This window comes from Sphaerodactylus townsendi, linkage group LG16 (genome assembly GCF_021028975.2).
Source record: "Sphaerodactylus townsendi isolate TG3544 linkage group LG16, MPM_Stown_v2.3, whole genome shotgun sequence".
In the NCBI taxonomy this organism is placed as follows: domain Eukaryota; kingdom Metazoa; phylum Chordata; class Lepidosauria; order Squamata; family Sphaerodactylidae; genus Sphaerodactylus; species Sphaerodactylus townsendi.
In genome coordinates this window covers 31,051,018-31,189,027 of record NC_059440.1, presented here as the reverse complement: position 1 = coordinate 31,189,027, position 138,010 = coordinate 31,051,018, and the positions used below count along the sequence as shown (strand labels likewise).

At 49.1% G+C, this 138,010-nt stretch overlaps 8 protein-coding genes across 20 annotated transcripts in view; 6 read left to right on the top strand and 2 right to left on the bottom strand.

Moving 5' to 3' along the window:
* Window positions 1-5,501, top strand: part of PLOD1 (procollagen-lysine,2-oxoglutarate 5-dioxygenase 1) — an 18,205-nt gene extending 12,704 nt beyond the window's left edge. The window contains 10 exon segments of the mRNA XM_048518930.1: window positions 146-250; window positions 549-674; window positions 874-1,015; window positions 1,143-1,203; window positions 1,206-1,253; window positions 1,789-1,856; window positions 2,008-2,112; window positions 2,486-2,632; window positions 3,475-3,600; window positions 3,944-5,501. Of these exon segments, the coding sequence (XP_048374887.1) occupies window positions 146-250; window positions 549-674; window positions 874-1,015; window positions 1,143-1,203; window positions 1,206-1,253; window positions 1,789-1,856; window positions 2,008-2,112; window positions 2,486-2,632; window positions 3,475-3,600; window positions 3,944-4,099 (1,084 nt within the window). The 3' untranslated portion in view covers window positions 4,100-5,501.
* Window positions 5,502-6,301: 800 nt separating this feature from the next.
* On the top strand, window positions 6,302-23,048 carry MFN2 (mitofusin 2). Of its 4 annotated transcripts, none has more exons than XM_048519131.1 (19): window positions 6,302-6,360; window positions 7,321-7,430; window positions 8,939-9,117; window positions 9,516-9,651; window positions 10,043-10,205; window positions 10,809-10,933; window positions 11,486-11,594; window positions 12,969-13,076; window positions 13,248-13,401; window positions 13,914-13,981; window positions 14,267-14,388; window positions 15,195-15,321; window positions 16,294-16,398; window positions 16,848-16,950; window positions 17,453-17,673; window positions 17,847-18,002; window positions 18,805-19,001; window positions 19,585-19,719; window positions 20,220-23,048. In XM_048519131.1, the coding sequence occupies exons 3-19, from the start codon at window positions 8,943-8,945 to the stop codon at window positions 20,287-20,289; spliced, it is 2,274 nt and encodes a 757-aa protein (XP_048375088.1). In that variant the 5' UTR covers window positions 6,302-6,360; window positions 7,321-7,430; window positions 8,939-8,942; the 3' UTR covers window positions 20,290-23,048. The 4 variants fall into 4 exon arrangements, with proteins under 4 accessions (XP_048375088.1, XP_048375089.1, XP_048375087.1 ...); XM_048519132.1 differs by having other exon boundaries at window positions 6,319-6,442; XM_048519130.1 differs by lacking the exon at window positions 6,302-6,360 and adding an exon at window positions 6,510-6,651 and having other exon boundaries at window positions 18,805-18,995; window positions 19,615-19,719.
* A 1,036-nt stretch (window positions 23,049-24,084) lies between these two features.
* On the top strand, window positions 24,085-32,624 carry LOC125446060 (migration and invasion inhibitory protein). 4 transcript variants are annotated; one of them, XM_048519566.1, is made up of 10 exons: window positions 24,085-24,139; window positions 26,194-26,401; window positions 26,858-27,313; window positions 27,947-28,049; window positions 28,544-28,655; window positions 29,600-29,664; window positions 30,173-30,302; window positions 30,606-30,702; window positions 31,640-31,747; window positions 32,241-32,624. In XM_048519566.1, the coding sequence occupies exons 2-10, from the start codon at window positions 26,228-26,230 to the stop codon at window positions 32,379-32,381; spliced, it is 1,386 nt and encodes a 461-aa protein (XP_048375523.1). In that variant the 5' UTR covers window positions 24,085-24,139; window positions 26,194-26,227; the 3' UTR covers window positions 32,382-32,624. The 4 variants fall into 4 exon arrangements, with proteins under 4 accessions (XP_048375523.1, XP_048375520.1, XP_048375521.1 ...); XM_048519563.1 differs by lacking the exon at window positions 24,085-24,139 and adding an exon at window positions 24,154-24,243; XM_048519564.1 differs by lacking the exon at window positions 24,085-24,139 and adding an exon at window positions 24,444-24,721.
* Window positions 32,625-41,265: 8,641 nt separating this feature from the next.
* Window positions 41,266-57,431, top strand: TNFRSF8 (TNF receptor superfamily member 8). The gene is made up of 10 exons (XM_048518651.1): window positions 41,266-41,637; window positions 47,289-47,376; window positions 49,946-50,074; window positions 51,440-51,595; window positions 51,801-51,894; window positions 52,625-52,851; window positions 53,621-53,743; window positions 55,409-55,434; window positions 56,230-56,416; window positions 56,762-57,431. The coding sequence occupies exons 1-10, from the start codon at window positions 41,266-41,268 to the stop codon at window positions 57,043-57,045; spliced, it is 1,686 nt and encodes a 561-aa protein (XP_048374608.1). The 3' UTR covers window positions 57,046-57,431.
* Window positions 57,432-57,536: 105 nt separating this feature from the next.
* On the top strand, window positions 57,537-60,873 carry RNF186 (ring finger protein 186). Its single transcript, XM_048518649.1, has 3 exons — window positions 57,537-57,546; window positions 58,540-58,590; window positions 59,700-60,873. The coding sequence occupies exons 1-3, from the start codon at window positions 57,537-57,539 to the stop codon at window positions 60,746-60,748; spliced, it is 1,110 nt and encodes a 369-aa protein (XP_048374606.1). The 3' UTR covers window positions 60,749-60,873.
* A 3,345-nt stretch (window positions 60,874-64,218) lies between these two features.
* Window positions 64,219-95,623, top strand: TMCO4 (transmembrane and coiled-coil domains 4). Of its 4 annotated transcripts, none has more exons than XM_048519266.1 (14): window positions 64,219-64,399; window positions 72,820-73,003; window positions 74,444-74,609; window positions 75,133-75,160; window positions 76,016-76,148; window positions 77,959-78,056; window positions 78,956-79,099; window positions 79,870-79,989; window positions 85,003-85,167; window positions 85,989-86,125; window positions 87,109-87,193; window positions 91,673-91,790; window positions 93,434-93,551; window positions 94,745-95,623. In XM_048519266.1, the coding sequence occupies exons 2-14, from the start codon at window positions 72,831-72,833 to the stop codon at window positions 95,171-95,173; spliced, it is 1,914 nt and encodes a 637-aa protein (XP_048375223.1). In that variant the 5' UTR covers window positions 64,219-64,399; window positions 72,820-72,830; the 3' UTR covers window positions 95,174-95,623. The 4 variants fall into 4 exon arrangements, with proteins under 4 accessions (XP_048375223.1, XP_048375221.1, XP_048375222.1 ...); XM_048519264.1 differs by having other exon boundaries at window positions 74,435-74,609; XM_048519265.1 differs by lacking the exon at window positions 64,219-64,399 and adding an exon at window positions 65,915-66,611 and having other exon boundaries at window positions 74,435-74,609.
* Window positions 95,624-98,450: 2,827 nt separating this feature from the next.
* HTR6 (5-hydroxytryptamine receptor 6) lies at window positions 98,451-112,817 on the bottom strand. The gene is made up of 3 exons (XM_048519268.1): window positions 111,771-112,817; window positions 100,689-100,847; window positions 98,451-99,384 (listed from the first exon to the last, which is right to left on the bottom strand). Exons 1-3 carry the CDS (start codon window positions 112,494-112,496, stop codon window positions 98,977-98,979), a joined length of 1,293 nt encoding a protein of 430 aa, XP_048375225.1. The 5' UTR covers window positions 112,497-112,817; the 3' UTR covers window positions 98,451-98,976.
* Window positions 112,818-118,861: 6,044 nt separating this feature from the next.
* NBL1 (NBL1, DAN family BMP antagonist) lies at window positions 118,862-137,662 on the bottom strand. Of its 4 annotated transcripts, none has more exons than XM_048519398.1 (4): window positions 137,530-137,662; window positions 121,758-121,952; window positions 121,141-121,252; window positions 118,862-119,932 (listed from the first exon to the last, which is right to left on the bottom strand). In XM_048519398.1, the coding sequence occupies exons 2-4, from the start codon at window positions 121,922-121,924 to the stop codon at window positions 119,675-119,677; spliced, it is 537 nt and encodes a 178-aa protein (XP_048375355.1). In that variant the 5' UTR covers window positions 121,925-121,952; window positions 137,530-137,662; the 3' UTR covers window positions 118,862-119,674. The 4 variants fall into 4 exon arrangements, with proteins under 4 accessions (XP_048375355.1, XP_048375358.1, XP_048375357.1 ...); XM_048519401.1 differs by lacking the exon at window positions 137,530-137,662 and adding an exon at window positions 136,932-137,080; XM_048519400.1 differs by lacking the exon at window positions 137,530-137,662 and adding an exon at window positions 136,060-136,341.
* Window positions 137,663-138,010: the final 348 nt, after the last annotated feature.

Genomic DNA, 138,010 nt, shown 5'->3' with positions numbered 1-138,010 from the left:
TCCATCGGGAAGCCTGAATTGACTATACCTGTCACAGCCCTAGGTAAGCTAAAGTCACCTTCTCAGTCCATCCGCTGGCCACTGCAAACAGCACACATCATGTTCTTCTCAGGCCTTGACCTGTGTATGTTTGGCCCTTCTCTAGTGATCTGTGCAGGCAGGATCCTGCTTGTGAATATTACTTTAGCATCGATGCTGAAACGGTGGTGAAAAACCCGGACACGCTGCGAATCCTGATGGAACAGAACAAGTGAGTTCCTGAGTCAGGTTTTTCCTTCTGTAAGGGTTGTGGGTTTGGTAAGGCCTAGGAGAAGACCAGATCCAACCCTTCTGCTCTGTGCCATTTTCCAGTCCTAAGCTGACCCTGGGGGAAACTAGTGTGTACTGATGGTTACGTGTCAATTTCCCAGCTGGGAAAATGCACATCTCTTTGGCTGTTTCAGATTGGGAACACGGTTGTCGAACATTGTCCTTCGGATTTGTGTCCACTCGCTCACTAAGTTCCACTTATTCTGTTCTTTGCGCTTCCTTCTTCCTCTACCCTGCAGGTTTGTGATTGCCCCGCTTGTTGGCCGCTTGGGGAAGCTGTGGTCCAATTTCTGGGGTGCCTTGAGCGCTGATGGTTACTATGCCCGCTCAGAGGACTACATCGATATCGTCCAGGGGCGGAGAATGTGAGTATCAAGAGAAACACTAGAGACTGGCAGATGCAGGTGAAACGTCAAGAGAAAATGCTACTGGAACACGGCCATACGGCCTGGAAAGCCCACAACACTCCTGTGATTCCGGCCGTGAAAATCTTCATCAGTACATAGTGAAAGTGCTTTTTTCTGATCCTGCTCTCCCAATTCTCCTTTTCTTGCTTTTTCTCAGTGGGGTCTGGAATGTCCCATACATCTCTAGCATCTACCTGATCAAAGGCAGCATCCTTAGATCTGAACTTGCCCAAGCTGTTCTCTTCCATAGCGGGAAACTAGATGCAGACATGGCTTTCTGCCACAACATCCGGGAGCAGGTTAGTCTGGCCTTTCCTGCGAGAAGGAGGAGTGAGGCGGCTTGAAAAGGCCTGTGTGTTTCTGCAGCACTCACTGCAGAGGGTTTTGCCTTGCAGCAGCTAGTTTGTTTTCCTTTGCATCCTGCAGGGCATCTTCCTGTTCGTGACAAATCAGCAGCACTTTGGGCACATCCTGTCCTTGGAAAACTTCTGAATTTACGCATCTCTATTGACCTTTGGCAGATCTTTAGCTTAACAGCAAGAGGTGAGGGAATTCGAGAGCAGACGCTGGGAACTGCCACCCGCTCTGCATCCATGTTCAGTGGGAAGCCCAAAACTTCTGCAGGTCAAAGGGGCCAGGTAGAAAAGAAGCAGGGATGGGCACCTGCGGAACTGGAGGTGAGAAGTGTAATTAAGTCGCAGCCTACTTATGGTGATCTCTCCTGAGGTTTCCAAGGTCAGAGGTGAACAGAGGTGGTTTGCCGTTGCCTGCCTCTGCATAGCAACCCCAGATTTCCTTGGTGGTCTCCCATCTAAGTCCTAACCAGAGTAAACCCTGCTTAGCTTCCAAACTCTGACAACCGTCTAGGTCAGGGCACTACATAAGTAATCAGAGACAAAGAGAGATGCTAGTTCAGTCGTGTCCATAAGACTAATGCCTCCGGCAGCAGAGGGACACATAGCAGGGCCTCTCCACACAATCCCAGGGTCACTGTGGGCTGATTTGGAGAGGGCAACTGGCATCGTCATACTTAGTTGAAAAGACAGGCTTACTTTTTCATTTGTTCTATCACAGGACTGGAAGGAAAAATACATCCACGAAAACTACACAGCGGCCTTAAAAGGCAAGGGAGTAGAAACGGTACGTAGCCCCAACCTCATTGAAGGTCCAGATTAGTTGGGGTCTGGCAGTGGGGAGGCCAACTCCTGTATGCAAGGGTGTTGCCCTTATTTTCTTCCTTCCCCTTCCTCTTTTTACTGACTCAGCTCTCACAGCTTCTCTGTCTTCTTAGCCCTGCCCAGATGTGTACTGGTTTCCTCTGTTCACCAATGTTGCTTGTGACGAACTGGTAGAGGAGATGGAGAATTTTGGCCAATGGTCCAGGGGAGACAACTCGGTAAGGCAGTCCTGCGGATAAAACGACAGTGGATACTAGCACCCTGACATATTTCTGCTACTCTACAAGGCCCACAATTCCATTTGTGGCACATCAAAGTCCTGAAAGGGGGGGGTGGCAGGTGGGTTCCTTCCCCCCTTTCATACAACATTCACTTCATGGTCACCTGGGGATCACTGACTCACCCCAGGTAACTGTTGGGAGGAGGAAATGGGAGGTCTCATCTACCACTGACAATTTCATAAGACCTCTTCTTTGACCAGCGGGGTTAGTCCTGGAGAGGAGCAGTTATGCCAAAGCTTTTGGTTTGAAATCACTAGAGTTAGGTAGTGAGGCTCTGGCTAAGGTCACCTTTTGTGGAATAACATTGCAGGACAACAGGATTCTGGGGGGGTACGAGAACGTGCCAACAATCGACATCCACATGAACCAGATCAACTTTGAGCGCGAGTGGTACAAATTTCTCCTGGACTTCATCGCGCCCATCACAGAGAAGCTGTACCCTGGATACTACACCAAAGTAAGGCCCATTTTTAAATATTTATGTGCATAACAATATGTATGAATAACGACAACAGCAATAATAGTATGTGAAAGGCACGACTGGAACAGTATTTCAACACTGAAGAAGGAACTAGTGATAACAGTAGCAAGTGGTGTTCTGTAGGTGGCATAATTACATCAATAGCAAGGATGTGATTACATCATAAAGAATTTGAATAATTAATGAAGTATTTAAAATATTTAAGTTTCGCCTGCTCGGTCCAGCAGAATGGAGCTGTAGTTCAGAGGTTTTTTTTAGAGATTTGATGTAGATGTTTCAGTGGTTTCAGAGTAGATTCTGAAGTTGGTTGTATAAAATGGACCATTGGTTATTTTAAGATGAGAAGTCAGGAAGAAGAAGAGTTTGGACTTGTACTCTGCCTTTTCTCTCCTGTTAAGGAGTCTCAAAACGGCTTACAAGCTCCTTCCCTTCCTCTCCCTGCAACAGACGCCTTGTGGAGCTGAGAGGGTTCAAAGAGAACTGTGACTAGCCCAAGGTCACCCAGCAAGCTTCATGTGTAGGAGCGGGGGAACAAATCCCATTCACAGATAAGAGCTCACTGCTCGTGTGGAGGAATGGGGAATCAAACCCGGTTGTCCAGATTAGAGTCCACCTGCTCTTAAGCACTGCACCACACTGGCACTCTGGAGGTCCCAGATCTAAATAAACTATTTGTTTTCATGTAAGCTCTTTGATTTTTCTTCCCAAAGGCCTGGCAAATGCGCTGCTTTTCCTCTGGTACCTGGCTGGCTGCCTCTCGGGTGTCATAGATCCACATAGGGCTGGTACAGTTCATGGTGTTCTGTCTTCCCCTGCAGACCCAGTTTGAGCTGGCCTTTGTGGTTCGGTATAAACCTGACGAGCAGCCGTCGCTGATGCCACACCACGACGCATCCACTTTCACAATCAACGTTGCCTTAAACAGTGTAGGGGTTGACTATGAGGTGAGTCACTGCCAGGAGTACCTTGTGACAAGACGGGCAGCTGCTTGACTCAGAAAGAGAAGGCAGCCTTGGTGTAGGTTTGGGGGAGACGTAAGTCGAGATAGTAGCCCCACTCCGCCTCCCATCTGGCTGGAGGCAGATTTAGGCTCCCAAAGATAGTGAAGTTTAAATTTTGACAGCCTTTTCTATGAAATTCCTGGAAGAGGGATAGCCAGGGAGTTGTTTTGGACGTGGAAAGGGACAAACTTTGAACCTGTAACATCCCCTTTCCTCTACATTTTCTCCATAAAAGTCAAGCCCCTGTGAACATTCAGGGCTGATTCTTGTTTTCTGTACTCTGCAGGGCGGAGGCTGCCGGTTCTTGCGCTACAACTGCTCCGTCAGAGCACCCCGGAAAGGCTGGACCCTCATGCACCCAGGTCGCCTGACCCATTACCACGAAGGCCTCCCCACCACCAAAGGGACCCGTTACATTGCCGTGTCTTTTCTCGATCCATAGAGATGCGCTTTCTGAAAAGAGAACACGAGGAATATCATATCAGATTTTGCACCAAAAGAAAACATCTTGGAAACTTTTTCACCAGGATACGTATTTGTGTTATAATTTCACACCCACACAGCTTCTCTAGATTGGACCCCCTCCTGTTTCTGATTCATGTTCCTTAACTTGGATTTCTACTCTGCAACAGGGGGGCGGGGGTCATCTTGGTTTGACCATTCTGCTGTTGTTTTGAAGAGGTGGGGAAGACACCTACCCCACCTGCTCCATCTCTACTTTCTCCAGTCTGCAAACAAAAACTCGTTTCTGTTGGAAAGAACAAAGCTTGAAGCCGCAGCATAGTTGAGAGCTGTGAAGGATTGCAAGGTCCTTGCGTGGTGCTATTTTTAGTGAATTTATTTTTAGTGCATCTGAATGCTCGTGAATCCTTTGTAACTGAAGAAAGGGATTCTCTCCAGTCAGTTATGCCAAAGCAAATGCCCAGAGAATGCCTCTCGGTTAGAAGTCGCTCCCAAAGTTGGAAGCATTCCACAATCCATAGCAGAATATGTGAACTCTCTTCAACTGGAGTTTGCCCCATTTTCTGTAAGGAAGACACCAGATCCAGGTGTGGCTGAAGGCATTTTGCAGACCCACCTGCCCTCCTCCGGCCAGGTGGGTTCTGCTGCAAGAGCCTATTTAACGTGGAACGGGAGGGAGGGCACAGGAGAGGGCAAAGGGCCTTCTAAGCCCCTTCTAAGCCCATCTTCCCTGAACCTTGGAAGCTGGGTGGTGGCAGCCAGTTCATTATCCCCAGTTTAACCAGCTCAAGCTAGGCTGCTAGTTTTATAAATTCTCACTTCTGGAGAGCCTCTGAACTTGTGAAGAGATCTTTGCTTTCCAGTGGAGAAAACATGTTATTTTTCTAAAACATGTCAGTGGGTTCCAGTTCAAAATGGATCATGAACAGTGTTCTTTTGTCTTCTGGCCTGTTTGAAATATCAGTGTATGGAATAGGATATAGTGCCTCTGAGCATGCGCCAAGTGCCTCTGCTTCTGCATAGTGCCATCTTTATTTTAAATCATGCAAATAAGAATACTTGACAGCTGCAGTTCTACTTTGGCATCACGTTCGTTTTTTCTGGCAGCCACTGGGCAGAAGGAGAGGAGTCTGGCTGGACCATTACAGCAATGTGAGTGACAAATGCACCTGTGCTCCAATTACGTGCGCAGTTGTTTCTTTGCACTTTTGTGCTGTGTTCAAAGCTGCTCAGATCCAGCACTGGTGAGAAGCTTTCCAAGAGCCGCACGTATTTATTCAATAGAATCAACCCTTATTTTAGATGTATTAAAAATCACTTAGAGGGTCTAGGTGTACAGAGTTTCAACTGGAGATTTTTACATTAAACCTTTTACAAAAACAGCCAAATCTTTGATGCTGGTGATTCCTTTGTATGCATGCAGGCAGTTTTCTAGAGCACATTTGTGTGATCAATCTCGTCACCTTTATTGGAGAAATTATTGAAAGCTTGGGAGGTTACTTGCTGTCTTTATTCTGTGCAGAGGAGTCCACACACCCCTGGAGCATCTGCGCCAGTGAAGCTGCATAGGAATATCTCAAGATACACACACACACACCCCAATCCCTGAGTATTGATTGTTGGGGCCTTTGTACTTTGTGAGTTCTCTGGAAGCATTTCATGGAAACAGAATTCTAGGCCAAATGCAGTGTGATCCAGCAGAGCAGTTCTTACTGAATGCAACATTTCTCTACCTTGCATGGATTCCTTTTGCTTCATTTTATTTGCATCCTGCCCTTCTTCCAAGGAAGCCACAGCGCTGTACCTAAGAGGTGGGTCCGTGTGGAATCTCTTTCCTTGGCTTCCTTCCAGCGTGGGGACCATCCTGTCGACCTTCACAACGGTTGCCACCTCCAGCCTGGGAGATGGGGGGGGGGGGCGTTTAGCTTAGAGCAAGCAGGGATCCTGCAGGACTGCGATGCTTTACAGCCGGCTGCAGCTGCCATTTCCTCCAACGAAACTCCTCTCTGTGAAGCACCTCGCCCCCTCCCCCGGGAGGTTGGCACCCCTCCACTTCTCCCCTTGGGATGGGGAACGGGACGCCGTGGGCTGGGATGCAGAAAGAAAACTACAGTTCCCATGGGGCAGCGGGGCCGGGGTTGTCGCAGGTGGAGTGACGTCACGGCAGGCGCTCTCCGCCGACGCTCAGTTCCCGGGGCTGGGTTCCGACCTGCTTCGGCGCAAAGGGAAAGGAGGTTGAAGGTGAGCGGGGAAGTTGCCCTGGACGCCAGCGAGGGGCCGTGACGCGTGTCACCGCGTGCAGAGGAGACGGACGGCCTCTCGGGTGCGGGGGCCCTGCTCTCTTTGCACACTCGTGTGAACTTGGGGCGGGGCGGAGGGGAAGGCGGAAGCGTGTCCGGTGCTGTCACGCGAGCAAAGAAAGGCATGTTTTGGGCATGCAGGTCGTTCACGTGTAGAAGACACGGGTTGGCAGGGGATAGGTTGCTGGCCACGCCCCAGCCTTGGGCACTCAGCTTTGGGAGCTGGCTGCAGGTAGGTGCGCGTGTTCAGGGCGGTGGTTCCAGAGGTTATCCAGAACATGTGCAAAGGCAGCTCCGTTTGCCTGGTGGCAGGGGCTGATGGGAATCGTAGTGCATGAACATCTGGACACACATGGGGTAGGTCTGGGAAGTATCAGGGCTGCTTGCTGAGGTGGGAAGGTTTAAACACAGGGTTGTCCAGCTCTGGCTCTCCATATGTTCATGCACTTCCATTGGCTGATGGGAATCATAGTGCATAAACATATGGAGGGCCAGAGCTGGACAACCCTACAGTAGATCTCTTTGTCTCTGCCTCACTGCGGGGTGAGTTAGCATGTATGTGGGGCATTGGCAACAGAGTTCATGCGTGTATGCAGAATGCACAGGGGCAGCTGCTTTGGGCGTTTTGCATGTCATGGAAGGCACGTGGGTGGTGCTGCAGGAGAGCATGGCTTTGTTTGTGCTTGGTGTGTCAGGAAGCAGGTGGAGGCAAAGCATGATGCCCCTGGGCAAGGGACAGCTGGAACAGTGTGTCCCCTGCCCTAGGCCACGAGCAAGCTGGAGCATGGCGGCATGATGGCGCCCCAACAAAGTGAGGATATTCCCTCAACCCCTGGAAGGTCTAAGACGGAGAGGTCAGGCCCTGGGCATTCACCGATGCATTCTCTTTTTGTGGTTGCAGGAAAACAGCTGGATCCAGCCTTGTGTTGCAGCTGCCGTGGTCTTCCCGCCTCTCGGGAACGGATACGAGAACCATGTCTGGCTTGTGAAAATCCAACCCGCATCTTCAAAGTCAGTGGGATGGCTGGTTGGGATGTGGCGGGGGGGAGGGGGGTTGCTAATGTAGGCCTGGTATAGGTTGGGGAGGAATCTGCTTGCCGTTTGCTTTTCAGGGCCAGATCAAAGCTCCATCAGACTGCCCCAAATTTGTCCAGCAGTCTCTTGATTCTCACACGTGGCCTTCCCTTGTTTGCCCCCTTCCACCATGCCTGGTATCCAGATGTATATGTCCCCTACAGATGTGATTTCTTTTCAGTGATCTGCTTTAATAGCCATAGTTAGAACTGTGTGACCTCTCTGAACTGGTCTAATCCCTTTTCAGTGCTAACTAAGCTGCTGGCCTCTTGTGGCAATAAGTTATCTAAGCTAATGGGTTTAAGAGGTGAAGATAGACAATCCCCAATTTAAGATCTCAAAACACCTGCAGCAAAGTCCTAATGTCTCTCTGATGCTAGATCCCTTGTGAATGTGAATCACATGCTCTACCTCTAAGTGACACTGCCTTCTTTCTCAGTGGGAATGGTTACATGAAACAAACTCTGTCTATTTAAAAAAAAATTCTATCCCACCTGATGTTGTCATGGAAATCTAAGGGAGCTTGGGCCTGTTACACATTCTCACTCTGCCCTACCTCATAGGGTTGTTGTTATGGGAGAACGGAGGGGTGGAGAAGCTTTGAGTCTCAACTGGAGAGAAAAGTGGAATGTAAATAAATGAATGCAAACGTGTCATTTTGTAAAAGTGGTGGGGCATCTGCTGTGTGTTGCTCATAAATTATCTCTTTTGAAAATTGAGCTCTTTAATGCTAAGCCTGCGTGGGGACGGAATGCAGGATGTTCAATGAGGATTTCTCCGTCATCCTTCCTCTCCCTGCCTGCCCCGTTGAATTTCCATCTCTTTGATCCTGCCTTTTTTCCCTGGTTATGGCAGCTTAAATTAATAATACTGTGTTTCCCCGAATATAAGACAGTGTCTTATATTAATTTTTGCTCCCAAAGATGCGCTATGTCATTTTCAGGGGATGTCGTATATTTCTGTATTCTATTTGTCAGGCATGCTTCCAAACAAAAACTTTGCTACGTCTTACTTTTGGGGGATGCCTTATATTTCGCACTTCAGCAAAACCTCTACTACGTCTTATTTTCCGGGGATGTCTTGTATTCGGGGAAACAGGGTAATACTATGGGAGTTGCAAGGTTCATCCTATCCATCTCCTTTGTGTCTGTCACAATCTCTTGATCTTTGGGAAGTCCAGAGGCAGGAACTGAAATCATTGCTCTCCTCTGTTGCTCACCTCTGGTATCAAAAGGTAGCCTGTGCTTGCTCATGAAGGTTCCATTTAGTGACCACAGTTAGTAGCCATTAATAGGCCTCTGCCAGCAGGAGGAAAAAAAGAAGACTTAGGCACGCTTGTGAAGGGAAGCCCTTTCCAAGGCTTGGCTGCCTCTACGTTGTGCTCATAACAAATCTAACGCGTTTACTGAGCTGCTTGTCTCTTGCTTCCCTGCCCGGCCCTGCAGCGAGATGTCCGTCTTGTTCTCCCGCTCCAAGTCCATCCACGCCAGCAAGAAGGACAAGAGACACATGGCGGACGCGACCGCCTCCCCGCTGAAGCACTTTGTCACTGCCAAGAAGAAGATCAATGGCATCTTCGAGCAGCTGGGGGCCTACGTCCAGGAAAGCACCACGTTTCTGGAGGGTATGGAATCGGAGTTCTCCTGGCCTGCTTCCTTTGGGTTCATTGTTTGGGTCGACAGCCGCTCCCTTCAGGGAGAGAATTCTGTTTATCAGGACCTGCAGCCTGGGATTGTTGGAGATCCCTGGAAATTGCCCTCGAGGCCCTTTGCCTGCAAAACAGGCGTGGAACTGCCAAGAAGTGGCCCTGCCCGCGAGGCTGACTTTTCCTTTTGGTCAGTCTGGGGACCCCTCTGGCTCAGTTGCGCCCTGCGCCTCGCCAGACCTCCAAGCAGAGAGGGGCCCTTCCCAACGACGGCTGCCCCAGGAGACCCTTCAGCTGGAGATGCTGGGAATGGAGCCTGCACACACTCCTGTCCTTCCACCTGAGGCCTCAGCCATGGTTCCCTTTTGTGGTTTCAGAAACACACAAGAATGTGGAGCTGGACCCCGTCACCACAGAAGAGCAGGTGCAGGAGGTGAAGGGTTACCTGTCCAAGGTCAGCGGGATCAGCGAAGTGCTGGCCCGGCGGCACATGAAGGTGGCCTTTTTTGGGAGGTGAGTCAGTCGGGCGGCTCCACTCGCCGTGTCCAGTAAGGAATTTGGCACCAGAAGCAGCGAAGGGGGAGGATTGGGGCACCTGGAGCTGTTATGTGCCTTTGCTGGTGGGAATGGGGACTTCTGGTCTCATTTAGTCAGTCCCCTGTTTTATTTTTGGCCAGGAAAGCCAGACTTACAGGTGAAGCCCTGGGCTTGGGGCAGGGAGACCTGGGTGCAAGTCCTTTCTGAGCTGCAAAACAAATTCGCTGGGCTTGTCAAATCCCACTTTCAGCCTGGCATCGCAGGGTTCTTGTGAAGGCGGCATTCTTCCATTCCTTGGAGGAGTGGTAGGGGACAAAATCGGCCTTCCTTTCCACCAGTCTGCAAACAATTTTTGTACCTCTCTCAGGACAAGCAATGGAAAAAGCACTGTCATAAATGCAATGTTGTGGGATAAGGTCCTCCCCTCCGGCATTGGGCACACCACCAATTGCTTCCTCCGCGTGGAGGGGACAGACGGCCACGATGCCTTCCTGCTCACAGAGGGCTCCGAAGAGAAGAAAAGCGTCAAGGTGGGTGTCTGTCTGGAGAGAAGTCCAGCCCCCGTTCCCCCTAAACTTGAACCTGCTTACCCTTGTTATGCTTTTTTTATTCTAGTGGTGGCGGACCTTTGGCACTCCAGATGTTATGGACTACAATTCCCATCAGCCCCAATTGGCCAATTGGCCATGCTGGCAGGGGCTGATGGGAATTGTAGTCCATAACATCTGGAGTGCCAAAGGTTCGCCACCACTAGCTGAAGACAGACCAACAATGGCCTCTTCCACTAACCCACTTGACAGCAACCACATGACATGGTGTGGGTGAAACTTGCTGATGGGTGTTCAGTCGCAGGGGTTTCCCCATCTATTCTCATTAGTTAACAGCCTTCTAAGCTTCAGAGTAGTAATTTTGATGTGAATCAAGGCATGGCTGCCGCCACCAACCCCCACCCCCAAATGCTCTTGTTTGGAACAGATCAGCTGCTGCTGTGTGACCTTGTCAGGCTCCCCCGGCCCCCAGACCAAACTGGGCCCCTGTTCCCACCCTCTCGGCAGCCCCGAATCGAGCTCCAAACAGCAACCGCTGTTTCCAGTTGCTGCAAAGTCTGCCACAATAACAAATGTCGTCCCTAGACGGTCAACCAACTGGCTCACGCCCTCCACCAAGACGAGCTCCTGACGGCCGGCAGCCTCGTGAGCGTCATGTGGCCCAATTCCAAGTGCCCACTTTTGAAGGATGACCTGGTTTTGATGGACAGGTAAGAGGCCGTCCCCGTCTCCCTTCACTTGGGCCGGGGGACCATCCAGAAATGAGAGTGACCAAGCGCCACACAAATAACAGTAGGAGCTTTACCGCATTTTGTTCATCACATTGTGTCTGGCCGTGCAATTTAACAGGAGTGTGTTTATAAGCTGGATTCTCCAGCCAGCTAATTGCAGCCAGCTAAGCCAGCTCTGCAGGAGGTTTGGATAATTGCTTGAACTGCCGGTTGCTTTTAAAGCTGCTTCCGCTTTAGACAGGTGCCCCCCCCCTTCCAAGTTGCTAAGCTTTATTGTTAATCACTGCATTTTCTGATTTTTTTTCTGATCAAATTATCAGATTATTTATGCAAAAATATTAATCTCATGAGGCGATTTTTGTTTCAGCTTTTGCTGGCTTTGACAGTTTGCAATCCTGTCTTCAGTTTAAGAGACGTTTGGGACAGGCTGTTGTTCACAGAACGGCGGCTGTTATTTTTAAAATGCTAGGAGGGAGAACTGATTGCTGCTTGAATAAGTCTGCATTTTACTGTTTTTTGGTTCACATTTAGCCCAGGAATTGATGTCACCACTGAACTAGACAGCTGGATTGATAAGTTTTGCTTGGATGCTGATGTTTTCGTGTTGGTGGCCAACTCGGAGTCCACGCTGATGCAAACAGTAAGGCCTGGCCTGTTGTCTGCTCTGAGGTTAATCTTGTAGAGCGATAATTGAATAAGCTTAAAGAGGATTTGTTGGGTGCTGATTCTGGCCCTTGCCTGGGAATTCTTTTTCTTTTAGAATCCAGCCCTTTTGCCCATGAAACTAGATAGTACACAATTATGTAGCATAAAATCATAGAGTTGGAAGAGATCCCAAGGGCCATGAAGTCCAACCCCCTGCAATGCAGGAACACATAATTAAAGCACTCCTGACATATGGTCATCCAGCCTCTCTTTAAAAACCTCCAAAGAAGGAGACTTCACCACACCCCGAGGCAGTGCATTCCACTGTCGAACAGCCCTTAATGTCAGGAAGTTTTTCTTGATGTTTACGTGGAATCTCTTTCACTTCACCTTGAACCCATTACTCTGTGTCCTAGTCTCTGAGGCAGCAGAAAACAATCCTGCTCCCTCACCAACATGACATCCCTTCAGATATCTAAACACAGCTATCATGTCACCTCTTAACCTTCTATTTGTCAAACTAAACATACCCATCTTCCTAAGTCTCTCCTCATAGGGCATGGATTCCAGACCTTTTACCATGCTAATTTAATAATTCATATGTGTAGTCAAAATAGAGAATCACACGCATAAGACAATAGCATGTCCAAGAATCACATCCCAAAAATAGTCAAACCCTATAACATCAACAAGTGCCAGACAGTTCATGTGAGATACATACAGCTCAAATCCATAAAACATTACAGATGGGTTCCCAAGTAAATGCCTGTTTCATGGTGACTTACCCATTTCCTTAGTTTCACTATTCACGCTTGCCAGTTATAGGATGCACTGAATCCAGATCTATTCCTTTCCTTTAAACTAGTGATTTTCTGGGTTGTTGTGTCCTTTATGCCTGCGCTTAGCCCTGAAGTGTCTTTCCTTGGTTGCTGGTTTTGTGTTCAAACATCACATTCAAACAAATGTGTTAATAATTGTCATCTGGACTCTTATATTGCTTTAAATATAGTTCTAAAATACAGAATTGCAGCAAAGCATAAGAGTTAACATGACACATTAAATGATGCAAGATTACATGGTAGGATTCAAGCTCCAGCAACCTTAACCCCATAGTATTGAGCAGAGTCCATAATAATTTTGGAAAAATCCATTGTAAAAGAGTTACATTACAGGGTTTTTTTAAACTGTCTTGAACATGGAATGGTTTTTAGGATTTGCGACATGGTTTTTTACACAAGCAGTGCAACTTGCTGGTGACCCCAGTGCCCCAAAAAGGGGGGAATCTTGGGCCTGCAGCATAGTGCTTGGCCCTGTGGCTCCCTTGACCCCTTTTGCACCCTGATCTGCTGTTTTTGGCTCTTACCTGCAGGAGAAGCAGTTCTTCCACAAAGTGAACGCTCGCCTGTCTCGGCCAAACATCTTCATCTTGAATAACCGATGGGATGCTTCTGCTTCTGAACCAGAGTATATGGAAGAGGTGGGGGCTTTTGTAAAAAATTGATTGTTCTCCTTCCTTTGAAGGAAAAGAACCTGTCATCTTGCAACTTGCACCAAGCAATGCTGGAATTGGAGGGGTGAGGGGCAGACATTCTCTCCTGAAACACCTGTGACTCTACAGACCTTCACAAGGCTTTTTTTCTCTCATTAGGTACGTCGGCAGCACATGGAGCGCTGCACCAGCTTTTTGGTGGACGAGCTCGGAGTGGTGGATCGTGCTCAGGCCGGCGACCGGATCTTCTTTGTTTCAGCAAAGGAAGTTCTGAGTGCCCGGATCCAGAAGGCTCAGGGGATGCCCGAAGGGGGTGAGAGAGGCCTGTCCGTTGAGCAGAGAAAGGCACAGTGCGTTGCTTACTCCCTGGCCCCTCAGAGACCCTGGATCGCCACTGGCCCAGTCTCCACTCAGCCTTTTTCATATGTGCCCCCATAGCTCCGCCCCTTGCCCTGGAGTTTAAGAAACAGTTCGGATCCTTGATGCCCCCTGTCTTCAAGCTCTTTGGGAGCTGAATTTGTCGCCTGCTAAGTAGTTGGTGGCAGGTTGCCTCATAAATATTTCCATCCACCCAGACAAATAGCTTTTCCCTCACCCTTTGGCCAGGTCCTCGGGGCAGAAATGAAGGTCCAGTTTTACCCTTCTCCCCAGAGATATGCCTGAGGCATATGCGTCTTGCCTCTGGCGACTGCAGCCATTTAAAATCAGGCCTGTCCCTGCCTGCATAGCCCTTTCCTCAGGAACAGAATTTGGGGGATTTGGCCTCTGGGAAAGAGGAGAGAACAACTTGGGCTCACGTGGGTTCTTCGGTGCCCTTTCGCCTAGGGGGGGCCCTGGCTGAAGGCTTCCAAGTGCGGATGTTTGAATTCCAGAACTTTGAGAGAAGATTTGAGGTGAGCGTCATCGGCTGGTTGCCTTGTTTGGTCAATGCGTGCAGAAAACATTGTTTCTGTTTGTGGAAATATTTTTATTCTGCCTTATTTTTTAAAATGAAGCTTTGCATTAAAAGGAATTAAAATGCACAGTAAAGCGGGCGGGGTGGGGGTGTTCTGGGACGAGCGGTGCCGTGGCAGGGGTGCAGGGCGTGCGTGTGCCCTGGGCGCAGTTTCCCCTCGCTCCGCCCCTGGCTCTTACCTCCTTTTAGCCCCCTTCAGAGCTTCCTTCCTTTGCCTACCCAGGAGTGCATCTCACAGTCAGCCGTGAAGACGAAGTTTGAGCAGCACACGGTCCGTGCCAAGCAGATTGCTGAGGAGGTTCGACACATCATGGACTGCGTGCACGTGGCCGCCCAAGAGCAGAGGTGAGTGGCCGTGGGGGTTGTGCCCACAGGTGGGCAAGTGTGAGGCAGGTTGAGGATTCCCTGGCAAAGATGTGGGGCAAAAAAAGGGCATGAGTGCCCAGGATTTTAATTGTATTTCCTCCTTATTTCTACCCTGTCTGTCTGACCAACTGAGACCCAGAATGTCATTCTCCCCTCTTCCACTTTATCTTCACCACAACAACACTGCAAGGTACACCAGGCTGAGAGTGTGTAACCAACCCAAGGTCACCCTGCCAGTTTCCATGGCAGAGGGGGGATTCGAACCTGGTTCTCCCAGGTCCTACCCTGACTGCTACACCAGAGTGAATGGTTCTGTGGGCAAAGGGATGGGTCATTAACCAACTTTTGGGCGTGGTGCTTGAGCGAACAACAGGTGGGATGGTGTCGGGTTGACCGCAAATGTTCTAGCACTGAAGGTGAAAATTTAGGGCTCTCCTGCATTTTGTCCTGTGAACTTAGGTACATGAGGAATCTAGGGCCCCTTTCGCACAAGCAAAATAATGCGTTTTCAAACCACTTTCACAACTGTTTGCAAGTGGATTTTGCCATTCCGCACAGCTTCAAAGAGCGCTGAAAGCAGTTTGAAAGTGCATTATTCTGCATGTGCAGAATGAGCCTAGCATTGTTGGCTGCCGAGGTTCCCTGTTGCCTCTCTTTTGGCATTTGTAGCAGCCTAATTTTAATGGTGCCACTGGAGGCAAGAGATGCCTGATCTTGCCACAGGACACACGTGGGGTTCGCCTTCTACTCTCCCCTGACAGATTCCTTGTTCTTCTCCCCTTCAGGATTTACTGCCTAGAGATGCGCGAGGATCGTCAGGACCGCCTGGGCTTCATTGATAAGCAGCTGGAATTGCTCACTCACGACTACAAGCTGAAGATCAAACAGATCACAGAAGAAGTGGAGCGGCAGGTGAGGCCAGCCGTCCCACAGAAGGTGGCCTTTGGACGTGGGGGCTGGTGGCACGCTGCTGCCATGTGGGCCTGGCTCTCTCTTTAGACATCTCGGGGCTTCAGCAGTCCTGTGAAATTGGCTGAGCTGAGAGAGATGGCTGCTGAAGCCGCCCCGCCCATGACCTTAAGAACATAAGAACAAGCCTGTTGCATCAGACCAGAGTCCATCTAGTCCAGCTCTCTGCTACTCGCAGTGGCCCACCAGGTGCCTTTGGGAGCTCACAGGCAGGAGGTGAAAGCAATGCCCTTCTGCGGCTGCTGCTGCTCCTGAGCACCTGGTCTGCTAAGGCATTTGCAATCTGAGATCAAGGAGGATCAAGATTGGTAGACCTTGGCAGTTTGAACCCAAGTCAAACACACTTTTAACTATTATGTCCCACTACATCCCATGTTCTTTTCTGGCAGACCCAATTGAAGCCAGAAGGGGCTGGAGTACTGTGATCAGGGAGATGGGCATGCAGTGATGTTCTTCCCCATGGAACGCAGAGTAATTAATCCAGTTAAGCCCAGATGAGCATATTACTCAATTGGCTGCCGTTTGGCTCTTCTTTCTGCAGAGCATAGCAGACCACAGGCTGTGTATTCCAGCATCCTGTTTGCTGTTTCCCATGGTGAATGCTGGTATTCAAGGGTACACTGCCTTTGACCATGGAAGTTCCTTTTAGCTATCATGGCTATTAGTTGTGGTTCGCCAGTTGTTCTTCTGAGAACTTGTGAAACCTCTTTTCAAAGCCATCTGTCTTGGTAACCATCACTGCATTGTGTGAGGAAGTTTTTTCCGTCTATCTGTCCTGCATCATCAGGCCATGAGCTTCATTAGGTGCCCGTGAATTTTAGTATTTCGGGAGAGGGTGGGGAAAAACTTTGAACGAACAGAGTTTGGAGACTTCCAAGTACAGATGATCCATGTGACTGCTGGTTGTACTTGCAGGTGTCAAACGCGATGGCCGAGGAGATCCGCCGGCTTTTTGTGTTGGTGGATGATTTCCAGCTGGATTTCCACTCCTCTCCAGTTGTCATCAAAGTTTACAAGAACGTGAGTCAGAGAGATCCCTCCAGATTATCCTGCATCCATCTTTAGGAGTTACAGCGTGTCGTTCGAACTTGAGCTTCCAGCAAATGCATGATTTATGGGCTGGGGAGGGTATTTCACATTTGGCAGTCAAGCTGTGTACTTTCACATACATGTTTGGTGATTTGTATACTGCCAGACGGTCAATAAAATCAAAATAAGTATGCGGGTGCAGCTAAAATCAAAGTTCTTCCATAGACCTGTCATTGTGTAATAAATGTCAATTGATTTTTGGGGGATGAAAGTCTGTTGTAGGGCTTCCAGCATTTATGGGCCGACTTGGGCTTCCCAATGCTAAACTGTGAATTTAAAGCCATTGCTGTTCCATGCTGTGTGTTTGCTCAGATGAAAACAGGAGTTGCTATATGATGGTTGAGCCACGTGCAAATACGGCGCTTTCTTCTGCCTTTCAGGAACTTCACCGGCACATTGAGGAGGGCCTGGGTCTGAAGATGTCCGAACGATGCTCTGCCTCCATCACGACGTCATTGCACTCCATGCAGCAAGAAATGATAGGTGAGCAAGTAGAAATGATGTCAGCGTGCGAATCTGTCTTGTACTGAGTTAAACACTTATTCCATCGGGTATTGTTGAAGGCTTTCACGGCCAGACTCAACTGGTTGTTGGGGGGTTTCTGGTCTGTGTGGCCGTGGTGTGGTAGATCTTGCAGTTGGCATCTTCAGAGGTGTATCACAGAGAGAAGTTCAGCAGCAGAAGGCCATTGCTTTCACATCCTGCACGTGAGCTCCCAAAGGCACCTGGTGGGCCACTGCGAGTAGCAGAGTGCTGGACTAGATGGACTCTGCTCTGATCCAGCAGGCTAGTTCTTAAGTTCTTATGTTCTCTCTGTGATAAACCTCTGAAGATGCCAGCCACAGACACAGGCGAAGTGTTGGCAACAAGATCAACCAGACCACGGCCGCACAGCCCGGAAAGGCCACAACAACCAATATCCCATCAAGGTCTAATAGCCAGGCAGGCACGTTCTACCTTCACTTCCTTTTGTCTGCTTTTTAAGATGGCTTAAAGCCCCTCCTCCCGGCATCCATGCGGGGCCAGATAGACATGCTCATCCCCCGGCAACGATTTGCTCTGAACTACGACCTCAACTGCGACAAGCTTTGTGCCGACTTCCAGGAAGACATCGAGTTCCATTTCTCTCTCGGTTGGACGATGCTCGTGAACCGGTTTCTGGGACCCAAGAGCGGCCGCCGGGCCTTGATGGGATACAGTGATCAGGTGGGCATCCTCTGCCTTTGCCCTTCTGGTTTCCTGGAAGCCGTAGGCAAGAGCTTTGAACATGGAATTTGGTCTGGAGGATTGCAAGACGTCTCTGATGTGCAGGAGAGTGAAACATTCTGGTTTTCTTTTTACTGTACCTCTTTCTCTTCCCTCTCCCTCGTTCTACTTAGGTCCAGCGCCCTTTGCCTTTGACTCCCGCAAACCCCAGTCTGCCTCCCCTGCCCCAGGGCTCCCTGACCCAGGAAGAACTGATGGTCTCCATGGTGACGGGGTTGGCATCACTGACTTCCCGGACTTCAATGGGCATCCTTGTGGTTGGTGGAGTGGTAGGTTGGAGGAAGGCGAGCCCTTTCAAATGCTGTGGTCCCAATACTGTAAGGCAGAAGGGTATCTGGCAAGCTCTTCAGTGCGGAAGCTTGAACATGCATTAGTTTTATTTATTCGTTTATTTACAAAATTTATATTCTGCTTTTCTGCCCTCACCAGGGCCACGGAGTAGCCAATGACATAAAACACGTGATAAAAATCACATTTAAAAAACCATTAAAATCGATTTCTGCCCTCAAACACACATCATTAAAAAAAATGGGAAAAAACAGCTAAAATGCACCCATAAACAATTAAAGAAAGCAATTAAAACGCTGGTTAGGAAGGAGGGAATGCCAAACAAAACGAAAAACCTTCACCCACTTGCAGGGATGGCTACAGAAGGGGGCCATTCATCCGTGGGTGCGCATACACATGCACTGTTTGGGGGCTGAAGTGTAGGCCATTTTTGTCTTTAATGACCAGACTTTTTGCCCCCTCTGGTTCTTAGCCCTTTTCTCCAGCGTGGTTTAGTGGTTAAGAGCAGGTGCACTCTAAACTGGGGAACCAGGTTTGATTCCCTGCTCTGTCACTTGAGCTGTGGAGGCTTATCTGGTGAACTAGATTAGCTTGTGCACTCCAACACATGCCAGCTGTGTGACCTTGGGCTAGTCACAGTTCTTGGGAGCTCTCTCAGCCCCACCCACCTCACAGGGTGTCTGTTGTGGGGGGCGGGGGAAGGGCAAGGAGATTGTCAGCCCCTTTGAGTCTCCTTACAGGAGAGAAAAGGGGGATATAAATCCAAACTCCTTCTTCTTGCAGGTCTGGAAGGCGGTGGGCTGGAGGCTGATTGCTCTCTCCCTGGGCCTCTATGGCCTCCTGTACGTTTATGAGCGGCTCACCTGGACCACGAAAGCCAAGGAGAGAGCCTTCAAGCGGCAGTTCGTGGAGTACGCCAGTGAGAAGCTGCAGCTCATTGTCAGCTACACAGGCTCCAATTGCAGCCACCAGGTCCAGCAGTGAGTTACCTGGCTTGTTGTCTTCTGCCCTGTTGGGGGCCAAAAAGTCTCCCTGTTGGGGGAGTTCCAGCCAGTACGCCTGTCTTGGCTGCTGGCTGGAAGCTCTCTGTGAGCAGGCAGAGGCGATGTCAAGCGTGGATGTGATTGGGCACCCCAGTCAGACCTTGAATGCATGAGTTCCGCAAGAAACAATGGGACTTGGGGGGCTGAAATTTCACTTTGAGTTGGTTCTGGTATAATTGTTGATCCTCTGTAAGCCATTGTTAACCCACCAGCTGTCAGCTGCAGGCCACGGCTTAGGGTGTTAATCTCAGTTGCTTTATGGGCAGTTGCAGTGTAGCAAAAATAGGCAGCGTGTTCTAGATTTCAGGAGTAGTTTCACTAAAGTTGAAGACTTTCACAGCCAGAACAAACCGACTGTTGTGGTGTGCCTGTAAAGATGCCAGCAGCCATAGATGAATGTAAAACATTAGTAGCAAAAAGTACCAGACCACAGCCCGGAAAACCCGCAACAGCAGTTTCACTATTATTTCTGAGATTCTGTTTTTTGTTTAACTTTGTTTCTCCCGTTGCAAATCTCCAGGGAGCTTGCTGGCACCTTCGTTCAGCTGTGCCAGCAAGTTGATGTGACCAGGGAAGATCTGGAGAAAGAAATCGCATCCCTGAATCAAAAAATTGAAATTTTGGATTCCCTGCAGGGCAAAGCCAAGCTGCTCAGGTATAGAATTTTGGCTTCTGTCCTCGGCTGGTTCTGTGGGGAGAATTTCTCCTCTTGGTGTTAAAGAGATAGGCCTGGATCTTTATGCCTTTTTTACCATCCTGCTTTTTCCTTTTAAATTTTAAGTGCTTCTGTGCACCTATCATGTGCACCTTCTGCTTTGGGAGCAGGAAGGGGGAGGGCCAGAGGCAGGGCCTTTTCTTTGGTAGCACCTTGATTTTGGAACTCCTTTCCCAGAGCATTCTGCTGGCACTCAACAGTCTAGTCCCCTCGCCCCCTTCTCTGCCGCTTCTAATTACTGTTATGCTAGTTTGTTGCTGTTTTTAATCTTTGTTTTGATGCTTTAATTTGTGAGGCTGCTTTTGGGAGACAGACCAGTTTTCTGTGGCCACTTCTTGTTCTTTGGGGGGGTGGGGGGTTATATATGACGGTTGTGGTGCTGCCAAGCTTTGATGCTCAGCTGCTAGCAAACTTCCTCCTCCTTTCTTTCTTCTGTGCAGGAATAAAGCCGGGTGGCTGGACAGTGAGCTGAACATGTTCATCCACCAGTATTTGCAGCAGAGCAGATAAGCAGAGAAGAGGGGGACAGCCGTTCCTCACCCCGTGTTCCACCCACTGGCGAAAGCCATTCTTGGCAACGAGAGCTCTCGCGGGCACACGCAGAAGCTAATTGCTGGGGAGTCTCCCCCAGGGGACCGAGAGAATCCAGCTCCCCCTCCGCATGATAATCCTTTCTCCTTTAGAATCCTGTCTCTTCCTGGTAGGGACCTTGAGCTCAGCCATGTCTGTGTGGAAGCCTTTACCCGATAAGTCAGGAGGCCCCTGACCCGTTTCTGTTTTAGTCGCCAATGAAATTCCGAGAGATCCAAATCCTACCTGGCTCCCTTCTGGTGCATTTGGGTTGAAGTTTATTCTGGCCTTCTCTCACTTGCCCCCGACCTTTAAAAAAATGAATTTCTTTTGCTTCATAAAGCAAATAGTTCCTTGTTCTGCAAAATGGGGGCATGATCCAGCCAAAGCTGTGCATGTTTAAGTCAACTTGGAATGGATTTCAGTCTCAGCCACTCTTCTCTTGGAAATCAAATAGAAATAAATGTCGGTTTGTTTTGGCTGGATGGGGTGTGCTTTGTCCAGCAGGCAAACAGATTTTAGGCAGGTCCCGGCTGCTCTGAGAAGGCATTCCCACAACGGCATCCTGAGCAGGCTGAAATATCCCGCTGCTGGAGGTGGTTTTGAGGATTGATGCCAGGGGAATGGCATGGCTTGGTAGTTGCCAAAGCTCCAGAGCGCCAGGAATATCCGTTCCCTCCCCAACTCCCCCAGATAGATAGGGCATCATCCACAGCTGCCTTTGCTCCGGAACTATGCAGGCATGGCAGGATGTAGCACGCTCCCAGACCCACTGCCCACCCCCACAATTTCCACCTGGGCAGACAAGGCAGCTATGATAGCAGCCAGAAGAAGGGCCACTCCCAACCTCCGCTTCTTTGCTTGGAAGCAGCTGCTGACATTCTGCGTGGCCATCAGTGCTCGTTTGCTGGGTGAGCCACTAGCTGCAGCCGCTGCCTGCTTTCTGCCTTTGCCTAAAGAGGAGGGGGTGAATGGGCAGGAGGGGGCAGAGATGGATGCAGCAAAGAGGGCTACCAGGAGGCATCTTTTCCAGCCTTCTGCAAAACCAAGAGCTGGACATGCCAGCATCAGCCCCAGGCTCTAACTGTGTGCATCCGAGCACCACCCAAACTGAGTTTGCATAGTCTGGGGAGAAGAGGGAGGCGTGAGAATACAGGGCTGTGTAGATTTGGCCCAGCTACAGTTGAAGGGAGCTGGAGGATACTTGTGTACTATGAAATGCCCCCAAAATCTGGAGGAGGATGTAAATCCTTGGATGTGTTCAGAATGCCTGAGTATGTAACAAAATTGATTTTTTTTTACTTCCTTGCAAGAGAAAGGGGTCTGCATCAGCAAATAGTGGAATAAGAAAGTTGACCTCTGTTCCTCTTTCTGTCTATTCCCTTTTTCTTGAGCAAGTTTGTGGATTAGCCTTCTCTTTGTAGCCAACATATCCTCTTTCCCATAGTTTGCAAAGCTGTAGAAAATACTGCTGAATTAGCCCCCGTTGGGCCTGAAAGCCACAGGGCTGTGTATGGGAGAGGGGGATGGAAAATGCCCAGCAAGAAGGTTCCAGAATGTTCTGCTTGGTTCTAAGAGAGCATAGAGAATTGACCAACTGCGATGGCTTTGGTTCCCTTTACAGTGGCTGGATTATTTTTATTTGCATAATAATAGTGACGAGAGTACCCTTTGACGGATTGCTTTTTTAAAAAGTACGATAGGTTCCTTGGTTTCGGTGTGACGTCAGAAGGGGGAGAAGCGGGAGCTGGGCAGTTTGGATTGTTCCCATTTCCTGTATCCTCCCCCTCCTGTGTGAACTTGCAGGAGACAAAAGTCCTGAACATCCAGATTTAAATGCATGTGGCATAGGTGTGAGGCCCCCGCTCTCCCCCCACCCATGCGAGCGAGCATACTGTTGCCTCCCCCCATCCTGTCTTGCGGTTGCCTGCCCATCCTGCATCACCTAGTGCTGGATAGCAGGGACAGAAACTACCAGGGCTTCATTGAGTGAGCTCCAGCAAGGACCAGGGTCTGCACACTCAGTCGTCCTCCTCCGCCTCTTGACTTGCCCCATGTATGTTATGTGCATATGGTTAGATAATCTTCCATAAAGCTAGTTACAGATGGTTGTGGGACATCTGCCCCAGTTGTGGGTTCCCCAGTTGGTTCTCGTTAGCAAACCTCCTTTTCTGTGATTGCCAGACGGGATAATTCACGTGTAGATTCTGTGCAGTTTCTTTTTGAAATGGCCCTTTGATAGCAGAGGCCACAAAGGTGAGAGAACGCTTTAAGCTGCTCGGGATTTTCTGCCCTTTTCCGATCCCCCAGTGGCATCTTCTCTCCGAGTCGCTAAGCTGTTGGATTTTCCATAGAAGCAACTTGTCTGAATTCTGTTGCCAGGTGACACTTCCGCTTCTGTGGCCTGGGAGATGCGTTGTGACAGCCATGCTGCCACAAGCTAGAGAACAGAGTTCCTGTTTTCTTGGAAACCAATCCTTTAGCCAAATGCACTTTATTTTTTACAGCTGCTTATTTGATTACAATATTTGTTTCCCTCTTTGATTGAATCTTCTCAACAGGGTGTTTTCTGCCTGCTGTATGTAAAGGTGGCCAGTTTGTGGGTTTTGGCTTTTTAATGCATGAATTAATTGTATTGCCACGGGCCCACAGTTAATATCAGACACAGAAATAGAAATAAACAATGAAATACTCAAATATTCCATGTTTCGCTTTCTTCGATGGAAATCCTTGTGTTGGTTGCCTCAGAGCTCTCTACTGTTCTTTGTTCCCTGCAAGGTCAGTTCCTTGCCACAGTTTACCCACAAAAGTTACATGGAGCCTGCAGGGTAGAACACCAAGTACCTTTTGATTCTCAGTTCCAGTAGACACATTACAAAAAAATGTGTCGTCTTTATTACAGGCTGTGAAACCGTGGGCTTGATCTGGCAGGGTGCTGCTTTGATTATGTGCTTACGTGGGGCCTCTTATTCTGATATGAAATGCTGTGCTTGTAGCATAGTGTGGAGAAGGTGTCATAGAGCAAGACCTCAGAGAGACTGGGCACTAGCAATACTTTGCTGGCTAGATTTATGATTTGCTATTGCAAGCACAGGAGCTATCCAGGTCTTCTCTGGAACAGCCTATGTACAAACAAGATGTCCATGTATTGTCGAAGGCTTTCACGGCCGGATTCAACTGGTTCTGGTGGGTTTTCCGGGCTGTGTGGCAGTGGTCTGGTGGTCTGATTTGCAAATCCACCAGACCATGGCCACACAGCCCGGAAAACCCACCAGAACCACAAGATGCCCATGATTTGCAGTACTGGTATACCCTCAGCACGAGCCCTGTCCTGGTTGAGCCCCAGCCCAAACAATTTGTTGGGGTGGGCTCTATGTGGGCTGGGTACTTGGGGGGGGAGGGGGGGGCTTGGGGACAGCTGCTTAAGGAGTTTTAGGATGGTTTTTATATAATTGTATTTTACGGTGTTTTTTTATGATTGCACACACCCCAGAGACTCTGGTGATGGGCAGGAAATGAATCTTGAATGAATGTATGTATGTAAGGGAGGAACAAGTCAATAATTAATGACAGGCGTCAGGACGGTGCTGCTATAGAAGATGTTGCTATCAGCCCACCAGCATCCTTAGCGAGCCAGCCAAGCTTTCTGTGCAATAGCTTCCCGTTTGCAGATTTGCGTTGCCCCCCCCGCCCCTCGCCGGGCTGACGCCCCCTCCCCCCAGCAGCCACGGGGGCACGTAGCTCGCAGCAGAGCGGCCCCTTTAAGAGCGAAAGCGGCCGGCAGCGGTTGGTGCGTTGCACGCCGGGTAGGGAGGCCGGGCTGGCCAATCAGGGCGCGTTCGGAAGCTTCCCCTTTGCTACATAGTTAAAACAAACCGACTGGAAAGTGAATGAGTGAGGCTGGGGGGCGCCCGGGGGGGAGGGGGGCGGAGGGTGACTGGGGGCTGAGCCGGGGCAGGGGTCGCGGCTTGCACGAGGGGGGTCTCGGTGCCAATGCTAGTCCTGGTCGCAGCTGCCCTGGGGATGGGAAGGGGCTCTCTCCGGATGCTGGGGGTTCCTGGGGGCTTGGAGCAGGTGGAAGTTCATACGGGAAAGCCAGGGGTGGAGGGTCTCTGGCTGCCCGGGCATGCAGGGGGGCTCCATGGGCTGAGGGTCTGGGGAAAGAGCTGCAGCCGAGGCCGGATCAGAAGAACTGGGTTCAAGTCCGGCAGCCTCCTTGGAAGCCCACAGTGTCTTCGGGGAGGACTGTTGCGAGAGTCAAACCCCACCCCCACCCCTTGTCCAAGTGACCCCGGATCAAAACCTGCTCAAAAGAGATAAACATCAGCTTCACAAACTAGAAACCTTCCCCTCCTGCTAGAGGCTGTTGTAGGTAGGCCGGTGGAAAGGAGAACTCTGCACCTGCTCAGGGGCTCTCTTATTCTTTCTTACTTGGTGCCTGGCTAAGACTGGGCATTACAAACTGTTGTTGGGTCACTATTATCCTGATGCAGTTCAGCGCTGCCTCTCAGAAGTAAACTAAATGCTTGAGTGGGTCAATATCGCAATTCCCTGTAGTCCTGGCATGCTGAGTTATTTAGCATCTCAACACAGAACGAGTGCCCAGAAGTCAGTCCCCACATTCTCTGAATATTTCTGCATTCAACTCAGCAATGAATGGCAGTTGTCTGCACTGGTCTGGTTGTCGTGAGGTTCTTGTCAAAGGCTGCTTCCTCCGAGTTCCATGGCAACCAACACATGCCCGCTGGAGCCTGAATATATCTTTTGGCAGCCAGAGCAAAGAGCGAGGGACTGCCCAGCAGTGGCCAAGAGATTAATGCCAGCCCTTCATGGCATTGGCCAAAGGAAGTTATTCAGTGGCTGAAATCTTTCATTGAAATTATGAGCCCTTCAGGGGTGGGCAGTCTATCAATCTAAATAATAATAAAAATAAAAATTAGAGGTCCGTCACTAGATTATCTGGAGGTGTTGTTCACACTGCATTTAGGGCTGGCTGTGTTTCTTCTTCTGAGGAAAGACTGCAAACTTGGCTTCTAAAAAAGCGTGCTGGGCCATCCTCAGGAATCCGATTATCTTTGTTTGCCTGTTCCTCTTTAAGACAGCCCAAGCCCCCACCCAACCCCTCAGTTCTAATTATACAGTTTGTGGTCTGTACTGCTGTGTATCGGATGCTGTGGGTTGGATCCCACTGTGTTAACTTTGCATCATTTAATGTGGCCAGTTAACACTTAACGCTTCACTTCAGCTCTGTTGTACCAGACTTCTGGTTGGAGCTGCAACCCAAATCCTTTTTCACTGTTTATTGAATCCCTCGGATTGTATTGACTCGCTCTGTGTGGTCCATGTTGACTCCGAAGCGCTATAAATGATGCAATTAAATAAATTGGTATTTTGTAGAGTTTTTATTAAGCAGGTATGTAGTATTATCTATCCTAGGCCTATAAAAAGTAGCAGCATCCAATTTTAAAACTGGAAGGGCTGTGCCTTCAGGCTTTTTCTGTCTCTGTTCTCTTCTCATAATCCAGGAGTGCTTCGTCATTCGGGAAATCTTCCAGCCCCTCACCCAGTACAGCAGTTTTAGTCTATCAGCCCTTCCCCAGTTACTACTGCCTTATCTAGAGGATAATTCAGAACCACGCTTTTAGAAGGAATTTTAAGGGGATGATATTTTAGCTTCAAGTTCAACTCTGGTTCGAAGGCATAATCAAGAGATCCCTCTGAGCATGTGCAGAGTGCATTCCCCTTCCAGAATGTGCAGGCACATACACACTCCAGTTCCTTGCATCCCCTGGACAGAACTGTTGTTTTAGAAATTAAGAAGGGGCTTGGGTCTTTGCTTTCTAGCCTGCATGTTCTCTCTCGAAGCAAGAGGTAGAAGATGGACCTGGAACAGTTGGAGAAGCTGCGTCTTATGAACCAAGATCTCCTGAAGAGGCTAAAAGCAAACCAAGAAGAATTTAAAAAGCAGCAGATGGGAAAATCTTTCCTCCCAGCCCTGCAAGCAAAAAGACAGCCTCATGAGAAAAGGCGGGCCCAGGATCCCCAAACAGAGGTATGTAGAAGAACAGCTCTACAGTGTTACATTTATTTATGTAATTTCTCTTTAGTGGGGTCTAAAGAAGCTTGCGTTATTCTCCTCCCTGTTATCTGCAACCCTGTGAAGTAGGATAGGATGAACATGTTTGATTGGCCCACAGTTACTCAGTTACTCTATCAGTGGCAGAGCGGGAATTCGAACCTGGGGCTCCCACACCCTAGTTCTAACTATTAGAAAATGGGGAAATCTGCAGTTCATTTTTATAAGGGATAACCTGCACCTGTCTGTTACACTTTTATCCTGCCCTCCCTCCAAGGTGCACAGGGCCACATACATTGTCTCCATACATTTTTTATATTCATATCAAGCTGTTCTACTCACATTCTAGCTGTTGTCGCATGTTGGCTCTGTTTGGGCTTTAGGGAGCCACTACATATTTGAGAAATGCTATGGCTTCCATTCCCATTCCAGAAAGAGAAACAAGGCCAGAGTCCTGAAGAGTTAACAAGCATTGCGATGAGGGCATCCGGAGAAGCCGGACCCCAAGTGGCCAGAATTGACCTTGGGTCCCCTTCGAAACCCATCACTTCCCACAAGGAGAAGGAGGGAGAAACACCACATCAAGGGGATCAAGATTCCCACGGGGCTGAGAAGACCACTGTGCTGTTAGCAACAGATGGAGAATCTGCCCGAGCGGCTGTGAAAAGATGTGACTGCGCAAGAGACCCAGAAAGGAAATCCATTCCTTTGAGCCCAACAGATGCTGAAACACACCTGGCTCATCTGCAAAGGTCGAGGGACGGAGTGGAGCCGAGCCAGGTGCGAGCCAAAGGGAGCCATGGACCCACGGTGTCGGCTCGGCTGCTAAAGGCTCCCAAATCGATCCTGCTCACACCACAACGCAAGGAAACCCAAGAGAAAATGAAGGTAGATGGTCTGCAGTTTTCTCTTTAGCCAGCCTACCAGCCTCATCTTGGGGGTGGGAGGTGCAGCCAGCCATGCCGCAGCCAATTTATGGGCGCCCTGTAGGATTTCCAAGGGAAGAGGTCGTTTGCCATTGCCTGCCTCTATCTAGCAACCCTGGTCTGTGGTCTCCTGTCTAAATCTTAACCAGGATTTAGGATTAAGAAATAGTGTCTCAAATTTTGTTTGTTGTAATCAACAGTGAAAGATTAAGTATGTGTAAGACACAGTTTGTGTTAAGTTTTATTGTAAAGTTCATTAGATGGCAATACAGACAATAATTCACAAGTTTATTGTGAAATTTATCAGCAGGGATTGCAGACGATAAGTGATTGATTTGGGTACAGTGGGGTTTTTGCTGATTAGCTGTTTTACTGCTGCACCCCCTTCTTGTGTATTTTAGTGTAATTATCTTGAAAGTTGTCTTTCTGCAGCCCTTAAGCTGAATCTTCTTCACTGTGTTGCCACTGCATGACCCCCCCCCCTCAGGTCACCCCAAAAGTTATTGATCTCTGCAGACCCAAGGTCTCCTTGGCACAGAGTTTATAATCTCTTGTTGAGAAGAACGTCCTGCCCTTTAGCCATTTTCTCTTGCAGAAGGAGGCTGGGCGTGTGATGTTTGTGTCTGACCCCGAAGAATACACTCTCCCTGCAGACGAGTGGTCGGTTCGGCCTTTTCTGGGGTACGACTGGATTGCAGGTGTGACCGCTTACCTCTTTGGAGCAAAACAGGTTCCAGATAAGCTTTGAAGTCTGGCAGAGTTTGTCTGATGAACATGGGCGGTGCAAATTGATTGCTATACCCTGCGGTAGTCTTGGGGCGAATACTTGTTTAATTACTTGCTTTTATCATCTGTAGTCTCCCTTTCTCAGTGAGACTTAAGGCAGAAAACAGAATATTTTTGGAAAATTCCATCAGAGAACGTAAGATATCTAATAAACAATGCAGGTGGGCTGGGATTACAGAACTGGGAAAGAATGCAAACTGAAAAAGTCTAAGGCATAACATACCAGAACACAGAAGAACCCAGTCCAGAAAAAAACTCACGGTAGCTAAGGGGAATCCATTCCAAGCCAGGATTAATTTGAATATCGACTCCTGGGGAAAGCAGGATCTTGTAGGCTTTTGGTCTAACCTACCAGGAATTTGTGTGGTCTGATCTATCTTGGACTCCCTTTTCCTTTTCTTCCCAGGGTTACTAGACGTGGATTCTTCAGTGTCAGAGAAACCAGAGCAGTATTTTTCTGAGCTGCAGGACTTCCGGCGGGTGAACAAAGAAGCTTGCATCTATGATGGAGTCTTTCGGTGAGAGGGGCAGTTTGCGCATCCATACCGGAAGGAGACACTCAACCCCTGGAAGTTCTAAGGGGTCCAGAGGGAAGCCTAGCTCTGTATGCCCCACCCCAGTCCTCAGAAGTGAAGGGGAGAGGTTGTCACTGCAGACAACTTGACCGTTTTCACTGATTTGTGTGTATCAGTGTTCTGCATGTTTTATCATTTTTAGAAGGATGAAAAGAAAACTACAAAAAAATCTGAAGACATTAAAATATAATGATACATATATAAAGGAAACATGCATAAAAAGAGAATTATTAACCAGAGATACAATAGAAACACTATCCTAAATCCAATGTGAATCAAAGTAAGGGAAAAGAGATAGTCTAAGCTGTGGACCAGAAATGCCCTGTAAAATTCCCCATTGTTATTTTTTTATTTGGGGCAGGTCGTTCATTGAACCTGCTCATCTTTTACAGCCACACCTATTTTGTTTATTCTTTTGTACTTCCAGTGTCCAGCAGCAGTTTCCGTAGCAGCAGTGGCGTAGGAGGTTAAGAGCTCGTGTATCTAATCTGGAGGAACCGGGTTTGATTCCCAGCTCTGCCGCCTGAGCTGTGGAGGCTTATCTGGGGGATTCAGATTAGCCTGTACACTCCCACACACGCCAGCTGGGTGACCTTGGGCTAGTCACAGCTTCTCGGAGCTCTCTCAGCCCCACCTACCTCACAGGGTGATTGTTGTGAGTGGGGAAGGGCAAGGAGATTGTCAGCCCCTTTGAGTCTCCTGCAGACTCTTCTTCTTTCTTCTGGGTGTTCCTGGTTATTTTCATAACCAAGAGTTATTTTGTCATGTTAAGATACGGTATATTTTATTATACCTCTGCCCTATGGCAGAACCCTGTTGCAGAACCTGCACACCTCTGCTCTGTTGCATAACTTAGTATGATCTGTGGCTGTTTGTTTCCCCAACAGGTCAGAGGCTCTGGGCTCCTGGATTCTCGATCAAGAATCAGAGACGGAATCGACTTCCCACCAGTGTACGGTCAGGCTCCCTCTTCCTGAATCCTGTGAACCAGAGGGCTTTCTGCCCCTCAGTGCTAGAAGGATGCTCAGCCTCACATTTCTTCATGGTGGCGGGGGGAGGGTCCGTACTGATTTAGCCATCCTGATCTGCCTTCCTCATGCAATGTCTCCGCTTTTGAGCTTCACTTGGCAGCTTTCAGCCCCCAAGATGTGGTCATCTGTGCCCTGAAATCATATCATGCTGCAGCAGACTGTGAGAGCCACCCAACCCAGCCTGCAGCAGTTTCTGGTGTGTTAGAATCATATAGTTGGAAGAGACCCCCAAGGGCCATCAAGTCCAACCCCCTGCAATGCAGGAACACACAATCAAAGCACTCATGACAGATGGCCATCCAGCCTCTGTTTAAAAACTTCCGAAGAAGGAGACGCCACCACACTCCGAGGCAGCGCATTCCACTGTCAAACAGCCCTGATGGTCAGGAAGTTCTTCCTAATGTTTAGGTGGAATCTCTTTTCCTGCAGGCATTTTCTGCTACCGCTTGAACAAGCGCCTCTTTGCCATGCCTGTGGGTTCAGAGTCTGCCTGTCCCATTTGCAAAACCCCCAGGACTCAGCAGCATCTCGAGACTCTGGTGGAACCAGCATTTGTCAGGTTAGTACCGACTCGGCCAGCGTGCAAGACGCACGGAGAGGGAAGGGCTGGCTCCTGGTGGTGCCCAAGGGGGCATGCTGGCACCGTCTTGGGCTGCTGCACAGAGCCATGTTGGCGTGGTCCTGAGTGGTTTGCCTTTTCTCACTCTCAATGTAAATGCTGAGTAGAAAATCGCTGTTGAAAGGATTATACCAGGATGAAGAACTGCGCTCAGCCTTATATGATCTAAAAGCGTCTTTTTACTCCTGTTGCTCATCTCTAAATGAGTTTGCTGGTCCCTCTGGGGTGGGCTGTCTGTTGCAGGGTCAGCATCCCACGCTCTACCCTCCTCCCAGCATACAAGCACAAAATCCATCGCAGGAAAAGCTACGAGCCGGCAGACGACCTGGCATTGCCCTCGGTGAGTTTTCTGACTTCTGTTTAGGCAGAGGCTGGTCTGAAGGGAATTGAGGCAGGAGGTGGAACGAGGAGGGCAGATTTCCTCCATGGCTTTCCCCTGGAAACCTGGCGTCTCGGGGCCAGCACCAAACCCAAGCAAGGCCTAATGTACAGAGAACAATGAAGAGGAAAATGTGAGGATTAGGGGTCGGGCGGAGTTTAGCCCCAATCTTGAGATTCCCTACCTGAAGGAGCAGCCTGGCAGGGTGGGCCCAAGGGAAGATGTGTGGGGGGTGCCCCCCCACATGACCAGCTGGCATGCGCCCGGGGATATGTAACCCCACATGTCCCCGTGAGCTCTCTGCCTCTGGTTCAGTGCACTCCCCTTGGTCCACTGGAGTGAGGTCTCGTTCACAGGTTCTAGAACAGTGATGGCGAACCTATGGTACGGGTGCCAGAGGTGGCACTCGGAGCCCTCTCTGTGGGCACACGCACACAGAGTTTGTCATGGGGCAGAAAATCACCCCCCCACCCCCCACCCCCCACACACACACACACATCTAGGCTGGCCTGGGCCACTGAGCACAATGTGTGCGCACTGCGGTGAGCAGGGAGGACTCGGCTGGCGGGCCTGGTGCCTGTGCTCTGGGTGGCTGCTGCCCGGGGAGGGGCGGGCAGAGGAGGCAGAGATGCTAGAGAGGCACAGAGCGATGCACGCGGGACTTGCTGGAGGCTAGAGCAGGCTGGCCCCTGCTCGAGCAGGTGGGGCAGAGGAAGAGGGAGCCAACCGGTTTTTTCTAAACTAAAACCTCAGCATTCAGGTTAAATTGCCATGTTGGCACTTTGCGATAAATAAGTGGGGTTTGGGTTGCAATTTGAGCACTCTGTCTCAAAAAGGTTCGCCATCACTGTTCTAGAAGCTCATCCTCAGTATCAGGTTGTCCCTTCTGTTCCCACAGCACTGCCTGGCCGGCTGGGAGAACCCCATCCAAGCTTTCAGCCCTACCTTAAGCAGCCTCGACCTCCGCAGTACCCTGGCTGCCGAGTCTTCTGGCCATTTCGACTGGGTAAGAACACAGAAATCGTGATATACAGATTGCAGGGGATTCTATCGGTGTGCCTCATATGAAGCAAGTTTCAGCATTTTCTCGACACAGTTCTAGGATTGCTTCAAATAAGATTTTTAAATTATTAACGAGGGGGCAGGGTGTGAAAAGGCAAGTTGGGTTTACTGGCACCTAAAAAACCATCAGATTTGGTCCAATTAAAATGCAGTTTTATTTATTGCAACTTCATTCTACTTTTAAAAAAAATGATACTGGTGCAGGTGGTCCTTTCTAATCTAACAGCCCTGCAAGGTAGACAAGGCAGGCAAAAAGGCAGACTGGGAAAATGTCAACCCGTGAGTTTCTTCGGCGAGTGTGTGTTTGAATCTGGGTTATCCCAGTTCTATTGTGAAAGGGTAACTTCTGCACCTCACTGGTTTTATAGCATACCCTAGACCTGCCTCTGGTATCATGATACCCACTGTTTTACCCAAATCTTTAATCTGTGTTCCAGAATTTGGTGTCTAGAGTATCAGGGGGAACCAAGACCGATGACCTCCTCAACGTTTCTCGTGTGACAGCATTCGAACTCAGCAGCCTGTCTCGTCGGTGGCGTCACCGGAAGCGGCCTGGCCTCTCGTCACCTTCCAATTAAAGTAATTTCATCACCACCAGCTGCCAATTGAGGATCAGCGAGTCTGGAATTCAGGAAACTCAAAACAGAACAGCCTGCATACCCACCTCCCAGCAAAGCACAGTTCAAGAAAATATGGGATTGGAAACAGAAATCTCCAAGGCATTCACAGACACAATTTAAAAGAGCGTTTTTTTCCCCCCAAATTGTACTTGAATGGGGAGGAGATTTTTAAATGTTTTTGAATAAAAATTGTTTTGCTTACTTCCGGGAGGGTAAAGAAACACTGAATGCTATGGATTTACTGTAGGAGGGAGTTCCACAGGATCAGGGCTGCTGTCTGAGACAGCGTCGCTCCCGAGAGGGAGTCGGGTCTTCCCCTGAAGACTTAGGCAAGCCCAGAAATAACTGCTCCCATCACCAAACACTAGAAGCGTCCGGCCTTCATGCTATTCCAAAGGATGTTCTTATGATGCTGTCAATATTTCCCGGAATTAATTAACGCAGGAAATTGTGCAGCACACCGGCTGGCTGATAGTGAAAACGTAAACAATTATAGTCAAATAAATAATCTACTATCGTCTCAAAAACTCAAATGTATCTTATTGACATAAGTTCTTAAACTGTTGGTACAATTTTACATGATAATGTACTATGTGTAAGACACAGTTTGTCCTAAAGAAGATGGATGATTGAAAACGCAAATACGCGATTGCGTTTGAATTGAACTATTGAACTATTCATATCATCATTAATCGAGGCTTGCATTGCCACAGTGGAGCAGCTTGTAAACAGTGACGCTTGAATTTCGCAACAGCTGAGCAGCACTCGAACTCTTCGGCAAGATTTTGCTGGCACCTCATTCTGTTATGGACTTTTGCGGTTTGTTTTCTGCTGTTTTTGATACATAGCACTGAATAAGGAATCTAGCTTCTTATGAACTATACCTCTTTATATTTAGGATTTGTGATGCATCTTAGTACATTATCATGTAAAATTGTACCAACAGTTTAAGAACTTATGTCAATAAGATACATATGAGTTTTTGAGACGATAGTAGATTATTTATTTGACTATGATTGTTTACGTTTTCACTACCAGCCAGCCGGTGTGCAGCGCAATTTCCTGGGTTAATTAGTTTCACGCCGCACACCTGTTTGTGTTCATTTTGTAGATCAATATTTCCCGGAATGCCAACGACTGATTGGTTCCTTCCTTGTGAGGTTACCATGGCAGCAACCTCCCTTGCAGCGGTCCTGTGTGGACCTGTTGCCCCAGCAGGATTCTGAGTTCCAGATTCTGGACACTTCTCGGTCCCAGAGCAGATGAGGCTGCTGCTGGTGTCGTGGCTGCTCCTGATCTCCAGATTTTGGCTCTTCGGCCCTGTCAGCTCTTCCAGAGCACAGATGGATGTCGGTAAAGACAACACTCCCCCCCCCACACACACACACACACATTTATCTGCTGCTGGAACCAACTCTGTCTCTCTGATGCTGCATGAGGTTTGATCCGTCAGAGGTTTGATCTGTGAGAGTAGGAATCCCCAGGATGGGCCATTCACAGGTAGACTTCCTCTAAGTGTGGAGGTTGCACTCCTGAAGGGCACTGTTTTTTCATTCCAAGGAGCAAAATCATTTTTTAAAATGATATAAAACATCACAACTATGGAGGCTTGGTGCCTCTTCTGGAGGCGGGGGGAGCATTGTGTTTTTCTTGGTTGCTTGATGGATAGAAATTCAAGGGGGCAGGGATTGTTCCATGACGGAGAAAGTCTTTGCCTGCTGCATTTTCACCTGCCACACAGCTATTTCCCCACCCCCCACACCAAATTCTTAATGTTCCTCCAGTGCAGCAGGTCCTCTGGGATATGCGGGGTGGAGACAGGAATGGGAGGGAACGATTATTGTTGCAGTGGCCCAGCAATGGAAGTATGGGCTTGCTAAAAACCTCTTAAGAGCCGGCGTGGTGTAGTGGTTAAGAGCAGGTGCGCTCTAATCTGGGGAACCAGGTTGATTCCCCGCTCTGCCACTTGAGCTGTGAGGCTTATCTGGGGAACCAGATTAGCTTGTGCACCCCAACACAAGCCAGCTGGGTGACCTTGGGCTAGTCACAGTTCTTCGGAGCTCTCTCAGCCTCACCCACCTCACAGGGTGTTTGTTGTGGGGTGGGGGGAGGGAAAGGAGATTGTCAGCCCCTTTGAGTCTCCTTTCAGGAGAGAAAGGGGGGATATAGATCCAGACTCTTCTTCTTCTAAGTGGTGTGTAAAATGGGTTGCCAACTCTGGGTTAGGAAATCCCTGGAGTTTGAAAGTGGAAACGGTAACAATGTCCTGCTTTCCGTTCTCCCAAGCAGGGAGGTCTGCCATCTTCTCTAGAGAGGATAACTGTTCCCTCGGGCTACCTGAAGGGGGCTCCGTCCTGGCACCAAGGCTCCCTGCCAAGTGTTTTGCTCTCTGCAGGGGGGAAACGCGTCCACTGGACCAGCTGGCAGCCCTGGATTTGTCTGTGCAATTTGAACAAACAAGCCCGCAGCCGGCACTTGGTGGCCTGGCCTGCCAGCATCGCCCTCCCGCTCAAGGCCAGCCTGGAGGCCAAGGAGTTCTGGGAGGAGAAGCCCTGTTCCCTGCAGGAGTGCGTCACCTGTGAGCCGGAGGAATGTCCAGACAGCTCTGAGAGGTCTGGCTGGGGCCCACCCTGGGAGAGATTTCTGCCTGTGGACCCCCATGACTCTGAGATCCCTCTTCCGCCCAGCTTGGACACTGAGTCGTATGATAGTCTCCCTGTAGTGGACGACATGGGAGAAGAGTAGGGAGGCAACAGAGATCCTGTTCTGGGCGAGGATCCAGCAGCCTCTTGGCTCTGCTGCTGCTTGTCTGTATTCACAAAGGCCTGCGGCACTAAGCACGACAAAGAGACCACGACTCTGCGAAGGGTGAAGGGGGCTCTGAGCCCCTGCCCGCTGCGCCAGCCCCAAGAGCTGCTCCACAGCAATTTCGTATGAGCGCCAATAAAGTTACAAAGCAAAGCAGTGAGGTGGTTCATTATTGGCTAGGTTTCTTTTCTTTTTTTAAATAAAGTTTTTATTAATATTAATTTAAAAAGGTAAACTTACAAAACAAATGATATAGGTCCTCAGAATTATACATAAAATCAATATAGTATTAACTTTTCCTACATACATATATAGATCCATAAATACCTATAATTATTGGCTAGGTTTCTAACCTCCCCTGATCCCAAGGATTTGGCTGGATTGAAGGTGGGATGAATTAAAAACCATAAGAATTGCCCACATTTTTATTCCCCCAACAACCCTGCAAGGTAGGTTAAGTCAAGCTTGTGAGTGTCGCGGCTGCGTGGGGATTGGAGTCCAGACCTCTTCGTTCTAACATTCTAACCACATCCTCACACAGCATTAGAAACAAGTCATATCAGGGTTTCCTGCATCCCCCTCAGGATAATAGTCACCGTTCAGAACTCTCTCAGCCCCACCTAGATCACAAGAAGTTGTGGGGAGAGGAAGTGAGTGGAGTTTGAGAGCTCCTTTGAATCCCCTTAGAGGAGAGAAAGGTGGGGTATAAATCCAGACTCTTCTGGGTGTTCTCAGTGTTCTTAGATCAGTGATGGCGAACCTTTTTGCAACCGAGTGCCCAAATTGCAACCCAAACCCCACTTATTTATCACAAAGTGCCAACCCGGCAATTTAACCTGAATGATGAGGTTTTAGTTTGGAAAAAAATGGTTGGCTCCCTCTTCCTCCGCCCCACCTGCTCAAGCAGGGGCCAGCCTGCTCTAGCCTCCAGCAAGTCCTGTGCGCACCGCTCTGTGCCTCTCTAGCATCTCTGTCTCCTCTGCGCCCCCCCCCCCCCACCGGGCAGCAGCCACCCGGAGCACAGGCACCAGGCCCACCATCTGAGTCCTCCCTGCTCACCGCGGTGTGTGCACATTATGCTCAGTGGCCCAGGCCAGCCTAGATGTGTGTGTGTGGGGGTGATTTTCCGCCCCCCACATGACGAACTCTGTGTGCGCGTGCCCACAAAGAGGGCTCTGAGTGCCGCCTCTGGCACCCGTGCCATAGGTTCGCCATCACTGTCTTAGATCGTGAAGGATAACGGGAGAGCAATATCAAGTTATAATCTCCCAGTATCCTAATCAGAAAGCCACACATTTTGCCTCACACACAACAAAAGGCAGACTAGCAGCTGGTCTCCTCCACCCCACCACTGTACCCACAAAACCACAGCACTGTAAACACAGGAAGAAAATGACATAGGCTTTTCCCGGAGCCTGCAAGTTGGCTAAAATCTCAGCACTTCTGCAATTCCGTGAAGTCCTACTGAACATACGAAGTGAAAAAGGACCAGGGAGCCATGCCAGACCATTCCACAGTCTCTGCTGATCATCTCCCTCGAGTTTCAGGCTTTCCAAAAGCCCTTTTCAATGGAGCTGGCGGGAACGGAACCTGAGATTTCAATGTGCTCTACCCCCTATATAGCCACTTGAAAATGTCTCTTGGGCCAGTAAGCCCAGTAAGAAGAGCTTGGATATGTACCCCACCTTTTCTCTCTTTTTAAGGAATCTCAGTGCAGCTCACAAACTCCTTTCTGAGAGAACTAGCACTAGCCCAAGGTCACCCAACAGGCTTCATGTGGAGGAGCAGGGAAACAAGTCCGCTGCACATGAGGAGAAGTGGGGAATCAAACCTGGTTCTCCAGAGTAGAGTCCTCTGCTCTTAACCACTGCACCAGGCTGTCCCCTATTCTGACTGGTAGTGCTTCCCCTTGCGCATTCAATGTGTACAATGTGTACAGAAGCAGTCAGGGTTTTTTTAAAAAAATGTATTTGGAGGCCCATGGGATGTGCAGAACTTCAGATGTGGTGATTTTCAAAGAAACCAGACTGGCGACGTCACCAGCAGCAGCCTCCGAAAGAATGCTAACTCTCTGTGGACGCAAACATAAGATGATTCAGAATTTGCTCGGAGATAACCCCCCTCTGCCTTTCTGCGAAACAGCAATTTGGCGGGAGAGATAGAGGTTCCTTTCGGATATCTGGGGCTTCATCAGTCCTCTGGAAGTCATCATTTATTTCAAGACTGATCCCAGCCGCTTTTGATTCACGGCATGTGTCGCAACCCATTCATTCGGTTAACAATTTGTTTTTTTTCTCTGTTTTTCTCACTCTCACTTTGAATCAAAGAGCAACATTTCTTTTTCGTTTGGGGGTTTTATTTACTGGACATTGGGTCGGTTACCAGAAAAGTTAAGGAGAAAGGGTTCAAATATAAGCTGGCAGTTTTGTGTGCATGAATGGACATCAACTAGTCGTGGCTAATCTGGAATGTTTCAGCTGACTCAATTCATCATATGAATAAAACAGAAATGCAGCAGTGGCGTAGGAGGTTAAGAGCTCATGTATCTAATCTGGAGGAACTGGGTTTGATTCCCAGCTCTGCCGCCTGAACTGTGGAGGCTTATCTGGGGAATTGGGCTAGTCACAGTGACCTTGGGCTAGTCACAGCTCTTCTGAGCTCTCTCAGCCACACCCACCTCACAGGGTGTTTGTTGTGAGGGGGGAAGGGCAAGGAGATTGGAAGCCCCTTTGAGTCTCCTGCAGGAGAGAAAGGGGGGATATAAATCCAAACCCTCCTCCTCCTTCTCCTTCTCCTTCTCCTTCTTCTTCTTCTTCTTCTTCTGCCGCCGCCGCCGCTGCCGCTGCTGCTGCTGGCTCAGTGGCTTCTAACTGCTAGAAACAGGAGCCCAGAACAAGATCCCTCTTTCGTTTGCTGCAAGAAGCTAACATTCCCCCATTGAACCCACCCTCCAGAACAACTTATTTCTAACTAGGCAGGTAAGTGGGTAGGTTACAGCCCCAAATAGTTTCTTTCCAGTTTCACTGCAAGTAAAGTAAGAGAATGACAGGGTTGTTTCTATTAAAAAGATATAGAAAGGATCCAGGCAAGGAGTCTGGGATTTTCCCACAGAGGGGCCATGCCCACAACCCACCCACTCACCCCAACACACACACACACAATGATTATGGTCCTGTGGTACACATATGGCTTAAGGCACAGGTGTCAAACTCGCAGCCCTCCAGATGTTATGGACTACAGTTCCCATCATCCCCTGCCAGCATGGTGGTTGCAGGGGATGATGGGAACTGTAGTCCATAATATATGGAGGGCTGTGAGTTTGACACCTAGAAAGCAGCTGTGTGTGGCCTCTATTCTTGAAAGAGGGGGTCAGGGTTTGGGGGGGGAGCCCAGGCCAGTCCAACGAAGGAGCGGTTGCCAGGATCCAGCCCCCCCCCCTTGTGCTTTTCAGAAAAGTGGGGGAGACTCCATGGGGAAGAGGGGACCAGAAATGACGTCTTGCACATCTGCCGACCCCTGTGCAGAGTGGATGCCAACAGCCCGGGACAGCGCCACTCTGACCGCTGCCTTCGCACGGGACCTCATGTGCAGGTTGTGGGGGCTCCACTAACTTTCTGAGGCTCATTCACTATGGGCTATAAGGTCATTCACCTCTCCCCTCTGCAAACACGGAGACAAGCATATTCACATTTGGAGAGGTGGGGGGGGGGTGGAGAATTGGGAGGTCGAGTCCTGAGCGGAAGAAGCCCAGAAAAGCCACAAACGGGAGTCATTCACATCTCCCCTCTGCAAACACGGGGATAAGCGCTTGTAGTTTGCGACTTTGGCCACCGGAGTACACGTTATAACGATGGCAATGGCCGTTATAACGATCGTTATAACGCTGGTAATGCCGTTAAACAGATCGTTATAATGATAGCAATGACATTCCTGTCGTTATAATGGCCATTGCCAAACTCCTCCTCCTCCTCCTCCTCCTCCTCCTCCTCCTCCTCCTCCTCCTCCTTCTTCTTCTGCTGCTGCTGCTGCCGCCGCCGCCGCCGCCGCTGCCTGCAGCCTACTGGCATAATGCCCATTGGGCAAGGTGGGCAGCTGCCCAGGGCATCACCTTGTGGGGGGCATCAAAAAGCTGGGTTCGTTTTTGGGTATTTTTAGTGGTTTTCCTTTTATGGCCTTTTATGGTTTTTAGGCTAGCGGCACCAAAATTTCAGCGTATCATCAGGAGACTGTCCTTATGCTACCCCCCAAGTTTGGTGAGGTTTGGTTCAGGGAGTCGACAGTTATGGACTCCCAAAGGGGGTGCCCCTATCCCCCATTGTTTCCAATGGGAGCTAATAGAAGATGGGGGCTACAGTTTTGAGGGTCCATAACTTTGGCCCCCCTGAACCAAACTGCCCAAAACCTGGGGGGTGTCATTAGGGCAGTCTCCTGATGAGACCCTGAAAGTTTTGAGACTGTGCCTTCAGAAATGTGCCCCCCCCAGCCTGCAACCCCCATTGACATCAATGCAGAAAACTCAATGCAGAACAAAGATTCTTGGGCAAATTTCAGGATGTTCTTGCAGGGAGGGCATTCTTGGATGTCTCAGCACCAAAATTTCATGGTATCATCTGGAGACTGTCTTGATGGCACCCCCAAGGTTTGGTGCAGTTTGGTTCAGGGGGTCCAAAGTTATGGACCCTCAAAAGGGTAGCCCGCATCTCCTTAGCAAAGAATGGGGGATGAGGCACCCCCTTTGAGGGTCCATAACTTTGGACCCCCTAAACCAAACTGCATCAAACTTGGGGGGGGGGGTCACATCAGGACAGTTTCCAGATGATACCCTCACATTTTGGTGCTGATACATCCAAAAATGTGCCCCCTTCAGGAACATCCCAGAAATTTGCCCAAGAATCTTTGTCCTGCATTGAGTTTTCAAGATTCAACTGAGCCATCGTTACATGGGCACAATCTTTTAGCCTTTTCTTGCTTATTAAATCTGCCATGTAACAAGGCAGAAGGCATAACATTAAACCTGGCGAGCATTATCCTTTGAGCAGGGTTTATTAAGGAATACAGGTAGTGTGCCAAGTGGCCCCATTCAAATGAGAGAAAAATACAGGGGGGAGCATGTTTTCTTGGCTGCTGTGACTAGGGTAGAGAACTCTCTATCCAATAGTTGACCTTTTAATTTTCTATAAGCTTCTGAATAGGACAAAGGGCAAAGTGAATCCACTGACAGTCCAATAGAGGCCATTTTTTCTTCAATTATGAAAAACCAGGGGTTCAAATGGGTGTCAGAGAGCAGACGGTGGACCAGGGAATTACAGTCCGAGAGAAAATGAATTCGCAGCTAGAATCTAAAAACCCTCAGCCAAGCGGCTGATTCCAAGGAGTTTTGACCTAACTCCAGACAAAGGACTGCATAGGGCACGCAATTTGGGGATTAGCTCCCATTGGAAACAATGGGGGATGGGGCACCCCCTTTGGGAGTCCATAACTTTGGACTCCTTGAACCAAACCTCACCAAACTTGGGGGGTAGCATAAGGACAGTCTCCTGATGATACACTGAATTTTTGGTGCTGATATGTCTAAAAATAACCCCCTGCATGCACTAATGTCCTGGTGCAAAAAAAAATTGGTTGTGGTGGAGTGGCCGCGGGGAGGGGGGGGGGGGCTCCAACTCAGGTTTTGCCCAGGGCTACAGTTTGCCTCGTTACGCCCCTGCTGCAGCCTCACTGCCCCGAGTGCTTTTTAGGGGAGTGGGGCGAGGAAGGCTCTTTCGCAGGTAGTCCATAGGAAACACGGGAGCGCAAAAGGCTTCCCCGGAGCCCGGGAGGGCTCTGCTGCTTGAACCGATTCGGGGTTTAGAAAGCCGCAGGCTCTTCGGGGCGGAGCGCTGCGGTTATGGGGCTGGCGCCCCACTAAGGCTTTCTCAGCCGAATCTGTCGGCGCTCCCTATTTGGCGCGCTCTGCAGGCGCTCCTGGCACGGCCGGCGGGGGGTCGCAGCGAGTGCCGTTCCCGCGGGGCGGAGGAGCCTGGAGGGGGGCGCCATGGGGACCCGCAGCCCTCCGGCGTGGCTCTTGCTGCTCGGGCTGCTGCTGCTGCTGCTGCTGCTGCTGCGGGGGATCCAGGTGAGGCGCACGCGGGACGCACGGCCGCCTTTGACCCAGGAGCCCTGGGCGCACGCCAGCCCTGCAGGGGAGGACACGAGCGAGGGCGGCTCTGGGGGTGGGGGGAGGAGGAATAGTCTTAATTCGAAGGGAGGCCTTTGCACTTTTGCAGACTTCATCCCGACGGAGAATGTCTACTGGGAGAAGCCTCGACTCTCTCCGGCGGCGGCGGTTTGTATTTTCGCTGCCTCCGAAGGTCACTGGTTCAATCGCGGTCACCGGGAAGCCCGGCGCCTGAAACTGGGGCTCGGGGTTGGAAGGAGGCGCTGCCCAGGACTGAACCCTAACCCAGACCCTGACAGAGTGGTGTGCTATCCTCCTTGCGAGCAGCAGTGGCCTAGTGGTTAAGAGCAGGTGCACTCTAATCTGGAGAATCGGTTTTGATTCCCCACTCTGCCACTTGAGCTGTGGAGGCTTATCTGGGGAACCAGATTAGCTTGTGCACTCCAGCACATGCCAGCTGGGTGACCTTGGGCTAGTCACAATTCTTTGGAGCTCATTCAGCCCCACCCACTTCACAGAGTGTTGTGGAGGGAAGGGAAAGGAGATTGTAAGCCCTTTTGAGTCTCCTTACAGAAGAGAAGGGGGGTAAAAATCTAAACTCTTCTTCTTCTTATGGGTGCTGCAGGCCACTGGGCACTGCAGGGACCCCTGAGCTCAGTTTGTTATTGAGACTTCTTACCCCAATCTTCTGGGATCCAAAGCAGCTTATAACATACTTTCCACCTCCCTTTATTCTCACAACATCCCTGCAAAGTGTGGGCTGAGAGAGTGGTCACCCAATGAGTTTCCATGATGGAGTGTGGATTTAAACTGGTTCTCCAGGATCTTGGTTTGACGCTCTACCCCCTATACCGTTCTTCCTCTGTTCTAGCATTCCAGTCCTGCCCCACTCCTAGGTCTGCTATCAGGAGCCCAAGTCTGCGCTCCATCATCATCCATGGTTAAAATGACTTGGCAAAGAAGCAGGGCTTTTTTGGTGTTGACCCCGGGGGGTTATCAGAAAAGCTTCTTTCCCAGAAAACTCTGCTTAGATGAGGGTCCAAGATGCCATGTGTGTCAGAACTGAGGTTCACTGGAGTTGTTTCCTGAATGTCTTCCGTCCGTTTAATGTTTGTCCTTTCAGGTGGCGGTGTTTTAATGCATATAAATATTTCAGATACATTTTTAGCCCAGGTGCCTTTACAGTCACTGGGTCCAACAGGTTTGTCTTTATCTTCTATATAATTTAAAATTTCCCCCGTTGAACCCTTTTCTTGTATCAGCGATGAGATGGCAGCGGAGATTACCGCCCCGTTTCTCAGATGTGGTTGGCTGGTTTCTGCTAAGGTTGTAACCGTGGGAAAAATCCCTCTGCCTTCATCGTTTTATGAGAAGAGCAAGGGGTGCATTTCTTTGCCAGCTGGGCCAGCAAATTCCTTCAGCAGCCAGTCAGAGTTTGAAAGGGGGCTGCACCACAGCTCTCTTTTCTAGCCTGACCACTCATCTCTAGCCAACTGATTTTTCTGAATCAGCATCACTGGTTTCGGCAGCCTCAAACGGATACTAAGGATTGAGTCATTTGAGCCAAGGAGTTTGCTAGAGGGTAAATTTCCGGCACAAAAAGTATTTGCGGTCACTGTGGCAACGCTGAAACCGCAGGTGAATGAGCCGCTGAGACTTGTGCCTTGGTTTCATTGTAGGTATGTCTGCTGCAGTTTTATTCTCTCTTTCCTTGAAGGACCTTGGGAGAGGAGTAAGCAATTTACTTTCCCCCCTTTAATCTTCACAACAATGCAGTGAGGTAGGCAAGACAGTGAAAGAGAAACTTTTCCCCCTCCCACAACAGACACCTTGTGAGATGGGTGGGGCTGAGAGAGTTCTGAGAGAACTGTGACTAGCTGAAGGTCACCCAGCAGGCTTCATGTGTAGGAGTAGGGAAAGAAATCCATTTTCAGAGGCAGTGTACCTCTAAATACCAGATGCTGGCAGTAACAGAAGCTGTGGCTGGCCACTCTGTGAACCAGGGCACTGGACTAGAGGGACCACGGGATCAATCCTGCAGAGCTGTTCTCTGTTCTTCTGTAAAGTTTCAGCAATGGAGTTGGACTTCCTGACGACAAGCATGTCAAGAAGGCGATTGTATGGGCATCCTCTGCTGGAGCTGAGCTTCTGCTAAGTTCTGAACTCTTATGAGTCCCAGAACCTCTCTGCCTAGAAACTAAACACAGGAAGGAAACCTGAAATCTTTTCAGTCTTCAGTCAGAGAGAGAGAATCTAGTCCCATAAAAGACTTCCCGGGCGTTTCTCTTCTTCTTCTGGAGCTCTGGAATTGTGGTTGTGGGTTCTGATTCTGGCTACCTTACCAAAGGGGGTGATTTAAAGTGGTTTTTGCTGCTACAGAATCAGCGGTGGCTCCTGAGTCCGGGGCCCACCTGATCAAAGATGCTGAGCTTGTGTGACTGTGTTTTCTGGCTGACTCAACGCTCAAAGTCAAACCAAGAAAAGCAGTCAGACAGAGAGAGAGCAGACAGAAGGTGATGCTTTAAGAAATTGCTGCAGTCCGATGGCCACAGACTGTCTTTGGCAAAAGATCATGCAGCCCCCTGTGAGAATGAGAGTCAGGTGAGCCCTTTGGGATCAGGCCAGGTGCCCATCTGGATCACCATCCTGTTTCTGGCAGTAGCCAACCAGATGTCTCCAAGGAAGCCCTCAGAATAGCTTTCCCATTGTTACCGATTCGATTTCTGAGAAAACATTTTCTTGAAGTTAAGTCACCAAGCTACACTGGTTCATGGTCAAGATGTGGAGACCTGTGTGTGTCAGAAACCTTCATAAGACTCCCAAAGAATGTATATGTATGTTTGTGCCAATACTATATGATTTCCCTTGTGTTTGTGTCATTTTTAGGATGTAATAAATGCCTCTTTTAAGTTAAATCTAGGATGTGCCTGCAGCTTAGGATGTTAGTTTAGTTAGGTTCTTCAGTTAGCTTAAGGTTTTGTTCTTGTTAGATTTAGGAAAGCCATGCCAATAAGTATTTGTGAAGTCTTGCCTATAAGTATGAGTACGTGTGTTATCCTTTAAGGTTTTCCTAATGTTTAAGTTAGAAATGTTATTTTTGAAATTGGTGTCAGTAAAAGCAATAGCCAGTTAAGGTCTGATATTAAAGGAACAAGGAAGTGAGTCTGGAATGCAACTCAGACCAATGCCCGGCCGACTCTTTGATAAGGTCAATGACCCTCTTTGGAATTACAAATCAAGTCTGCAGCCAGCACCCAAAGGTCTCCCAGCTGTTGGGAGACGTGCAGGAGCGACCATTGGACAGTTTGAACTTCTCTTTGTTACAGCATGGGAAGCGGGAGCCTTAGGGCATCCCTGACAAGCACAGCCACTTGATAGGAGATGGCTGGGTGTGGCAATAAGCCCATCTGGACTTCACAGACAATAGACGCTATTTGCTATCCTTTCAGGACCATTGCAAAATCCCACGGGAAGATGCTTGACAGCGAGATTTGGGTTTCCCATTCAGAAAAGTGTAACTGTATCTGTTTTGTAAACTGTTTGTTTCATGATTGGTGTTTTGGGGCGAGGGACTTGCCCCCTCGCCTCCCCTTTGCCCCCTTTGAAGTTTGGGAATAAAAGTTCTTGCACTGCGTTGCAAGGGGCGATTCCCTCCTGACCGAGTTGTGACCACCATCTGCAATAAAATCCTTTTGCTTTGAAGAAATGCCTGCTTCCTGCACCTCATTAAGTTGCTGAGCTGAAATCACTTATTGTTACCTGGCAAGTTGCGGTAACACCATGGTGCAGCTCCTGTTCCTAATATCCAGTGTACAAGGGTGGTCATGAAATGCAGTGGGGTATGCTTGCAGTATAACCTCAGTGGCTTCCATCTTTGTTATTTTTTGTGTCCTGAAGAAAACCCATTGCAGAGCTGAGCCAAGACCAAATGAATCCCTGTATGATGATGGAGAGAGAGAGGGGGGGGAGGGAGAGAGAGAGAGAGAGAGAGAGAGAGAGAGAGAGAGATTAGGGTGTTGTGGGTTTTCCAGGCTGTATGGCCGTGTTCTATTAGCATTTTCTTCTGATGTTTTGCCTGCATCTGTGGCTGGCATCTTCAGAAGATAATCCTCTGAAGATACCAGCCACAGATGAAACGTCGGGAGAGAATGCTACTGCAACAAGGCCATACAACCGGGAAAACCCATTTCTAGTGGGGACCTGCGCTACTCAGGAACTACAATTCCCATCAGCCCCTACCAGCATGGCCAATTGGCCATGCTGACAGAGGCTGATGGGAATTGTAGTTCCTGAACATCTGGAGAGCCGCAGGTTCCCTACCCCTGCCCTAGTGATTCCACCAGCCATTAAAGCCTTTGATAATACAGAGAGAGATTAGTTTCAGCCTGTTCTAAGTCAGGCAAATGGTTTCCCCTCTAATGCAAATGACTCTGACCCTGAAGCCAGTATGGTCTGTTTTTGACCATCCACAGCTATGCAAGGCCTTGGGCAGAGATCTTTCCCAGCCCTGGTGGTTGATATTCTGTGAACTGGGGCTGCCAGGAACAGAACTGGTGCCTCTCTGCATGCAGAGTGGATATTCCACCCCTGAGCCACACGGCCTCCTCTCTTCTGTGGGCTGCCAGGGGACTTTCTTCTGCTCTCTTCTGCTTCATTTGAAGAGCCCCAAGCGAGCATTCCTGATAGCCGAGTCATGTTCTGACCTCATCCTTATAGCCAGTGGTGGGACCGTGGGGTTCAGCAGCTTCGCACCACTTTGGCAGAACCGGTTGTTAAAATGATGCTTGTAAACAACCAGTTGTTAAATTATTTGAACCCCACCACTGCTTACAGCCCTTTGGTGTTGCAGTTAATTCGGTGCAGCCTCAGCTTGAGCAAAGAGCCAGTCCAGAACCTTTTTGGGAGCTGTGCTTGTGCCGTGGGGAGTGGCAGATCCATTCCAGAATTGAAGGGGCTCGCCCACTGGTTCATGACTAATACCCACCACCAGAAGTTCTCTAACAGGCATGTACAACGGGCTGGCTGGCCAGAAGGGCTCAGGAGCTGCTATAGATCTCTGCAGCACAGCCAAAGACAGCCCACCTGGGGCGCTCTAGGTGCATTTTTTAATTTCCCTGTAGATGCAAAACTGGTGCTTATTGGGAACGTGGCAGGTCACGGTGTGTCTGAAAGGCTGCAGAAGGCTTGATGGATCATGACTGTGCCAGCTATCAAGCACGTGCTTTAACCAGTTTTGCAATGTAATCACTGACTACTGTAAGATCTGGGGTGCTGTGTGGTTTCCGGGCTGTATGGCCGTGTTCTAGCAGCATTCTCTCCTGACATTTCGCCTGCATCTGTGGCTGACATCTTCAGAGGATCCTCTGAAGATGCCAGCCATAGATGCAGGTGAAACATTTGGAGAGAATGCTGCTAGAACACGGCCACACAGCCCGGAAACCACACAGCACCCCAGTGATTCCAGCCATGAAAGCCTTTGACAGTATATTGTAAGATCTTCTGTATAGGGTTGCCTTTTGTTAGGTAAATTCTATACATACATTAGCAGAGTAGGGCAGACAGATTCTCCATTGCTTTTGTATAAATGGCTTTACTAACTATTAGGGAGGGTTACATGGAGAAAATAACAAATACTTCGGGGTGTTGTGTGGTTTCCGGGCTGTAGGGCCGTGTTCTAGTAGCATTTTCTCCTGACGTTTCGCCTGCATCTGTGGCTGGCATCTTCAGAGGTTGCCTGTATCTGCACTTCTTAGAGGGAAGGGCTACATGTCTAATGGCGTTGTGGAAGTTCAGAAGGAGAGCACAGAAACTGGCATCCTTTTTACGTTCTGAAGTTGTTTTTCTTGCTCGTCTTCCAAATGGCAATTTTAACAGAGCCTTTGGTTTGTCTGACGTTCCAGGGAAACCCCGTCTCGTCTCCGCATTGCAAAGGTGAAGACTGGATCTACAGCAGCGAGTCCCAGAAGTGCTGCTATCGATGCCCCTCGGGTCAGTATCTTTCCGTGCCTGATGCTGCCTTATGTCGAAACCAACCACCTGTCCTACTAGTTCTGTCTTGCCTCTTCAGACTGGCAGCGAAGGTGTATCTAAGGGGGGCAAGCAGGGCTCGTGCCTCAGTACTACTTGAGGGGGGTGCCAGGCAGCCCCGAGATCCCCCCACCCCAGATAGCCAGCGTGGTGTAGAGGTTAAGAGCAGGTGCACTCTAATCTGGAGAACTGGGTTTGATTCCCCACTCTGCCACTTGAGCTGTGGAGGCTTACCTGGACTCTCTGGCCCTTTCCACACAGCAAATTCTGAACAAGTTGCAGCCGGGATAAAATAACCTAGCATGGCGCAAGGCCATTCACATGGCTGGGACCTGCGCCTTTGCACAGAGGTGCTTTTTAGTGTGTGTAACTGTTGAAAAACTTACCTCCTCGATGTGCAGCCACATAGCGCACCTTGCAGCCGTGGCCGTTCACTTGACTGTGAGGTGTGTTAAAACAAAAGAATTGCAGAATCACAATTCTTGAATGACGCGGGTTGGTGGGGCGGGGCGTTGAAACATGAAGTGGATCCACATTAGGAGCAGGATCCGAGCAAAGTTCCCCCCCCCCACCTGGGTTTTTTTTACTGGTGTTATCCCGGTTTAATTGGCCCGTATGAAAAGGGCCACAGGCATGCAAAGCTTTTGAAAACTGAGTCTTTTCTGGAGGACTAGAGAACAACCCAAGGCTTAAACAGCATTGAAATGAATGCAAACCCCCCCCCCCCCACCCCCAGCTACAGCCTCAGAGGAACACTTCTCAACACCACCCACGCCTGATCTGCACGTTCTGGGAGGGGTCCATTAACTGCCAAGGACTTCATTGTGACAGGGGCACATCAAAATTTGCCTTTTAAGTTCTTCTGTATATGTAAACTTAAATAAACATTTTTTTTAATTGCCTGTGGTCCAGAGGTGAAATCCAACCAGTTCTCACCACTTCTCTAGAAGTGGTTACTAATTTTTTCTGAGTGCCGAGAAGGGGTTACTAAAGCAACCTCCCTGCCCAATTGGGACTGGAGGTGTGTGTGTGCGGCAGCGCCACTGTTTGAATCCCACCACCCTCGGAACCTGTTATTAAAATTTTTGGATCCCACCACTGCTGTGGTCCACAGATGCAGGGGGGAGTTGTCAGCTTATTTAGAAGGGTGTGAGAAGTTTGGTCAGCAGAAGGGTGGGCAAGAGGCAGGGGCACAACCGCAAAGTCTGGCAGGCAGGGCCGCTGTTTGCAGGGAAATGGCCACAGCTCAGCGTGTGTATGTAAATGGATTTGGCCACGGCTGTTTAAGAGCAACCACCAGAGAGGGGCATGTTCCTGGCGTCTGTGGTCCTGAAACCCAGGCCAGGAGGGACTTCCCCCGCTAAAATGGTGCCATCAGGGGCCGCCAGAGCTAGTAGTTGACTCACCGGGGCCCGTGGATCTTGCAGACTCCCGGCAAACCCTAAAACTCCCCTCTCTGGCTTCAAAGAACTCTGTGGGCGGAGGTGCTTTTTGTCTTCATTCAAGAGGAAATTTCTGACATTTCTCTGGCAGAGTTACTGACAACCTGTTGCTTACATTCCGTTCAGGGGCTTTTTAAAAACCAGCCCCCCCCCCCCTCACAACAGATGGGTAGATTTCCTTTTCTGTCTGGCTGCTTGTTTTGATTCCCCGTCCCTCCGACCAGGTTGTATTTTAGGATGTATTGGTAGCTGCTGAAGGAGGAGTTTGGATTTATATCCCCCCTTTCTCTCCTGTAGGAGACTCAAAGGGGCTTCCAATCTCCTTTCCCTTCCCCCCCCCACAACAAACACCCTGTGAAGTGGGTGGGACTGAGAGAGCTCCAAAGAACTGTGACTAGCCCAAGGTCACCCAGCTGGCATGTGTAGGAGTGCACAAGCTAACCTAATTCACCAGATAAGCCTCTGCCACTTAGGTGGAGGAACGGGGAGTCAAACCTGGTTCTCCAGGTTAGAGTGCACCTGCTCTTAACCACTACACCCCGCTGGCTTTGGTTGAAGGGCTCTGGTTGATCAAAACAATGGTTGACTTAGTCCGAGTTGCCATGATGGGTAACCAAGTGCCTCTGGAAGGCCAGTGAGGATCAGAGAACCCAAGTTTGCCCTGACCACCAGCATTCAGAGGGATACTGCTTTTGAACATGGAGGTTCCACTAGCCATCTGGGCTCGTCCATGAATCTGTCTGAAGTCCCTGGGGGAACACACATGAGAGGGTCTTGGTCAACCAAAGACAGAATTGTCTACACAGAGCACCTGTGGCTTTCTGGGACCTCCTACCTGAGCCCTTTTAGCTACAGATGTTGGGGACTGAATCTGCCCCCTCTGCATGCTGAGCAGATGTTCTGCCATTGAGCCACAGTTGCTCCACTTTTCAATCTCATTAGTGGCTGCAGCCGCATCTTGTGTCAGTGAGTTCCGCAAGCTGATTTGGCACTGTTTGAGGAAGTTCTTTCTTCAGTGTGTCCTGAGCCCGCAAGGCCCCGGACTTTGTCAAACACGTGTTCTCTCACCTTTGACATTGTCTTTGCAGGGTTTGCACCCAAGACTGCGTGCCCCACTAATCCCCGAAGTGATTGCATGAAGCAGTGTGGAGAGGGCCAATTCCTGAACCATGACTATGTGAGGCCCCAGTGTGAGCTCTGCTTGACATGCAACCCAGGTAGGTTTCGTTTGCCTCATTCCTGCCCCGCCTGACCTCTTCTGGCACCTGGCTTTGGGTTTCCTTGCAGTTCCAGACAGAGAAACCTTTCTGGCTAGACATTTCAGCTGCCTTGGGGTTCACGTGTTTGTAAACACAGAAGTTGACCAGGTATTGCTTTGAGGGTGGCATTCCTCTGGTACAGGGGTAGGGGAACTCATGCTGGCTCGAGAAGGCCGCACTCGTCGCGGCCTCTTCTGCCCACTTTGCACTGTGGCTTCCATGAGCCGAGCTGCCCGGCCCACATCCTTGCACCCACGCCTCTGCGAGGCAACGGGTAATGGCGCATCTAACTGCCCACGGTCGGCTGGGCTGTGCCGCGGGCTTCCCCTCTCGCCCGCCCTGTTGGAGCGGGGTGGGTGCTTTCCTGGCGGCCGGCGAGGCCAAGCCGCCGGCTTCATTCTTGCCCGCCCTGCAGGCAGCAGGGTTGGTGCATCACAACTTTACTCAGTGAATCCAGCTGGAGGGTAAAGGTTTTTAAAAACCCTATGTATATAGTGTTATCTTTATTTTAAATGTCAGAAATTATTTGCGGCTCCAAGTGTTTTCTTTTCCCGTGGAAAACGGGTCCAAATGGCTCTTTGAGTGTTAAAGGTTCCCTACCCCTGCTCTGGTAGTTAAGAGTGTCAGACTAGTATCTGGACACCCAGGTTCGAATCCCCACATGTGACACAGAGGCTCACTGAGTGACCTTGGGGCAGTCACACTCTCTCCTCCTAACCTACCTCACAGGGTTGTTGTGAGAATAAAATGGGAGGAGAGGACACTGATATAAGCCACTTTCAATCCCTGCCGAGGACAAAGGCAGGGAACAAATGAATTAAATTAAAAGTCTAGAAAGCTTGCTTATCAGGGAGAATTATTTTTAAACCATTCCCTCTGTAGTAGTGATGTATTTGCCGAGAGTGTGTGTTTATGTGTGTACGTTATGAAGAGGACTGTTTGAAAACGTGGCTTCTCACTGTGAAGTTGCATAGCCCCTTCTCCCACTTCTGGGCTCTACCATCTGAATGGACCACATCAGAGATCCAGCCCCTCTTCAGTGGGGTGACATCACAGGTGGGGTGACATCACCAGGTTGGGCTCTTTTTGATCCATTAGAGCATAGGTGTCAAACTCGCGGCCCTCCAGATGTTATGGACTACAGTTCCCATCATCCCCTGCCAGCATGATGCTGGCAGGGGATGATGGGAACTGTAGTCCATAATATCTGGAGGGCCGCGAGTTTGACACCTGTGCCTTAGAGATACGTTTGCTTCTACCTCCCTGTTTTTCCCAGCTCTTCCAGTCTTGCTTTCTCTCTTTCTTTCTATTCTTTCCCAACAGAACGTGATCTTGTACAGAAGGCGCCCTGCACACGCAATTCCAGCGGGGTGTGCGAATGCCGGCCTGGGCTGTACTGTCAGACAAAAATCCTAAACTCTTGCGCTCGATGCCAGCCACTGACAACCTGCAAGCCGGGCTATGGAGTCAAAACCAGAGGTAGGAGTACAGTGGCGTACCGCCCATGGGGAGAGGTAGGGTCAAATGACCCCAGGCACAATGGTGGGGGGGCGCAAAATCACCCCCACCCCCTCTTCCCCCATGCCAACCCCACATGTCCCTGTGAGCACTCCACCTCTGCCTGAGACTGCATTAATTTGTAGGAGGATTTATTTCTCGATTCAGTTCTCCTTTCTTTGGCCAGGAACTTCTGATCAAGATACAGTGTGTGAAAAATGTCCTCCTGGGACCTTCTCCACAGAGGATTCAAGCACAGAAACCTGCAAGCCCCAGACAGAGTGAGTGAACCCGCTGGCTTGGCTTGGCTTTGTCCAGGGTGATTGTAACCTGACCTATTGCACGAAGAGGAGGCAGGCAGCCAGAAGGTTGTCGGGAATTCTGGATGATGTTGTCGACATTTTGTCACGATCTATCCCTGGGGATGCAAAATAAAAATAGAAAATTAATATAAATGGGGCATGAGGGGAGAGGAGTCCTTCATATTTAGTCATCTTTACAATAGATCTGTAAGGTAGGCCTCTATCATGGCTTCGGTCCTGCAAAAGAGAAAGGAAAGCTTAGAATTCATGGCTGATGAAAGATCTGAACACAGAACTTCCTGCCAGCCTTGGCATTTTACTTTGAATTGGCTGCATTCTTAATTGTTCAGTAAAAGTCGCCCAAATCTAATCCTTGTATCTGGTTATTACTTGAAATTCCAACTGGGAACTGTAGACTATTTGTATTCTGGTGGAACCGATCCCGGTTTTTTGAGTGCAGGAGAGGGGGAAAGAAATGTGGTTTTAAATGTTCCTGGTTTTGAAACAGATTGACAGCCACACAGGAAGGTGGATTTACACAGTCACATTTCAGCCTGGGCTTTTTTTAAAATCACCTGTGAACAGATGTCTTCTATGAGAAAAGGCAAGGTAAAGGCATTGGATGAAGGTGAGGGAGGATTTCTGCCTGGGCTCCCAGGTGTGACTTGGGCCTTTTGGCTTCCTGCTTCCTTCCTGTTCCCTTTCCCAGCCGTCTCAAGTTGCAGCCAGTGACAAAAGAGAAAGGCAACTACGCACAGGATGGCCTTGGGTCAGGCCCACCTTTGGCGTTCAGTGTTCAGCAGGCAGCTGCTTCGCGACCCGTTGGCAGCACCAGCGTTCTCATTGGTTCCACGTCACCCAACTTTCTGGACACGACCACCAGACAACCCATGAATGAATCAAATACCAGAGGACCCTCTCCCATAATGATACCGAGTAAGTCTCCCCAGAAAGGTGATAGGAAAAGACAGTTTGGGGGCACAAAGATGAAATTGCCCTTTCTCCTGGTTTCATTTCTTTGACAGGTGACACTTTGTTTAGCTTCCAGTTTGCTGAACTGATAAAACATTTCCTTACAATTTCAGTTTATGGGGCTGTGCTGTGGCTCTGTGACCAAGCCCCTGTTTGCATGAAATGATGCAAAAGTCCTGGATTTAGTTCCTGGTGTAAAGGGGCTCAACTAACGGGTGTGGTCTTTCTCTGGCTGATACTGGGCTTGGTGGACCAATAGTCTGACTCAGATCATAAAATAGAGAATTTGGGGGGTGCCACTTTCCTCTTCCTGGCAGCACCAGAAATACTTTGTGCATGCACCAAAGTATCCTTGTCCCATGCGACTGTGGAAGGCACAGGAGCCCTTCCACCCTTCAGTCCTATGATCACTGTAATGGGTGGGACAGAGGTGCAGCGGTGGGATTCAGCAGGTTCGCACCACTATGGCAGAACCGGTTGTTAAAATGTCTCTTGTAAACAACTGCTTGTTAAATTAATTAAAACCCACCACCAGAACTGGTTGTTAAATTATTTGAATCCCACCACTGCAGAGATGGGTATTCATTTTAATTTTCAGTATCTCTGATTTGCGATTCTCCAACCTAAAGGAACCGACTGCAATTTCTGACTAGAGAAAGCAGCCGTGGCCTCCTTGGCTGTTCCCCCCACCCCACCCCACCCCCCTGACTCTTTTTCCATGTTGGTTTTGCAGAGGAAAAGGATGTTACCTTCTTGGCAGCAGCGCTGCTCTTCACATTTCTACTGCTGGCCGCCTTGGTGGTGCTGTGGAAGAAGAAAGCTTACCAGAAGTGGGTTGTCCCTCACAACGTGAAGAGTGAGTCTGGCAAACTGTTCAGAGCACGGCAAACTACCTTGCCTTTTGGTGGGGGTGGGGTGGAGTGTGTTGCCAGAAGTGGTTTGGGAAGAGCCAGAGGAGTGAACTTCATGTCATTTACACCAGGGTAATTTTACATTTCTGATTTTATCTTGTCTGTTCTTATTGACTTACCGGTAATTTCCTTATTGCTTTGTAATAAAACGTTTACATTGCAAATGGCTTTAAATGCTTATTGGTTGGGGGAGGCAGGGCTCACCTTTTTTTGCTTACAAAAACCTCAAAAGGTTTGAGGTTGCTTTCTGGTTGCAGATCTATACACGTTTACTTGGACGTCTGTACCATTCTATCAGCGGGACCTTGTTCTGGGTACGCTAGCAGCAGCGCAGGCTGCCCAAAAAGGATCTTAATTTAACATTTATATTAATTTATCATTTAAGGTTCATATTAATTCAAGGGCTAGAACTCCTCTTTATAGAAACTGGACACCCACAAAATCCCTTCTCTCAAATCTTCAAATCTATTTAGTCTTCAAGGTGCCACCAGAAACGAGTATTTAAATAAACTGAGCAATTTTCGGATGCCGGTAGGGGTCACCCTTCCCTTCTGTATCAGTAGTTTCAACATATTTTGTCGAAGGCTTTCACACCCGGAATCACTGGGGTGTTGTGGATTATCTGACCATGTTCTAGTAGCATTTTCTCCTGACGTTTCGCCTGCATCTGTGGCTGGCATCTGTGGCTGGCATTTCAAATTCAAACCTTTTGCTCCCATTTATTTAAAGTGGTACCATGTTGAAACTGTGGTGTTGTGGATTTTCTGGGCTGTATGGCCATGTTCTAGTAGCATTTTCTACTGATGTTTCGCCTGCATTTGTGGCCGGCATCTTTAGCGGGGAAGATTCTGAATGTTTGTTGCTGCTTGCAATTATTTTCACATCTTTTCTTATGTCTTCCCTCTAAATTTTCACCTTGAACATCTGTGTTCTTCAGGCATTATTTATTTCAATTTCTAACCTTTCCTGACCAATCAAGCAGCATTAAAACATTATGCACAACTTATGTACATAAAATTGCAAATGGACCTTTTGTATAGTCTTATAAAACCAACAGTGAAAAACCAACAGTGAAAAACCAACAGTGAAAAACCAACAGTGAAAAACAGCCAAAACAATTGACAAAACCCACAAATGGATGCAAAAAGAAACTGAAGTAGGACTACTTGCCTCTCCCACGGCTCCATCAAGTCCGTTGACCTAGTTCCGAAAGGATCAGCTACAAAGTGCCTGGCTCAAAATCTACCTGCCTGCCCCTTGGGTCTAGGGGTCCGACTGGGAATGTCTTCCTCCTCGCTGATAATCCAGTCCACAGCTAGTGAGGTCAGCACTGAGATCCCATGAAGTTGCTAGATCTTGTTCAGCATTTTTCCGTTTGGGTTCTGATGTCCATTTGTGCACACACCACTTCCCTGTTTCGTCTTGAACCTTTTCTATTTTTAGTTTTAGGATCTCCCCATAAGTTTGGGGATCCCCTCCAGGTTTGTAGAATCCTCCCCCCTTTCTATACCTGCCCCACAGACTCTGGAGTCACATTTGACATTAGAGGTATGAGGTAGAAAAAAAGCATCAGTGAACAGAATCATTTTTACTTTTTTTGTCTATTGCAGCATCCAAACAGACCAAGATTTGGACCGTAAGTATAAACTCTGCTCTAAAAACTCATCTCAAAGGGACAAGTTAAAATATGTTCTTTTCAGCTATGAATTACAAACTCAGCAAACTGGGACAAATTTGAGAAAACAGAATGGGGTGCAGGGATGGCCAAAATGTAGGAATGTAAGTTGGTGGTAGAGGGAATAGCTTGCTGAGTCCAGAGAGTCTGGAGGAACCAGGCACTTAGAAGCAGCCTGTGAACAAACTGGGGGAGGAGGCACTAGCAGAGGAGGAGGCTCTGTTTCTTCAAACATGCTGTCATTAACTTATGGAACTCTCCACCACTGTACTGATAGTCATTTAACTGCAGTGGCATTTAAGGCTATGTACAGTGAAGAAGAAGAGTTTGGATTTATATCCCCCTCGCCTCCTATAAGGAGACTCAAGGTGGCTTACAAACTCCTTTCCCTTCCTCTCCTCACAACAGACAACTTGTGAGGTAGGTGGGGCCGAGAGGGTTCCGAAGAACTGTGACTAGCCCATGGTCACCCAGTAGGAATGTAGGAGTGCGGAAACACATCTGGTTTACCAGATAAGCCTCTGCCAATTAGATGGAGGAGTGGGGGATCAAACCCGGTTCTCCAGATTAGAATCCACCTGCTCTTAACCACTACACCATGCTGGCAATCCTAAACACCGTTGTAATCTTCTTAGGCCAGAGTAAATCAACAGGCTTAGAAGGATGCATCTCTGCTCAGGTTTGCACTGTTAAGACACTTTTGCACAGAGGCAGATTCCATCACCAGTTGCTCCGCTGTTTTTCTGTATCCTCGAGGTTGGAGCTGAGAAAGGCCCAGAAGAGGCAGAGCTGCACCCGGAATCCCTCTCAGAAACCTCCAGTGGCTGCCCCTTGGAAATGGAAGAAACTTCCAGCCTTGACCCCGAAGAGGCCAAGTTGCTTCAGGTGGACGGTGGAGGGCTTGTGGAACCTGTAGTAAGGAGCCATACCAGCAACTGTATCGGTGAGTCTACGGCCTGCTGGGAGAAGGGTGGACCTGTGCTTCCATCACTGGTGCGAAGAAACGGGCTCTGTGCGTGTTCAGAAATGGACACCCCAAACTGTAGCATAGCATTCAGGCTAAAAGAAAGACCTGCGCACACAGAAGAGGACACAAGAGTCCTGTAGTGGTTCCCCACACCCACCCAAAATTCACCAGCCTTCCTTTGGGAGTTATTTGCACTGGGCGTTCTGCCAGTTCTTTGCTATGCAGAATGAATCCTGCAGAACTGGGTGCAGGTCGATCCATTTGCATAATTTACCCGGACTGCAGAACTGAATTATCCGTGGTGTGCTTCTTCCTCCCCAGAAAAAATATACATCATGAGAGCCGACACAGTGATTGTGGGGTCTGTTTCGGAACTGCCCGCTGGCAAGACCAGCTCGGCTAGAGGGGAAGAAGGAATCTGCGGTGTCCAAGAAGAAGGGAAGGAAGTGGAAGCGGACATGCACTATCCCGAACAAGAAACGGAATTCTCTCCAGGAAGTGACATCACAACTCCTGTAGAGGAAGAGTGGGAGTTCCCCCGTTCCATCCTGGCCAATGAGAAGCCATTGGGGATCCAGGAGGAAAGTTCTGGAGGGGCCAGCTGAGCAGAGTTGCTAACTGCCAATAGTGTTGACGATTCTTTTAATAGGCAAACTTGGGGGGGGGGGGTTTGCCTTCACAACAACCCTGTGAGGTGCTGTGGCTGAGGGAGACTGGCTGCACTCGCTCCACACTGAGAACTGGGACATTGTTTGAGGACAATTCTCTTTATTGTTTTATGGGGAAGTGTTTTTGTTTGGGTATTTCCATGGCTGACTTGGAAGTCTGAATTACCCACAAAAAACAGAAGTAAACATATCTTTAGGGAGGAGTTTTAAAGCATAATGGCTTGCCAAAGCTCAGATATACAGAATCTTCTTTATATTTGAATATATTTTCAAGCTTTAATTTGATTTTTTTTAATTCCCAAAGGAAACATGATAAAGTAGTATAACATTTTGTGCAGAAAGTGGATTGTCTGTGCTTTTTCTCCTTTCCCTAGTAGATTTAAGACAAGCAAACTGAAGAAATCATTAATGTACGGAACACATAAGACATGGAATGTGGTAAACCAGTGATGGCGAACCTTTTCAAGACTGAGTGCCCAAGTTGCAACCCAAAACCCACTTATTTATCACAAAGTGCCAACATGGCAATTTAACCCGAATACTGAGGTTTTAGTTTAGAAAAAAAAGTTTGCTCCGAGGCGCACTCAGGAATAAGCTTGGTGAAGCAACCATGCAACGCTTCGAATGGGTGAATCACGACCCTAGGAGGGTTTACTCAGAAGCAAGCCCCATTGCCAGCAACCGAGCTTACTCCCAGGTAAAGGATCGTGCTCAGGCTAGCCTAGGTGTGTATGTGGGGGGGTGATTTTCCACCCCCCACTGAGTGCCACCTCTGGCACCCCTGCCATAGGTTCGCCACCGGTGTGATAAATGCTTGGGTGGCTTTAGAGGATTGGGCAAAGGTATGGCGTGGCCATTCATAGTGACAGTTAAATACACCCTCCATGCTCAGAGGAAGTCTACCTTTGAAGGCAAACTGCTGGGGGTAGCATCAGAAGGAAAGAGAGTTTGGATTTCTATTCTGCCTTTCTTGACCTTTAAAAAGTCTCAAAGTGGCTTACAATCATCCTCCCAACAATGGACACTTTGTGAGGTAGACAGTACTGAGTGAGAACTGTGACTGGCCCAAGGTCACCCAGTAGGCTTCACATGGAGGAGCGGGGAAACAAATCCAGCTCACCAGATAAGAGTCCACCACTCCCGTGGAGGAGTAGCGAAGCAAACCCGACTCTCCAGATCAGAGTCCACCACTCTTAACTGCTATACCATGCTGGCTCACAGGAGGCTTTGGCCTGCGTGAGAACCTGGATGCTGTCCCATAGGGATCACTGCTCCAATCCATGGGCGCTCTTCTTCTGTTCTTAAATATGAATTCTGTCGGACAGGCAGTGGTGGGATTCAAATAACTTAACAACCGATTCCGGTTGAGCTGGGGACGGCAGCAACTGGCGCCAAGCCGTGGGCCCACTGGCTGCTCCGCCCCGCCCCCAGCTGCTGTGGCCCCCTGGCTGAAGTGGGCTGTGAAGGAAGCACGGGGGCATAGTGATGGGATTACAACCGGTTCGCTGAACTAGGCAAAAAATTAGCTACTGGTTCTACTCTGTGCACTCTCTCTGATCTGGAGGAACCGGGTTTGATTCCCCGCTCTGCCGCCTGAGCTGTGGAGGCTTATCTGGGGAATTCAGATTATCCTGTGCACTCCCACACACGCCAGCTGGGTGACCTTGGGCTAGTCACAGCTTCTCGGAGCTCTCTCAGCCCCACCTACCTCACAGGGTGCTTGTTGTGAGGAGGGAAGGGCAAGGAGATTGTAAGCCCCTTTGAGTCTCCTACAGGAGAGAAAGGGGGGATATAAATCCAAAACTCTTCTCTCTTCTCTACTGAACTGGTGTGAACCGGCTAAATTCCACCACTGCGGACAGGTGTTTCAAGAAACAGAACACACATACACACACACAAAACAGGTGTTTCTGACAGTGCCCAGAGATGATGCTAAATTCCTCGATAAGATTTTTCATAACACCACAGCAAATTGAGTGTCAAAAAATGTGACATTTTAGAAATTAAATCTTAGGCTTCCTGGCCTCTGTGTGAACAACAGAAGCGGTGCCTTGTGGGATCTCTACTTACGCAGGGGGCTGTCCAGGTGTGCAGAAAAATGTGATGCAGTCAATTGAAAAGACCCTCGAAACACCTGATGAGGACTGAACATGTTTAAAAGGGGCAGAAATGTTGAGAGCAGCTGAGGATCAATTAAAGGAGGGAAAGGGAGCAGAGAAATGTCTGTTTCAGGTTGCTGAGAGTTCATAAAAGTCTGGAGGGGACAATCCGGGGGGGGGGGGTTCCACATTGTCTCTCCTCCACTGTCATTTGATTTTTGCCAAATGTTGAATCTGTATTGAATTTTCAGTCTGCTGTTGGAGTTGGGGGGCTAGTTCTCCTTCAAACTCAGCCTCCGGGACTGTTTCCAGGTTGCATGGAGCTATTTAAAGCGATCCCTCCTTGCCCGGCAATCTTAGAGTTATTAGGATTTGTTTATTAACGCTAAAGGAAGGTTTGCTCTCTGGGACGGGAATTACCCGGCCTGCAATGTTATCAGGCACCATAAAAGCACCGTGGCCGTTGGGGTTACTGATTAACCCCACTTCCAGATGTCATCGCCTTCCCAGCGGCCCGGCTGTTTGAGACCAAACCCAGGGCTGGGTCTTCGTCTTGGGAACAAAGCCCCTTTATAAGAAGAGCGGTCAAACGAGCCAGAGCAGTTCGCAAAAGGTTGACCCACGTCACTGAAGCAGCAGCGGCTTTCTCCATGGAAGCTCCCGCGGACAATCTGAGCATTGAAAACGAAGTCAGAGGGGAGGCGGAGGAGCCAGGAGGTGCCGAGAAGGATGCTGCACAGTCCAAGGCTTCCGAGGAGCCAGCTCCAAACAGGGCCGGAGGTCTGGAAGCTGGTACCATTGAGGAGGCTGCAGCCTCGTGTTGTCCTATTGCCACCGAACGCCCAGCTGTAGCGGCTTCTCAGCCACCAGGAATGGAGCGCTCAACATACTTGGAACCGCAGACTTTGGTGACCGTCGGGACCCCACAGTCTTCCCAATCACCGGCCCCCGAGCTGCACTCCCAGCGTACCCCCAAAGCCTCGATCGCTGAAATGGACTGCCTCATCTGCTTCAACCGGTACAGTGCTTCCCGGCTGCCCAAACTTCTGGCCTGCCACCACGCCTTCTGCGCTGTCTGCTTGAAGCTCATCTTGAAGAACGAGGACCACACCTGGATCATCGCCTGCCCTCTCTGCCGAAAGTCCACCGTCGTCTTCGGCGGCCTTATCTGCAGCCTCCGGGACAAAGAGGACATCTTGGGCCGGCTGGAGAGCCCTGACCCGGAGGCCGAGGTGCCGTGCCCCCCGCACCCTCCGGGCATGATGCAAGCAAACCGCCGGTCCAGCTCCGAAAACCGAGAACCGCAGCGCAACCAGGCGGCCAGCAAGAGACTGATGCTGCTGTTGCTTCTGGTGACTTTGCTGCTGCTGCTCATTCTCCCTTTCATGTACACGGGGATGCTGCAGTGGGCGTTGTGTGGCGTGGTGGCCTTGGGGCTCATCGTGTCGGGGGTTCTTTGCTGCAACCCTCGCTGGAATTGCTCGGATTGCTCGTTGCCACCTTGGAGGAAAAAGGAGCGCCACGTTGCGTCTGTCGCCTGAAAAGACCTGAGCCTTTTGACCACAAGAGATGTGCAGGGGAGGGTTCGCAAAGGCTGGGTCTCCTTGGAGTGAGCCACGGATAGTACTGGAAACGAAGCAACTGGGGGGGGGGTGAACTCCTTGTCTCTGAGACCCCAGGGGATGGCTGGAGGGCCTGATGAGGCTCCCTGATCTTCAGCTCAGTGCCCTGATCAGCCAGATAGGGGGGCCAACCACAAGAGTAGGGGTGAAGGTGGGAGGGAGGGCTTAGCAATCCATCTCGCTGACACAAGCCCCAGATACATTGGCCTCAGGCACACCTCAAAGACTGCACACTTGAGGCCACTTCACAAGCAATAGATACCCCACACGCTCTTCTGTGGCGGATGTGGAATGGCAAAAATGGTGTAGGAAGAACCATCTTGATGCAGCCAACTTATGGTGACCCGCACAGGGTTTCCAAGACAAGAGACAATGTGCTATTGTCTGCCTCTGCCTCGCGACCTTGGACTTCCTTGGTGGTCTCCCACCCAAGGACTAACCGGGACCGACCCTGCTTAGCTTCTGAGATCTGGCCTGGGCCATCCAACCCTCTTTACTTGATTGGCTATAAGGACAGGTTGCTGGTGGCTTTTCAGGAATAATTTGACCCAGGAAACTTGTACTTCTGTATATGTTTTCGTGGAGATTGCAGAGAACCACAATTCACATTAAGACCAAAACCGAACACAACTCAGGATTCCCAGCAACTGGGAAATGAAACCCAGTGTTGTCAAATTGTTCCTCTGCAGAACAGTGTGTATATTTAACAGGTTTTGATATAACGCATCTATATAAAGATTATTGTCTTGGAACATCTGCCTGTTTTCTTGCCGTGCCTGTTGAGGGCTCCTTGTTCTGTCTAAGCACTTGCCTTTTAAATGAGGATTTGGTGAAGCTGATGGCCAAAAAGTTATCTGTTCATTTGCATCCCTAAGAACAGAAACCAACAGGTGAAGTTTATGAACAGAGCTTTGAACTATCATTAGGGTGTGTGCAAATAATGGCTTTCAAGAATAGGCCAGAAAACACTTTCTATGAAGGTAGGTTTGCCAACTTTTTTGCCATCTTTTACTTCTGTGCCTTTAACAGCACTGTGATGTGCAGCTATTAGCATACAAAAAGGCTTATCTTCACATTGTGGAGAGCGTCCACTGTAAGATGGTTGCAGATGAGGCTGCTACTACAGGCTTAAGAGCAGGCCTGACTGGTTTCCTGTGGTCTGTTGGCAACCTCATTTTGCCATGGGGGGGGGGGGGAAGCCTTATTACCCTGAGTGCCTTGGGAAGTAGGAAACTCTCCTATGCTGTTTTGATACATTTCCCCATCCCCACATGGAGGGTGTGTTCACTTTGTCCTCTCAACTTGCTCCCAATTCCTGTTTTTTCCCCTTCTTTGTCCCAATATGAATTGCGTGCTTTCCTTCATTTAAGACATTTTAAGTCCCTCCAAAGGGACTCTTTCTCACCCCTATTCCCCGCCCCGAGGCTTGTCTTGAGGCCCCGTCCCAGTTCATCTGCCAACGGGATACCCACCCCATGTCTTCACTTTGGGACTAAACTACATGTTGAGAGGAAGGGCCTTAAAAAGGACCAGGGATGCTCCTTAAAATTATTTTAGTTGGAGATTCCAGGGATGCTCCTCTACTGGACCAACGCCCCCTCCCCCCCACCCAGGCTTGAGAAGAAATTAACACAGATAGAAAGCAATGGAAAAAGTGCTGCTCCTCAGAGACATGGCCAGAATTTTACTTTGAAACTTTGATTGGGGGGAGGGATTAAAGTTGATACCCCCAAATTCCGCTGGACTCGAATTTCGTTCTTCCAGTGTGGACCAGTGAGACGACCCTCTGAAACTAGTTTGGCATAATTAGTTAACACTCCCATATTTTTCTGAGTTACATTTTAACTTCATCCATTTGCATTTCACTCTGTTCTACGCTAAACTGAGCTAGTTGGACATCCCACCCAGTACAGGCGCTTAGTAGTTTTTCTCTTTTTTTGATTGATGTTATACAATTACATATCATCTGTTTTTCAAGACCTCTTCTCCCTTTTTAGAAATGTCCTGCATGAAAGGAAAGCCCTGAGGGAACCCATTTATTTCACCTGACCAAGCAGGCACTGATGAGGTGCCTTGTGGCTCCTGTCTGTTCATGCTCAGAGGACAGGTACCTCGGAACACCAACCTACAGCGACAAGCAGAGCCTTTGGCCTGCTTGCAGGCCTTCTGGAAGAACCGGCTCAGCCCCTTGGTCCAATGCAGGAGGGCTATGCTTCATAGCCAAGGACTGGAGTGAGAGCTGAAACAGACGTGAGGAAGAAGGAAGCAGAGATCTTTGGCAAGAAAAAGCTGGCTAAAAGCAGAAAGTGTGGGCAGAAAGGGGCAGGGAAAGACTGTCAGTTATCAGGTAATGATGGACAGACGGGGAGGGGAGGAACAATGGGACAGGTGCCCACAGGTGCTCATTTAGCGCAGTTTGCATTGATGCGTCAGCAAAACACTTTCCAAACCCAGAAAATATCCATTTAAAACATTCTTGGCTGGCAGATCTTGGGAGAGCTGCTGTCCTGCAAAGAAGAAACTATTGGGCTAGACAGTCCAGCAGTCGGCTGACGTTTTTTCATCTATAGGATGATCCGTTAAAAAGCCACTACTTTTACTGGACTGCTGATGTGACAGACAACTAGGGTAGTTATAGTGAGAATGTTGGACAAGATCGCGGGAGATCTGGGTTCAGATCTCCACTTAGCCATGAAGCTCTCAGGTGATCCTAGGACTGTCTGCCCATTTTCTTAACTCAATCCCTGCATCTCGAACACAGGTCACGCTTCCGCTTGGAAACTTCACACAAATGCAAGATTTGCAGAATGGGAATGGGACTGGAAGGGCGATCTTCTTTTGCATGCAGTATGTCTGTTAAAGACTCCAGCCCTGATTGACCAAGGTGGAGGGCAAAGCACAGAAACCACAGCTCAGAGAAACATTCAGCAGAGCACTTGTGCAGCAAAACCTGTTGCATTTCTGCCTAGCGGCTCCAAAGAAACACAGCAGCAGAGAAAGATTTTTCTCTAGACTTCTGCTGAGGGTGCAGATGCTGCCATCCCTGCCCTGAGCGAGACACAAATGTTAGAAGAGGGTTGCCAACTCAATTCCTGGAGTTTTGGATCAGACCTTGGGGGAAGGCAGGGAGATCAGCGGGAATGTGGTGCCAAACAGGGTGACATTTCCTCCAGGGGAAGGACCATTGTAGCCTAGAGACCAGTTGCAATTCCTGCAGAAGTCCAGACCCCGGCAGGGGTTGGCAACCCTATAAACTCCTGGGCTTTCCATGCCCTGCCCTGGGTGGAGCGAGAGGCAACCAGTCTGGGCGAGGCTACGCAGTTTGCGTAGAGCTCCCTTCCCTTTCTCTCGCTTACGCCATCTCTCTTCGTAACTCTCGTTCCGGGATAACCCCTCCTAGGGCTGTTAGTGCGCAGCAGGCCTAGCCGGTACTTCCAAGCCTCGGGCTGGAGTGAGTGCTAAGCCGGCCGAGGGTCAAGGGCAGGCGGGGAAGAGTCGGGGGCCCGACGCGGCTCTTCCCTCCCGCAACAAAAGCCAGGCGGGGTTTCGTCACGTGGGGAAGGCGAAGAGGTAAGAGGAGTCGGGGGGAGAGAGTCGGAGCAGTGGACTTGGAGGGGCGGGGAGGGGGGCTCTTGGCCGACCCCCTCCCAAATAAAAGGAGACCCCTCGGGCTCCGCTTCCCTGTCCAACATTTCAGGAAGGAACCGGAGGGGGTAGGACTAAAGAAAGGGAAATGAAGTGAGATGGGTGCTGGGATTGGCAGATTGCATTTGGGGATGGGGTCTTTTGGGTGGGGGGGAAAGACCTCTCCCCACACACTCCCTTGTTGACCCCATGCAAAGCTGGAGGGAAGGGGGCAGGGATTGAATGCAGACTTGCATGGATGTAAGAGCTGCTAAAGCGACACTCAGCCATCCCCCCCCCCCCCGTTGCAAACAAAATTAAAAAGTTTTAATGTCCTGCGCAAAACTATTATGAGATCTGGACACGCTGCCACGTGGGAACGGTGCAGACCGCGCCCCGCGTGTCTCTTTCTACCCCCCCCCCCACACACACACACACAGTCCCCCGCATATGCCACAGATGAAGGGGGCTGGATCCCCGTTACGGCCCCGATCCCGGAGCACGAGTAGTCCCACCTGCGTGCTGCTGCGTCCATTGGCTGCCAACAGCAAAGGACTGACTGACCCGGACTTGCAAGTGGACAGCAAATTCTGCAGAATTTATCTCGGCAGCTGCAAGAAGCGAATTAAGGCATTTCGAAGTGCAAATACTTGGGGGAGCCAGAAATGCTTCACTTCACGATGCTCTCCTTGTATAGCAAAGGCTGGAGGGAGCGGGGTGTGCGTGCGTGCGTGCTGCGACGGACGCCCAGACCTTTTGTAGGGTTGCCCACCCCCAGGTGAGACCTGGACATCTCCCGGAATTACAACCGAGTTCCAGAGTGCAGACCTCAGTTCTGTCCAGGGATTTCTGTTTGTGGGGCAGTCCCATATGGCAGAGGGCCAGCTTCTCTTGCTGCCTGTTTTGTGCAGATGCCTTTCGAAACGGATTCTGGCTTATTTAGCAGTTAACTTCGCTCCATTTTTGCTTTTTCAAAAACTGAAGTTGACCCTGCCATTCCAAAAGGATATATGTCCAATGAATTGCTGATATTGGTGGACACCTTGCCTAACATAGCGAAAAATTCCAACCGCTTGCTATGATCTTTTTTTAAAAGTTAATTTCACCACAACTGTCAGCTATAGTACTTCCTTTTATAATGAGGGTCAGATCTCTTGATCACCAAAGTATCTTTTTATTGCTGTAATGTAATTAATACTTAAAAATATTTCATAGATCAGCTAGCTGAATCTTTTTTTGGCTTTGCGTTCATTCTGATAGCTAGCAGCATTTTGTGTGCGTGTAAACTGCCGTCAAGATGCAGAGACCCTGAAGGGTGTACAAGGCAAGAGACAAACGGAGGTGGTTTGCCATGCCTGTCACTCCATAGCTGCCCTGGATTTTCAAGGCAGTCTCTCATCCCAGTGCTAAGGCCAACCCTGCTAAGCTTTTGAGATCTGACAAGATCGGACCAGCTTGGACCATCCAGATCAGGGCAGCGGGTTTTTAGGGGCTGGAATAAAGTTGTGCCAACGTGAAAAGCAAATTTCTATGACTGGTTCCTACCTGTCAGAGTACTGTGGCAGGAAAGGTTATGGATGCCCGTGTTTTTCTGTGGCCTGCTCGTTTTGCCCCCATGGATCTCATAGGATGGCTGATAATTTCCCCCCCTTGAAGTTGGCACCCCACCCTCCAGCCTGAGATGACTTCAGAAGGAAAGTCAGCCTCTAGCAAGCTGTCCAAGTAAACGGTGCGCCCTGGAACAATGTGCTCTCTGTTTGGACTTGATGCAGTAAAGGCATGCGCGTGCACAAAAGCAGATTGCGGTGTACTTTCCACTGTGGGCAGGATCAGTTATGTGAGCAAGACATAAAGTTTGGGAGCTGCCCTTCAGGCTAATATGGGATCATAAAAAACAAAAATAAATAAAGCCGTCAGAAGTCAGCTGAAGAATCAAGGTCATCTTTTCAGGAAGTGGAGCCGTGGCTAATCCAAGGGCATAACCACAAGTCCAAGGGCCAAACGGAAGCCAGGACCCTCAAAGTTGACCAGACATGCAGAAATAAGTGATCTAACCTATGCAGAACCGAATCAAAAGGGCTTTTTGTACAGGAAACAGGGCTGCACAGGACATTCAGGTTCTGAAAGGAGGGTTTGGGGCTGTAAACTATGTAGCCACGTATGTATATTACTATGATGTAATGTTTGCTTTTGTTTAATGTATGAGATGTTTGATGCTTCTGCTGTGCTTCCCCTCTGGTCAGTTTCCAAACTTCTGCATGTCAAATCCTATTGCTTTGTTTGTTGTCCTAGTGACGTCTGTTGGTTGTATTCCCTTATTCTGTGTAATCTGCCGTGAGTTCCAGGGAGAAAGGCAGACTGTAAGCAATGGAAACACAAGTTTAAAAATAAGGAGAAGGGGGAAACAGGTATGGCAAACTGAGCTTCTTGGTCTCAAGTGTGTGCAGCTAGGGGTCAGCAGGACAACTTTTGCCAGGTAACTAAGCACACAAGACTTTGCATCCTGGGAGGAACTTTGTTCTCTTCCTTAAAATTTATTTCAGGCAATTAATGTACCTTTCGACTGATGCATCTGTTCAAACAATGAGTTAGTGGGTTACCAGTTTTGCTAGGTGCAGTTGAAAAATATACAACCTGGGCTTCCCATCTCGTAACTGAGAGGCCTTGAGAAGTGGGTTGGAATCACTGTCTCTCAGGCTCATTCCGCACATGCAGAATAATGCACTTTCAAACTGCTTTCAGTGCTCTTTGAAGCTGTGCAGAATAGCAAAATCTGTGTTCCACAGTGTTCCACAGGTTAGAAAAGGCAGCACCCAGTCCAAAAGAAAGCCACCATGGTTAACAAGAGAGGTTGAGGAAATTATCAGAAAAAAGAAAATGTCTTTTAGAAAATGGAAGTCCAGTTTGACTGATGAAGAATATGAGAGGGAACACAAATGGTGGCAAAAGAGAAGCAAGTTAGCTGTAAGGGAGGCAAAAAAGGATTATGAGGAACGCATGGCTGCGAACATCAAGACCAGGAACAAACAGTTCTTCAAGTACATCAAAAAGCAGGGAAGCCAGCATAAGGGAAGCGGTAGGCCCAAGTTAGATGACAAAGGAACAAAGGGTGTGCTAAAAAGATGGCAGGGAGATTTGGCAGAGAGAAGCTGAATGGAATTACTTTGCATCCTGTCTTCACCCAAGAGGGAGGCGAGGGAACATTCCTGCACCTGAACCAAGCTTCTTGGGAGGCGTAATCCGAGGAACTAAGCGAAGATAGTGGTAGACAAGGAAGAAGTTCTTTGGCAGCCATTGATAAAACTAAATGGTTACCAAATCCTCTGGCCCCAGGTTGCATTCACCCAAAGAGTTCTTAAAGAGCTCAAGCATAGAAATTGCTGATGTTCACCTCACTTTAATATGCAACTTATCCCTGAAATCAGGCTCCATCCCTGAAAACTGGAAGATGGCCAATGTCACACCAATCTTTAAGAAGGGATCTAGGGGGGACCCGGGAAATTACAGGCCAGTCAGTTTGACATCTGTTCCTGGTAAATTAGTAGAATCTATCATTAAAGATAAAATTATTAAACATGTAGAAAAGCAAGACCTGCTGAGAAAGAGTCAGCATGGCTTTTGCAGAGGCAAATCCTGCCTTACAAACTTACTAGAGTTCTTTGAGGGTGTAAACAGGCATGTGGACAGGGGTGAACTGGTGGACATTGTCTACTTGGATTTCCAAAAGGCTTTTGACAAAGTTCCTCACCAGAGACTGTTGAGAAAACTCAGCAATGAAGGAATAAGAGGGGAAGTCCTCCTATGGATTAAAAACTGGTTGAGAAACAGGGAAACAAAGAGTGGGTATAAATGGGAAGTTCTCACAATGGAGAGATGTAGGGAGTGGTTTCCCCAAGGATCCGTTTTGGGACCAGTGCTCTTTAACCTATTCATAAATGACCTGGAAGTAGGGGTGGGTAGCGTGGTGGCCAAGTTTGCAGATGATACCAAATTATGTAGGGTGGTGAGAACCACAAAGGATTGCGAAGAGCTCCAAGTGGACCTTGATAAATTAGGTGAGTGGGCTAAGAAATGGCAAATGCAGTTCAATGTAGCAAAATGTAAAGTGATGCACATAGGGGCAAAAAATCCAAACTTCACATACACGCTACAGGGGTCAGTGCTATCAGTCACAGACCAGGAAAGGGATTTAGGCGTCTTAGTTGATAGTTCCATGGGAATGTCAACTCAATGCATGGCAGCTGTAAAAAAGGCAAACTCTATGCTGGGGATAATTAGGAAAGGAATTGAGAATAAAACTGCAAAGATTGTCATGCCCTTATATAAAGCAGTGGTGCGACCGCACTTGGAGTACTGTGTCCAGTTCTGGTCGCCGCATCTCAAAAAGGATATTGAGGAGATAGAAAAAGTGCAGAGAAGGGCAACAAGGATGATTGAGGGACTGGAGCACCTTCCCTATGAGGAGAGGCTGCAGCGTTTGGGACTCTTTAGTTTGGAGAGGAGGAGGCTGAGGGGGGATATGATTGAAGTCTACAAAATTATGCATGGGGTAGAAAATGTTGACAGAGAGAAATTTTTCTCTCTTTCTCACAATACTAGAACCAGGGGGCATTCATTGAAAATGCTGGGGGGAAGAATTAGGACTAATAAAAGGAAACGTGTGATTGGTGTTTGGAATATGCTGCCACAGGAGGTGGTGATGGCCACTAACCTGGATAGCTTTAAAAGGGGCTTGGACAGATTTATGGAGGAGAAGTCAATTTATGGCTACCAATCTTGATCCTCCTTGATCTGAGATTGCAAATGCCTTAACAGACCAGGTGATCGGGAACAACAGCCGCAGAAGGCCATTGCGTTCACATCCTACATGTGAGCTCCCAAAGGCACCTGGTGGGCCACTGCGAGTAGCAGAGAGCTGGACTAGATGGACTTTGGTCTGATCCAGCTGGCTTGTTCTTATATGTTCTTATGTTCTTAAAATCCACTTGCATACAGTTGTGAAAGTGTTTTGAAAACGCATTATTTTGCGTGTGCGGAAGGGGCCTTAGAGAAGACCAGAAGGATTTTGAAGGTATGAGTTTTCAGGAGCCAAAGCAGCTTTCACCAGAGAATCTCAGAAAGTTTATCTCCTGAAAATCTTATCTGTCTCTAATGTGCCGCAGAAGTCAAATCTAGAGGAGAGAAGAACAGAAGGGTTTAGATTTACACCCTCCTCTTCTCTCCTGTAAGGAGACTCGTCACCTCACAAACTCCTTTCTCTTTCCCCTCCCCAGAGCAGACACTTTGTGAGGTGGGGCTGAAAGTCCTGAGAAAACTATGGCTGGGCCGAGGTCACCCAGCAGGCTTCAGGTGGAGAAGCCGGGAAACAAATCCAGGTCTCCAGATCAGAGTCCAGTGCTCCTAACCACTAGCTCTCCTGCCACAGGTCAAGATGCCTACCCTCCCAAAACTGGCCTTAGAGACTGATGCTTTTGCTGTTTGAATGTTGATGAAGCCACCCAGCAGTCTGTAGCAACCGACCTTTGTCTCAGAGCACAATTTAGGCAGGGTGCCAATGAAACCAGGTTCAGGTGATTTACTGCCAAAGCCAAATCTGGTTCAGCCGTTAGTTACTTTGCCCTATTCCAGATGAAGCCAGCGAGCTGGGCAGGTACAAAGGCAGAAGGCCAGCAGGGCAAGAGATGGCTCCGAATTTCTCCTCCCAACATTTTGGCCTCCCAACCTCTACTTTGATTTCCCTGCACTCTTCACTGAATCAAACCCTCGGTCTGGATCCCATGGGCCCATTCTGCTAGCAGAAATTATTTCCATTGGCTTAAACCACCTTCCTTGGATGCAAGAGGTTTAGAAGAGTATCTTGCTTCAAGCCAGTGGAGGAAATTGCTTGCCTGAGCAGAGCAGAAAGGCAGGATTGAACCCTATGATTCTTTATAGGAGCAGCAGTGGCGTAGGAGGTTAAGAGCTTGTGTATCTAATCTGGAGGAACCGGGTTTGATTCCCAGCTCTGCCGCCTGAGCTGTGGAGGCTTATCTGGGGAATTCAGATTAGCCTGTGCACTCCCACACACACCAGCTGGGTGACCTTGGGCTAGTCACAGCTTCTCGGAGCTCTCTCAGCCCCACCTACCTCACAGGGGGTTTGTTGTGAGGGGGAAAGGGCAAGGAGATTGTCAGCCCCTTTGAGTCTCCTACAGGAGAGAAAGGGGGGATATAAATCCAAACTCTTCTTCTTCTTCTTTATTGACATGCTGTTTTCTGTATCATAGAAAGTGGTGGCGAACCTTTTTGAGACCGAGTGCCCAAGTTGCAACCCAAAACCCACTCATTTATCACAAAGTGCCAACACGGCAATTTAACATGAATACTGAGGTTTTAGTTTAGAAAAAAATAAAATGGTTGGCTCCAAGGCACACATTACTTGGGAGTAAGCTTGGTGAAGCAACCATGCAACGCTTCAAATGGGTGAATCACAATCCTAGGAGGGTTTACTCAGAAGCAAGCCCCATTGCTAGCAACCGAGCTTATTCCCAGGTAAAGGATCGTGCCCAGGCCAGCCTAGATGTGTGTGCATGGGGGGTATTTTCCACCCCCCACATGATTAACTCTGTGCACGTGTGCCCACAGAAAGGGCTCTGAGTGCCACCTCTGGCACCCGTGCCATAGGTTCGCCACCACTGTCATAGAGTTTTTCCTGCGAAGTATGCACTTTGTTTTGCTTACCCTGTACATTAATAAAAGCACACTAGAGATGCTGCAAAATAAATAATACATCCCCAAGCCAGTTATAAATTGCATACACTGCAGCTAGAAATGGTTTCCAAATTTAAAATGAACGTTCTAAACTGACAGCGAGAAATAGCAAACCCAAAACCATTTAGAAAAATACAGATGCACGTCAAAAACAATGGAAGAGGCAAACATTTCATATCTCTCAATGGAAAATGGCTGCTGAACCAGTCGGACTCACGTGGAGGGCAGCCTCACGAGTCGGCGAGAACGCTTCGTCATTGTCATTTTTCGTCAATCTAAATGTCGTAATTTGGTTTTATTATTTTGTGCTGCTGTGGACTTTGCTCTGCTTGTTTTGGTGACATGTGTGGTTTCCATGGAAATTCGCCGGAATGCGGATGCCACGGGCGTCTCAGTGTCCCACGCGCCTTTCCATTGATCCCCATAAGGACACAATTGAAGACACGAGCAGCTCAGGGCCAGGTCTGCATCATCCTATATACCAGTGATGGCGAACCTTTTCGAAACTGAGTGCCCAAATGGCAACCCAAAACCCACTTATTTATCACAAAGTGCCAAACGATGATTTAACATGAATACTGAGGTTTTAGTTTAGGAAAAACGGTTGGCTCCGAGGCCTGCATTACTCGGGAGTAAGCTTGGTGGTAGTCGGTGGCTTTGCTTTGAAGCGACCGTGCAACTCTTCCAACGGTTACTCCCAGGTAAAGGATCACGCTTTAGTTCTTTGCATGAAAATCAGTGGGGTTTAACAGCGCTTAACAGAGTTACCTACACTGCTGCCCCAAAATTAGGTCTTAGGTTTAATGCTAATAATCAAGCTGCCCAGGCCAGCCTAGATGTGGGGCGGGGGGGCTACTCTGTTTGTGCGTGCCCACAGAGAGGGCTCTGAGTGTTACCTCTGGCACCCATGCCATAGGTTCGCCACCACTGCTATATATGGTGCCACAACTGGTGTGTAGCGTCCAAAGGTTTACTGCCTGGAGAAAAGGTCACTTACTTGCATTGTCCTATACACAACCATCCTCCTCGTGCGCACATGCGTATCTGCGTGGGGAGACGTGGATGTGCACACCTGCGTATTTGTGCGGGGAGATGTGGATGTGCACTCACCCACGTCTCCCCGCCCAAATGCGCATGTGCGCACATCCACGACTCCCCACGCAGATACGCATGTGCGCACATCCACGTCTCCCCATGCAAATACGCATGTGCGCACATCCACGTCTCCCCGCGCAGAGGCGCAGGTACACACATCCACGTCTCCCCGCACAGATAAGCAGGTGCGCTCATCCATGTCTCCCTGCGCAGGTCCGCACATGGTCACATCCACATCTCCCTGCAAGTCCGCACATTCACATCTCCCTGTGCAGATTCGCAGATGCGCACATGCACATCACCCTGTGCAGATGCACCCCACAGATCATCTCGCTAGCAGAGGCCCCCTTTTTCGAGTGGAAGGAACGCAAGAAGAGAGGAAACATCTCACCATCAGAACTAATCCACTGGATCCAACAACTCCCACTTTCAGTGTTGAAAGTCTGGCAAATTGGAGGAAGCCAATGTGGTCATTTCTGTTTCTCTCTGTTCCCTTGTTCCTGATCCGTCTCCATGTTGCAGTGGTGGTGAACATGGCTGCGGGAAGCCAGCAGCACCAAAAGCCCAGGAGGAGGGGGATGAGGCCACTGGAGACCGAAGAGCCGCTTGAATGTGTGGGCCGGCAGCTGACTGAGCCAGGGAAGTTTGCTTATGCGGCTCTCTGTGCCATATCGCTGGCGTCGCTGTTTCCCGAACCAGAAGACAGGTAAATATTTTCTTGCTGAAAAAGTCACAGAGGCAGTGTGCTAATTCAGCATGGTGTAGTGGTTAAGAGCAGGTGCACTCTAATCTGGAGAACCGGGTTTGATTCCCCACTCTGCCACTTGAGCTGTGGAGGCTTATCTGGGGAACCAGATTAGCTTGTGCACTCCAACACATGCCAGCTGGGTGACCTTGGGCAAGTCACAGTTCTTCGGAGCTCTCTCAGCCCCACCCACCTCACAGGGTGTTTGTTGTGGGGGTGGGGAGGGAAAGGAGATTGTAAGCCGGGCCCCTTTGAGTCTCCTTACAGGAGAGAAAGGGGGGATATAAATCCAAACTCTTCTTCTAATTCATTTGTAGTCCCCAGAGGGCATCCAAATGGGGGATAGGTCAGACTCTTGGATTTATAAGGACTACATTTTTGGGTAAAAATGGATTCGGGAAAGGATCCATCAGAAAAAAGAAGCTACAGAGAGTTCAGGTTTCCTTTTGATTTAGGTCAGGAGTCTCCAACTTGATGCCCATGAGTAAAATTGGGTCCACCAACACCATTCCCAGGGCACACCAGGTGCTTTTTAAAAGTGGGAGGAGCTAGGTGGGGCATTTGTCCAGCAAGGCTTTTGATTGGCCATGCAGATTAAAAGGCATCTTGCAAACAGACTTTCTGCTTAAAATGTCAAAGAATTACCATTAGAGTTATATGCAAACTTTCTCCCTGATGTTTTGTGGTTGGTTCCTCCTCCTGTGGCACCCATTCTGTGGCTGAGTTCACTGCCTTGTGTCGAAATTCCAAAGGTGCCCACAGGCTCAAAAATACTGGGGATCCCCCATCTATTTTTTTAAAAAAGTTGAGATAATTTCCGTAGCTTGGTCTGCAATCTGGGGTCTTATGTAGCAGTACAAATTATCACCTCTGCATGGCCAATTAAGGGCTCTAAGGTTGCAAGTGTGGGGAACAACCTCAGTTCCAGTGGTGGGATCCGAAAGTTTTAGTAACAGGTTCCCATGGTGGTGGGATTCAAACTGTGGTGTAACGCCAATGGGGCAGGGCAGGGCACGCAGGTACGGCGAGTGCGTGGCCGGGCATTCGAGGGGCGAGGAGGCATTCCTGGGCGGGGCTGCTGGCAGGGACGCCACAAGCTGCTGCGGCTGGTCCTTGGTGAGGGAAACTAAATGCACACGAGGCGCAGGCTGCCCTTGCACGCTTGGTGCACCTCCTGCTAGAGCTAGCTTCAAGTTCTATGTGCTTGTAGCTTACTGCTGAGAGGAGGGAGGCGTGAATCTAGGAGGCAAAAAAAATCAAGTGGCAAAATCACCAATTAGTAACCCCCTCTCAGCGCACACAAATAATTAGTAACCTACTCTCAGGAACCTGTGAGAACCTGCTGGATCCCATCTCTGCCCAGTTCCCCTCTTACCATTGGCCTCTTTGAAGCCCCTACAGGACAGAAGTCATCAGGAGCCTTGTCCAGTGGTTGGAGCTCTCGGAAGCCGTCTTGCCTGCCATGCTGGCACTTGCAGGTGGCTTGGGAGGCGAGGGGACAGACACTTTTGTCCAGATCCTCTTGAGGGAGCCTGCCTTGAATGAGAACCCTGAGGTCATCACGCAGGTGAGGTGGTTTTCCTTTTCCGGGTTGGCCTGCAGACCTACATGTGGGAGTTGGTCTATTTTCAGACAACCAAAAGAGGGGAATAAACTTAACCCTACAAAACGAGAACGAAGTATCTAAAAGATCAAGAAATTATAATGTATGTATATTGTGGGCCTTTCTACATATAATCTACAAACAGTCACTTTCGTTCATCCTTACATCCACCCTGCAAGGTCAGCCTGTGTTACAATTCACAGCCAAGCCAAGATTTGAACCAGGAGAATTTCCTGGATTGCTGCTTGTTTTCTAAAGTCACTTCTGCTACAGCAGGCGTATTCAGCAGCTATTACCTATATAGCTAAATGGATCTTCCATATTCAGAGGCAGGATACCTCAGACACAGTATTGATGGTTGTTGCCATTAAACACTGTTTGCTTGCTTGCTTCCTGGAGGCCTCTGAGAAGCTGCAGTTTCGTGCCCAGGAGCCTCTGGCGAGAGGGGTGTGCTGTTTACTATTTTTTCATCCTAATTTTCTTTTAGGATCTTGTGGCCTTTTCTCTGAAGGAGGGTAAGCTGTGCTGTTCTGTTTGGGTGTTTTTTTGAGATGTGGCTGGAACATCAAAAGAGCTTTGTTGGATGAGATCATGTGGTCCAACATCCTAATTGTTACAGCGGCCAACCAGACATTCGCAGGCAAGGACACAGAGAGGCTAAAGCTTCCCCCGCTCTTTGTCCTCACCCCAGCAAGGGGTTTTCAGAGGAACCCAGCCTGCAAGCATTGAGGTTTCACTTAATCGCTGTGGCTGACAGCTGTAGATGGACCTCTCTGTGAATTGTCTCATTCCCCCTTAAAAGTCATTTAAGCCAGTGAGCATTAAATCTGCCTTTGGCCGATTTGGAGGGTTATGGTTAGAGGCAGTGGTGGGATCCAAAAATTTTAGTAACAGGTTCCCATGGTGGTGGGATTCAAACTGTGGCGTAACGCCAATGGGGCTGGGTGGGCACGACGGGGGCATGGTCGGGCATTCCGGGGGCAGGGCATCCCTGGGTGGGGCTGTGGCAAGGACACAGCCGCTGCGCCCGTCCTTGAGCGGGAAACGAATGCACACAGGCGCAGGCTGCCACGCAAGCTGGTGCACCTCCTGCTAGACTGCTTCAAGTTCTGCGCGCTACTGCTGAGAGGAGGGGCGTAACTAAGGCAAAAATCATGTGGCAAAATCACCCATTAGTAACCCCCTCTCGGCACACACAAATAATTAGTAACCTACTCTCGGGAACCTGTGAGAACCTGCTGGATCCCACCTCTGGTTAGAGGGTTAGGGTTAGAGGGTTAAGGTTAGCCGTGAGTTCCATGGGCTAATGATCCACTGAGTGCAGGAGGGCAAACTAAGCTACACTAGTTATTCCTCCAATTGTGCTGCAGGCAGCTACGACGCCCGGGCGCGGGTGCTCCTTGCTCATGTCACGCGTCTGCTGCAGATTCCTGTGGTGGAGCTGGAGGCCTCAGAGGACCTTCTCCTGGAATACCTGAATGAAGAAGTAGAAGAAGAATCTGAGTAAGGCTCTTCCTCCAGAGTTGTTTTTGATATACATTCACGTCTCTCTGTGTATGAAGGGTTGGATCCATTGCAATAGCAGAAGAAATCCTTTGGCCGGAGGAAAGCGCCCTGACTCACACGGTCCAACCTGTAATATGGATAGCTAGATGGGTGGGTAGATAATATGCATGTAGATAGTTGTAGAATATCTCATTTTCTCATGATGTTGCAGTGCAGTACCACCAATGGCGACCTTAGGATAGCACCCACAGCGTTTTCCCAGGCCGGGTATGTGTGTTCAAGGTCATCCATCTCTTTTCTGCCCCCTACCTGCCATCCTCCAAAAAGCTCTGGGTGGTCCATGTTGTTCTCTTCCCTCTTCTATATTCTCCTCACAACCCTGCGAGGTTGCTGACCAGAGTTCTCCCAGGGAGCCAAAGCCCTGCCTGGCAACCACAAATGAGGATGTCCATTGGCTTGAATTGCTGGACATGACCTTTAGAAACCCGCTCCTTTTCAACCCCCATCTACAAAAATGGGAGTGAAGGAACTGACTTGCCTTTTAAGGCGTTGTCAGGACTCCAGCCAGAGGCAGTGTGTGAAATACACAACAGAGTCTGCTATTTGGGGTGGGGTCCATCTTGCAGACGTTTAAAGCCCCTGTGCTTGCTCGGGAGCAAGTTGATGGCAACCCTTGAACTTTTGCCGAGTCCCCCATGAGTCAGGCATGCAGGGCGTTCACTCAAATAAATAGTTTCGTGTATTGTTGTAAGGATTTAATTGCGCCGTTGATAAACAGACGGTACTTATTAAAACATTTGCTGTTTTTATTGCACAACCCGCTGACCTTGTGGAACGCCTCTTCTGGGTAAGTTGTCTGTGCTGCGGTTCTTACCGGTTCACCATCAGCCAATTTTGTTGTGTGAACCAAAGAGGAAATCTGTTGCTGTAAAGTGGACTTTGTGGTGTGTTTTGTGTGCATGTTGACGGGCTCATTGCATGCTTTGTGTGCTGGTGATACTAGGCAAAGAGAGTTTGGTTAAGTTGCAGGAGAGAGAATCACTTAAGAACATAAGAAAGAGATATAAGAGATATAAAGATATAAAGAGGCATAAGAAATATACTTGAGAGGTATATTTACAGTTAAGCGAAAAATGAGAACAAAGCCCCGTTGGTTACATTTCTTAGGAGAGTGAATTAAGGGTGGGAGAGAAGTGGAGAGAAATCTCTTTATCTCACTACCTTTGCCTTTAGTTGCCTATCAAATGGGAACTGATTCTCCTATCAGTCTGAAATTTGGCCCTTGGAACGAGGACACTCCAAACAGAAGGGGGAAACAGAGGGGGTCTAAGACAGAATGTTAACCATTATGGGATTTTTGCTGCCCTGTTGTTTCAACTAAAAAATGCTTGCTTTTGCCCTCAACCCCCCCACCCCCCGTTTTTATTTCATTTCATTTTGCTTTTTCTTGTGCTGGATTTTTCCTGCTTACACAATTCTGTTATTTTTTTCATGAGAAAAAAAAAGGACAAAACCTTTGGACAGCCCGAGCGGGTTAGTCTAGGCTAGCGCTATCTTGTAAGATCTTGGAAGCTAAGTAGGGTCAACCTTGACACGTATTTGGATGGGAGACCCCCCCAAGGAATACCAGGGCTGTGACGCAGAGGCAATCAATGGCAAACCACCTCTGAGCGTCCCTTGCCTTAAAACACCACTAGGGGCCGCTATAAGTCAGTTGTGACCTGAGAGCAGAAAAGAAAAGAGAATTCCTCTAAAAATCTGCACTGACTCTTCCCTTCCCCCCCCCCCCCAATGTGGCTCCCCCCAGAACGGCAGAGGCATCACGGAAGAAGAAGGAGAGACGGAAACGGCTAAAGAGGTACCTGCTGATTGGCTTGGCCACTGTCGGAGGTGGAACAGTGATAGGTAAGTGTGGCCTTCTCTGCTGGGTCGTCGCTGTGCTGGTCACTTTTTTTAATTTAGGGGACTCAAATTTGCTTTTCCGCCCTGCTGAGGCCTCCAAGTGAATGCAGAAGCATTCGAGCCAGTGTGGGGCTTGGACTAAGGTTTGGGGGGCTCTGAGGTTCAGACCTTAGCTTAGACACGTGGGGCATCTTAAGTTGAGAGAGGAAAAGGCTAACCCACTTCTGGGGGGTGTTGCCATGGTGGGATGGAGTGGAAGTCCAGCATCGTGACCCATGGCTCCTTGGCTGAAGGGCGAGAGAAAGAGGCAGTATCTTGATCAGAAAGCACTCAAGGGAAAAGCATGCCGGCATTACCTTGTCCACAGGTCCAAGGAGACAAACCTGGCTAATCTCTGTCGTGCCTGAAGGTGAAAAGTCTTAATGGTCCATGGTCCCAGACTGGAGGTTATCTCCTCAGCCCAGAGTGGCCAAGCTCTGTAAACTCAGCTCCCTCTTGGGTAGCTGTAATAAACCTGTTGCTTCGTCGGGCTTCTTAGTTGTGGATCACGTTCTCTCAGGCACTGAGTTACAAGGGGATTAGTCATATTGATGGTGGAAAGGTACTTCAGTCAAGCCTCCATGTTCAGGAGCAGTGTGGCTCTTCTGTTCTTTTCCCGGACTTTCCAGGGGCACTCGAATAACCACAGGGGGTGACCGGGTGCCGGGGCAGACATAGCTTGGGTCTGGTCCAGCTGGCTGCTCTTACATACTGATGTATGTACATACTGAGCCCTTCGGGGGTAGGGCGGTTTATCAAATCGAATGAATGAATGAATGAATGAATGAATGAATGAATGAATGAATGAATGTTCCACAGGGTCTGAGTTGGGCCAGAGTTTGAGACACCCTCTTCCCATTTAGGGCTGACTGGGGGGCTTGCTGCCCCTCTGGTGGCGGCCGGAGCAGCAACCATTATCGGAAGTGCTGGGGCGGCCGCTCTGGGCTCAGTGGCTGGGATTGCGGTCATGGCGTCTCTGTTTGGTGCTGCTGGAGCCGGACTCACAGGTAAGCTACGGCCCCTGAGACTCTGGATACAGGGCCAGAGACTGAACTATGCACTGTAAGGATAGACCGGGGAGGGGAAAGCGATTGTGTGGGCCAAGGAGGCTAAATTTCACAATCCCTCCGTTTGGACTTGAAAATCCTCCTTTCAGTTTTGCTTCTCAACTGGGAAAGTGGAAAATGAAAAAAACAGCAATTCGGCATATACGAATGAACCGGCGTGGTGTAGCGGTTAGAAGAAGAAGAAGTTTGGATTTATATCCCCCCTTTCTCTCCTGCAGGAGACTCAAAGGGGCTTACAATCTCCTTGCCCTTCCCCCCTCACAACAAGGTGGGTGGGGCTGAGAGAACTCCGAGAAGCTGTGACTAGCCCAAGGTCACCCAGCTGGCGTGTGTGGGAGTGCACAGGCTAATCTGAATTCCCCAGATAAGCCTCCACAGCTCAGGCGGCAGAGCTGGGAATCAAACCCGGTTCCTCCAGATTAGATACACGAGCTCTTAACCTCCTACGCCACTGCTAGAGTGATGGAGACCCAGTTTCGAATCCTTGCTCTGCCATGGAGACTTCCTAGGGCAGTCACGCACTCTTAGCCTGACCTACTTCACAGGGTTGCTGTGTGGATAAAATGGGGAGAAAGGGAAGAGTGGAGAGCAAGAGTGGGATATAAAGGAAGTGAGGGGGAGGATCAGCGTAACGGCACCTGCTTTCCCTAAGAGCTCAGCATCCGTTCCCCTCACCTCAGTTCAGGGTTTGGGGTTTTTGTTTTTTTCAGGGTACAAGATGAAGAAGCGCGTCGGGGCAATTGAAGAGTTTGAGTTCCTCCCGTTAACGGAAGGGAAGCAGCTCCACGTCACCGTGGCTGTCACTGGCTGGCTGTCCACGGGGAAGTTCGGTAAGAGAAGGAAAGAAGGTGGACCTGCGTGGGCAGGTCTGCGAGGCATTGGACGACGGCAGGTTCTGAGAGGGGGAACACATCAAGAACTGGTAGATTTTCTTCTGCTGGCTCTCAAGGCTCAGCTTCATGTCCGGATAAGGCCGCAACCCTCCCAATGTCATGTGTGGTTTGGCCAGGAGAGGGCTGACCACAGGGCCTCCCCAAGACCTTCCTCTGGCCCATGGAACTGACCAGTGGTGGGATCCAAAAATTTTAGTAACAGGTTCCCATGGTGGTGGAATTCAAACTGTGGTGTAGCACCAATGGGGCTGGGCGGGGCACGATGAGGGCGTGGCCAGGCATTCCAGGGGCGGGGCATTCCTGGGCAGGGCTGTGGCAAGGACGCAGCCGCTGCGCCGGTCCTTGGGCGAGAAACGAATGCACGCAGGCGCAGGCTGCCACGCACGCCGGTGCACCTCCTGCTAGACTGCTTCAAGTTCTGCGCGCTACTGCTGAGAGGAGGGGCGTAACTAAGGCAAAAATCACGTGGCAAAATCACCAATTAGTAACCCCCTCTCGGCACACACAAATAATTAGTAACCTACTCTCGGGAACCTGTGAGAACCTGCTGGATTCCACCTCTGGAACTGACCACTGAAGTTCAGGGCAGCCACATTTGTTGTGATAAGCAGGGCTGGGCAAGGAGGAATGTGTGTTCACTTCACCACACTGTCAATAATATGGAGAACTGGGGGCTGGGGGTGTGTTCCTTGCACCCTGTGGGCTGACAGGTGCTCCGGTTTTCTTTGCCAGCTAGCAGATGGCCTTGACATTCTGTGACTCCTGGTGGGCAGTGAGCACGCTCCGACTTCTTCAGACAATTTGGGGTTTTCTTTTCTGTCTGTCTTTCAAAATCGGCTCCATATTTTTCTGCATACTTGCTCCCACCTCCCATATACTGGGCAGAACCCCCGGCCTCTTCTGCAAGAGGCTCCGTGACACTGTGCTGCTCATAGAGGCATTCCTATTTGCTATTGCAAGTGAATGAGGCTGGTTGGCACCATCACCCTGAACAGTTAGAATGTTTATGGTGCCTCTGTGACGCCGCCCAGTAGCTGGAGAGGGCAGGCTGACGGGCAGCCCTTTTTTGGTATCTGTCAAACTGGCAGCGTTCTGATGAGCTCACTGGGGCTTCCTGAGTTGCAGAGAGCTGAGCACACACAGTCCTATAAATGTGTTTCGTCCTGTCCTCTCCAGTCTCCAAAGTTCTTGCTCGTAACGGGGGATCTTCTCGCGACAAATGTGTCTCCATCCGCTGCTGCGGGGGCCTTTTGCAAACAGAGTGGGTGGGTGGCTGGCAGCTTTTCCCCTTCAAGAGCATCCTCTCCCTTGCAATGTGTTACCAAGACACCGCCGATGTGGTTTTTCTTTTCTTTTTTTTAAACAAGACCCGCTGTTTGCCTTTCACACCCATTTCCCAAGCTGTGACCCCTGTCAATCAAGTTTCTAGAACCTTCCAGGTCAAAGGGCGAAGTCACGAACACTTTCCCAGGTATCGAAATCCCACAGATCCAGGAACCTGCTTGCCGCAGTTGTCCTAAGAGTAATTCGCAACAGGACTTGGCAACATTCAGTGGCAGTGAATCATTCTCGTGGGATCTGGCGGTCTGGCGCACTGTCTGTCTTATTTATTTGCAATGCTTCTAGACCCTCTTCCTCTCCCAACAACAGTCATGGGGTGGGTTACAAAAACAGATTTAAAAGTACAGGAAAGCAACAGCGGAGCATCTCCAAATAATGCCAAATACCTGGCACTTGTCTCCATGTGCCTCTGGAAAGAAGAGTCCGGAAGAACATAGGTGGACTTTGCGTGGGGAACAGAATTGTAACTCTGGGGCCAGCGTGGAAAAAGTCCTCCCGCCTGTGCATAACAGTTGTACTTAGTTTCAGAGGGTAGCCCTGTTGGTCTGTAGTAGAACAGCTAGACTTGAGTCCAATAGTAGGGGTGGGTAGTGTGGTGGCCAAGTTTGCAGATGATACCAAATTATGTAGGGTGGTAAGAACCACAAAGGATTGCGAAGAGCTCCAAGCGGACCTTGATAAATTAGGTGAGTGGGCTAAGAAATGGCAAATGCAGTTCAATGTAGCTAAATGTAAAGTGATGCACATAGGGGCAAAAAATCCAAACTTCACATACACGCTACAGGGGTGAGTGCTATCAGTCACAGACCAGGAAAGGGATTTGGGCATCTTAGTTGATAGTTCCATGGGAATGTCAACTCAATGCATGGCAGCTGTGAAAAAGGCAAACTGGGGATAATTAGGAAAGGAGTTGATAATAAAACTGCAAGGATTGTCATGCCCTTATATAAAGCAGTGGTGCGACCGCACTTGGAGTACTGTGTTCAGTTCTGGTTGCCACATCTCAAAAAGGATATCGAAGAGATAGAAAAAGTGCAGAGAAGGGCAACGAGGATGATTGAAGGATTGGAGCACCTTCCTTATGAGGAGAGGCTGCAGTATTTGGGACTCTTTAGTTTGGAGAGGAGACGTCTGAGGGGATAGGATTGAAGTCTATAAAATTATGCATGGGGTAGAAAATGTTGACAGAGAGAAATTTTTCTCTCTTTCTCACAATACTAGAACCAGGGGGCATTCATTGAAAATGCTGGGGGGGAGAATTAGGACTAATAAAAGGAAACACTTCTTCACGCAACGTGTGATTGGTGTTTGTAATATGCTGCCACAGGAGGTGGTGATGGCCACTAACCTGGATAGCTTTAAAAAGGGCTTGGACAGATTTATGGAGGAGAAGTCGATGTATGGCTACCAATCTTGATCCTCCTTGATCTCAGATTGCAAATGCCTTAGCAGACCAGGTGCTCAGGAGCAGCAGCAGCAGCAGCAGAAGGCCATTGCTTTCACATCCTGCATGTGAGCTCCCAAAGGCACCTGGTGGGCCACTGCGAGTAGCAGAGTCCTGGACTAGATGGACTCTGGTCTGATCCAGCAGGCTAGTTCTTATGTTCTTATGTTCAATAGCACTTAGAAACCAGAAAGATTTTCAGGGCCTGAACTTTTGGGAACCAAAACTCTGTGAGGGCTGACTCTTGAAAGCTCATACCCTGAAAAAATTTGATTATCATGCTTCTGGACTAAATCTGCTTAGAGGACCAAACCTGGAGCAGAGTCTTTAGGGCGTATTGTAAATGGGGAGGAATGGCATTCCCATCAGAGAGTGCTGGACCAGGGAAGGTGGCTTTTGATACTATAGTGAGATCTTGCAGGGTTTTAAGGGTCAAAACCTGCAAGGAAAATACCAGATAGCCACTGCAAACACATTTTTAAAAGGTATGACGTTCTCTTGTTGACTAAATCTTGTCAGTGGGTTGGTGGGAGTGATTCTGACAATTGTGGCAGTCTAAGAATCTGATAGAGAATCAGCTGTGATCTTTGAGGTCACCGGTTCAAGTCTCGCCTCTACCAAGAACTCGCATGCCTTGGCTATTCCATGCTCTCAGCCTGCATCTGCAGCTGGGGTGTGATAATACTTGCCTTGTTTGTAAAGACTGCTGAGAGAATGTAGATGAAGCCCTTTGAATATTCACAAGGGCAGGATGAAAACGGTATATTGCAACTGTCATAACTCTGTGGCAAAAACAACCAAACTCTCGACAGCTGACATCAATGAACACAAGCTGCGGAAATTACAGAGCATAAGAAGTGTTGTGAATGTTCTTAAATACTTCATAGATGCAAAGTATGACATTATTAAATGGAAATGGGGAAGTGAGGCAGAGTTTGGCTCTGCTCTGCTTGGCTTCAAAGCTTTCTCCGTTCAGCTTTGAACATGATTCTGTTTTAAACATCACGGTTTCTTGCGTATTTCTTAGCTTCAAATATTTTAATTGCTAAATCTCAGTTAATATGGTTTTATAGTCCAGTGTTTGAATTCTTTCCATTATTTTCTTAGTTTGCTCAAATTTTTCCTTTTCCTTTAAGTCATCGCTATTAAAATCCATCTCATATTAGCCTTGCTGTTTCCCCAAATTATTGCTATAGGTATGTCAACCATATTATTTAGTCTGAAAAAAATCTTTTGTCAAAGGCTTTCATGGCTGGATTCAACTGGTTGTTGTGGGTTTTCCGGGCTGTGTGGCCGTGGTCTGGTAGATCTTGTTCCTAATGTTTCACCTGCATCTGTGGCTGCCAGCCACAGATCAGAGGTGGGATCCAGCAGGTTCTCACAGGTTCCCGAGAGTAGGTTACTAATTATTTATGTGTGCCGAGAGCGGGTTACTAATGGGTGATTTTGCCACGTGATTTTTGCCTTAGTTACGCCCCTCCTCTCAGCAGTAGAGCGCAGAACTTGAAGCAGTCTAGCAGGAGGTGCACTGGCGTGCGTGGCAGCCTGCACCTGCGTGCATTCGTTTCCTGCCCAAGGACCGGCGCAGCGGCTGCGTCCTTGCCACAGCCCTGCCCAGGAATGCCCCGCCCCTGGAATGCCTGACCACACCCCGTCGTGCCCCGCCCAGCCCCATTGGCGCTACGCCACAGTTTGAATCCCACCACCATGGGAACCTGTTATTAAAATTTTTGGATCCCACCACTGCCACAGATATAGGTGAAACATTAGGAACAAGGTCTACCAGACCACGGCCACACAGCCCAGAAAACCCATAACCACCACTTATAATTTTTATTATTTCTTCTTGTAATAAGAAGGTGTCGTTTAAATCTCCACCTTCCTCTTCTGCCTCTGTTCTGTTGCAAAGTTGCCATGAGTGGGTTTTAGTCTGCAAATGTCTTTGGATTTATGCACAACATTTTGTAGAGCCAGGATGGTGCTGGGTTTTAGAATGTAAAACTGGGACTGGAGAGTCCTGAATTTGAATGCTGCTGTGCTCGACGTACACCGGATAAATGTTCTCCTTGTCAGGCTAACGTGCCTCTCAAAGGGAGGGAATGAAAACGACCATTAATTATAATCATAGATCTTGTTCATTTTGCGCTTTCCTCTGTTTCTCCTAGGGAGTTTTACAGCTCCTTGGACCAGCTTGCTGCGTTCCAAAGAACAATACTGCCTAGCCTGGGAGTCCAAATACCTCATGGAACTGGGCAACACCCTCGACTCTCTGTTGAATGGATTAGTCAACATGGTGGCCCAGGAAGCCCTGAAATACACGGTCTTGGCAGGTAAGAATCTAAGAAATACCTTGCATATACAGGGCCGAGGGTCTGGAAACTGCAGTGTCTGTTGTCGTAGGAATCCTAATCTTGGAGCAGAATATCATAGAATCATAGAGCTGGAAGAGACCCCAAGGGCCATCAGGTCAAACCTCTTGCAATGCAAAATGCTCACAATCACGCCTTTTAAAAATTAACGGGCTTTTAATTTGCAGTCCGAGGATGCATCTATCGCAGGACACTTCTAAAACAATGTTTTCGCTTCTCTTGCTATTTGCTTAAATTTAAGTGGGAGTCTGACACTTGAATGTATGTTGTAAAAAAAAAAAGAGGACTGTTGCCTTTTTTCTCCGGAAAGCTAAAACCATCCCCTTTGATGAGCATGTACAATAAATTTTCTCTTCTTTTCTGAACCAAAGAGCCAGGTTGCTAGAGCTCACGAAGGATGGTGTAGAACAGTCTAACTAAAGGGGGAGGTTCAGTGCAGATGTTTGTCTGCGCTCGTGAACGCTTGATGCTGCCTTGCGCCAAATCTGAGCATCGGTCCCATCCAGATCAGTCTTGTCTGACTGGCAGAGACTGTTCCTGGGGTTAGGCAAAGGTCTTTTACCTCACCTGCTACCTGATCCTTTTGAACTAGCGAAGGTGGGGATTGAACCAGGTACTTTCTGCATGTCTAGCAGAGCCCCTCCCACACTCTGCAGACCTTGCTGTGTTTTGGGGGAGGGGAGGAGACGGCCTTGCCAGAGACCCTGAGTTGGGGATGGGATTGATCCTGGTTTGGCACTTTCCCCAATCAGGTGGTCCTGATTTGTTCTGTCTGCCGGCAGGTATTGTCACAGCCCTCACCTGGCCGGCTTCGCTGCTCACCGCTGCCAGTGTGATCGACAACCCCTGGGGAGTGTGTTTGCATCGCTCGGCTGAAGTAGGAAAGCACCTGGCTCAGATTCTGCTCAGCCGGCAGCAGGTAGGAGGAGATGCCTGAAGTCGGCCCAGTCTGATTCCAAAGCAGGACCCCTGTGGAAATCACCCCTGTGGGGCACTTCGGGGGGAACCTTTGGCTGGTCAGGTGGCAGAAGTGCCCAAGAGGAACCCTCACAAAGGGCCACCCATCTCCGGAAAGTCATAAGAACATAAGAACATAAGAACAAGCCAGCTACATCACACCAGAGTCCATCTAGTCCAGCTCTCTGCTACTCGCAGTGGCCCACCAGGTGCCTTTGGGAGCTCACATGCAGGATGTGAAAGCAATGGCCTTCTGCTGCTGCTGCTGCTCCTGAGCACCTGGTCTGCTAAGGCATTTGCAATCTGAGATCAAGGAGGATCAAGATTGGTAGCCAGAGATCGACTTCTCCTCCATAAATCTGTCCAAGCCCCTTTTAAAGCTATCCAGGTTAGTGGCCATCCCCACCTCCTGTGGCAGCATATTCCGAACACCAATCACACGTTGCGTGAAAAAATGTTTCCTTTTATTAGTCCTAATTCTTCCCCCCAGTATTTTCAATGGATGCCCCCTGGTTCTAGTATTGTGAGAAAGAGAGAAAAATGTCTCTCTGTCAACATTTTCTACCCCAGGCATAATTTTATAGACTTCAATCGTATCCCCCTCAGATGTCTCCTCTCCAAACACCAGTCTTCTGTCTGGTGAGGGCTTTGGGAATATAAGACAGGTGGGAGGTGTCGCCAAGTCACAGCCAACTCATGGTGACTTCTCAAGGGGTTTTCTAGGCACGGGGTGTTCAGAGGTGATTTGCCCCTCCCAGGCTCTGCGTGGCAACCTGGACTTTCTTGGTGGTCTCCGATCCAGGTGCTGCTTCCAAGATTCAAAATCATTGGACCCTCGAGGTCTAGGCCTAAGACTGTGGGCATTTCCTTGGTGCACATTTATATTCCATAAGGACTAGAAACTTGGTTAGTATAAGAATGCCGGGTGCCATGTTTTTCCTCCAGGGCAGGCGACCTGTGACTTTGATTGGCTTCAGCCTGGGTGCCAGAGTGATCTACTTCTGCCTCCAGGAGATGGCCAAGGAGAAAGGTAGGCGGGACCAGACGCTGCCGCTCCGCCTCCCTTCTTGTCTGTTTGATGGTAGCAGTTTTGTCTAACAGAAAAATAAACTTTAAGCAAGACTCCAATGACTTGATGCTGGTGCAGCTGGGTTGGCCAGATGGGCAGACTCCACATATGTTTGCCACCCTATCTGTAAAGCTACGTATTCTCTGAACCTCCTCTCCCAAACCCAGGAAATAAGCTTCCCACAGCATTACCAGCTTGCTTTCAAGGATTTATTTACAATCTTGAGGACTAGGAACTTTGCTGCTGCTTCCTCTTTCTCGACAAGAATGGAGGCTGTCAGCCTACGGATTTGCTGCGATCTCAAAGAACTGCAGCGCATACAAACGGAACGGGTGGGCCAGCCCTCTCCCCCAGTGTCTGTGAAAAGGGACTTTATTATTATTATTATTATTATTATTATTATTATTATTATTATTATTACTACTACTACTACTTAGGTTTATAGACTGCCCTCCCCCGAAGGGCTCAGGGCGGTGAACAGTATAAAAGAGCACAATCAGATTAAAATACAGTATAAATATAAGTTAAGATGGCTCTAATAAAAATAAACCTTACCCCATTAAAATGCAGCATTAATTAATTAATTAACTCAAGATGGCGCCTGCTATCAATTCCTACAGAAAATCCCAGAGGGGGTTGGTGGTAGGATCTTCATGATGTCAAAGAAAACGAGAAGGGAGGGAGGGGGCCCCTATCAACGGCTAGTCTCCTCAAAAGCCCGGTGGATCAGCTCAGTCTTGCAGGCCCTGCGGAACTCAACGAGATCCTGCAGGGCCCGGACAGCTGGAGGAAGGGCGTTCCACCAGGCGGGGGCCAGAGCTGTAAAGGCTCTGGCCCGGGTGGAGGCCAGCCGTATCATGGAGGGGCCAGGGATCACCAGTAAATTGGCCTCTGCCGAACGCAGAGACCGATTCGGGACATATGGGGTAAGATGGTCCCGCAGGTACGGAGGTCCCAGGCCGCGCAAGGCCTTAAAGGTTAACACCAACACCTTAAAAATGATTCGGTATTCAACTGGTAATTGGTAACTTTGGCCCCTGAGCTGGAGTCTTCCCCCTGCAAAGCAGAGCAACGTCAGTCTTGCAAGCCCTGTGGCCAAGTCTCCCTCGACATTTGCTTGTCAGCAGCACTTCCTGAACACTCTCCAGAGCTCCCCGGTCCCATACACGCCACCCCTTTAATTAAGGCCGTGGTGCGCACAAGTCTTGGCTGCTGTTTTCCGTAGCAGCAGTTCTGTGCCAGAGCCAAACAGCCCGCCATCTGTCATCTCACCACCAGCCGTGATCACCGGTATTAATAGTTCCTTTTCTAAATTGGTGTGGGGGGCGGGGGGGAGGTTTAGAGCTGTCATGTTCACCACGGAGAATGGTTGAATCATGATCGCAAAGGATGTTTTCTGAGGCTCGCCCTCCTCCTCGCCACAGAAACTGACGCTGGGGTAAAATGTCCAGATAGGAAAGGCTACAGTCCCCCCGCTAAAAAACCCTTCCGAGTCCAGATCGCTGCGTGAAAGGCAAACACCATTCGCTTCCTCTCCTTCACACTTCGGAAGAATGTTGGAAGAGTCCCGCTGGGTTGGACCACGTATCCCCCGATCCAGCATCCTGTTCCTTCCAGAGACCAAACCCTCCCCAGCCACTGTCATTCAAAGGTAGACTTCTGCTGAGCAGGAAGGCTCCATTTAGCTGTCATGATTAACGGCTAGCTACTTCATGAATTTACCTTTGGAAAGGATCTGAGCCAATTCCTTCACCATATCCTGTAGCAGAGATTTCTGTGTATTTGTTGCATGATACATTTCCACCTTTTCCCCCTCCTGAATCTTCCCTGTCTCAGCATCATGTATGTATTTATGGGTTGGCTGTTAAAGTTGCTTCCATTACAGGGTTTCCCAACCACTGCAGAGGAGGCCCGTTGAATCTCTGCACAAGTTTGTGCCTGCTTGCTCCCCACCAGGGATTCATACAGAGACACAGAGTGTGAGCCTCTTGGAAGGCACATAATCCTAACTCTTACACACTTGGAAAGGAATTGCTTGTGGACAGAAGAGCAAAGTTTAGTTTGGGGGGGAAATTTGGGAAGCGTTGTTCTGTGAGTAGCCATCGTCCTTTCCTTGCCCCACCTGTTTCTGCTTCTCACTCCAGCTTGGCGCTTGCTGCTCTGCAGGGACCAAAAGATGAAGGGATGATGCGGTTGCTAAGCAACCCTGGGCACCTCTCTCTTGCCATAGAAGCAGAAACATCCAGAAAGTGGGGGGGGGGGGGGTGTGCACACAGCCGGTTTGGTGGTGGGGGGGGTAAGTTTCAAAAACAAGTGAGCCAAAGGTCCAAATAAGATCCTACTAGAACCTCTCTCTGGAGTTCAGGTAATAAAAAAGGGATTCTGCTAAATTGAAGGTGGATAATTCAAATCTGCTTTCTGAATTCCTTGCAGGCAGCCGGCCTCTCCCAGCTCTCTTGAAGAATGCCGTGCAGCTTGCCAAAATTAGATCTTTCCAAATGAAACTCTTATCTCTCCTCGTCCATTTTCCTGCTTCTCCTTTCATGCTCCAGGAGAGATATGTGAGTCCCAAACACTACAAAACGCAGCCACCTGAAGCTAGGGCTCAGAATTCCTCCCACCACCACCCCCCACTTGATTAATTGTCGATTTTTAAAAAGCTGTACTTTGTTGCTTTGCTGATACAAAAGATTCCATAATTGGGGTGGGGTGGGGGGGAGGGGAGGTTGCGGTCAATTTAAGCAGCGCTGTTTGGACTGTCGGTAAAGTCTACGGCCAGCCTCCCTCCCCTCAGGCTGTTGCAAGAAGGGGGAAAATTGCTTTGCTTTTGACTCTAAACTCTGAAAACTGCTTTTGCTAGTGGCAAAAATCAATAAATAAATCAGGATTCATACAAAAGCAAATTCAGCTCCAGAGGGGATGGCTGGAAAACGGTGGCTAACGGTAAAGGGGAGCGGTGGGGAATCGTTGTTGTTGCCAGATCAATAGTGAAGCCACCGGCTGTTGTGTGGATAATGAAAGCTGGTTCGGTGGGACCCCTCGCAGACAAGGCTGGAGCCTCCAGCAACTCAAGGTCTCCCCAGGAATGCGGAAAAATATAACTTTTAAAATGAACCACAACCAATAGATCTCCCGAGGACTCACCTTGGGAATGGGGTGGGGGTGGGGGGTGGGATCGGATGAGGTGGGAGGGGGAATTTGGCCTGGAGGTGGAGGGGAAGGGTCCAGCGGAGAATTTCTGAATCATTAATCCCTCCTCCACGGCCCCTTCCACACATGCAGAAAAATGCACTTTCAAACCACAGAAAAATGCACTTTCAAACCACTTTCACAATTGATTGCAAGTGGATTTTGCTATTCCACACAGCTGCAAAGTGCATTGAAAATGGATTGAAAGTGCTTTATTCTGCATGTGTGGAAGGGGCCCACGACTCTTTTCCTGCCTTCAGCTTTCCCCAGCATTTTATCTTTTGACTCTTGTTTTCTCATAACATGACCAAAGTACGATAGCCTCAGTTTGGTCGTTTTAGCTTCTAGGGAGAGTTCCAGCTTCCTTCTCTCAGACTTCTTTTCTTTTTCCTCTTTCTACACCTGACTTTTTAAAAACAAGGATATCTTTGCTTGGGTTTAGGTGAGTGTGTGGGATGTGGTTGGCCATCATCCTTAAAAAGACCATTAACCAAATTTGTGGGAGTTAGATCCATAGAAACTGTTGATCTGTGATAACTAAATGGAGCCTCCTTGAACAGTGAGAGTGTATCTTGGAAAAAAATGAGGATGAAAAATTGTAGGCGTCTGAGCCATAGTGGCTTGCTTATGAGATTCCTGGAAGCATTTGGCTGACTGGGATACCAAGCAAGGTGGGCTGGACCCTGAGCCAGCCGAGCAGTTCTCATATTAAATCACCTGATCTTCTTTACCCTAGATAAGGGACCTATATCAATGTTGAGGGGGCACAGGGTTTGTCTGAGAACTTTGGAACAATTCTCATGAGTAAACCTTTGGCAGGACAGAATTATTAACAGTGGGAGGCAGGACAGTTGGGGCCGCAAAGTAATTTCTGGTTTTAGAAAAGGGAAATAGAGAACGTTGGCTTAAGACTCCTCAGCCAGGAATTGAGCTTCCCTTGAGCACGGGGCTGTGTGCAGCGGAGTTTTTTTCCACTCTTGAAAATAAGCCCATGCAGTTTACTGGATCACGACTGGTTTTCTCTAGCCTGCCTGCCCATGTTAGTTCCCTCGCTCCCCATTTCAAATAATTATCCATCTGCCAGTGAATTCTCAAGGAGTGGGGTCTTTCTGTCTTGTGTAGTCATGAGGACCGACAACTTAAAAATGCAAGCCTAGGTGGAATTAAGGCCATTTATGCAAAGGCTGTCCAGTTGCCAAGGTTCATAACCCTTCCAGTTAATTTTAATTTGGGGGGGGCCTCTCTTTTCAGACTGTAAAGGGATCATTGAAGATGTGGTCTTGCTGGGGGCACCCGTAGAAGGAGAAGCCAAGTCCTGGAAGCCGTTCACCAAGGTGGTTGCGGGCAAAATCATCAATGGCTATTGCAGGTCTGTACTCTCACTCTGGTCCAGCACAACTGGAGTTCCCCAAAATGGGGTGCTTGATGTTTGTCTTAGGCAGATATGGCTCTCAATGCACACCCCCCCCTTCCCAGCCCAGGTTTGTTGGGGACAATTAGAGGTTGGAGGACAACCTCTAGCACAGTGATGGCGAACCTTTTCGAGGCCAAGTGCCCAAATGGCAACCCAAGACTCACTTATTTATCGCAAAATGCCAACATGGCAATTTAACCTGAATACTGAGGTTTTAGTTTAGAAAAAACGGTTGTCTCCGAGGCGTGAGTTACTCGGGAGTAAGCTTGGTGGTAGTTGGTGGCTTTGCTTTGAAGCTACTGTGCAACTCTTCCAATGGGGTGAATCATGACCCTAGGAGGGTTTACTCAGAAGCCAGCCCCATTGCCAGCAACTGAGCTTACTCCCAGGTAAAGGATCATGCTTTAGTTCTTCGCATGAAAATCAGTGGGGTTTAACAGCGCTTAACAGGGTTACCTACACTTCTTCCCCAAAACTAGGTCTTAGGTTTAATGCTAATAATCGAGCCCAGGAGCCCAGGCCAGCCTAGATGTGTGGGGGACGGGCAACTCTGTGCATGCCCACAGAGAGGGCTCTGAGTGCCACCTCTGACACCCGTGCCATAGGTTCGCCACCACTGCCCTAGCACAACACTGCTGTCACTTCCCCTAGATAAGTCTCAGTGTTTGTTTTTTGGTCAAGATGGAATCCTTCATGCTTTCTCATCCACCTCAGTGGCAACAGAAATGTACACCCTGTGCCCCTGCTCTGCCCTGTCTCTTGCGTATCCTCCTGGCTGCGCAAGAGGATTGTGACTGCCACACTGATTTGAAAACAATATTAATTTTAAATTATGAATTTAAAAGGGTTTTCAAGGTGGCCCCAAGCCAATCCTGTACTTCATGAAGGTAGTTTCAGGAAATCCCCAGAGAACAGGGCTACAAATATCTATGAAGCTACAAGTGAAACCTCCATATCCACAGGCAGTGTACTTCTGAATACCAGATGCTAGAGAGAAACGAGGGGGAAAGACCACAACAGCCACAGACAGTGCTGGACTAGATGGATCTTGGACTCTTCTAATGTTTTAATTGACTCTAATAGTTTGGAATTGATCCTCCAAGTTCACTAGAAGTATACCCCAGATGACAGGGACAAACAGTAGGGAGGGTCGATTCCTGTAGGCCCTGCTAGCAAGTTTCCCAGGACTGTGCCTTCTTTGGGCTTAGACAGACCTCGGGTTAACACCCTCCAGGCTTTTATGCTGAAGCAGTGGTGTAGTGGTTAAGAGCAGGTGCGCTCTAATCTGGAGAACTGGGTTTAGATTCCCCACTCCTCCACCTGAGTGGCAGAGGCTTATCTGGTGAACCAGTTGTGTTTCTGCACTCCTGCATTCCTGCTGAGTGACCTTGGGCTAGTCACAGTTCTTCAGAACTCTCTCAGCCCACTCACAGGTTGTTGGTTGTAGGGGTTGGGGAAAGGGAAAGGAGATTGTAAGCCCGTTTGAGTCGCCTACAGGAGAGAAAGGAGCAGCGTATAAATCCAAACTCTTCTACTTTTTCCTTTGGTCACCTTTCTCTGGTAACACACTTAGCATTCTTGGCCTCTTTTTCTTCCAGAGGGGACTGGTTGCTCAGTTTTGTCTACCGGACGTCCTCCATTCAACTCAACATCGCGGGGCTCCAGCCAGTGAACCTGGAGGACAGGAGGATGGTGAATGTGGATCTCTCTTCCGTGGTAAGTGGTGCCCCCTCCTGGTTCAGGCAGGGTTGGCTGCGAAGGGCATCTCCGAAGGTTCAGAGTCTGGGACGGGGGGGGGGGGGGGCTGCCAGAGGGATGCTTGGTCCATGTTCTCTCCACAGGAAATAGGGGGGGTCACCCCAAAGGTTCCCCCCACCTCTCAAACCACCAGCGTGGTGTATCCCAACTTGCCCGTTCCCTGTCCACCCCCCACACCTCTTTGGTGTCCCTGATTTTATCGTCCTTTTCCTGGTTTGATCCTCTGCTGGTTCTTCTCTTGAGGGATCACACTGCCTCTTTAAAATCCAGATTGAGCTGGTTAATAAAGGGCTGCCCCCCCCCCCCCCCAACACACGTAGCCACCCCTTAACACCCTTGAAAGATCACTGCAGGCATCTGAAGAGTCGGCCCCTGATGGATCCGTTTAATTAAACTTCCATAATCTCTTCCACACCAAAGAAACCCATCGGGCCGTCTGGGATGACGCCAGCTACAGATGGCCTTCGTAAGTCACAGATCGTGTTTTGTGCCAAGTGCGGAGCGTCTCTAAATGTCAACCCGTTCCCATGATTCTTTGTAGCTGGCATATGACTTTCCCCCCACGCCACCTCAGCTGTCAGGCTGAGTCCTGTCCAGGTTTCTTGGCTTCCATCTTGAAGATGAGGAAGAAGAAGAGCTTGGATGTATACCCCGCCTTTCTCTCCTGTGAGGGGACTCAAGGTGACTTACAAGCTCCTTTCCCTTCCTTTCCCCACAATGGAGTCTCCTTATGAGAGAGAAAGGGGGGATATAAATCCAACTCTTCTTCTTCTCCAGGAGCAGCAGTGGCGTAGGAGGTTAAGAGCTCATGTATCTAATCTGGAGGAACTAGGTTTGATTCCCAGCTCTGCTGCTTGAGCTGTGGAGGCTTATCTGGGGAATTCAGATTAGCCTGTACACTCCCACACATGCCAGCTGGGTGACCTTGGGCAAATCACAGCTTCTCGGAGCTCTCTCAGCCCCACCCACCTCACAGGGTGTTTGTTGTGAGGGGGGAAGGGCAAGGAGATTGTAAGCCCCTTTGAGTCTCCTGCAGGAGAGAAAGGGGGGGGATATAAATCCAAAACTCTTCTCTCTTCTTCTTCTTCTCTGGACTCCTTTGCTGCCTTGATGCTCCCTGTCTTGATAAACCTTTGGGGCTGTTTTTGCAGGTGAGTGGCCACTTGGACTACATGAGGCAGATGGACACAATCCTAAAGGCTGTGGGCGTCAAAACCAAGGAATTCTGCCCGGAGAAAGAGGGAACTCTCACTGGTCTTTCCACCAAGGTCTCAGAAAGTCCGGAGCTGGCACAGCACAACGACGCTCCCGCAGAGTTGCTGGCACAAGAGGAGGCTGAGGATGTTGTGCAGGATGCCCGCTGGTTATGGGATCCAGTTTCGAATTGTGACTTAGGTCCGCAGGACTCGTCACCAGGGCTGGATGCTGAACTAAGAGAGAACTCACAAGCCCAAGAGCAGCAGAACCAACTTGGGGGAGAAAAACCTTTCCTCACTGACACTTCATGCTCTTCTGATCATTCTCAGATAACTGGTCAGGTTGCCTGCGCTACCCATCCTCTTTCCCCATCATCCAGATAACATTTGATACAGCCACAGCATGATGGTAACTGTAGTCTTGGCATGGACTGTTCCAAACAGCAATTCATTGCCACCACATTGCAGAAACTTCCGGAATGCCTTGCCTGGGGCATGATAACACATTTTTGTGCAGGATCAGGTCACCTGCTTAGGTTGGCCTTCCACCCCCAGCAGTTTGCTGATTCTGAGAAGGTTGTGAAGCGGGTCAGGATGTGGCCACCATCCCCTGGAAATGAGAAGCGTCTTGCACCTGAACCTAAGGGCTCCACAGTCCACGACTGCGCTTAATCCGTTAAAAAGTAATTTCAGCCTACTGGTTATTGCCATAACTTATGGCAGTCAATTCCATAAGTTAATTGCATATTCTGTACTTTTGTCAATGCCAAAACTTCTGTAAGGCAGCTACATTGGATGTCTGAATTATACTATTAATAGAGACAGAGGGGGAAATAGAGGTTTTCTTCTTGTGTGTCCTAATAGCTGCTGAAATCTACACTGGTTACTGACAAGACTCCTTGTGGCAATGAATCCCCGCAATTTTAAGTTCGGTGCACCTTTCGAAGACTTTGTGGCAGAGAAAAAAGAGAATGCGGGCACTGGAGACTTAAAGAAGTCTGGGTAAAAAAGAAAATATATTTATTTTCAAATCTGCAGGCTAAGAAGAATCAGTGGAGACATGACAGGCAGCATTAGAAAAGGGTGGGAGTATTTCAGGTTCCAGCAGGCTGCAGGCACCCCGGACTATTTCTCTGAAGACTCCCTTCCTGGTTTTTTAGACAGCTGATTCCAGAACTTAGGCCAAGATCCACAAAGAAGGCCACCAGTACAGGTTTCAGTTTGGCTTGCAAGGGAGGACAGGACATGCTTTCCCCTGCAAAGAGCTTCCTCCTGTAACCCCTGCAGGAGGCGCCTAGGAACATTCAGAAACATTCAATTGGACTTTGAGAGCAGATGAGTGAAGGGCAGAGGTGGGATCCAGCAGGTTCTCACAGGTTCCCGAGAGTAGGTTACTAATTATTTGTGTGTGCCGAGAGGGGGTTACTAATGGGTGATTTTGCCACGTGATTTTTGCCTTAGTTACGCCCCTCCTCTCAGCAGTAGCGCGCAGAACTTGAAGCAGTCTAGCAGGAGGTGCACCGGCGTGCGTGGCAGCCTGCGCCTGCGTGCATTCGTTTCCCGCCCAAGGACCGGCGCAGCGGCTGCGTCCTTGCCACAGCCCTGCCCAGGAATGCCCCACCCAGGAATGCCCGGCCACGCCCCATCATGCCCCGCCCAGCCCCATTGGCGCTACGCCACAGTTTGAATTCCACCACCATGGGAACCTGTTACTAAAATTTTTGGATCCCACCACTGGTGAAGGGGCTGTTTTCTCACCCAGCGTAGCCACATTACTTGAATTGTGAATCTGAAGAAAATTGTTTTAATGTCACAGGCTTAACAAATAATGATGCAGAAGTCATTCCGATCTCCCATCGGTCCCATTTTTCAAAGCCAGGGGTTCATTAGCAGTCAGTTCCTTCCACCACCACTGTACCCAATGGATTGAGACCGTCCCTTGGGGGCTTAGCTCCCGTTTGTTCAGATCCGTTTTCCCACCATTCTGCACTCACAGAACTCGCTTGTTCCTTCTTTTAACAAGAGGAGGAACCAGGTTGTCAGAAGCATTAGGTATTTTTCCCCCTCGGAAGGAAAACAGGCATCCTTTTGCAATTAATGTGTTAAGGAACTATGAAATAGCAGCAGGAACTGTGAGCGTATTCAAGAAACCACGTATGACTTCCTGTTCAGAAACAAAACAATCCATATTTGTAGCCTACAGTTTTGGCCTTAAATGCTGAGGGTTTGTGTGAGGCAGAAAGTGGGAATATAGTAGCAATCTGGATCAGCGTGTGCTTTCCCCCAGGAAGCAAAGGGAGAGAGAAAAATAGACTCCTCTTTGCAGCGACAAGCAAGCTCTCCTTAATTCCTTCCGGCCTGCTGCTAGCCTCTCCTATCCCTCCCCTCTGTGCTTTGTGGTCAGATGTTCCCCTCTTCCCATTTCCTGCAAATCCTACCCTGTTCTGATCTGTTCTTGTGGCACACTTCTGTAAACAGGGATACACATCTGAGAATTGCTCCGTGCTCAGTCACGCGTCTGCCTTATCTCCGCCCGCTTAAGCTTACCCACGAGCCCTTCAGGTTTTACAGCATCCAGGCAAAAGTCCATCGTTGCCCCACATAGTATAAACCAAACTTTAATTTCCTAAAGCTGCTTCAAGGCAAGAGGTAATGCGTTTTCTGATTCACAGAATGGCCCATGTGTGTGGCAGTTCTCAGAGGTGGAAGTGTGCAAATATGCGTGAGGTAGTGGTCAGAGCCAATGTGGTGCAGAGGTTAAGAGCAGCGAACTCTAACTGGGAGAACCAGGTTTGATTCCCCACTCCTACACATGAGCAGCAGACTTTTATCTGGTGAACTGGATCTGTTTCCCCACTCCTACACATGAAGCCTGCTGGGTGACCTTGGGCTAGTCACAGTTCTCTGAGAACTCTCTCAGCCACACCTGCCTCACAAAGAGGTCTGTTGTGGGGAGAGGAAGGTAAATGAGTTTGTAAGCTCCTTTGATGCTGTTTCCCCACTTTTAAAATGACGTCGGTTTCGTCTGGTCCAGGACCTTTTTAGCGCGAGGGTCGTGTTCCCCGGGCTTCCCCACTGCCCCACGATCTGTGCGGGGTCATCGAAAGGTGCCATTTTGAGCAGCGCCAGAATGACCCGCGCTGAAGGGGCACAAGAGCAGCAGAGTCAGGGCAGCTGCGTTGTTACCGCCCCTGTAGTGGGGAGTGCAGTTGGACCCTGCGCTACTCGGCGAGAGTAGCGCGCAGCAAACGGTGAGTGGGGAAAGGGCCTGAGACTCCTTACAGGAGAGAAAAGTAGGGGTATAAATCCAAACTCTTCTTCTAAGTGCCATCCAGTCGTTACATAACATTCTGTTCCTAACAGACTTGCAAACTGAGGGCTTCTTTTGTGGAATCGGTCCATTTTGTGTGGGATCTTCCTTCAGCTGCTGTAAATACGAAAACATCAAGGGTGGATCACAGCATCTAGCCGGTGTTTTAGCCCCCAAGGAATCAACTGGAGCATTCCCCCAGAGGATCCCACACAGCTGTGCTAACAAAGTTAAAACAGAGATCCTCACCAGAGTGTGGGAGTTTCTTTTTCTCTCCCCCTTCCCTCAAAGAATTACAAACTAAAGAAGCTGGAGAGAGGGGGGAAATCAAGCAGTGGGGGGGGGGGGGCAGAAAGATATCCCAGCTAAAAAAATTCCACAAGTAACAGAAACGTGGCAGCGTCGCCACGATGAGCCCAAGTGGAAACTGGGGCAGCAAGAAAACGTCATTTTTAAACAGGGTTCAGAGAGGTTTGCTGTCCCCCTGGGTCCACTTCTGTGGGGAGGGGGAGGGGAGGAGCTTGTAAGCCACTTAGAGACTCCGTACAGTTGAGGAAAGCAGGGTATAAATCCAAACTCTTCTTTATTCCTTAGTTTTCAAATGCAAAAGACCAAGAGCCCAGGGGTCCGCTTGCGCATGCCTGGAGGAAGATGCTGAGTAGGTGACATCCTTCTTCCCGCCCCCCATGCACCCCTCTGTGACGGAGACCCCCAGGGCATATGCCGGCCGGCCTTATGTGTATGCCTGGCATCGATCTCCTCCCGCAGGGTCCGTGAAGCTCCTGCCCACCAGCCCCACAGGATGATGCTTCACCCACATTCAGCACTGAGCGCATCAGAGTCGGCCGTGGCCAAACAGTGTCGCTGGACTCCACTCTCAGTCCATGGGAGTGTTCAGCTGGTTGATGTGGAGATCCGTGTCGGTGTGCTCCAAGTCGAAGAGGTTCACCGAGTCGGCTCCCGTGCCCGGCAGGAACCCCAAGCGCTGGTCATTGTGTTCATTGGCTTGCGCGATGGAGTCGGCTGAATCCGTGTCCCCCTGCAAGGCCAGGACATTCTTGAGAGACACGCCCGGCCGAGGGCCACTGTTGGAGTTCCTGATGGAGAGGGAGATGGCGCTGGGCCTGCGTTCCCACGAGCGGCGGCAGCACGGCAGGTACTTGGCCATGGCTCTCTTGAAGTCCCGCATGAAGAGCGGGTAAATGATGGGGTTCATGGTGCTGTTGCAGTAGCCCAGCCAAGTGAGGATATCGAAGAAGTCTGTGGAGATACAATTGCAGACTGCCTGGAAGGGGTGAGGGAGCAGAGGAGGGGAAGGGAAGACAAGAACGGAATAAGTCAGGTTAGGATTGCCCCCAACTTTTCAGCCCCAGCTCTCTTCCACTAGGGAAAAACATCCCTCTTTCAGTTTTGGTTCCCCCTCATGTGTCTTAAATCTGAGGCCCAGTCATTTTTTCCCCTGCTACATGTATGCATTTTAATGTTGCCTTTTTGCTGTTAGTTTGGCATGCAGGTGGCATATAAAGTGTAGATTTTTAAAAAATGGCATGAAAGAAACAAGTCAGGAACACACACGCGCACATAACAAAATGTGGGAAACAACCCAATACCCCATGAAAACAAAGTTACTAAATAAACACTATTTGGACATTGCTGATGTACATACACAGCATTCTACTTGGGACTACCCTCAAAGAGTGTTTGGAACCTGCATCTAGTGCAGAAGGAGGCGGCTAGGCCACTGGTTGGGGCCAGCTTTCAGGAGCATGTGATCCTGATAATACAGCAGTTAAACTGGTTAATGAGCCACTCCTGAGCCTAATTCAAGGTGTTGGTTTTGACCTTTAAAGCCCTACGTCGCTTGGGACTGAGGTATTTGAAGGACTGACTCCTCCCATATGTTTCTGCCCAGGAATTAAGATCACGGGGAGAGGATCTCCTGACTGTCCCACCCAAAACTCATTTGGGAGGAGCACCATTCAGATCTCTGGCTCCAAAACTGCCCTCCCAGGTGGGGTTTTTGTGTGATTAAGAAGGACAGCACCCCCAACCCCCTCTGGATCTCTGTAACAGGAAAGTCCATAGATCCATGGTGAGGGAGAAACTTCAACCACTTGAAGTGTACTTGGAAGCATGATTTAAAAACAACCCTTGGTAATCTTTTATAACTTGTTCAGCAGTCTAAATGTTACATATAAATATATAGTTAAAAAACAGCTCCTCCTCTTCATTATTGTAGTCCTAACACAGCCATGTTAGGTAGGCCAATGTTACAGCTGACTTATGGCAATAGTGTGCGGTTTTCGGAAGTGATTTGCCATTGTCTGCCTCCACATCATGGCCCTGGTGTTCCTTGGTGGTCTCCCTTCCAAATACTAACCAGGGCTGACCCTGCTTAGCTTTGGAGATCTGATTGGGCTAGCCTGGGCCATCCTGATGAGACCAGGTCAATATCACCCACCTCTTATTGCAGATGGGGGAATGGAGGTTCAGAAAGGGCACTCCGCACTACATACACAGTGTCACAGGCAACCTTTGGGACCCCGCCTCATTCCTCTGCACCTGCCTTTCCACGCACCAGGGACTTACCTGTGCCACGTTACAAACAAAGAAGGGGAGCCATGCCACGAAAAACATGCCCAACAGGATGCCGAGGGTCAGGCTGGCTTTCAAGGCCCTTTTGCTGTGCTTGTTTGCAAATTTGCGGTTGTCATTTATGGCGGTCGATTGGCTGTGAGCCCGATGGACCTGCAAAGACCAAGGCAGGAGAGATGCATAAGCAAAAAGGAGGCCTCCAAATGCCCCACAAGTATTCTCAAGGTGGCCAGCTAATTTCCCAAGGGTGCCAAATATACATGGCACCCTTCATAAACAAACTTCTAAGCCATGTGAAAGCAGAAAAATCCATACATTAAGGACTGTTTCATCCAGGTCTGAGGAAAGCTCGGATGGACATGGATAGAGTTACCAGAAACCATGAAGACAATAAACATAAGGAAAATTAACAAACACTTTGAAATAAGGTGAAAAATCCACATTTGCACATCCCAAATGATCTATTTTTATTATTGATTGGAGAGGTTTCTTAATTAGATTTGGTTATTTTTAGAGAAATATTTTATGCCCTGAATATTCAGTGAACAGATCTCTGGACAGACTTTGTGGTATCTTTCCTTTTTCTTTCTTCTAGCTGTAAATTAAATTATCATTTCTGCATCTTGCCATAATTAAATAAACCATGAGTTGAGGGATGGCTAAGAAATTATAACACCCCCATCCCCAAAGACTGCCTTGTTTTCTACACTTGTAAATGAGAACGTTATTAATGTGGTTACAGGCACAGTTATGAGTGGGACATCTTTGTTCATTTCATGAGCAGGGTAGCAATGGACCACCCTCTTCTACCACTGGGAAAAATTACTTGTATGCTTGGCACACAACTCCCCACCCCTCCATTTTTGCTACAAGGAAATGTAAATTCTTCGCAAACATGGATGCTGAAAGCAGAAGAACCATATAAACCGTGTGTGAATTAATTTGATTTACAAAAAGCCGCAGGATTTAAATATTTAAAACAAATAAATTATTCTGCATGCAGGATATGGAAATTCCTGTGGCTGAATTTCAACAGGAGTGTGGTTTTAAGTAGTTTTATAACCATTAACCAGCAGATTCATGAACTAAATCTTTAGGTGATTAATTATTTTCAATGGTGAGGTCTCCTTTTCATCAGCAGAGATGAGAGTTAACGGCATCCCCCCCATTCAATTCCACAGATTGTTTTACAGCATGACTTTACTCTTAAAGAGGGCCTCCCACCCACCCCCACCATTAACAAAAATGTACAACTACAATCATCCAAAGCTGTTATACTTCCTTCAGACACCAGTAACTCAAACAGGCACCTGTGGTGAAATCAGAGTAATACACAAGTGTATTTAAATTTAATTAGCAATGAGAAGGATAATTGAAGGACTCGTCTCAGTCAATTCATGGGTTGACTTCAGAGCTTCTGAAAAGCGTCCATATTGATTTTGTGTTTGGTGCTGTCTATGGTGCTGAAATTGCTCTTGCATTATTGCACTGAGGAGAGATTGATAGAAATAAAACACACTCTTGAGGACTCTTAACGACTAACAAGATTGTATTCCAACAAAAGACTCCAAAGTTCTTCCTAATGTTTAGGTGGAATCTCTTTTCTCATAGTTTGAATCCATTACTCCTTGTTCTAGTCTCTGGAGCAGCAGAAAACAAGCTTGCTCCATCTTTAACATGACGTCCCTTCAAATGGCTGTCCTGTCACCTCTTAACCTTCTCTCCTGTAGACTAAACATACCCAGCTCCCTAAATCTCTCCCCATAAGGCATGGATTCCAGGCCTTTAACCATTTTAGTCACCCTCTTCTGTCAATATCCTTCTTGAATTGCAGTGCTCAGCAAAGGATACAGTATTCCAGGTGAGGCCTGGCCAATGCAGAATATTATTTTCCTTGATCTAGCCCAGGGGTAGGGAACCTGCGGCTCTCCAGATGTTCAGGAACTACAATTCCCATCAGCCCCTACCAGCATGGCCAATTGGCCATGCTGACAAAGGCTGATGGGAATTGTAGTTCCTGAACATCTGGAGAGCCGCAGGTTCCCTACCCCTGATCTAGCCACTATGCTCCTATTGATACAGCCCAGAATGGTATTGGCTTTCTTCACTGCCATATCACACTGTTGACTCATGTTCAGCTTGTGGTAATCTACCTTGAGTCCAAGTGAGAAAGGTAGACTATAAATAATGCAAATAATAAGAACAAAATAATGCAAATAAATAAAAATATGTGCAGGAAGTAAAAGGGGTGAAACCAATCAGGATTTTTATTTATTTTACATTATAGTCTACCTTTCTCACTAAGACTCAAGGGAGGTTACAGACAGTAAGTCAATACAATTAACAGGATAGCATATCCAATGAACAAACGCATGATTGGTGTTTGGAATATGCTGCCACAGGAGGGGGTGATGGCCACTAACCTGGATAGCTTTAAAAGGGGCTTGGACAGATTTATGGAGGAGAAGTCAATGTATGGCTACCAATCTTGATCCTCCTTGATCTGAGATTGCAAATGCCTTAGCAGACCAGGTGCTTGGGAGCAGCAGCAGCAGAAGGCCATTGCTTTCATATCCTGCACGTGAGCTCCCAAAGGCACCTGGTGCGCCACTGCGAGTAGCAGAGTGCTGGACTACATGGACTCTGGTCTGTTCCAGCAGGCTAGTTCTTATGTTCTTATGTTCTAAAACAGTAGGATTTGAACTGTAGAAATCTAGAACTAACCAGACATCTGGAAGCAGAACTGAAGGACAGTGTAGGTGTTAACATGACCTGTTAAACAATGCAAAAATTACACAGTTGGGTCCAACTTACAGCAACAGGCAGCACAAACTATGCACAGGAGTAAAGGACCACAGCCTCTATCAAGTTACCTCCCAAACCAGGGAGTGCCAGGAGGTGACCCCTTCTAGGCAGCAGGCTAGTGGTCAAGGAGGAGTGGCTATTCTGGAAAGCAGCGGATGGGTGATATTCAATTTTTGCTCTTGGAACCAAAGATGCAGGCTGGCACTGCAGGGTTTTTAATCAGCTGGAAAAGTGTCAGCTGGCCCTCAGATCTACAACAGCTCAACATGGCAACTCACAAGATCCATCCTTGTTCCAAAATTTGAGCTTCCCGTCAGAATTCGCCAGTTCTTGAGAACTTTCCAAAAGTGAGTTGTGAATGTTTTTGTGTATCAAGTGAATAGCGTCCTGTGGCACTTTACAGTTTTGTTTGACATGAAGGGAGGTGGTGGTAATTACACAGCATTTGAAGATGAATAGCTGGGTATACAGAGGATGTGCAGAGGTCAGTACAAAAAAGAACTCGCCCAATTATGTGGTTTGCCTAAATTGCAGTGTTTAAAACAAGAGTCCTTGGCAGCGAGAGCTGTGTTTACCATGCCTAGATCAACCCCCCTGCTCAGTTAATTCACAATGTTCCTGCTTTGTCCCCTACCAATAAATTAACAGACAGGATTCCAGCTTCTCTGCTTGTCCTCCTGAAAAGACGATATAAAGCATTTATTTGCAATGGGGCGCTGGATTGCAGGCTGGGCTGCAAAATCCCAGTTTCAGGCAAAGTGTGTGTATTGTGGGGGAGCTTCATCATAAGCATGTAAAGGCAATTTAGCTTGTTTTCCTCTTGTAAAATGTGAGGTTCCCGTATGCAGTTGCTGAACCTGTCAATCACTGGGGCAAATTATCACCTCTTCAGGGTGGTCATTTGATCGATTCTGAAAGCTCAAAGCTCAGGTAGCAAGTGGTTAACCATGCAGTTAATGTGGTTGTGGCTTTAATTTTATTTTATTTTTGGGAAGCAGGATTTGGGCTTGCACCTGAAACTCACAGCAGTGGTTTTTTTTCCCCAGGAGCAGCAGTGGCCTAGTGGTTAAGAGCAGGTGTACTCTAACCTGGATGAACCGGGTTTGATTCCCCGCTCTGCCGCCTGAGCTGTGGAGGCTTATCTGGGGAAATTCAGATTAGCCTGTGCACTCCCAACACACCCCAGCTGGGTGACCTTGGGCTAGTCACAGTTCCTCAGAGCTCTCTCAGCCCCACCCACCTCATAGGATGTTTGTTGTGGGGGGGAAGGGAAAGGAGACTCTAAGCCCCTTTGAGTCTCCTATAGGAGAGAAAGGGGGGATATAAATCCAAACTCTTCTTCTTCTTCTTCTTCAATTTAAAAATTATTCTTATAGATGGAACCAAGTCTGGCATTTAAAATCCACTTTGGAGACCCAGCTCTGCCTGCCCCTCCAGGAAGATGGAACAGTGTCAGTGGTGGTCCTTCTCTCGGGGGAATGCTTTCCTCATGCAGATCTGGTTTTTTTTAGTTTGTTGTCAAGTCATTGTTGCATCTGACATGCATTTATTGCCTCCCCCTCCTCACAATTGGCATTATCTGGTTTTAATTGCTTTATGCTGTAGTTATTGTCAGGCTGCTTGGTTTTAAAATATTGTTTTAATAACATATTCTCTTCTTCTGGATTTTTTTTTTTGCCACTGAGGTTACTTTTGGCATTTTAATTTAACTTTTTTTAAAAAAAAATTCTGATGGTTTGCAGTCCATGTGCTTTATTTGTATGCATCTGTTTCGATTTTATGGGATGGGGGCTGGATGAATTTTAATGTAAATGAATAATAAGAATAATCATAAAGGATGTCTGTTTTATTTATTTTCAGAGTTTCTATTATGCCCTAGCATTAATGCAGTTGAGGAAGTGTAGAAAAGCACCCGGCCTGAAGGTTTCCAGCTGAGAAGAAAAGGCAGGCCCAGAGAAAGGGAAACAGGAGTGGGGAAATTGATGAGCCAGAGGATGAACATTGAGAATGCCCGAGGGAAAAAGAGAGGACTTAAGAAATCATTTGAAGATAAGCAGGGAAGCTGCAGAATGGAAATCTGAAGGCAGAGAATTCCAAACGGAGGGACTGACAGCAGAGATCGGGTATCACAAAGAACCTGCTTTCGGGGGCAGACTATGGGTCCTTCTCCCCCCCCCCCAGGCTCTGCCCCCAAATCTACAGGAATAGCCCAATGCAGAACTGGAAACACTGTGTCTCAAGCCAGTTCATTCAGGGGGGGGGGGGAGAGGAAGAGGAGGAAGAGGAGGAGGAGGAGGAGTTTGGATTTATATACCCCCTTTCTCTCCAGTAAGGAGACTCAAAGGGGCTTACAATCTCCTTTCCCTTCCCCCCTCACAACAAACACCCTGTGATAAGCCTCCACAGCTCAGGCGGTAGAGCCGAGAATCAAACCTGGTTCCTCCAGATTAGATACACGAGCTCTTAACCTCCTACGCCACTGTGTAGAGGAGGAGGAGGAGGAGGAGGAGTAGTTTGTATTTATACGTCTCCTTTCTCTCCTGTAAGAAGACTCAAGGTGGTTTACAATCTCCTTTCCCTTTCCCTTCCTCGCCCCCTGCTACAACAAACACCTTATGAGGTGGGTGGGGCTGAGAGAGTTCCAAAGAACTGTGACTAGACCAAAGTCACCCAGCAGCAATGCAGGAGTGCAGAAACACAACCTATGGTCTCCAGGTGTTCATGGACTGCTATTCCCATTAGCCCCTGCCAGCATGGCCAATTGGCAGAGCTGATGGGAATCTTAGTCCATGAACATCTGGTGGGCCATGGGTTGGAGCTCCCTGGTCTACGGGCTTCAAGGCAGATCCTGATAATCATAAGACTTACAAGATTTGGTTTAAAGAAGAAACAACTGGTGCTCTGAGCAAGCCAGAGTCTGGGCCACAGGTTCAAATTCTTCTCTTCTGCATGAGAGTGTATGTGGATAGACGCTCAAAGACACACACAAAACACACGGAGGCCAACTTTATCTCTAGTAAGCTTCTTGATGACTAAACGATTTTGGCAAATTGAATTTTGCTTGCCTGGAATGTAAGTCAATTGTCAGGGGGTGACAAGAGAAAGCCAGGCAGCCTGGAGGGTGCTGAGGCGCACGAGATGGATCTGATTCATCGCCCGCTCCAGCCCCCCGCTGCCCGCAACCTGGGCAACACTGTTTAAAAGACCACATTTTCCATCTTGGCATCAGCAGACCCAGAAAGCCGGGCAGACCTGTCCATTTCCTCGCCAGCTGGAGCAACTATCGCACTGGCCTTGGAGGTTAATTGGATTTTCCAGTCCAAAGCGATTGCAGGTGTGGGGACAGGCCAGAATGTGTATAAAATTATCCAGTGCCTGAACCAAGGATTTGCAAAGAATCAAAATGGGAGCTTCTGTGTAAGTGACCAGCAAAAGCCTGCATTTTTGCAATAGGTCAAAAAGGCATGTTACCAGCAGCAGATAACATCTTTGACATCTTGGCACTGAGGGCCTACGTGACAGAAGACAGATGTAATTTTATTACCTTGTTTTTGGGTTAGAAATGAATGTGATTAGTTAAATCAACAAAGTGTTTTTCTATATAGCTAAATGAACACATAAATGATAAGTGATTCACATGTATTTGTATTTTACTATAATTCTATAATGGTTAGAATCATTGTATAAGTCTTAGAACCATGTTTTAACATTTCAAACTGGGGAACTGTTAGAAACATTTCATGCTGGGAAAAGAAAAGTTTTATGAGCCTAAGGAATGCTGCATAGCCTGAAGGGATAGCTCTCTCTGGGAGAAACCTAGCAAAACGGGTTTTTCTTGGAGGAACAAGCTAGCTTTTATGGCAGTTCTTTGTATATGCACAGAGAGAAAGCACGCACAAACAGCATGTAGCGTTTGAATACGTAGAAATATAGGCTGCCTTCATGTGACCAGTTCTGACCAATAAGATTTTTAAGGTATATGAATCATAATACGTAGAACAAAAGGGGAGGACTGTGTGACGTCTTTGCATCTACAAAAACGCAGGTTTTCCTATACTGGGCGTGCCTCTTTAGAGAGCCACCCAGGAGAGGGCAATCTCCTGTAACATTCTAAACATTGTATTGGGGCGTGCCTCTCCTTAGGGAGAGGTCACCTTCTTCAACTTATCCGTATTCTGTAACGTTCTAAATTCTGTGTCTATCACTCGAGGGCACTAAGGGCGTGTCTCTTCCTTGGGAGAGTTCACATTCTGTAACTGATCTAAATTCTGCTAAGTAAAACTGTCTGTTTGTTTTCTAATGTCAGATGTCTTTTGCTTTATTTCAAATTTTAAGTTTTTCTTAAAACTAACTCAGCTGTGTAGGACCAGAGAGCGGCCCTGGCCCCACAGTTTATACACATTCTGGCCTGTCCCCACACAGGCATAGCAAAACTGTATGGGCTTGGAGCTGGCCAGGCTGCTCGAACTCACACACCATTTTATTAACTTCTTGACAGAGGTTGATTTCAAAGACAGGTCCATATTTTCTAGACAGCCATCTGCCAGGCATTTTTGTCATTCCACACTGCATGTACCTCCAAAACCTCCACAATTTTAGAATGTCCCTTTCTTCAACCAGAACACTGAAACAAAACAAAGATGTGATTCAGTGCCCTTCAGTGCTGTCCAGCTACTTCTAAGGCTTGAATTCAAGGATTCCTTGCTCTCCTTGTATCTCAATTCAGCAGAAGTTGGGCAGAGATACACCTGCCCAACGAGCTCTCAGAAGCTATAAACTTTCCCTTTTCGACCTGAGGTAAGGAAACTGCAAAGCTGTGACTAGCCCAAGGTCCTCCAGCTGACATGTGTCAGAATGCTAATTTAGTTCACCAGATAAGCCTCCACAGCTCAAGTGGCAGAGCAGGGAATCAAACCCGATTCTCCAGATTAGAGTGCACCTGCTCTTAATCACTGGACCTTTGTTATAACTGGTCGCCAGAGCTCCATTCCCCTGGAGAAATTGGCTACTTTGGAGGGGGGACTGCATGGCAATCGACCCTCCCAAAGTTCCTCCTCTCCCCAAACCCCGCCCCCAAATCTCCAGGAATTCCACTACCCAGTATTGGCCACCCACTTATTCAATGGCCACCAGGTTTCACAAAGAGCTACGAGACATTTTTGCAAAAGCAAACTTCCTTCCAAGTTTTGGGATCCTTGTTCTGTGCCTCCCCCCACCCGCTCTGCCAGGTCAAGCAGTTGCTGTGCCCACTCACACCTGGTGCTTGGTGTGTGTGCGTGTGCGTGTGTGTGTGAGAGAGAGAGAGAGAGAGAGTGGAGTCCAATCTTTCCTCTGTGATGAGCAGTTCCTCCATTTTCTGGAACAATAGGCCTGACAGTTCCTCCTCCCCCACACTTTTATTTTGGTGACTGCTGTTCCCTTCTCCAAAAGCGAACAAAAGAGGAAAAGAAAGAAAAAGATAAGAGAAAGAGAGAGGCAAAAAAAACCTACGCTCCTTCCCATGAATGTGAAGAGCAGCCCACAAGCCTCTTTGGCCCCCGAAGTCATAGAAAGATTTCTACCTGCTTTTTGCCTTCAGGGATGGTTCTCCGGCCAGGCTGGGCCACTGAGTCTGAGAAGAAGATGCTCCCAACCCTCAGTGGTATGACAAGAGAACAGGAGTAAGGCAGTCAGGGCCCAGACCCCTGGGGAGGGAAGAAAGGGCTCCCCTTGCTTGAGACGGGAGTCCCTCTGGAACCCCCCCTCCAGGGGCTCTGATGCAGACCTGCTTAGCTCCCCAAAAGTGTGGGTATGTGGCTCCAGCCACCCAAATCCTGCTCACACGAGCCCTGCAGAGTCTTCTTTTTACTCCACACAACTCGAGAGCCTTCAAAAATACACAGATGAGACTGAATCTCACTCTTTTGCTATCTTGATTGGAATGCCAGCTCTTGATTTGGCTTCTCAGCTGGGGAGAAATGAACCCACAAGTCTTTCTACAACAGATTCTCTTTCACTGCACATAATTATCCAAGTTAAAAATATATACTTTTTGGGGGGGTACATTAATGAGGAATATCAAGAAATACCCACAATAGAAAGAATGCAGACCAAAACATCCAGGTAGTATTCAGAATCAACAAGGAACTGGATGGTGCCACTTTCGTAATTATGTTTAATTAATTATATATTTTAATGTATAATTGTGTATGCATTAAGATATCCCTATTTCTTTCTCTCTCCAAATGCAAGTGTGTGTTTGTGTATACAGGGATATATACACGTGTGTGTGTGCGTGTGCGTGTGCGTGTGTGTGTGTGTGTGTAAGTTCCTTCAAGTCGCTTTGCACCTCTGGCGACCCAGTGAAATAATAACCTCCCTAACCCTTCTGCAAGTCATCTGGCCAGTCACGCAAGGGGGACAGGTCTGGATGTGTTGGAGTCTTTTCAGTCTAAAGCCTGTCTAATTCAGTGGCTTCTCCAGGATGCCTTATTCATACTTTATCAGTTTCCCTGTCAGCATGACCAATTGGCCATGCTGGCAGGGGCTGATGGGAATTGTAGTCCATGAACATCTGGAGAGCCGCAGGTTGCAGACCCCTGGTCTAGCCCCACAGCTGATTCTCCTGCTCTTAAGCCAGACAATAGTTCTGACCATTTATCTGGAGAAAGTGTGGGGACATTTTTGTGAAGCATCCCCCGTCGAGCCAGAGTGTGGCCCCAAACTTCCTCCAAGATTTCTTTGTTCACTTTATCATGAGCAGCTCTGCTCCCCCGAAAGTGATCCATGAGGTGTGCAGAGAGGGGGAGCGGATGAAAGAAAAAGAAAACGGCGGCTCTTATCAGAAGCAAACAGGGCACCCAGCTGGGAGCACAAAACCAGCCAGGCGAACAACAGGCCGTTCGGGAATTGGGATTTGCTCGGCAGCCCCCCCCCCCCCCCCCCAGCCCTGCAGCCCCTTCCAGCACCAGCCAAATTTTCTCTTCATTTTGATCTCCAGGCTCTCTGTTTTACGGTTTCTTTACACAGCACCAAATCACACACAGAAAGGCACTTGAATGTCAAAAAATATTAATGCCACCAGCACACGTAACCATCACACCAGCAGGTGGCTTGAAGTGGAGCTGCTATTTTTAGAGACTCTCCTCCGCCTGCATCTCTGACTCTTTATCTGTCTTCTCTCCTCCAATGAGGTTCACAAACTTCTGACAGTTGAGACACAGATGTTTTCTCCATTCAAGTTTTCATGCCCACAACGGTTTACTTTTAAGGACAGGCATTACCGTGCTCAAAGGAGCTACCCACCTGTGCCCCTTCGTGAGTCACTGGTCTGGAAGCTCTTCCCTGATTGGAAGAATGTCAGTGATTAGATCTGAAAAGCTCTGCTGGGTCAGATCAAAGTCCTGCCTGGCCTAGCCTGCCATTTCCCACAGGTCCACAAGCAGGGTCACAACGTTTTAATCTTCCTGTACACACACACACGCTGCCTTTGAATGAAAGGCTCCATTTAGCCATTATGGTTAACAGCCGTTCATTTGTCTGATCCATCGAAGACAGTGGCTATCACTACATTGTGCAGCAATGAACTTCATAAGAATTAAGTCAGATCACAAGCAGAGATGCCGTACGTAGCCTCCTCTGGGGATATCTAATTCTGGGGACACCCAAATCTTTGCATTGTGAATTATTCAATGATCCTCTCGTTCCTGAAGCAAAGATACTGAAGCACTGACACCTGAAGCAATTCTCCACACACAGTAGAAGCCAGCTGACAGAAGGACTGACTCGTGCAGAGAAACAACGAGCAGACCTCCAATTAGAGGGGGCTATTCTGCTAGATCTCTGCATCAGGAGCCATTGACCCAACCAAGCTTGGTTCAGACCCACAGAAGAATTACCTGCCCAAGACAATTTGGATGGAGTTAAAGTAAGATCAGTAAATCATGCAGAGACACAACAAGCAACCTCTTCCATGGACGAGTATTCTGGGCTCAAGAAAATCTTTAATTTTTTGCCTCATTTCTCACAGTATGCTAGATACTCTCTGGAGCAGTACTCACTCCAAAGATGCTTTCTGCTGTTATTCTAGGAGACAGAGCAATGGGAGACTGTCACATGAAAACACTGAGAAGGTGACTGTGAGCGTGTACAAAGTGCATTTTCAGCTCCATGCCTGAGATCAGAGGGCAGGGATGATGGTCAGGCCTGGGTCTCAGCACCTACAACATGCACACACATGCACACCCCAGTCTCCTGCCTCCAAAGGGCAAGACTGGCCTCATTTGGCTTTACCTGTTGCGTTGGTTCATCAGGTTCGATGGCCACATTGTTGGTCAGGGAGGCCACCTGCAGGGCCTGCTTCCTGGCTGCCAGAAGGATGCGGCAGTAGGTAAACAGAATGGCAACTGAGGGCAGGAAGAAGGTCAGGCCGGAGGCGATGAGGGCATAGGGCAGGCTGACCAGGAGACGGCACTGCTCCTCTTCCGGGTGGGTGGTGGCGTTGAGTGGCCGGGCATCAAACTCCATCTTGTGCCAGCCCATCTTGATGGGCAAGAAGGACACCAGAGCGGCCAAGGTCCAGGTGGCCAAGATGAGCAGGACTGCCCGGCAGGACGTCATGCGGAGCTTGTACTTGAGCGGAGAGATGATGAGCAAGTAGCGGTCCAGGCTGATGACACACAGGTTGAGAATGGAGGCGCTGGTGCACATCACGTCGAAGGAGAACCAGACGGAGCAGAAGACGGTGTCCAGCAGCCAGTGGCCGTAGAGCTGGTTCAGCATGGCCGGGGGCATGACCACCGAGCCCACCATCAGGTCGGACATGAAGAGGGAGACCAGGAAGTAGTTGGAGGTGTTCCTCAGGGACCTCTGGGTGAAGATCAAGAGGATGAGCGAGGAGTTGCCCAGCATGGTCAAGAGGATGATGAAGCAGAGGAAGGCAGCCACCCAAGCGCTGCCGCTGGGCAGAGAGAGGTCGCCGATCGCGCTGCCATTGGAGCTACCAAAGTCTCCTTCCATCGAGGAAATGGGACCGGGAAGAGAGCGGAGGTTGCCCACGGCCAGCTGGCTTGGGAAAGCGGGCAGCGGCTCAGAAGACCCAGTCCTGGAGCTAGGTGATCATTGCTGCCAGCTAGGAACCAAAGGGCAGGGATGTGAAATTTTCCAGCATCCTCTTCCTCCTTCCCTCCTCCTCCTCCTCTTCTCTCTCCCACTCGCCTTTTGCTAAGCACCCGAGTGGCACACTGTTCTCTGAAACAGCTCAGCACGAGGAGACATCCCTCTGCCAGTCGGCATCCGTTCCCTCGGCTGTCTGAAAGGAAGCTGGCGGAGCAGAGACCAATGCCAGGGTCCTCTGCCCACCTTCAGGCTCCTGGCGCTGGACTTGCGGGCTTCCTGCTTTCCATGGGCACAGAACAAGCTCCTTGCTCCTGGCTTCTGTGTGGCAGGCGGCCAGGGCCGTGCTCTGCCACCGCATCTCTCCAGAAACCAATAAGCCCACCCTGAGAAACGTGAATTTTTCTCTTCTGCGAGCTCCAGCTGGAGAGAGAGAGAGAGAACACAAACTGTGCAGATTGTGTCGCCGGAAGCCGGGCAGAAAACAGGCTCTCCGCTCCTCTTTGCCGTTCATTCCCTTTTCAGTGCAAACTGCCTGTTCATGCCTCTTGCTTGTCAAACTACAACACAATTTTTAAAACTCTTGAGGATGAGGGATTCCAGGATCGTTCTCCAGGCAAGATCTACACATGTGGCAGAAAAAGATACAAGAGTTCTGGCAGTATGGACTGAACCACTTCAGATTGCAGGTGGCAGGGGGGGCAGGTATTTTTGAAGGCGCCCCTGTGCCAAAAATCTCCACCCACCCTCGAAAACAGCACTGTTGCTGCAAGTAGAAAACTAGTATCTCATGAAGGAAGATTCTAGATTAGGCCTCCCCTTGTGGTGCTAGTCTTCTAGTCGCATCTCAAAAAGGATAGTCTGCTAGTCGCATCTCAAAAAGGATATTGAGGAGATAGAAAAAGTGCAGAGAAGGGCAACAAGGATGATTGAGGGACTGGAGCACCTTCCCTATGAGGAGAGGCTGCAGCGTTTGGGACTCTTTAGTTTGGAGAGGAGACGTCTGAGGGGGGATATGATTGAAGTCTATAAAATTATGCATGGGGTAGAAAATGTTGACAGAGAGAAATTTTTCTCTCTTTCTCACATTACTAGAACCAGGGGGCATTCATTGAAAATGCTGGGGGGAAGAATTAGGACTAATAAAAGGAAACACTTCTTCACACAACGTGTGATTGGTGTTTGGAATATGCTGCCACAGGAGGTGGTGATGGCCACTAACCTTTATAGCTTTAAAAGGGGCTTGGACAGATTTATGGAGGAGAAGTCGATCTATGGCTACCAATCTTGATCCTCTTTGATCTGAGATTGCAAAGGCCTTAACAGACCAGGTGCTCGGGAGCAACAGCCGCAGAAGGCCATTGCTTTCACCTCCTGCAGGTGAGCTCCCAAAGGCACCTGATGGGCCACTGTGAGTAGCAGAGAGCTGGACTAGATGGACTCTGGTCTGATCCAGCTGGCTTGTTCTTATGTTCTTATGTTCTACTTGCAGTGAGCTGTTTACCAAAAGAGGCATTTGAGGGGCAACCCTTGAGTCTGCAGTGGTACAAGGAGGTTCCACCAGCTCAGGATTCTACCACATCATAAGCCCCGACTGCAGAGGCAGAGGACTATGTGTCTCTGGAGATGGTGGGGGGCAACAACTGAGATACTAAGATATGGAAGCTCTCACTGGAAGCTCCCTGTGTCTCTGGGATGGCCTACAGATTGCCCTGGGGAAAGGACATGAGATGGGCCTTTTCGTGATTGATTTTATAAATGTTTCTGTTAGTTTATACCAACGATACCTTGCCCTTTCCCCCACCTACTCTTTGCTCCCAGCTGAATCCAGCTCAGGGTGATCGCTACAACTGAGGCAGGGAAAGACTCCATGTCCTCTTGTAAAGCTTTGCTTTCACAATAAATCCTACTAGTAAAACACCCCACAAACCCTGGAATGTAGGCTGGATGTTGCTGATCTACAGCTGAACTGGGCTCAACCTGCATTAGGTTGTAAAGGGGCGGATTCAAAGAAGTGACTCCTTCAGAGATACGGCACACCCCTCCTCTGAGGATGTACAATTCTGTCGCATCAGGAGCCATGACAGAACGTAATTACACTTTATGCAGAGAATTTTCTTCAGCAGAGGCTGATTACTAGAAAGGCGAGGGCAAAGCAGTGACTCATGCAGAGAGGCAACAAGTACCTTCTTCCGTGGGCGGGATGCTTTAAACTTTGTTCTCAGGGACCAGTAGTGGATCTCATATAATGTGAATGTAAGGGGAAGGAAATGTAGGTATACAATGTATAAAACTGATCGACATAATCTTAGAAACGAGGAAGCATGTGCCATAAAGCAAACTGCAGACTTGGTCTTCACTGCACTATTTTAAGAAGGAGTTTAGCAAGAACTGTGAGCCTAACCTTAAACCCGCTACAGCACAGTTGTCAAGCTCGCAGCCCTCCAGATGTTATGGACTACAGTTCCCAACATCCCCTGCCAGCATGATGGTTGCAGAGGATGATGGGAACTGTAGTCCATAATGTCTGGAGGGCTGTGAGTTTGACACCTCTGTAATCTATTTAAAAGAAAGCAGCTGTGTGTGGCCTTTATTCTTGAAAGAGGGGGGCAGGGGTTTTTTGGGGGGAGCCCAGGCCAGTCCCCCCCCCCTTGTGCTTTTCAGAAAAGTTGGGGAGACTCCATGGGGAAGAGGGGACCAGAAATGACGTCTTGCACGTCTGCCAGCTCCTGAGCTGGAGCTTCCCAGCGCTCCTGGGAGAGGGGGTCCAACCCCTGTGCAGAATGGATGCCAACAGCCCGGGACAGCGCCACTCTGACCGCCGCCTTCGCATGGGACCTCATGTGCAGGTTGTGGGGGCCCCGGTAACTTTCTGAGGCTCTTTGGCCAAGGAGCTCCTGTACAAAAGGGATGCCAACAGCCCGGGATGATGCTTCTCAGGGCGCCGCCTTCGCACGAGACCTCAGGTGGAGGTTGTGGGCGACTCCACTAACGTTGCAAGCCTCTTGGAGCTGGCAGCCCCTTTGGCCAATGGAGCTGAGAGCCTAGGGCGGCCTTTCTCAGGCGCCACCTTCGCACAAGGCCGCACGTCGAGGTTGCCTAGTGTCGGAGCCTCTTTGGAGCAAAAGCCCCTTTGCAGAGTGGTGCCCAGAGTCTGAGACGCGCTTGTAGTTCATGACTTTGGCCACCGGAGGGCAGCAGCAGCGTCCCCAGCAGTTCCCCTGCACAAAGAGTCTCGGACATTCTACAACCTCGACGTGTGGCCTCGTGCGAACGCGGCGACTGGGAAAGGCAGTCCTAGGCTCTCGGCTCCATTTTCCAACCGGGCTGCCAGGTCAAAGAGGCTGGGGAAGTCAGCGGAATCCCCCCCCCTCCCCATCAATAACATCCACCTGCGGTTTCGTCATTCACTATGGGCTATAAGGTCATTCACCTCTCCCCTCTGCAAACATGGAGACAAGCACATTCACACTTGGAGGGTGTGGGTGTGTGTGGAGAATTGGGAGGTCGAGTCCTGAGCGGATGAAGCCCAGAAAAGCCACAAACGGGAGTCATTCACATCTCCCCTCTGCAAACACGGGGATAAGCGCTTGTAGTTTGCGACTTTGGCCTCCGGAGTACACGTTATAACCATCGCTATAGCGATAGTTATAGCGATCGTTATAACAGCCATCGTTATAGCGATCGCTATAACGATGGCTGTTATACCGATCGCTATAACGATTGTAAACTACAAGCGCTTATCCCCGTGTTTGCAGAGGGGAGATGTGAATGACCGTATATAGCCCATAGTGAATGACAAGACCGCAGGTAATGGCCCTTATGATGATCGTTATAATGACGAGGCGGCACTTCCAGGTTGTGGAGTGTCCGAGTCTCTTTGGGCAGGGGAGCCGCTGGGGGACGCTACTGTTGCCCTCCGGTGGCCAAAGGCGTGAACTACAAGGTGCGTCTCAGACTCTGGGCGCCACTCTGTAAAGGGGCTTTTGCTCCAAAGAGGCTCCGACACTAGGCAACCTCGATGTGCGGCCTCGTGCGAAGGCGGCGCCCTGAGAAGTGTCATCCTGGGCTGCTGGCATCCCTTTTGCACGGGCGCTCCTTGGCCAAAGAGCCTCAGAAAGTTAGCAGAGCCCCCACAACCTGCACATGAGGTCCCATGCGAAGGCGGCGGTCAAAGTAGCGCTGTCCCGGGCTGTTGGCATCCACTCTGCACAGGGGTCGGACCCCCTCTCCCAGGAGCGCTGGGAAGCTCCAGCTCAGGAGCTGGCAGACGTGCAAGACGTCATTTCTGGTCCCCTCTTCCCCATGGAGTCTCCCCCACTTTTCTGAAAAGCACAAGGGGGGGCTGGCTCCTGGCAATTGCTCCTGCCCTGGGCTCCCCCCCCCCCAAACCCTGCCCCCTCTTTCAAGAATAGAGGCCACACACAGCTGCTTTCTCGGTGTTAAACTCACGGCCCTCCAAATGTTATGGACTACAGTTCCCATCATCCCCTGCAACCATAATGCTGGCAGGGGATGATGGGAACGGTAGTCCATAACATCTGGAGGGCCGCGAGTTTGACACCTGCGCGCTACAGTCTGCCTCTTTAAAATCTCAAAAATACTCAAAATTTCTTTCCATGCCCTTTTTGGATCCATAGCGCCATCCAGCGGCTCTATTGGGTTTTTTTAAAAATATACACACAAATGTTTAAATATCTATCCAGCCCACCAAGGGTCAGAGGAATTTTACAAAAATGTATTGATTTTTTTAAACTTCTCTTGAAACTCCTGCAGGCATTTCCTCTGAACATGCCCCCGCCCCACATCTTATTGCAGCTGGGGTATAATTCAGCTGTGGTTCTGGGAAGGAGAAAAAATAGTGCAAAGTTTTCCCAAATCTTCATCTTGAAACCGCTCTGCCCCTTCTCCCCTGACTCTGGCCGGGCTTTCCCTGAGTGGTACCTCTGCAGCCACTCTTTCTTCTGGACCCTTCTCAAAACTTGGAGAATTCATGAAATCCCTCCCACCACCGGCCTCACCTCTCCAAAGGGTCCCACTTGCCCCATCATTCTTCCTGAAAGCCAGCGTGGTGTAGTGGTTAAGAGCAAGTGGATTCTAATCTGGAGAACCGGGTTTGATTCCCCACTCCTCCACCTGAGTGGCAGAGGCTTCTCCGGTGAACCAGATGTGCTTCCACACTGCAACATTCCTGCTGGATGACCATGGGCTAGTCACAGTTCTCTCTGAACTCTCTCAGTCCCACCTAGAAGAAGAGTTTGGATTTATATCCCCCCTTTCTCTCCTGCTGGAGACTTACAATCTCCTTGCCCTTCCCCCCTCACAACAAACACCCTGTGAGGCAGGTGGGGCTGAGAGAGCTCCGAGAAGCTGTGACTAGCCCAAGGTCACCCAGCTGGCGTGTGTGGGAGTGTACAGGCTAATCTGAATTCCCCAGAGAAGCCTCCACAGCTCAGGCGGCAGAGCTGGGAATCAAACCCGGTTCCTCCAGATTAGATACACGAGCTCTTAACCTCTTACGCCACTGCTGCTCCTCACAAGGTGTCTGACAAGGGAAAGGAGCTTGTAAGCCACCTTGAGTCTTCTAACAGGAGGGAAAGGGGGGGATATAAATCCAAAATCATCATCATCTTCTTTCATTGACGTGCTTCTTCATCCCAAACGATTAAGAGGGAAGAGATTCTCTGACATCCCCTTCCTGGTCAGCTCCTCCTGGTGGCTTCTGATGGGTGCCCAGGGTGGCGCTGCTTCAGACACTTTCTGGCACACAGACCCCAAAGGACTCTGGGAGTTGCAGGTTAGACAAGTCATGAACTTGGGAGAAAGAGAACATGGCAGCCCAGAGCAGCCGTTGGTGGCTGCAAGACCAAGAAGGGAGGGGGGATTTGGTAGGGAAGCAAGACGCCCCAGAAGCCACCCTCCAAAGCTGCAGGGAATTGTGGGAGATTTTAGGACGCCAACTAGAAGAGGGATCTTCCTGTGCCAAGTTGTCTTGCACCTCCTTTGGAACCAAGTCTGCTGGATGGATGGCCAAAGACTCTCGCCTGGAAAGAGCCCCGGCCCGGCTCTGGGGGCAGATTAACCATTGGGTGGCCGTTCAAAAAGACATCTCCCAAAGCATTCCCCAAATCACTGCCCCTTTTCAGGGGGAAGTCACCTCAACTGGTTTAAAAGTAGAGAGCCCTAACTTGGGAGGCAGGAGGGACTTTCGCCCTCCCCAATGTGTTCATGTGTGAAGTGAAGTTAACAGAAGACAGGAAGCGGAAGAGTATTTTTGAAAACTCAGACATACATTCCAACCGACAAAGGTGTTACATTCCCAGAGTGGGAAACTCAAGAGAGCAGGTCTGCGTGACAGATTTAAAATGATTAACAAGCGATTCCTTCCATCGAGGAATTTGTCACTAGTGTCTCCTACCCTTCACGGAACTACGACCCCCGATTTCCCTTGTTCTGCCGCGTAGACGTGCCTGACACATAAACACAGGATTCAAGAGCTGAAGCCCCTCGGTCGAGGAACAGACTTCTCTGAAAAGCTGGGAATCCTTTCCCCGGAACTCCCTTGTGGGAAGAAACGTTGTGCCGCCCACACACAGGAGAGAAGGCACGGAAGGCTGTTCTCTGCAGTTGGCCCCAGCTGGGGCACCTCTTCCGGAGGCATCAGCTGACACCCACTTTGGCCCTCCCAAGCCAGTGTCACAGTTCCTAGTGGCACAGATCAAAACCAGCAGGTCTCCACCACGAAAACATCCTCAGAGTGGTGGAGAATTGGCCATCCGTGGATGTAGAAGAACCAGTCGAGATCTGCCCAACCAAAGCCTCCCCCACCGAGTCTCTTCCTCTGCCACCAATATATTATCACAATGTGCAATTTCTTATACTCAAACATGCCCAGCCCCCCCTATTGTCTCACCGACGGCCGTTTTGTCCCTGCACCCCAGTTGCATCCCAGTAAAGTTTCGGCTTCTGCTTGGCCCCTTCCCCAACAGCAAAATGGCTAAGAGCAAAGCATGGTCGTTATTGGAGAGAAAGGAAAGATGTCCCAGCCTCCGCTGCAGGGGACGGTCCCAGGAGCCCGCTGCTCACTCCTCGGCCTCTTCTTCGTGCTGGCGGTAATGGGGCTGGTGGTGGTGCTGGGGGGTGGCGGCGGCGGCGGCGGCATCTTCCCCCTCCTGCTGGGGGTCGCCGGGGAGATTCTCGTCGGCGTTCAGGTAGACGTTGAAGAGCGCCCCGTCTTGACTCTGCTCCTTCCCACAAGCTTGACAGCTGCAATGCAGGATCTTTTCCACCAGCTTGTCCACACGGGGGATGTCCTCGTTGTTGGGACAATCCAGCGTCACCTGAGGAAGACCAGCAAGGGAGCGGAAACAAAATTAAGTAAGCTGGGCTATCATTCCTGGGGGTGGGGGGGCTCACAGCTGCCTCCTCTGACCGCAGTGCCTCTATTCCCAAATACTATTTAAAGCCCTTCATGGTTGGGGGGGATGTCTAAACTGGAGAACTGGGTTTGATTCCCCACGCCTCCTCCTGAATGGCAGAGACTTATCTGGTGAGCCAGATGTGCTTCTGCACTCCTACCCTGTTTCCCTGAAAATAAGACCTACCCCCAAAATAAGCCTAACTGTGGTGGCGAACCTTTGGCACTCCAGATGTTATGGACTACAATGTAGGGGCTGATGGGAATTGTAGTCCATAACATCTGGAGTGCCAAAGATTCGCCACCACTGCGCCTAGTATGATTTTTGGGGACTTTTGGAGGATGCTTGAAATATAAGCCCTACTCCAAAAAATAAGCCCTAGTTACAGATTCCCCAGCGCAGCTGATCTGGTCACAAGGGGGATGGGGGGGGGGGGGCAAAATCGCAGAAAAAAGTAAGACATCCCCTGAAATTAAGCCTTAACACATCTTTTGGAGCAAAAATGAATATAAGACCCTGTCTTATTTTCGGGGAAACACGGTACATTCCTGCTTGACAAAGGACTGCCTTTGTCCATCTTGAATCGACTGTCTTGGAAGACTTCTGCTCATATGATAGAAAAAGAAGGAGAAGGAGAGTTTGGATTTATACCTACCTTTCTCTCCTGTAAGGAGTCTCAAGGTGGCTTACAAACTCCTTTCCCTTCCTCTCCCCACAACAGACACCTTGTGAAGAAGGTGGGGCTGAGAGAGTTCTGGGAGAACTGTGATTAGCCCAAGGTCAACCAGCAGGAATGTAGGAGTGCAGAAACACATCTGGTTCACCAGAGAAGCCTCTGCCACTCAGGTGGAGGAGTGGGGAATCAAACCCGGTTCTCCAGATTAGAATCCACCTGCTCTTAACCACCACACCACGCTGGGGCAGAATAAAGATGAATGTGCGCACAAACCCCCAGCATGGTTGTCTTTGGTACAGCTGAATTCAAGCCTCAAGGGGGCTACTGGGTGTGGCTGCTGCACAGCGAACAGCCCCTTCTGTGCTATGTCCAGACCCCCCAACCCCACTGCCGTTACAGTCAGCCGCCTTTTCCCATTTGCAGAAACCCGATTGGACAAGTGGGAGTCACTCACAATTTCCCACAAGGATTGCGCCGGCATGCAGGAGTCGCAATGCACCAGGGACTCGGTGGATTGTGGGAAGGTGTTGGGGACGCTGTAGCTGAAGCACTGCCCCAAGCAGGCCCTGCGGAGGAAGGAAAGACAAGGAACAAGCACATTAGAAGGGCCCCAGGACAGGAAATAGGGCTGAATGCAAAGGGAAGAAGAAGAAGACGAGTTTGGATTTATATCCCCCCTTTCTCTCCTGCAGGAGAGACTCAAAGGGGCTTACAATCTCCTTGCCCTCCCCCCCTCACAACAAACACCCTGTGAGGTAGGTGGGGCTGAGAGAGCTCCAAGAAGCTGTGACTAGCCCAAGGTCACCCAGCTGGCATGTGTGGGAGTGTACGGGCTAATCTGAATTCCCCAGATAAGCCTCCACAGCTCAGGCGGCAGAGCGGGGAATCAAACCCGGTTCCTCCAGATTAGATACAGAAGCTCTTAACCTCCTACGCCACTGCTGCTCCTGTTTAAAATGATGCTGGAGGAAATCTGGGCCGAGGAGGGGGAGCCCACTGCACGCCTCCAGTCATGGGGGGAAAGGCCAGCCCGGGATCTCCCCAGCAGACAGACAAAAGATGACCAGTTACCTGTTCTGGATGGACTTGGACTCGCAGCCATTGTGACCCACGATCTGCGTGATGTTCTTGGCTTCGCACCAGGCACTCTTGTCTGGGAACAAGGCCAGCTTGTTTATGGGAGGCGGCGCTGCCAGGATCAGGGCCGGAAGGAAGAAACCCAGCAGGAACCGCAGCATCGTGGCCTCTTCTGCAGCAACTCTAAAGCTAAAGGGGACCAAGACAGGAGAACGGTCAGGGCACTGTCCACGTTTTAACATTGCACTGGATTTTGTTTGGTGTTGCAATCCGCCTTCAACATCGGAAAAGGAGGGATTTTTCAAAAATCAGCATCGTTTTAAACAGAACGCAAGGTTTAGGCAGTTATCCAAGCAAAGCTCCAGAAAAGTAAACAAAACACAACACAAGAAACTCTTAAGGAGATTTACCTTGTGAAGTAAGCTATTTTCTGTAATGCCATTAATTTGGGCTTACAGTTCATGTTTACTGGCACAGATGGAGATTAACCGTTCAGTTATCCCTTCCATACTGCAGAGGTTAGGGAGCGGCACCCCCCACGATCAGGAAATCCACGTAAAATATGTTGGCTCTCCCTTCATACCAGAGAAGTCTGGAAGGCGCTCCAAAGGGTGATCACTACTGCTCAGAGGATTATCGGCTGCCCTCTCCCCTCCTTGGAAGAACTCTATAATTCCCGAAGCCTAAAGAGAGCCCAAAATATTCTGAGAGACCCGTCTCATCCAGCACACTCTCTTTTCGAACTGTTACCGTCCGGCAGACGATACAGGTCTATAAAAACTAGGACAAAGAGGCTTAGAGACAGCTTCTACTCTAGAGCTGTGGCTATGCTAAACTCCGCAGCTTCGTGTTGATGTGTTTGGGGATGTGTAGGGATGGGTGGAGGAAGGGGAAAGTGAGGATGGGGTATGAGTCTGAAATTGTGTGCATCGAGGAATGCTGCTGTAAATTTCGTTGTGCGTGCACAATGACAATAAAATGCTTATGCTTAAATTATACAACACTATGCATATATTTTATGCATTTCTAAATTGCTTAACTTTTTCTGTGTCTTCTGACCTTTGGATGTTGTCTGTGTTGAACCAAATGTGTCCTCACACTCCTACATTCCTGCTGGGTGACCTTGGGCTAGCCACAGTTCTCTCTGGACTCTCTCAGCCCCACCTGCCTCACAAGGGGTCTGTTGTGGGGAGAGGAAGGGAAAGGAGCTTGTAAGCCACCTTGAGTCTCCTTACAGGAGAGGAAGGTGGGGTACAAATCCAAACTCCTCCTCCTCCTCTTCTTCATTTAACGTCCCCATGGCTCAATTAAAGGCAGTCTATCCCTGATCCAACTGGACTGTTCTTGGGCAATGGACCAAAAGACTCTCTTTCGCAGACTAACCAGCAGGTGCCGCCAGAGCAGAAGCCAGAAGAGGAAAGGCAAAAGAGGGAAAGTTGGCCTGAATCTGTCCCTGGAACATTTCTCCTGGTTTTCTGCCGCCCTCCCTGTGAGTCTTCCGTTCCGCCCATTTTCATTAAGGGCGTTCACTAATTGTTTGTTTCCTGTATGCTGTCTGGAGGCCATTTGCAGGCAATTAACACAAAAAGTGTCAGTTTTAAGGGAGGGAGGGGTTTGAATCCAGCGCAAGGGAAGTGGGAGCTTTGCAAGGGGACTCCTCCAGGGAAGGTGGAACCAAGAGGAGGATCTTCACCTTGAACCTGGCAGCATGAGAAACCCAAGAGCATCCAAGCCATTTTCAGGTTTCCAGCCGACCAGGGAAATGGACCTGCTTTTGCACCTTTGAGTGCAGTTCCATCTACCCATAATGCTCTTTGCAGAAGTTGCACGGGAATCGAGTCCTGCATGCCGATTGGTGGGAAGAGAGCCGTCGACTCACATTCCGTTCCTTAGCAAATTATGTCTTAGGATTTCTTTGTTTACATCATTGATACCCAACCTTTCTCCTCAATGGGAACCCACAGTGGCTTATGTAATTCTCCTCTCCTCCATCCTCATAACAGCCCTATGAGGTAGATTAGACAGAGAGTAGGACTGGGCACGGTCACCTAGCAAGCTTCCTTGACAGAGGTGACATTCGAACCCAGATCTTGCCTATTCTAGTCCAACACACTATTACATAAGGTTGGTTCTCCGAAGTGACTGTTTGGGGTGGCACAACTAGGAGGGATGAGCTACAGGGATTCTGTCTACTCGTATGCTGCCAGCTGTCCGTGGTAGAGGACAAGACTGCTATCACGTCGTGGGCCACCATTGGCCAAGTCCTTGTGGCTTTACCACGTTGCCTTGACCCCAGCTGCTGGCAGTGTCAAGCAGAGAGGGGCTGTGTCTTGCATGGGGCAACAGAATACCCCAGACCTGTCCCACATAATGGGCAGTGATGATTTGCGGCTGATCACAGCTCCTCGGCATCCACCCAAGTGCAGGGTGGATCTGGTACAGCTGCAGGAAATCCTGCCACTGCGTTGTTTTCACTGCAAGGAAAACAGCGCAGTGGCAGGGTTTCCTGCAGCCGTTCCAGAGCTTTTGAAATGCACAGCTGCTGAGCCTTCCAATAAGAAGGGAGGGACTTGGCTGTATTTTGTGGTCCTCCTTCCAACAACCCTGTCAGGTAGGCCAGCGGTGCGACTCTCATCACAGATCACTGGGCCAAGGCCGAGAGAAAGAGTAGAATCTCCATGGCTACCGGATAAGCTTGTGGCAGAGGTAAGATTCAAACTAGGGACAGCCTGATTCATTTTTATGTCTCTCTGTTTTTATTTAAAACATTTATTAGCCACCTTTCTTCCTCATGGAGCTCAAGGCAGCTTACGCAATAAATCCATAAAATCCATTTTTAAAAACTCATGGTTAGAATCATTGGTGGGATCCAAAAATTTTAGTAACAGGTTCCCTTGGTGGTGGGATTCAAACAGTGGCGTAGCGCCAATGGGGCTGGGCAGGGCACGAAGGGGGGGGGGCAGGCATTCCGGGGCGGGGCATCAATAATTTATCTGTTATTGTAAAAAAACTCCTGCTGTAAAAAAAGGTCCTAATTTCCAGCTGGTATCTTTCTGTCCATAATTTAAACACATTATAGCAAGTCCTATCATCTACTGCCAACAGAAACAACTACTTCTCCTCTAATTGACTGCCTGTCAAATACTTAATACTTTCAAATACTTAATTTTGTTTCTAGAAATCAAAAGAAGGATACTTTCCTTAAACAAGGAACTTTACCATATTACTAAAACATGTTTTTAAAACAGCCCAACAGGGAGAATTATCTCCCATTTTCTACCTTCGCTAACCAGCCACGTAGGAAACAACAGAACTTTATGATTTTTGGACCTAATGGAATTTCTAACGGAAAAGCAGACCCAATTAGTAACCCCCTCTCGGCACACACAAATAATTAGCAACCCACTCTCAGGAACTGGTGAGAACCTGCTGGATCCCACCTCTGGTTAGAATCACAGTTTAGAACTATTAGCAAATGAATCAGATGTGATCCTATTTGAACTGGCCTAGCTGACTCTGCTTCCTGAAGCTCAACAATGAGGGGTCAGGCACACCTCCCAGGGGTTGTTGTTCCATAAATATGGGGCTGCCACTAAAAAGGCCCTCTCCTGTGTGCCCCACCAAACAAAAATCTTTGCATGGAAGTCACCACTAATTGTCTGCTTCTGAGACAGCAAAAGTTCCGATTTAGGAGCCAGGTACATCAGGGTTTTTGTCAGCCAAAAAATAGAAGGGATAGGGTACACATATTATGCTACATCAGCTATGAAAACTGTTCTAGGCCCCGTTTGAAATTCTGCCTCTCTCTTGGCTTCAAGCAAGACTCCACAGCACACAGGCGCATCGTGTAGGCTCGTGCCGGGAAAAGCCAGGTAAAAATCAAATATATACTTTTTAAAAATAAAAATAAAATTAGGGTGTTGTGGGTTTTCTGGGTTATATGGAGATGCCAGCCACAGATGCAGGCGAAACGTCAGGAGAAAATGCTACTGGAACATGGCCATACATCCCAGAAAACCCACAACACCCCAGTGATTCCGGCCATGAAAGCCTTCAACAATACAAAAATAAAGTTATTTCCTTTTTTTAAATAAGACAAATATTCCCGAGAAGGCAGTTGTACCACACCATTCAACAACCCATGCAAACAATTCATTAGCTTACCAAAGTAAACACCTCATCTTAGGAAAAGCATTGCAGGATCAAACCACGGGGTCCTCTTGCTCATATCCCGGTTCCAACTGTGGCCAGCCAGGTGCCTCTAGGAAGGCCCAGGAGCCAGGAATGGAAGCCAACGCCCTTCTCTGCTGATTTGCAAACGACACCTATTCCTGGGGGTTCCCCTCCCACCTGTTAACAGCTCACAAAAAATGGCTCAACTGGGCCTGCCCAAAGGTCCTGCATTCTCTGCCTAGCAGTGACCATTCTCTGAATGCTTGCACAAAAGATCTTCCCCTGTTTGTTTTTAGTAGCTGGGATGCAGAGATATACTGCTTCTGACTATGGCAGCTCCTTCCAATGATCACATGAGCCTTCCTAATAAGTAATACACTATTTCCAGTCTCTTTCACAACCTCTTGCCTTCATTTGCTTATTTTTGCCCTTACATTAAAAGAAACCCCTTAGGATTTAGTAAATCGTTACAAAGACTTTCCTATTTGGGTCTTTCTTGACCTGACCTGATCCTCCTGCAGAAGACAGGACTCTGGCCCAGCCAGGGGATGCAAACCTGGCTGGTTCTTCTCCAAAAGGAAGCAGCTGTTCACAGCTGCCCTGAAGCCCAATGCTTAACAAACAGGAGATCGGTCATGTTTCCATATTCCATTTGTCCTCCCCCACAACCCTTCTACTGGAAGTTTCAGAGCAAAATAAAAGATGTTCCCCTCCGAGCGTTTGATATTTGAGATACTTAAAATAAATCTACAAGTAGAATTGACCAAATTTGCAATCAGGCACCAATAAACCAACTCATGAAATAAACCTGGTGCTCATGGGAGATGCCAGCAATTGAGATGGAGTCATTTTGCCTGCCAAGCAGATGGTCTACTCAGGGGTAGGGAACCTGCGGCTCTCCAGATGTTCAGGAACTACAATTCCCATCAGCCCCTTCCTGCATGGCCAATTGGCCATGCAGGAAGGGGCTGATGGGAATTGTAGTTCCTGAACATCTGGAGAGCCGCAGGTTCCCTACCTTTGGTCTACATTGAGCCACACGGACCCTTCCCTTCTGAACTGGGCAAACTTCAGTGCCTCACAGGCTGGTGTATTTGGGACTGGCAAGACCAGAAAGGGGTGGAGTCTGAAAAGAAGCAGAAGGCTGCAGAACTCCTGAGGTTGGAGGGAGCAAGGCTACCAGGCTGGGACCTTGGTTGACTTTTATAAGCCCTTAACACCTTGTTTAAGGTAACTGCAATGTTGTTGGGAACTAGCCGGAAGGGAGTTGTTTATTTTTGCTATATTGTAAATGTTAGAATTTATTGTTTCAGGGTTTTTGTGTATGTAAATGGTGAGAGTTTTTCTGGGGACCTTCATCATCTCAAATCCAGTTCACCAAGCCTCTCTGGAGTCTCCATGAGCCAACCACCAGCAGGAAGAAATGGACTTGGCATTACCAGACTGTAATTGGAAGGACTTGGAATGAAACTTGAACAGGACCTTGGAGTGTTAAGTTAAATGTTAATGTTTGATAATTGTCATATGTTAAAGAAAGTAAACCTTTTTGTTTAAAATTTAGTTGTTGCAAACTCCTTCCAAGTTCTGTCCCACAGAACCCACAAGCTGAGGTTACACAAGCCTGGAGTTTTGTCTCCTTTTCCCACACACAGCTCTCACTGGATCACGTATGCTCCTGGCCAGTTATTTGGTCCATATCTTTTGCATTCTCTCTCCCAATGACATGTGCTTTGATCTGGAATCTATCAGCACTCCTCCAGGGAACTGCAACGTTAAATACCCTCGTTCCCTGGCTACGCAGTCTTTCTTTCATCAATAAAATACATATTATAAACATTTTCCTTTATTACATATTATTTAAAAATAAAGTTCCATTGCATATGTGTCAAACTCGTGGCCCTCCAGATGTTATGAACTACAGTTCCCATCATCCCCTGCCAGCATCATGCTCACAGGGGATGATGGGAACTGTAGTCTATAACATCTGGAGGGCCACGAGTTTGACACCTGGGCATTAGGGAAAGCAAGATCCAGCCAAGATCCATTACAGAAAAAATTCCCAGGGGGTCCCAACTTGCTCCCCCACCACATGGCGGCCTAGTGATTATTCCTGCAACACTTGCAGAAAATGACTCCCCACACTGCAGAAATCGAGGGGAGAAACTTTTCAGTTCCCAGCTCATCTGCTGACCTAATTCCACAGATACCAGAGAAATCCTCCATAGCAAATGCTACTTCTTTGCATTGGAAATGACTGGTGCCTGGGACTATCTTTGCCTCCCTATAGAAATTCATGGTGCCTCTTTAGATATTGAAACAAGTGAATGGGTGTGTCAGTGCCCCACCTTTAAATGGTCTTGTCTACATTTTTGCCCTGTATTTTGGGTCACTCCCTTGAATCTCCTTATCTTTGGGTCTCCATAATTTCCTTCTGAGCACAAAGACCAACCCCACTTTGTTGTTATTGTTATTCTTGTTTTGCTGTCAAGTTGTAGTTGATTTACAGCACCCCTGCAGTGTTTTCAAAGCAAGAAATTAACAGAGAGGAGTGTTGTGGTTTTTCCAGGCTTGTATGGCCGTGTTCCAGTAGCATTTTCTCCTGATGTTTTGCCTGCATCTGATGCAGGCGAGACATCAGGAGAAAATGCTACTGGAACGCGGCCATACAACCCGGAAAACCCACAACACCTTAGTGATTCCAGCTGTGAACGCCTTCGACAATACATCAACAGAGATGGCTTGCTATTGCCTGCCACTGCATAGCAACCTTGGGCTTCCTTGGTGGTCTCCCATCCAAATACTAGTCATGGCTGACCCTGTTTAGCTTCTGAGATCTGATGAGATCAGGCAAACCTGAATCATCCAAGTCAAGACAACCACATAAGAACATAAGAAAGAGCCTGCTAGATCAGACCAGAGTCCATCTCGTCCAGCACTCTGCTACTCGCAGTGGCCCACCAGATGCCTTTGGGATCTCACATGCAGGAGGTGAAAGCAATGGCCTTCTGCTGCTGCTGCTCCTGAGCACCTGGTCTGCTAAGGCATTTGCAATCTCAGATCAAGGAGGATCAAGATTGGTAGCCAGAGATCGTCTTCTCCTCCATAAATCTGTCCAAGCCCCTTTTAAAGCTATCCAGGTTAGTGGCCATCACCACCTCCTGTGGCAGCATATTCCAAACACCAATCACGCGTACTATATATACCATGTATACATTCCACTGACTAAGACTCTAGAAGAATAGTTTGGATTTATACCCTGCTTTTCTCTCCTGTAAGGAATCTCGCTGAAGGTGGCCTATACTCCTTTTCCCTTCCTCTCCCCACAACAGACACCTTGCGGAGTCAGTGGGGCTGAGAGAGTTCAGAGAGAATTGGGACTGGCCCAAAGTCACCCAGCAGGCTTCATGTGTAGGAGCAGGGGAACAAATCCAGTTCACCAGAGAAGAGTCTGCCGTTCATGTGGAGGAGCGGGGAATCAAACCCCGTTCTCCAGATTAGAGTCCACCACTCTTAACCATGACACCACAGTGGCTCTGCTGAGCTCAGTGGGCCCTGGGCTGGCTGAGTTGAAGACAGCTTCAGATGAGAGGCCAAAGCCAATGGAAATCATGACTAAATTGGCAGTCACGCTGCCTGACCACTGTCGGAGGCAGCAGCCAAATGAAGATGTCTTCTTCTGAGCCACTGGGTCTGGGTCTCCAGCATCCGGGGTAGAAAGTGCTTTTTCCTTACCTCTTGTGATTCTGCAGCCCAGAGGTCCCCAACGTGGGGCCCATGGTTGCTACGGTGCCAGTTGACACCATTTCTGGTGGCCACCAACTGTTTTTAGAAAGTGGGCAAGGCCAGGTGGAACTTATTGCCTGGCAAGTTTTGTGTAACGGAAGGTAAGCTGGAGGAACCATTTGGTGGCCGGCTCCCCCTCCTGCAGCCTCCATCTCACTGCAGCTGTTGTGTTGCTGCGCCTACGCCCACGCCCACCACGTGGTGTAAGAATTCCAAAGGGACCCCCCAGGCTCCAAAAGGTTGGGGACCCCTGCTTTACTGGGAGAGGCCCAGGAGCGGACTTTTTCCTGTCCTCCCACAAAGCCACGAGTCCACATTTCACACCAGTCTCAGGGCCCAGGCCGGTCAGATCCAGCAAAGCGAGTCTCATGTTCAGGGAAGAACTGCCAGCGTATCTATGAGATATGGGAAGTGGCTTGGCAGACGGTTCACATAGCCTTTATCCCGGATCCGTGCGAGGCAATAATGCGCCACGGCTTCCCCTCGAGCGATCTCACCATGCCCCTTTTCCCAGATCCTGCACCCACACACAGCCAATTTGCATCAGACCGGGATTTCCCACATAGACGTTCCCAAGGCGTCTGCGCGCACGGCATGGCACGGAGGCAGACTCCAGCAGAGAACCAGTCTTGTGATCAACAAGATCAAACCGGGCACCCACTTGGCATGTTTCGACACAGCCGTTTGCCCAACTCCTGTTGTGTGGTGGCCAAGATTCAAAATGCGCAAACAGGCTTCAATCGTGACAGCCCCAATCTTCCCTGCATCTTGTTTTCAAAACCTCCGCTCTACCAAACGAGCTCAGACCCGCACCGGAGAGTGAAGCAAGACCCGGCTCTCGCAGGAAAGTAGGCCAGCGTGGAACACCTGAAAGGCAGACGCAGACTGGAGGCGCAAGCCAGCCACACCGGGGAGCAAAGCTGAACCCGGGGGTAGGGTTGACAACTCCAGATTGGGAAATTCCTAGATATTTTGGGGGGGAGGGGAAAGGAGCCTGGAAAGGGTGGGATTGGGGGAGAAGAAGAAGAGTTTGGATTTATATCCCCCCTTTCTCTCCTGCAGGAGACTCAAAGGGGCTGACAATCTCCTTGCTCTTCCCCCCTCACAACAAACACCCTGTGAGGTAGGTGGGGCTGAGAGAGCTCCGAGAAGCTGTGACTAGCCCAAGGTCACCCAGCTGGCGTGTGTGGGAGTGCACAGGCTAATCTGAATTCCCCAGATAAGCCTCCACAGCTCAGGCGGCAGAGCTGGGAATCAAACCCGGTTCCTCCAGATTAGATACATGAGCTGTCGAGCTCTTAACCTCCTACGCCACTGCTGCCCAGAAAGAACTCAGTGGGAATAGGATTCCACTGGATCTGTTGTTCAAATCAGCTGTTTTCTCCAAGGGAACTGATATCTGTAGTCTGGAAATCACCTGTAATTTCAGGAGATGCCCAAGCCCCACCTGACAACTGGCAACTGTACTCCAGGCTTAGGGATGGAGAGTACGGGATCTCCTGGGACCCCTCCCACAGGCCTCCCCCCCCCCATCCCCATGTACCATATGCTTCCCAGCATCGGGAGCACTCTCAAGTGGAGGCATCTTTCGTGTTCTTCCTCCACAGCTACACAACAAGTTCATAAAGAAGTGAAAGGACAAGAATTGCCCAACTCCAAAAGCACACACACACACACACACACACACACACACACACCCCGTCTCCTGTGTTTCTGCAGGATCCTGTTCTACTGGAAGAAGCCAATGCCAGACGACTGTGCGCTTTAACAAATTTGTGGATATCAGGGCACTATTTGTATCACAATCCCCCTGGCAGACTTTGTTTACATTATTGATTGAGTAAAGTGTACAGTTATTCAGTCCTATTGACTGCTAGCCATTGCTTGTGCAATGATTTCTCGGATGTACAACCCCCCCACACACACACACACACACCCCTTTGTATTTTCTGCAGGGCAGGGAAGAGCGCAGAGGTGCAGCGGGCAACCTCCTCAGACAGCACTCGCTCTGCTCCATTTCGGCATCACCTGGATACTCAGGTACATGCAGCACTTACCAAACTACTAAATTACAGGCAGTAAATCTTCCGTGATCTTAAACGAAAAGGAAACCAAGAGGCTGAGCCGGCCACTCTTAAAAATAGAAAGAGGAAAGGAAAGAAAGTGCACAGTTTGCCTTTGCCGAGGAACAGAGCCAGAGCTATGGGTTGCAAAGCGGGTGACTTGGACCCCCTGGAAACAAGAACTGTGGCACAGAATGAAGAGCCATAGCTTGTGCCCCCCCCCAAAAAAAAAACACACACACTGAGCTGTTTAGGGCTTATTCCTAGGCCTGTACTCCAGAGAGGCCCTTCTCATAGAATGATAGAGTCGGAAGGGGCCATACAGGCCATCTAGTCCAACCATTGCTCAGCACAGGATAAGCCTAAAGCATCCCTGACAAGATCGGCTCCATCTAGCATGCTCAGTGGAGAGTCCTCACTTTGGCTCACCATCCAGAGACCCCAAACATCAATCAAAATGCACAGGCCCCTGCGAGATGCAGGCAGAAAGAAACGTCTTGCATTTGGGACGCTCTGCCTGTCAGTTGCCTGGTCGTTCCCAGAGAGATCAGAAGAGCTCCTTTTAGCAAAGTGCAAATGAAGGTCCAGTTCAGAGCTCTGTGGGAGTGGAATTGTTCCTGCTTCTGAATACCTGTCAGACTCACAGGGGGAAATGGATCTGGCCGGGCGGGAAACTGAAATTCCAATCCACATCACGGACTGCGAGAGTTCAGAACCACGGTGCGAAGAGCTTTCTTGGGTATGGAGGACCGGCTTAATATTTTCCCGAGCTCCACAGTCAACCACCAAACACTATTATTTGTTATTGTCGACTTCTCTGCTTCCCTTTTAAAACACGAGTATTTTATTTTGGATGAATTTCACCAGTATCTTCGAACAATCATCCTCCACCTGATTCTGTTGAGCCCTGACTTATGGGACAGCAACTAATTTTCAAATTGTGTTCAACGGAAAAGGGGGGGGGGGAGGCTTTTCTATTGAACACAATTTAAAAATTAGTTGCAAATTCAAAGATCAAGGCCACAGGGAGACATTTGCAGACAAGCACTGTTCAGGGCGCCTGACTCTTCTCCCAACTGCCATCTTAAAAAAGTCTGTGCCACGCTGTCAGAAAGCTGCGTTTAGGATGACGCTTATCACCACGAGACGCGCTTGTTAAAAATCAAGCTTGGATGTTTGAAGCTGTCAGCACAACTTGCTTGCAAATATCAGCTTGTAAAATGCAAATCCATCCAATCTATGATAATGCAAACAGACCTTTTTCAATCATGCAAACTCCTGGGCTATGCTTGCTTCGAAGTGGCCCACTTTAAATATGCCTTCGGGTCCTTCTGCAAAATGTCCAGGGTATAAGTTTTCAAGTGAACACCTTCAAGACCAGCAAGATTTCCAGGGTATATGCTTTTGAGAGTCAACAGACCAACAATATTTCCAATGTAAAAGTTCTCAAGAGTCTCAAAAGCTTATGTGCTGGAAATCTTGTTCTTTAAGGTGCTCGTGGACTCAGATGTTGCTCTTCAAAGCCTGAACCTCCTGCACAGACCTAAATTTGGCTCACTAAGAGGACTGATGGTATCTGCTTTGTATCCTTGTCCCTTTGGGCCTGACAGTCAACACATTGTTCACGTAAACAGAAGCTCGGATGCTGGAAGGTTAAGCATACACACTAGCCGTGCTAAACTCAGCCGTTGCATTCCTGGTCTCAGCCCCCCCCCCCCCCGAATCCAGACTTGGATGAGAATTCGAGGGAACTGGGGGGGGGGGGGGGAGAATCGGAGCTTGCCAAACCCAGCAGGCTTGCCTAATGCAGAGATGTCCCCTATTCTCTGTGAACAAAAGAGTCTTGTGGCATCGTAAAGAAGAGCAGATTTTTATGACCCAAGCAGTCGTGAGTCAGCGCCCACAGGGCTCACAAAAACTTACACGGTAATAAATTTTGCTAGTTTTTAAGATGCCACCAGACTTTGGTTTTGGCCACAGCATAATAATGAGACTTCCCACTGGAACTTCTTTTGGATTTTTTCGTACTCCCCTCCCCTCGCGGCCCCGGCTTGTGTTTCCTACACAGCCATTTTAAGTTTGCTAAAACTCCTACAGATAACCTCTCTTCAGCAGGTGTTTAGATCTGGAAGGACCTGTGTGGGGTTCCAGACTTAGAAGGTATGTAGGCTGAAAAACAAATATTTTACCACCAGCCTCCACTTTTCCAAGTAAAAATGTCATGATTCTTGGGACTGTATGCCAACCTAGCAAATGCTTGGCTGCCGATTCAAGAGAAGAAATTGTATATGTCACTAGGTTTGTACACACAAAGCAATTACCTTGTATTTATGCTGCCAAGACGCAATGAGAGACAGCACACCAGTGCTCAGAGAGTACCACCGTAGATGCCCAGTAGCACATCAAGAACAGATACCTGGCTTGATGCCGTCATTACCTGGGGGCTGAGCTCAGGTGGCCCCAACAAGTACACATGGGGCAGGAAGTCAGTACAGGTGATACCCACCTCCAGGCAAACAAACCCCTTTAGCTAATCTTGTTCCAGATGGGCTAGGAAATGATGGATTCATGCAACCCTGGATTCATGCAACAAGGTCAAAGAACAAAAAAGGATGGGGGGGAGTCCTTCCCTACAAGTGTTTGGGGCTTTTTAACTGGGGGGGGAGGTGGAGAATGTTCACGGGAGATATTTGAAAAATAGGATGGAGAAAGAGAGAGAGAATTGTATTGTCAAAGGCTTTCATGGCCGGAATCACTTGGGTGCTGTGTGGTTTCCGGGCTGTATGGCCGTGTTCTAGCAGCATTCTCTCCTGACTTTTCTCCTGCATCTGTGGCTGGCATCTTCAGAGGATCATGAAGATGCTAGCCACAGATGCAGGCGAAACGTCAGGAGAGAATGCTGCTAGAACACGGCCATACAGCCCGGAAACCACACAGCACCCAAGAGAGAGATTTTTTTTTCTCCCTGTCCCATAACACTCCAACTTGGGGGGCCAGCAAGGAACCTGACTTACAGTAGTATCAAGGCAGACAAAAGGAAGTACATTTTCATGCAACACATAATTAACATCTAGAATTTAGTATCACAGGATAGGGTGTGGGTTAATAGCTTAGATCAGTGGTTCCCAATCTGGGGTACGCATACCCCCAAGGGTACACGCCAGAGCATTTGGGAGTATGTAAAAAGATAATGTAATGGGTTTGCTAATATGGGGACACAGTTTTAGGGAAATGGGTTGCCAAGGGGTACAGGAGTGAAAGAAGTTTGAGAACCACTGGTTTAGATTACTTCATCCCCCCACCCCCCCAAAAAAATCAATGGAAGAAATATCCATCAGTGGCTGTTTAATTAAAGGGAACCTCCATGATCAGAGGCAGTATACCTCTACAAAGCAGATAATGGAGCTGAATGTCAGTTTTCTACAAGTCTTCTACAGGCAACTGAGCCACCCTTGGAAAAAGATGCCTGATTAGATAAATCTTTGGTGTAGTCCTGCAGGGTTCCCACTAATGCACTATATTCTTAGGAGGGGGACTCAGATCTATGCAGAATATATGTAAGTTCTTACAGCGCACAAAGAACAGCTACTTCTGTCTGGTGTTGATGTGGAGGAACACTGCGAGCAAACCTTCCCAAGACAGACAGTTGCAAGACCCATTCAAGTGAAGGACCGAGGGCTCGGCAGCACTTGGAAATGTTGAATTCTCGATATTCCAGTTTTTGCTGAGTGTGACTTTTAACTAGGTTCAGGATTAAGATCTTCATGAAGCAGTTGTCACCGAGTATGTTTCAGAATGGAAAACATTGTTGTGCCCTCTTAATTGACAAGAATGGTACTTCCAAAATAGCCTCAACATATGTAGGCGGTAACACATCTGGGGCGTGATAATTCTTCAGTGGATTCTCACCTGCCTCCTTATAAAAAAATAAACTTTAAACTTTTTTAAAAAAATTCAAAACTTTTTTAAAAAGATTCTGCTTTTTCCAGAGTTTTTTGGGTTTGCGCCAAACATGTGGGGACTTAAATAAAAATTTAACTTAATCCCAAAAGAACACTGAATTTGAATCCAAATCATTTAAAAAAATTCAAATCAGGATTCTGTTTTAGAATAGGGTGTGTCCTCGGCTGCACCTCCAAACTCCCTCCCAAAAGGCAACGCAGCAGACACTTATTAAGAAGCAAGACTTTGCTGGCAAAACCTGCCCATTTCACAAGAGCCCCCAAGACACAGGAATGGTCCAAGTCCCACCTGGCGCATATTCATCAGTTACTTACAACCATTCCTGAAAACCATTCAACAAGCAACTGGTAACACCTTCCGATAAACACCTGGGATGTTTTCCTTGAAGTGTGAAGGGTGCTGCCAACTTCACACAGTCCCGTCCGACAGGTTTGAAGCGTTTCCGTCATGGCACCGCCAAGCGCTGGTGCCAGGCGATTTAAGTCGTTGGACATTTGGGACAGAAGAGACTGCCCCTTTGCTCTCTGCTCCCTTTCATCCCTTGTCCTTCAAAGCCTCTTTTCCTCTTTGGCCCGGCCATCCCAGCTAGCCAATCCCTTTCTCCCTTTTATAACTGGAGAGCGACAAAAAAAACTGAAAAGAATGACCCGGCCAGAGAATCCACACACAAAAAAGAAGTTCCCAACATGCAATTCTTCGTGGATTCATCTCCTCTTTTGTCAGAGGGAGAAAAGGAAGGGGGAGACGGATGGAAAGATTTTAATGACTCCAAAGCTGTTGCTCCCCCTCCCCCCCCAAGCCCCCCATTCATCTGTAACTGATTTCTATTTGTGGCAATTTCTCCTCTTTCGAGCCATCAATCACAGCAGGGGAGGGGGCTTGGGGGGAGAGAAAAAACAGCAAAGAAATCTGGTCTCGATCAGTGGAGAAGAAAAGACAGACAGGTTTGCTCTTATTTAACAAAGCCCCGCCAGGGCGGCCGGGGGGGTGGGGGGATGGTTCTCTCTATGTGTATCTCAGTGGGCACCTGGGGCGGGGGGGGGGGTACGCGAAGGTATCCGGGAAGACAGCCTGGCAAACAAGTCAGTTCCCAACAGATGGGGGCTCACTCACTCACCCGCCCCCCACCGCCCGGGTTCACAGTGTGCAGCAGACAGGAGGTCTAGAAATGACAAAGGAAACTCACTTCGATCAACTCGCCGAAGATGCGCGGCTGGGTTTGCCAGAGGAGACCTGTGAGACCCTGAAGCCGGCAGTGGCGCGCGCCCAGCAGGAGGAGGACAGGACGAGACCCGCGAGTCGCGACCCAAGGAGAACGTCCGTCCGAGCTCAGAGTCAGGTGCGCGCACGCCCACTCCACTCCCCCCCCCCGGGGCTGCCCGCTGGGGCCGGACTCGGGTGGTTTCCTCTCCCCCCCCCACACCCCAAAAGGGAGAAAGAAAATGAGACCCGCGGCTGGCGCAGGTAGGCTTGGCCGCGGCTCCTCTGCCGAGCGCGCAGCCCGAGTGTGTCTGCCTGGGAATGCGCGGAAGAGTGGGAAGATGCGCTCCTGGCGCTGTTCACACGGCGCGTGTGGAAGCGGAGCAAACGAGCCGAAGCGACTGCTCTGCAGGGCAGCCGGACCCAACTTGGGGGAGGTCAGCCGGACTCGAGAAACATCCCTGTGGGGAAGGAAGCCGCGCGCTTTCAAGCAGCCGAACCGTCTGGTTGGGGGCGAGAACCACAGACGAAAGGAGCCCCCGAGGGCTCCGGACACAGCAGCCAGGGCGAAACAGACCACTCACCGCCAACTGGAGCCCTCAAGTGTCTTCTCGGACCGCCGGGTTTGCTCGACGGCTGCAGGAGCGCATCCAGCCACGCCGCGCCGGCGCTGAAGACGACGGCCCTTCTGGATCGCCTCCTTAGATCCGGATTCTCTCGCAGGCGTCACGCCGGAGCATCGCCGCGGGCGGGAAAGTCATCCATCCCTCCTGACCCGCGCAAGTGCAGCGGCGCAAAGGGACCGGGCGCGGGCGGGCGGCCCAAACCCAGCGGGGGACCCCCCCGGCCAGCCAAAACGAGAGCAGCCCCAAGTCTCGCAACCCCAAGACTCAGAAGCAGACTAGCAGCCGGGCGGGGGGGGCGGAGTGGGGTGGGGGGTCCCGGGGATTCGCCCGCTGCGCTCAAGGGAGCCCTCCGGAGCCACCGACTGCCCGACGCTTCTGGCTGGCCCAGGGACGAAGCTCCGCTCGGCGCCCGGCTAGGAGGGAGGGAAGGAGGTCGGGA

Bases quoted from the DNA above. Each gene is read 5' to 3' on its own strand.
- HTR6 (XM_048519268.1), bottom strand. From the start codon at position 112,496: ATGGAAGGAGACTTTGGTAGCTCCAATGGCAGCGCGATCGGCGACCTC. The intron at 100,848-111,770 runs GTAAAGCCAAAT...TGGTCTTTGCAG, and splicing joins CTGATGAACCAACGCAACAG to GTCCATCGGGCTCACAGCCA. The intron at 99,385-100,688 runs GTAAGTCCCTGG...CACCCCTTCCAG, and splicing joins TTGTTTGTAACGTGGCACAG to GCAGTCTGCAATTGTATCTC.
- TMCO4 (XM_048519264.1), top strand. From the start codon at position 72,831: ATGGCTGCGGGAAGCCAGCAGCACCAAAAGCCCAGGAGGAGGGGGATG. The intron at 79,100-79,869 runs GTAAGCTACGGC...TGTTTTTTTCAG, and splicing joins TGCTGGAGCCGGACTCACAG to GGTACAAGATGAAGAAGCGC. The intron at 85,168-85,988 runs GTAAGAATCTAA...GTCTGCCGGCAG, and splicing joins GAAATACACGGTCTTGGCAG to GTATTGTCACAGCCCTCACC.
- RNF186 (XM_048518649.1), top strand. The intron at 58,591-59,699 runs GTGATGGGATTA...CCCCACTTCCAG, and splicing joins GAAGGAAGCACGGGGGCATA to ATGTCATCGCCTTCCCAGCG.
- MFN2 (XM_048519129.1), top strand. From the start codon at position 6,544: ATGTTTTGGGCATGCAGGTCGTTCACGTGTAGAAGACACGGGTTGGCA. The intron at 16,951-17,452 runs GTGAGCAAGTAG...CTGCTTTTTAAG, and splicing joins CATGCAGCAAGAAATGATAG to ATGGCTTAAAGCCCCTCCTC. The intron at 18,003-18,804 runs GTAGGTTGGAGG...TTCTTCTTGCAG, and splicing joins TCCTTGTGGTTGGTGGAGTG to GTCTGGAAGGCGGTGGGCTG.
- TNFRSF8 (XM_048518651.1), top strand. From the start codon at position 41,266: ATGGGGACCCGCAGCCCTCCGGCGTGGCTCTTGCTGCTCGGGCTGCTG. The intron at 51,895-52,624 runs GTGAGTGAACCC...TCCCTTTCCCAG, and splicing joins ACCTGCAAGCCCCAGACAGA to CCGTCTCAAGTTGCAGCCAG. The intron at 52,852-53,620 runs GTAAGTCTCCCC...TTGGTTTTGCAG, and splicing joins CTCTCCCATAATGATACCGA to AGGAAAAGGATGTTACCTTC.
- LOC125446060 (XM_048519566.1), top strand. From the start codon at position 26,228: ATGGACCTGGAACAGTTGGAGAAGCTGCGTCTTATGAACCAAGATCTC. The intron at 29,665-30,172 runs GTACGGTCAGGC...CTTTTCCTGCAG, and splicing joins GGAATCGACTTCCCACCAGT to GCATTTTCTGCTACCGCTTG. The intron at 30,703-31,639 runs GTGAGTTTTCTG...CTGTTCCCACAG, and splicing joins ACGACCTGGCATTGCCCTCG to CACTGCCTGGCCGGCTGGGA.
- NBL1 (XM_048519398.1), bottom strand. From the start codon at position 121,924: ATGCTGCGGTTCCTGCTGGGTTTCTTCCTTCCGGCCCTGATCCTGGCA. The intron at 121,253-121,757 runs GTAACTGGTCAT...CTTCCTCCGCAG, and splicing joins TCCAAGTCCATCCAGAACAG to GGCCTGCTTGGGGCAGTGCT. The intron at 119,933-121,140 runs GTGAGTGACTCC...GGTCTTCCTCAG, and splicing joins CGCAATCCTTGTGGGAAATT to GTGACGCTGGATTGTCCCAA.